The 122179-nt window shown below is 43.5% G+C and overlaps 2 protein-coding genes across 7 annotated transcripts; both read left to right on the forward strand.

The window, feature by feature from the left end:
- The first annotated feature begins 11959 nt into the window (after positions 1–11959).
- stox1 (storkhead box 1) lies at positions 11960–74872 on the forward strand. 5 transcript variants are annotated; one of them, XM_069900844.1, is made up of 5 exons: positions 11960–12307; positions 58403–58456; positions 65877–66029; positions 66651–68910; positions 74472–74872. In XM_069900844.1, the coding sequence occupies exons 1-5, from the start codon at positions 12001–12003 to the stop codon at positions 74626–74628; spliced, it is 2931 nt and encodes a 976-aa protein (XP_069756945.1). In that variant the 5' UTR covers positions 11960–12000; the 3' UTR covers positions 74629–74872. The 5 variants fall into 5 exon arrangements, with proteins under 5 accessions (XP_069756945.1, XP_069756946.1, XP_069756947.1 ...); XM_069900845.1 differs by lacking the exon at positions 58403–58456; XM_069900846.1 differs by lacking the exons at positions 11960–12307; positions 58403–58456 and adding an exon at positions 44198–44280.
- Positions 74873–77537: 2665 nt separating this feature from the next.
- ddx21 (DEAD (Asp-Glu-Ala-Asp) box helicase 21) lies at positions 77538–121215 on the forward strand. Of its 2 annotated transcripts, none has more exons than XM_069900849.1 (15): positions 77538–77701; positions 83125–83382; positions 85381–85456; positions 91978–92156; positions 93483–93600; positions 95410–95595; positions 101284–101429; positions 104831–104980; positions 109505–109666; positions 109944–110063; positions 111205–111278; positions 111757–111916; positions 117427–117561; positions 120204–120248; positions 120851–121215. In XM_069900849.1, exons 1-15 carry the CDS (start codon positions 77612–77614, stop codon positions 120995–120997), a joined length of 2046 nt encoding a protein of 681 aa, XP_069756950.1. In that variant the 5' UTR covers positions 77538–77611; the 3' UTR covers positions 120998–121215. The 2 variants fall into 2 exon arrangements, with proteins under 2 accessions (XP_069756950.1, XP_069756951.1); XM_069900850.1 differs by lacking the exon at positions 77538–77701 and adding an exon at positions 82094–82198.
- Positions 121216–122179: the final 964 nt, after the last annotated feature.

Here is a 122179-nt window from a genome sequence, read left to right on the forward strand (position 1 = left end):
CATTACAAACGTATAAGGTGGAGAAGAACATAATGAAAATAAACCAAAAGTATTATGAGCTAGGAGAAAAAACACACAAAATATTAACCTGGCAATTTAAAATAGTACAAGCTAAAAGAACTGTGTTGGCATCAAGGAAAAAGGACAAGCAAATTACATATAACCCAATGGAGATTAATGAGAACTTTAAGGAATTTTATGAACAATTATACTAAACTGAGAACGAGGGGAAAGAAGACAAAATAGATGAGTTTTTAGCTAAAATTGAACTGCCGAAATTGCAAGAAGAGGAGCAAAATAAATTGATAAAACCATTTGAAATAGAGGAAATGCAGGATATATTAAAAAAGCTACTGAACAATAAAACACCTGGAGAGGATGGATTCCCAATAGAATTCTATAAAACATTTAAAGAGTGATTATTTCCTCCTCTCCTGGACTACTTAATTCAGATTATAAGATAATAGCAAAATTATTAGCAAACAGATTGGCCAACTGTGTACTAAAAATAGTAAAGCAAGATCAAATTGGATTTATTAAGAAAAGACGAACAGCAGGTCATGTCTGTAAATTGATTAATTCATGCAGTTCAAGGAAATAAGATACCAACAGTGGCTGTTGCTTTAGATGCAGAAAAAGCCTTTGACAGGGTAGAATGGAATTATTTATTCAAATTATTACAGAGGTTCAACCTACCAGGAAATATATTTGAATTGGACTGAGGCATTATATAATGGACCATTGGCAAAGGTGACAGTAAATGGATATGTATCGAACCAATTTAAATTAAGTAGGTCATTTACGCAAGGATGTCCACTATCTCCCTCACTGTTTGCTTTAGCAATAGAACCATTGGCAGAACTGATAAAAACAGAAAATAAAATAAAAGGGATAAAAATAAAGGATAAGGAGTATAAAATCAGTTTATTTGCAGATGACATCATAGTATACTTAACAGAACCAGAAATATCAATAAAAGAACTACATAAGAAATTGAAGGAATATGGAGAAATAGCAGGGTACAAGATCAACGCAAATAAAAGTGAACCGATGCCAATGAGTAATGCGGATTATACAGAATTTTAAAAAGAATCACCATTTAAATGGCAAACACAAGGAATCTGATACCTAGGTATTAGATTAGATAATAATTTAAGACACCTGTACAAATTAAATTATCAGCCATTAATAAAGAAATTACAGGGAGACTTAGAACAGTGGACAGAATTACCACTAACGTTGATAGGGAGGGTAAATTGCATTAAAATGAATGTCTTCCCAAGGATACAATACTTATTTCAATCATTACCAATTCCCTTAACAGAGAAATTCTTCAATGAACTAAAGAGAATAATAAGGAAATTCTTATGGAAAGGGGGGAAACCGAGGATAGCATTAGATAAATTAACAAGAGTGGTACAAACAAGGTGGTTTGCAGTTACCAAACTTTAAAAATTATCATAGAGCAGCACAATTAAGATATTTATCAGATTTTTGTCAGACAAGGGAAAAACCAGATTGGACCAAGATAGAGCTGGATAAAATAGGGGAGTAGGTATACTTTATACTTTATAAGTGGGATGAAAAGCTGGTGCAATATAAAAGCCCACCAGTACTGCATCATTTACTCAACATATGGAAGAAGATTCACTTAGAAAGGAAAAAAACAAATTACCAACTACCAAAATTATTATTGACGCTAAATCAACTAATCCCTTTTACAATAGATAATCTTTCCTTTAGAGAATGGGAGAGAAAAGGGATTAAAAGAATAGAAAATTGTTTTTTGGGAAATAATTTATTAACCTTTGAACAAATGAAGTACAAATATGGAATAACTCAGATACAATGTTTGCATATCACCAACTGAAACCCTACTTAAAGGACAAATTGGGAAGCAGACGGAGATTACCAAAAGGAAGCTGCTTTGAATATGTGATTACAGACACAATGATAATTAAAAGATTTATAACAAACATATACATCAAACTGCAAGAGAAAGAAAATGAAGTGGGAACAAATATAAACATAAAGACAAAAAATAAAATATGGGAAAAGTTATGCTCTGGAACTATGAAGAATATAATAAACACAAGGTTACGCATGATACAATATAATTGGTTACACAGGTTATATATCATGCCCCAAAAGTTAAATAAATAGGACCCAACAGTATCAGTTTTCACTGTAAGAAGGCAACGGGAACAACAGTACATGGAATTTGGGCATGTGAGAAAGTGAAAAAGTTTTGGGAAGATCTAAATCAGGTATTAATAAAATCACAAAAAGCAACATACCAAAAAATCCAGAGATCTAATTAATATAAGAAGTAAAGAATTAGGCCTCAAATTGGATGAAACACAAAAAATATTTATTATGATAGCCTTAGCTGTAGCAAAAAAATGTATAATGTCAACTTGGAAATCAGAAGAGAGCCTGAGAGTACATGGAAATGAATAAATGTATTCCATTGGAAAAAATAACATATAATTTTAAAAAGTCACATTATTTGAACAAATTGGTGAACCGTACATGGAACATAACAGAGAGGGCTTGCCTCGGACCTCCACCCCCTAAAATAATAAAATGATAAGAAGACAAAAGGACTTGATCCAGTGTGTTAAAGTAGATGACCCAATTTTCTTGTTTATTTTAATTGTGTGATGACATTGTTTAATGGTTTTATTGTATTGTATATGTTGAACGTTTAATGGGTTTGGAGTGGGGTGGGAAAGTAGGGGGGAAAAATGGGGAGAAAATGCCACTGTGTATATTTAAGAGGGAAATGTTTGCATGTATTTGGATTGATACGGTTCACAGTGTGAAAAATTTAAAAATAAAAGAAACTGATTGGAAGGGGCATGATGGGTCCTTTAATAGTGACCTATCCCACCCCTTTAATATGTTGGCAGCTTTCTCGAGGCAGTGGGATGTATGGAGGAAGTCGCTGTAGGTTGGTTTGCATGATGACCTTATTCTCAACTCTGCTGTGCAGAAGCTGTACCAAGCTGTGCTGCACCAAGCTGGGCTGCACCCCTGACAGGATATTTCATGATCCACTGAAAAAAAATTGGTAAAGAGACCTCCAGGACTTACTCCATTTCCTCAGGCTTCTGAAGAAGTAATCGATGGTGTGCTTTCTTGATCGGAACATCAACGTGTCTGGACCAGGACGGCTTGTTGCTGATCCTTGCTTTGAACCTGAAGCGCTACACCATCTCCACCTCAGCAAAACATGGATGCATCCTTCATCTGATTCCTGAAGGCAATGACTAACTCCTCCATTTTGCAGAGCGAAAGGTTGTTACTGGTGTCCAGCAGCTGAGGCAGATTCATTCCATTGGAGTATCTCATTCATCTGCCATCTTATATTTTTAAGGATGACCCTATGGGTGAGGTATTAGCAGATGCTTTCACAAGAGTCATGATAATGCTTATGCTGGCGTAGAACAGTACGGGGACAGGCCCTTTGGCCCACAATGCCTGTGCCGAACATGATGCCCAAATTAAAGTAGATCTCTGCTGCTTTCATATGATGCATATCCCTCCATGCACTGTATATTCATGTGTCTGTTTAGAAGCCTCTTAAATACTACTGTTCCATCTGCTTCCACCACAACTCCTGGCACCAACCACTGGCATAAAAACTTGGCCAACACATCCCCTCACATTAAATACATCTAGTATGTGACATTTGTACTCAGGGATAAAGATTCTCTGCCCTCAGAAAGAAACAGAATGCCCTAGTGCCTCTGACGTTCCATAGAAAACAACCAAATTTGTCCAGTGCTGTGGCTCATGCCTTCCAGTCTGGCAGCATCCTGTAAAATCTCTTCTGATGGCCTTTCCAAAGCCTCCACATTTTTCCTGCAGGGTGCAGAGCAGAATTACAATGCTTCAGCTCTGGCTTGATACCGCTGCAACATTACTTACATTTTGCACTTAAATGCCCCAACGACTGAACCAAGATTTCTTCATCACTTTCCGCTTTTGAGCAACTATGGTCCTAGACCCCAGATCCCTCTATACATCAATGCTTTTAAATCTATACTCACCCCATATATTTGACCTCACAAAGTGCAACATCTCACACTGCCGGTGAAATTTTAGATGGATAAGCTCAGTAAGAGGTGTTGAAGGGGTTTTGCATCCTCATGGTGGACAAATTATCAAATGTTTAAATTTATCTCAGATTGTTGAAAGAAACAGATGAGAAACTACAGGAATTCCAAGCATTAATTGACTTTCCTGATGCAGAATGCAAAACTTTAACCACTCTTCTGCCTCCACAGGTGCTGCTTGACCTGCTGAACCCCTCCATCAGTTTATTATTTGCTCCAGATTCAAGTATCTGCAGTTTTTTATTTCTGCATTTTATAATCCTCTCTGGTAGCAGGTGTGGTGTTTTACTGTTGTTCAACAGAAGAATGAATAAATCAAATATGTTACAAATCTTGGTTAAACTTCAGTGGCGGGCAAACAATTGCAAGAATCTTATTTAAGACATCATTATTTCAAGAAGACAGTTTACATCATAAAGGACCCTCTTCACATTACATGTAAGACTTTAGTGAGGCCCCAGTTTTAGTAACCATGCTAGAGGAAAGATGTTGTCAAACTGGAGACGGTTCAGAGATCTGAGCAACAGACAGAGGTTGGGCAGACCAAGGCTTTCTTCTTTAGAGGACAGGAAGATGTGGGGTGATCTCAAGAGGTGTACAAAATTATGAGAGGAATAGACCAAGTGAATACACAAAGTCTTTTGCTCAGAGTAAGGGAATCGGATACCCAGAGGACTTAGGTTTAAGGTGGGGTTGGTGGGGTAGTGGTAGTGCGAGAGTAGAGATTTAACAGGAACCTGAGAGATAACTTTTAAGACAGAGGATGGTGGGTGGATGGAATGGATTCTGGAAGAGGTGGTTAAGGCAGATGCTATTGCAATGTTTAAGCAAAAAATACATGGATAGGGTTGATTTTGAGGGATATAGGCCAAATACAGGCAGGTGGGGCTAGTATATTGAGGGCGGAATAGTTGGTGTCGTGGTTAGCACAAAGCCTTTACAGCGCCAGCATTCAGGACCTGCATTCAAATCTTGCGCTGTGTTGCAAGGAGTTTGTACGTTCTACCCATGTCTGCATTTTCTTTCCCCAGGGGTTCTAGTTTCCTTCCACTGTTCAAAACATGCAGGGTGTAGGTTAATTGGGTATAAATTGGGTGGCATGGATTCATGGGCTGAAATGGCCTGTTATCGTGCTGCATGTCTACATTTAAAACATGTAGGACATCTTGGTCTGCGTGAGCAGTAGACTGAATGGCCCGTTTCCATGCTGCATAACAATGACTATCTCTCTGGACACAATCTCTTCTCACTGTCATCTTAAGCTAGAAGGTACAGAAATCTGAAATCCTGCACCTCTTAGTTCAGCACCAGTTTTTATTTTCCAGAAGCTCTCAGGCTCTTGAATCTCCCTGTTCTACCCTAACTCCAACCTTTAATTTACTCAACAACCATTAGCAAAAAAATGGCTGTACTATTGAAGCAGCTCTTCTGATTTTGCCAAAAAGCAGCTGAATATTTGTTATCTTTTGCTCTCAAGACACATCTTGTTAATTTAGTTGTACTCATTTGTCGGTGTGTTGTACCTACTGGTGAAGCCTTGAAATGAAGCATCATCAGCTGGGAGCTTAAACCAAGCCAAGTTCAAGAGTGTGCTATCAAAATTCCACCTGCATGTCTCCTGACCCAGTCACTCCATCCAGGACCACCAAGCAATGCTTCTCCCGCCTGCTTAACAGGCAGAAGTTGAAATGAGTGCATCTGATGACAAAATGTATTGCTGGATGGAGGAAACAGATGGCTTTCTAGATGACTTCTTTGAATCTCTATCATGGTCAAGGAGTCAGCAACTAACCTCCACGACAGCTATCACCGAATCTCATCTGTATGTATGGGAAGGACTGTTTGCCAACGAGAACAATCTTTGTGTCCCCAACAGGACACCTTAATTGCGAAATCCACTCATACCAAAGGCCAGGTCTGAGCATTCAAGACAGGTGACCCAGTCTGAGGTACGATGTCTGCAAGACATTGCCACTGCTCACTAATAGGCACCAGGACTTGGCCTGGCTGGCGGTGAGGAGGGCCCTCCCAGGCAGGTATTTCCTGTACGACAGGAATATCACCCACAATGCACGTTGACCCCCAAGATGACTATGATGAAGTGCAGGGGGCCACCTTTTGCAAAGTGTGTGAAGAAGGGTTCATCCCCAGCAGCAGAACAATTTGCAGGCTCTTCCTCACGACACATGAAGAGACAAATCCAGAACTGCTGGAAGATCATCAACTCAGTGAAAGACTCCCTTCAGCCTGCCCAAAACGTTTTGGTGTTCCGGCACGCTGAGATGTCAGTGAGGCAATGCTGCTGCCATGCACGTACCAGGATGCAAGAATATGGACTAAGGGATGCACTGAGGCTTGGCGCAGCTAACACAAGGGCACTGTGGGAAAGGATCAGAGTCTTTTGAGTTCTTCTGCAATGGGCATTGAGGGGCTAAGACCAGAGTGGAAGTCCCTCAAATAATGGCGAGAGGAGAATATATAAGGTGCTCCAGTGGTGACAATAGTGCGAAAAGGAGAATCAATGTACAATGATGAAATTTCACTCAATTTGTGAAAGGAATGAACAGTTTTCCTTTGTCGATAATTAATTGTGAATAAAGTTTATTTTGGAGGGGGGATGACATTCAGAGGCAGTACCCAACCAAGTCTGAGTCCTGGGCGAATGCCAGTCGACTGGCGGGGCAAGCCTGTGATCGTGGGCTGCAAAACAAAACGGATGGCAAGCAACAATGCCTCCCTCCTGCAGTCTACACTCACTCTGAACAGGAGGCTTGTGTGCCAGAGGCTCATCAACCTTAGGGATGCCCACATCTCTGGTCACCTTGACAGATGTCAGACAGAGCGAGGGAGCCTATGGAAAGTGACTAGACTAGTCATTAGAGTCCCAGAAGTGGCTTCACAGGCTGTGCAGACAAGCTAGCCGGAGTAAGACATTGTTGGATTATAGATTTTCACATAGTAGGGGAAAGTAAGGGATATGGGGAAAAGGGAGGTAGGAAAATATGAGCCCATCATCGGAGCAGGCTTGATGGGGCAAATGGCCGACTCTTAGTGTTCTTCTTGCCATCCTTAACCTCACCCTGCTACAGAAATACCCTCCTCCTTCAGGAAAGCCACCATCAGCCAAAGCAACTGGTTTATATGACTTGGCTGCTGGCTCTATCATCCACCATTGTGAAGTGCTTCAAGAGGTTGGTCATGGCTCACGTTAACTCCAGCCACCCACTCCAGTTCATGCAACTGGTCCACAGCAAAGGCCATTTCCCTGGCCTGGAACATATTCTTGTTCAACTTCTTGTTGAATATAACTCCACCGAAACAGCGTGTATACTTATCCCTAAACTCCGTGATCTTAGCCACAGCATCTCCTACACAAATCCTCAACACCAGGGTTCCACAGCATGACTGTGTGAACATAGGAAGTAGGAACAGGAGTAGGCCAAAAATGGCCCATCGAGCCTGCTCCGCCATTCAATACGATCGTGGCTGATCTAATTTATGACCTAACTCCACCTACCTGCCTTCTCCCCATATCCCCTAATTCCTCTATCATGTAAAAATTTATCTAACCGAATTTTAAATATGTTTAATGAGGCAGCCTCAACCACTTCCCTGGTTAGAGAATTCCAAACATTCACTACTCTCTGGGAAAAACTATTTTTCCTCATCTCTGTCCTAAATCTACTCCCCCAAATCTTGAGACTGTGTCCTCTCGTTTTAGTTTCCCGGCCAGCTCAAAAAACCTTCCTACATCTATCCTATCCATACCCTTCATAATTCTATATGTTTCAATAAGATCTCCTCTCATTCTTCTGAACTCGAGCGAATACAATCCTAGATGATTTAATTTTTCATCATAAGTCAACCCCTTCATCCCAGGGATCAACCTAGTAAACCTCCTCTGGACCATCTCCAAAGCCAGTATATCCTTCCTCAAATATGGAGACCAGAACTGGACACAGTACTCCAGGTGCGGTCTCACCAGTACCTTGTACAGTTGCAACATTACCTCCCTACTCCTGAATTCAATTCCTCTAGCGATGAAGGCCAACATTCCATTTGCCTTCTTAATAACCTGCTGCACCTGCAACCTAACTTTTTGCGATTCATGCACAAGCACTCCCAAGTCCCTCTGCACAACAGCATGCTGTAGTTTTTCACCCTTTAAATAATATTCAGCTCTTTTATTTTTCTTGCCAAAGTGGATAACCTCACACTTATTAACATTGTACTCCATCTGCCAGACCTTTGTCCACTCATCCAGCTTAACTATATCCCTCTGCAGACTCTCCACATCCTCATTACAATTTGGTGTCATCCGCAAACTTGGCTACACCACATTTTATCCCCTCCTCCAAGTCATCAATGTAAATGATGAACAGTTGTGGGCCTAACACTGACCCCTGCGGCACCTCACTCTGCCAACCTGAAAAACTCCCATTTATCCCGACTCTCTGCCTCCTGTCAGACAACCAATTTTCAATCCAGGCCAATAGACTTCCCCGGACTCCACTTTCCTGTAACTTACTGAGAAGTCTCTGGTGTGGCACCTTATCAAACGCTTTCTGGAAATCCAAATATACAACATCAACCTGTTCCCCTCTATCCACCGCACCCATTATATCCTCAAAGAATCCTAACAAGTTTGTCAAACAAGATCTTCCCTTTCTAAAATCATGCTGCGTCTGCCTGATTGAACCCTTACGTTCCAAAAGTTTCACTATTTCATCTTTAATGATGGCTTCAAGCATTTTTCCAACTACAGACGTCAAGCTAATTGGCTGATAATTTCCAGTCTTCTGCGTACATCCCTTCTTAAAAAGGGGCGTGACATTTCCAGTCTGCCGGGACCTGCCCAGAATCCAAGGAATTTTGGTATATGACCACCAATGCATCAACTATAACTTCTGCCATTTCCTTCAGAACCCTTAGATGGATATCATTAGGACCAGGTGATTTGTCTGGCTTTAGTCCAATTAGTTTCTCCATCACTACTTCCTTTGTAACAACTATTTTATCAAGGCCGTCCCCAACATTTGCATCCTTAACTCCACACTTGGGCATGCTGGACGTATCTTCCACTGTGAAGACTGACACAAAATATTTGTTTAATGCTTCGGCCATTTCCTCATTTTTTGCTACCAGTTTTCCTTTCTCATCCTCCAAGGGTCCTATGTTAACTCTGGCCACCCTCTTCCATTTTATATATTTATAAAGTTGTGGCCAAACACAACTCCAGCTGCAGCTATAGATTCGCAGGAAACACCACTGCTGTTGGCAGGATGGAAGGGCGATTGAGGGACATGGGTCGGTGCCGGGTCAAAACCCTTTCCTTCAATGTCAGCAAGAACTAGGAGCTCATGGTAGAGTTATAAACAGCTGCTGGTCAGCAACAAACTCATTTGAGGACTGGTACTTGTGCACTTTATCAATTTCCCTGTATTGCACAGTCAGTTTGTTTCCATTCATTATCTGTTTACCTGGTTACATGTTTTACGCTGTGTACCGTTTTCATTTGCACAAACAATTAGTGGTAATTCTGCCTAGCCAGCAGGGAGTTAAAAAAGAATCTCAGGGTCGGTTGTATGTGATGTTCTTTCTTTGGCTTGGCTTCGCGGACGAAGATTTATGGAGGGGGTAAAAGTCCACGTCAGCTGCAGGCTCGTTTGTGGCTGACAAGTCCGATGCGGGACAGGCAGACACGGTTGCAGCGGCTGCAGGGGAAAATTGGTTGGTTGGGGTTGGGTGTTGGGTTTTTCCTCCTTTGCCTTTTGTCAGTGAGGTGGGATCTGCGGTCTTCTTAAAAGGAGGTTGCTGCCCGCCAAACTGTGAGGCGCCAAGATGCACGGTTTGAGGCGATATCAGCCCACTGGCGGTGGTCAATGTGGCAGGCACCAAAAGATTTCTTTAGGCAGTCCTTGTACCTTTTCGTTGGTGCACCTCTGTCACGGTGGCCAGTGGAGAGCTCGCCATATAACACGATCTTGGGAAGGCGATGGTCCTCCATTCTGGAGACGTGACCCACCCAGCGCAGCTGGATCTTCAGCAGCGTGGACTCGATGCTGTCGCCCTCTGCCATCTCGAGTACTTTGACGTTAGGGATGAAAGCGCTCCAATGGATGTTGAGGATGGAGCGGAGACAACGCTGGTGGAAGCGTTCTAGGAGCCATAGGTGATGCCGGTAGAGGACCCATGATTCGGAGCCGAACAGGAGTGTGGGTATGACAACGGCTCTGTATACGCTTATCTTTGTGAGGTTTTTCAGTTGGTTGTTTTTCCAGACTCTTTTGTGTAGTCTTCCAAAGGCGCTATTTGCCTTGGCGAGTCTGTTGTCTATCTCATTGTCGATCCTTGCATCTGATGAAATGGTGCAGCCGAGATAGGTAAACTGGTTGACCGTTTTGAGTTTTGTGTGCCCGATGGAGATGTGGGGGGGCTGGTAGTCATGGTGGGGAGCTGGCTGATGGAGGACCTCAGTTTTCTTCAGGCTGACTTCCAGGCCTAACATTTTGGCAGTTTCCGCAAAGCAGGACGTCAAGCGCTGAAGAGCTGGCTCTGAATGGGCAACTAAAGCGGCATCGTCTGCAAAGAGTAGTTCACGGACAAGTTTCTCTTGTGTCTTGGTGTGAGCTTGCAGGCGCCTCAGATTGGAGAGACTGCCATCCGTGCGGTTCCGGATGTAAACACCGTCTTCATTGTTGGGGTCTTTCATGGCTTGGTTCAGCATCATGCTGAAGGAGATTGAAAAGAGGGTTGGTGCGAGAACTCAGCCTTGCTTCACGCCATTGTTAATGGAGAAGAGTTCAGAGAGCTCATTGCTGTATCTGACCCGACCTTGTTGGTTTTCGTGCAGTTGGATAATCATCTTGAGGAACTTTGGGGGCATCCGATGCGCTCTAGTATTTGTGATGTCTTCTTCTTTCTTTGGCTTGGCTTCGCGGACGAAGATTTATGGAGGGGGTAAAAAGTCCACGTACTCTGACAATAAATCTGCAAGAGCGGCGGAACTTGGTCCCCGGATCACATCAATGGTGAAGACCATTGAATTCTCAATGTATCAAGCTTTCAGTTCGTCGGAGTCAACGTCCACCCGCATTGACACGAGAGCCAAGCCGGGGTGGGGGAGGATTTGGCAAAAGTGCTACAAGCGCACCATTGAAAGTATCCTATCGGGGTGCATCACTGCGTGGTCCAGGGACCGATTGCTCCGCCCAAGTCCGCAAGAAACTGCGGAGAGTTGTGAACGCTGGTCCCGCCAGAATGCATATAACATGGACTTCATCGACACACCCCTCTGACGAGGAAAAGTGGCCAACATAAGGACCATCCCACCCGGCTAAACTCTCTTATCCCCCCTCAAAGTCGTGCCGAACCAGCAGATTCACGGGCAGTTCCTTTCCTGCTCACATCGCTCTGTTCCAGTTGTCACCTTTTCTCACTGTATGTTTACTGCTGTACGTGACTCGCTCCCAGTTTGGAGGAAACAACGTTCTCGTTTCACTTTGGTCTATGTGACAATAAACAACAATTTCATTGCACCTGTAGATTGTTTGAGAACATTGGAGCTCATCATCAGAAGGCAGCATTAATCGCCATTCACACAGATTCAATCAGGGATTCTTTCAAGGAAGGTTTTGCATCTGACGACGGGATTTGTTGACGTTGATGCTTGACCGAGCCAAGGGAAAACCAAGGCGTGGCTAAGGAGAAAGGCTCAATCTTCCATTGGTCCGTAAAGCGGTGATTGACAGTGGGGCGGACTGATTGACAGCGCTTTTCCCGCCCAGTGGTTGCCCAGAGGCGGCTGATTGACAGGTGTGTGGCGGTTGCCTGGCAGCAGCGTCCGGGAGTCCGCGCGGATCGAGCGGCGGCTTGCACCATGTTGGTGGAGTTGACGCGGAGCTCGCTGGCCTTGGTCCTGGGCGGCGCGGGGGTCTCGGCCTCGGACACCGAGCTGCCCGTCGGTGCCAAGGCGCAGCGGCTATTTGCCGAGCTGCAGGCAGAGAACGCGCGCAGCCCATGGAACGGGCGGCTGGTGCGCGCCGTGGCCGAGTTGCAGCTGCTCGGCTGGCTGGACTGCGGCGCGCTGCTGGTGGGCGGCCCGGCCTCGCACCTGGAGGTCCTGCGGGAAGCCTGGATCCGGAGATCACTGAGGCCGCCCCGGGGCTTCCGCATCAGGGCCGTGGGTAAGTGTCTGGCTGGGGGGCGTCACGGAGGGAGGACCTGGGGCTGGGGCTGGGGGAGGGGGAGGTGGGAAAGGGGGAGGTGGGAAAGGGGGAGGAGGGGCGGGGAGGAGGTGGAGGGAAAGAGGAGAATGAGGTGCGGAGGAGGGGGAGGAGTAAATGGGGGAGGAGGGGGTCCAAGGAGGAGGAAGAGGTGGTGCAGAAGGAGGAGGTGGTGGGGTGGGGGAAGAGGGGTGAGTGAGGGATGGAGGAAGGTCAGGGAGGGTGGAGGAAGTTTTGGAAAGAAGGGGAGTGGTATAAGAGGATATTCAGGGCCAGAGTGTGGTTGAGAAATGGATGGGGAGGGAGGGTTTTTCTTAAAGTTGGAGGGAATGTGTAACACCTAGCCACTCAACATGTATCATAATGTGGGGACACAAGAGAGACTTCAAACAGTGGAGTCTGGAGCAACAAACAACTCAATGGATCAAGCAACATCAGTGGGGGAGAAAGAATTCCTGATTTGAGTTTGAATCCTTCATCCAATGTGATTATGTATGAGGCTGGGGAATGCAGAAGAGGAAAATGCATGACCTTGGAGTGATTGACTGTGGAGGGGAGATGGTGGGGTGAGGGGTGTGAATATGTCATTTTACCCCCTCCATAAATCTTCGTCCGCGAAGCCAAGCCAAAGATGGCATATTTGTATCTCAGATAGTTGTCTCTTTCATTTCCAGAACCCTAAAGAGTCTTTTTGCCTCAGTGTGTGCTCCTCTCCATTCACACAGTTATGCTCCTTCTTCTGTCACTTCCCCTTGGGCATCTTGACTTCTGACTTCACCCACTTCTAGGCTTTTGAAGCAAGGCAGTAGGTCAGGTGTGGGCAAGGAGTTTAATGTCAAGTGTTCTGAAGGAATTACTTTGTTCTGGAGTACTTTGTAAGAAGTCTTTTAACTTTCCCTTAAAAATGGGAATACATCTTTTTAATTAGGACTGGTATTGATTATATATATAAAAAAAGTGTCTGCACAGAATTACAACAACGTAGCATCTTCAGAGGATGTTACTGATAGTGGACTGGGTATAAGAGATGGGTGACTGGAACAGATCAGCCTTTGAAAGTCATTACCCGATTGAAAAATGATCTGTCTCTTGCAGAGTAAATCTGAGTTGGGCTTGCAAGCAGAGAGTGTTAATTAAACTTGGTCAAAGACGCAATTAAACAGTTTGACCTTCAATCCTAATGAAGGGTTTTCAACCCGAAGCATTCCCATTGCATTCATCGATGCCGTTTGACCTGCTGAGTTCCTCCAGGACGTTTCTTTTGTGTGCTGATCTTGTGATAAGTAGCCCCAAGTCTGAGCCTTGGTTAATTTGATCAGCTCAGTTTGTTGAATCCAAGCATCTTAACTTGTGCGATGAAGCTCAGTTCAAGTGGTTCAGCTGATGTAATCATAATGATAATGTGATTATTGTCATATACAAGGTCTAACTTGCTGCAGTCAAACAAATACTTTGTTTTTTTAAGAAAATTATAATAGTGTACATTAAGTTACATTAAAAAGATAATATATACAAAGATAGGAAGGTAATATTCACAGTTACCATCCTGCAAGAAAAAAAGTTGTTGCATTGGTGCGGAATGGCCTTTTTGTGGTGCTGAAGTAGTTTATGATTAGTACAGTAAGGGGATAGTCAGTGCTGAGAGAACTGTTTGTTCTGTCTCTAAACTGGTATTATTTTACAATAGTTGGTTATAATTAAAAGCACAATGGTTCTTATATGATTTGGTTAAATTACCAAAGATTACTGAGAGCTCTTGTGATTCCAAGCTACAGAATACGTCTTTGCCTGCAGACACTATGAGCTGGACCATCTGACCATGAACAGAAGTCTCACAAGATCAAGGGGCCTGTCACGGTTCATTCTCAACACCAATCACAGCATCATACAGCATGGAACAGGCCTTTCACACGATTGAGTGTTGTCAGGATATTCCTCGGGGATGTAATTTGTGAACGGATTTGGTCTGATAGTCTGTAGTTGGGGAGGGGTAGAAAACCAGGTGCTCTCCTATTACACCACTTAGTTGGTGCATGCTTTTTCATTGCAGAATTTGAACTCTTACCCATCGGGGTACAATTCGGCAGCTACAAAATATGTGAGAACTGCTGGTGGCTGTATTGATGTGTTGGGGTTTTTTTTAGTATTTTAACTGGCAGGACTGTGGTGGTGTGCTGAGTGAGACAGGGGTTACACCATTACAACTGGGAGGTGAGACTGGTGTAGTGACTGAGAGATCAGTAAAAACACGGAAATGCTGGAGGAACTCAGCTGGTCTTGCAGTGTCCATAGCAGGTAAAGATAATATTGCTGACATTTCAGGTCTGAGCCCTTCTTCAAAGAATAAGCAAAAAACAAGAAATCTCAATCTGAGATTTCCTGGGTTTTTTTGCATATTTCTTGAAGGCCTCAGACCTGAAATGTCAGCAATATTATCTTTACCTGCTATGGATACTGCAAGACCAGCTGAGTTTCTCCAGCATTTTGGTGAGCTTTACTACAATCACAGCATCTGCAGACTTTCATATTTCACTTGAGACAGAGGTTAGACTAGGAGAGTGGGGGTGGTTGAGGTCAGTGTGTGAAATTCCAATGCACTATTAACTAAGGAGTTTAGAAAGACATTTCAGATTTATGGCCGAAATTCACTGATTCCTGACAGGTGCATAACAAATTTTGTCTGTTCAACCTTTATAAATAGTGAAACTGGAAAAGCAAATCTTGAAGCAAACAAAGATTGTCTGAAGAAAAGGAAACAAGGGTTCTTTAAAACAACCCTGTTGGCATGTCATTTCTCCTCTCAGCTAGATTTCTTCTGAAACTTTAACCTAAAAAACATCTTTGAAATTTGACCAGTTTGCTTTTGAAGCCAGTTATGAAAATGAACTGCAGCCTGGAATCTGAGAAGGTAAGCTCACAGCAGCACTTTGAATTAAAAGGACCGATGCTGGGAGATTACAAGTGAAGGTACAATCAGGAGCTTTCTTCAGTTGATAATGACACCAACACAGATTATGAAGAAATTCAAAAGATATTCTTAACAAGGTCTGTATTAAATACCCTTTTAAAAACAATTACCATACCATTATCTCTATCAACATTTTAACAAATATTTCTGAAGCTAAAGACAACTTGCATCTAATTAACAAAAACGTGATTTGTTTTATTTTAATTGTGGTGTAAACCAAACGAAGATTAGAGCTTGTGAAAAATGGCCAACAAAAAGGCTGCTGATCATTTTTAGTGCTGGGTTCATTCAATATTTTAAATTTGTGTTGTCCTGTGCAAACACAATCAGAGATGAAAAGTGTGGAAAGTAAGTTCTAAGGAACGGGAGCAAGAAGAGGCTTATCTGGCCTGTTGGGCCTGCTTCGCCATTCAATAAGATCATGGCTGATCTGGCCTTGGACTCAGCCCCACTTACTCACCTATAACCTTTAATTGGTTTGGTAAAAGGAGGCAGAAAGGGATGGTGGACAGTGGATGTGATTGGAAGTTGTGGCTAAGTTTGCAGAACGGTCACATTGCTATTGAGGAGGATCAGTCAGCTTCGGGATCATATTGGTCTGTTGGTAAAATGGATAGTGCAATGGCAGATGGTATTTAATTCTGTTCAGTGCATTTCAGGAGGACTAAGACTAGGACGTACACAGTAAACAGTTGGGTTCGAGGGCATGTTAAGGTATACAAGGATCCCTGAAGGTGGTAGCACACACAGCTGAGATAATGAAGAAGGCATTTTGGATGTTTGATTTGTGAGCTGAGGCATAGAATGCAAGAACAAGGAGGTTAATGATACATTATGGTGACATTGGTTGGTGCCACATTACTTGATTACACTGGTCTCCACCAGTGCAGGATGATGGAGAGACAAGAAACTACAGTCGCGGGAGCCTGGAGCAAAGGGCAATCTGTTGGAGGAGCTCGGGAGGTCAAGCAGCACCTGCGGAGACAGCCGGCTGAGTCCTGATGCAGTTCTCAACCAAAAGGTCGACCGTCCTATCGCTGCAGCTGTTGGTTGACCTGCTGAGTTCCTCCAGCAGTTTGCTTTATTTCCACTGGGATTGGGATGGAGAATTTCAGTCAGGAGGAGGGACTGGATGGCTTGGAGTTGTTTTTTTTTAGAGAAGGAAATTAGGATGGGCGTAGATGATGGGTATCTTTTTCCCCATAGGAAAGGTATCTCAAACTAGGCAATAGGATTAGGACAGTGATATTATGGGGTTCACAGGGGGTCTGAGGAAGTTCTTTTAAACCTAGATGGTGGTTGAAATCTACATTGCACTGTCTGAATAGATAGTGAATGCAGTTACTCCTCACAACAATATCTGGAATTGCCAAGGGATAGAATGCAGTGGGACAAGTGTCGATGAATGGGATTAGTGTGGATGGATACTTGAGGGCAGCATGGAGAGGGTGGGATGGGAAGCCTCTTCAGTGCTGTATGACATCATGATTGTATTATGGTTTAAGTACAAGTTTATTGTTGCTTGTACTGCAGTGCAGTGCAAAAGTTTGGTTTGTGTGCTCTCTCTTTCTAAGTGCAGCAAATAAAACACAGCACAGAATGAAGTGTTACAGAGAGAGAGAGAGGTCAGTTAGAATGGAGTAAAGGCAACATTATTTTACCTGTATGAGGTTCGTTCAAGAGTCTGATATCAGCAGAAAAGAAACTGTCCTTGTGGTCCTCATTCCCCACCCCACCTTCTTATTCAGGGTTTTGCCTGAAGAGCTCAGGCCTAAAACATCGACTGCTGTGTGACCTGCTGAGTCCCTCCAGAACGTTGGTGTATTCTAATTCTCCAGCATCTGTCGACTCCTTGTTTACCTGTCCTTGAATTTGTTAGTGCATCATCTGACACTTGTGAATCCTCTTCTTGACGGGAGGAGAGAAAAGTGAGTGTGATTGTGGTGGGATGAGTCCTTTAATTTGTTGGCTGCTTTTCCAAAGCAGCAGGAAATGTAAACTGAGTCGATGAAGGGGAGGGAGTTTGAGCTGCATTCACAATCCTCAGCAGTTTCTTCCAGTCTTTGTCAGGTTAGTTCACATACTGAGTGGTGCATCATAAACTAGTTCGGCGGATGATGCTGCCAGGTCCTCCTTGGGGGCTGTGCAGATGGCCAGTAGCATCCAGGGGAGTTTAACTACTCAGTGTGTCATCAGGGCTGACTTCAGATGCCTGTGGAAACATTCCACCTGGCCGTTCGACTGAGGGTGTTATGTAGTCATCTAGTGGAGCTGGATTCCTAGGAGCTTCACTGCTGCTGACCACAGAGCCAAGGTAAACTGTGCCCCTCTGTCTGAGGTGATGTGGGCGGGGAGCCTGAACCTTGCCAGCCAGGTTCTGATCATTGTCTTGGCAGATCTCTGCCATCATGTCAATGATTGGGACAGCTTCCGGCTGTCCACCATTCTAAATGGGTACCATGCTCCTCTTGAGATGCATAATGGATTGACGATGTCCACGTGAACATGCTTTAACTTATTGTGTTGGTTGGAAAGATTGCAGCGGTGCCTTTACATGCCTCTGACCTTGGAGGTCTGGCAATGTGTGCACATCCTGATCCAGTGGCTGACCTGCTTGTGTAGGCCATGCCACATGAAGCAATATGTGATTAGCTGGGTGGTTGCCCGGATGGAAGGGTGGGCTAACTCGTGCAAAGTGTTGAAGATCTGGCGCCTCCAAACGGTTGGTATGATGGGCCAAGGTTGCCTGGTGGAAGTGTCGCACAGGAATTTGGTACTTTTGGGCCCAATTGGTACGTCCTCAAGGCAGAGGACAGTGACTGCGGTTCAGTATGCCAATAGTTCATTGTCCCTCTGTTGTACCTCTGCTAACACCGCGTAAACCACTCCCAGAGCCACAGTGTGCACTAACTGGATAGACGTCCGGGACAGCGCATCAGCCACCATGTTGCTTTTCCCTGAGATGTGCTTGATTGTGATGGTGAATCCAGATATGAATGACAGATGTCGCAGTTAGTGGGCTGACCACGGGTCAAAGGTGAGCGGCTTGTGATTGATGAAGATCATAAACTCCCTCCCTTCCAGAAAATAACTGCTGTCAAATGACCAGATATAGGGCCAGCAGCTCTCTGTTGAGCGTGCTGAACTTGATCTCTGAGGCCACGGGTATCGGCTGAAGAAGCTGAGCAGCTTCCATTGGCCTTCAATTAACTGTTTACGTATGCCACTGACTGCCTGCGGTGAGGACCATGGGGAAATCTACCTGGGGGTGGACCTTGAGTGTGGAAATTGCTAGAGCATCCTTGGCCTGGTTGAAAACTGCCATCGCTTCTTCTATCCAAGCTACCTCTTTGGTTTTGCCAGACAAGCCGAACAGGAGGCGCATGATCTGGGCCGCTGAGGGGATGAAACGTTGGTAAAGGTTAACCATCCTGATGAATTCCTACGGGCCTATGATTGTGATGGGCCTGTTGAATTTGCAAATAATGGCCTTATCTTTCCCTGGCAGGGGACCAGCTCTGTGATGGTCGATCCGGTGCCCCAAGAAGTCAATGATGGGTAGGCTGAACTGGCACTTGGCGAGGTTGACCGCTAGGCCGTAGTCACTGAGGCAGTGGCAGAGTAGACGCAAGTATGCTAGGTCTTGCAGGAGGAAGCAGCTGAGCACCAGGATATCATCCAAGTAGATGAACAGAAAGTCACTGTCCTCCCCTACTGCGCCAATGAGGCGTTGGAAGGCCTGGGCTGTGTTCTTGATGCTGAAAGGCATTCTAAGGAATTTGAAAAGGTTGAATGGGTTTATGACAGCTGTCTTTGGGATATCATCTGGGTGGACAGGGGCTTGATGATACCCAGGTCTATCTTTGAAAAGACGCATACCCTGTGCAGGTTGGCTGTGAAGTCCTGGATGCGTGGGACTGGGTACCTATCACTTCGTTCAGCCTCTTGTAGTCCCCGCACGGCCTCCATCCTCCCGCGGACTTGGGCATCATGTGGAGCAGAGAGGCCACAGGCTGACTGCCGCACAATGCCCATCACCTCCATCTTGTTAAACTCTTCCTTCACTAATCAGATCATATCTGGTGGTAACCTGCATGCTTGGGTATGGAGGGGATGTCCCTGAGTGGGAAGGTGGTGCATCATGCTTTGTTTGGGTGCTGTCATGGAACACTGTGGCATAATGATGGATAGGAATTCCGACAACACCTTGGTGAATTAATTGAACATGTGACTGAGTCCAGGTGCAGAGCTGGCAATCTGAGGAAACGTTTGAAATGTCTTTGTGTCGACTAGCCGTCGTTCCTTCCGGTCCACCAGCAAATAGTGTGCGTGGAAGTCTGCACCCTACAATGGTTGTCACACCATGGCCAGCATAAACATCCATGTGAATCAGCTGGAACTGATTTGTAAAAGGGTAGTGCATGTGCCGTAGGTGCGGATGGTGCTGCTGTTGGTTGCCATGAGTTCTGGTCCAGCCCTTCTGGTCATGGTATCTTGGCTCATGGGGGGAAGGATGCTGATTTCTGCTCCTGTGTCTACTAGGAACCTGCGTCTGGAGGTCTTGTCCCAGACATACAGGAGGCTATCCCTTTGGCCAGCTGCCATGGCCATCAGTGATGGCTGGCCCTATTGTTTCCCTGGAATGAGCATGGCAGTCGACATCGGCAGGCCCCGGATCTCCACCTCTGACAGTAGAAACACAAAGACTGAGCTGTTGTCATCTCCTGGTGTGAGTGTTGCTGACTTCGCTGCTGGGGCGCGGGGTGGCTGGGCCTTTGGTTGCGATGCAACATTAATTCTGACGCTTGTTCCACTGTCTCTGCATGCCACAGGATGTCCATATGTGCGGCCACCTTCCGCAGGTCAGAGAAATCTTCCATTAGCTAGTAGGAGGCGGATGTCCTATGGCATCTGCTCCAAAAAGATCTGTTTGAAGAGTAGACATGACTTAGGGCCATCTGCTAGCACTAGCATGTCATTCATTAGGGGAGAAGATGCATGGTTGGTTAGGCCATCCATATGTAGCAACCGTATAACCCATTTGCAAATGTGAGAGGCCGAAAGTGCCAAACCATCAACGGTTTGAGTGCTTCATACCTGCTGGCCTCTGGGGACTGCTGCAAAAAGTCCATCATTCGGCCTACCATCTCTTGGTCGAGCACCGCTACCACATATTAGTACCTAGTCTCATTGGAGACAATGTTTCTGACCCGGAACTGGGCCTCAGTTAGTTGAAACCAGACAAGGGGCTGAGCGGTCCAGAAAGTTGGCAGTTTAAGTGAAACTGTGTTTTGAAATGTCGAGTCGCTTGCGTTGTCCATGTTGCTGGAGTCGATCGTGTTGGATCCAAATGCCGTTGGATTGTCAGGGTTACCAATGCTGTTATTGGCCACTGCGAGTGAATGAAACATACTGAGTTGAGTCAAGTTTCAAACCAACTAATTTACTGATTCAATCTAGTGCACTTAAAAGGTCCCTGCTGGTGTCAGCAGTCTCAGCGCTCGTGCGGGGCAGAAGTGATGTCAACTTCCTGTCTGTTGTTTTGCCCCGCACTGAGAGCTCTCGAATATGTCTCTGACTGGACTCAACCGCAACTGCTGGTACTGATTTGCCTGCCACAATATTACGTTACATCAGCAGTAGGTAAGTTATTGGATGGTGTACTCAGAGATCAGATATTCAAATATTTAGAGAGGCAGGGACTGATTAGATATCGTCAACATGGTTTTTTGCATGGAAGGTTGTGTTTAATAAATCTTCTGGAATTTTTCAAGGAGTTTACCAGGAAAGTTTATAAAGGAAAGGCTGTGGATGATGTCTGCATGGATTTCAGTAAAGCCTTTGACAAGGTCCCACATAAAAGGTTACTCAGGAATTCAGTATTCATGGTGAGATAGTAAACTGGATTCAACATTGGCCATGCGAGAGAAGCTAGAGTGTTAGTGGATGATTGCATCTCAGGCTGGAGGTCTGTGACTAGAGGTGTGCCTTATGGATCGGTGCTGGCAACATTGTCGTTTGTCATCTATATCAATGATCTGGATAATAATGTGGTAAATTGGATCAGCAAGTTTGCAGATGACACAAGGATTAGAGGCGTACAGCGAGGAAGACCTTCAAAGCTTGCAGAGGGAGCTGGACCAGCTTTAAAAAATGGCAGATAGAATTTAATGCAGAAAATCGTGAGGTGTTGCATTTTGGAAGGACAAACCAAGGTGGGACATACACATTAAATGGTAGGGCACTAAAGAGGACAATAGAACAGAGAATTCTGTAAATACAGATATATAATTCCCTGAAAATGGCGTCATAGGTAGACAGGATTGTAAAGAGAGCTTTTGATATATTGAACTTTATAAAATCAAAGTATAGGAGTTGGAATGTTATGATAATGTTGTACAGGTGCCTAACCTTTTATCCAGGATTCTGAACACCAGCAACCTCCAAAAACCGGCACTTTTTTCAGAAATGAAAATGCCCGACTGCCTCGCTTGTTCGCCACCCCAGCCATCTGCCAGTCACCTCTGCTGGTCAACCCCGGCTGTCCGCCGGTCGTGCCCCCCCCCCCCGGCCGTCCACCGGTCACGGTTGCCCCCCACCAGGAGATTTGTTAGAGGTTTACAAAATTATGAGGGGTGTAGACAGAGTAAATCAAGTACAAAAACCTTGTCTTTTTCCCCTGAGGTTAGATGAGATACATGTCCCAGAGGACTTGGGTTAAGGGTGAAAGGGTATCATGAGGGGGAATTTCTTCACACAGAGAGTGGTGGGAGTGTGCAATGAGTTGCCAGCTGAAGGGATGAGATAGAATAATAATTTGGCACAGACTAGAAAGGCCAAAGGACTGTTTGCTATGCTGTCATGTTCTGTGGTTCTGTTATCTCCACTCCATCACCACAACTGCCTCGTGCACTTCAGTGCCATCACCCATCTCCTCTTTCATGTTCCCCTTGTAATGTTAAGTTGGATGCCCTGAAGATTCTGCAAACTTGAAGATATTCCAACCCTGGCTGTTTGTGTCCCAACTTGCATTGTTGCATTCACCTTTCCCACCCACCCCCCCCTTCCCCACTATGGTTGCTGACCTATATTGGTGGCTGGTCAGACAGTGCACCATTTTCAAATACTCTTCCATGCTTTCAAACTCCTCTTGATCTTGTTTTTTCCTGTCTTTGGATATTCCTACAGCCTCTCAGCATCTCTTTCCAGTTCTAACATCTATGCACCCTACGTTTTTATGCTCGAGCTATGCCTTCAGCTTCCTAGTCCCTCACTCTATGGTCCACAGCATGCATCTTCCTCCTTGTCACTACCAATATCCACTACAAAAAAAACCCTTATTTTGCATGCTATCCGGACAAGACAACTTGTATAGGAGGAATGAAAGTAGAGTTACAATTTGTCAAATAGCCCAAGATGTAGAAAAAAGTACAAAAACCTAGTGCATACATAAAGAAAAGAAGATTTATAAGCAGTGCAAGGGCATTATCTTTTCAATAGTGAGAGATCAATTCGAGTCTGATAACACTTGAAACTCACTGTTTTAATAAATTTTTTTTTCAGGCTCTGTATATTTCTTTTCCCTATAACTAGGATCTGAGCTGCTTCATGTTGAAGACACGATAAATGCATGAATTGTTAATGCTGCATCTCTTGAAAATACCAAACTGACCAAGTTTCACACCCAAGAGAATTTACCGAATGTAAATAGTTGTTAGCCACAATGGAAAGAACCTACTGTCAGATGTATGACTGACAAAGGACAATTTGTAGCTGCAAAACTGTCTGGTTTCTCCTCACGTTCGGTAGAGAGCCAGCAAAACTTGCATTTTCTACTGAGTCAAACTTTTAAAGAGACTGACTGAAGTTAGATTTTAATTAAACTGCTATTGGTGAATTTTAAAAAAAGTCTCCACAAAGCTAAAAAAAAAGGTCTGCTTTGTTTTAATCACATGCTCATTATTGGGCTTAAAACGATTGCTCTTGTGATGTTCTTTATTCCTTCCCAGCAAGTTTCAAGAAAGATCTGATAAACTTCTAAATTCCAGAGTTACAAATTAAACGAGCACCAAAAGTTCTGTCATTTCTCTGCTTTCACCTATTTGACATGCCCATCAGGAGGTTCCTCTGCTTTTAAAAACATCTCCTTCCTTTCTCCTTTCCCTCGGGATGGCATGTTAAATGTGTTTTATTGTGATCAGCTCTGTGGGAACACTGCATTAATCCTGTAAATAGAGGTGACTCAAAACTTTTCAGAAAGACATTTCCATGTGTGAGTTTATTCAGTCCAGTTCCTGCACTTGCTAGGCTTAGACCAGCAAGGGAGAAACTCCATCTGAATCCAGCTCTCTTCATCCCTGCTGAACACTTTTTTTGAAACTTTATTTATTAATTTTAACATATAAAGAAAGTCAATAATTCACATACAAAAAAAATACAAAACGAAGTAATACAAATACAAAGTGACATAATTAATACAATACCAATCTCAAAATCTCCCCCTGACAACTAAAAACTAAGACTAAAAGAAAAGAAACTATTTTTAACCCCTAAACCCCCCCTCCCCACCCCCACAATAAAGAGTGAAGAATTAATAGTTAGTATAATAAGAGAAAAAAAAATTTTTTAAATATCTTAAAAAGAAAATCAATATATATATTTAAAAAAATATTAATTAAGTATTAATTATTAGTCCACAAAAATTTTATTATATAAAACTATATATAAAAAAACCCAAAAACAAACAAAAAAAAACTTAAAACGAAAAAAAAGCCAACTAATAAAAAAAAACTAAAAAAGGAAAGAAAAAAACATATATAGAAAAAAATATATATATAAATGAAAAGTTTTTTTTAAAAAGAGAAAAAAAAATGAAAAATAATTAATTCAAACTTATTTAAACTGTATATAATCAATAAATGGGGTCGACTTTAACTCATAAAAAGACATCTTATCTTGTATAGAAAATGATATTTTTTCCATGACCAAACAAAACTTCATCTCTGAATACCACCTATCTAAAGACAATACATTTCTATTCTTCCAAGTAATCGCTATACATTTCTTAGCCACTGCCAACGCTAAATAAATAAAAGAGATCTGGTAATTATCTAATTCTAAATCAATCAGCGGTTGCATATTCCCTAATAAAAATATATCAGGGTCTAATACAATATGAAGATTATATAGATTATTAAATACAGATTGAATACCTTTCCAAAATTGTTGTAACCGATCACACAACCAAACAGCATGTAAAAAAGTACCAGAAACCTGATCACAACAAAAACAAAGATCTGACTTACTAAAACCAAATTTTTTAAATTTTTTGGGTGTTAAATATAATTGATGTATAAAACTATAATTGATCATCGCCAATCTATCCCTGCTGAACACTTGAATGCAGTTGACTCGTACAATTCTCCTGCGTTTGACCTGTCCCAGCTATTTAAATTCCAAAGTTATCTACAAATGTGCTGAATACCACCAAGGTTGTCGGCAGAATCACAAACGGCAATGAAGAATCATGCAGGAGGGAAATAGGTCATCTCATTGAGTGGTATCTCACCAACAATCTTACACTCAGCATTATCAAAACCAAGGAAATGATTGTGGACTTCAGGAGAAAGTCAAGAGAACATGAACCAGTCCTATTCGAGAACTTCTCTGAGGATCTGTCTTGGTGCCTCCAAGACGATGCATCAAGAAGAAGGCTCACCAGCTGCTATACTTTGTGAGGAGTTTGAGGAGATTCAGTATGTCACCAAAGTTTCTTGAAAGCTTCTTCTGGTGTACCGTGGAGAGCATTCTGGCTGGTTGCATCACTGTCTAGTACAGAGGTGCCAATGCTCAGGACAAGAAAAAAGCTCCAGAGGATTGTTGTCTCAGCCTGTGACAACATGGGCACCAGATCCACTCCATCAAGGACATCTTAAGAAAGCAGTCTCCTTTCTCAAGGACCCCCACCACTCAGGCCATGCCCTCTTCACTCTGCTACCATTTGGTCCTTTCATAAAGTAAAAAAAAAGTCTGAAGGTAAAGACGGAGATTCTCTGGCCTCATGTAGGAAAACTTACCTTCATGAATGCTCCCCGACTGGCTCCGAGGTTGTGTCGGCGGTGGGAGCGCTCTGCCATGCATCATGCTCCCCGACCGGCTCTGAGGTCGTGTCGGCGGTGGGAGCGGTCTGCCACGCATCATGCTCCCCGACCGGCTCTGAGGTCGTGTCGGCGGTGGGAGCGGTCTGCCACGCATCATGCTCCCCGACCGGCTCTGAGGTCGTGTCGGCGGTGGGAGCGGTCTGCCACGCATCATGCTCCCCGACCGGCTCTGAGGTCGTGTCGGCGGTGGGAGCGGTCTGCCACGCATCATGCTCCCCGACCGGCTCTGAGGTTGTGTCGGCGGTGGGAGCGGTCTGCCACACATCATGCTCCCCGACCGGCTCTGAGGTCGTGTCGGCGGTGGGAGCGGTCTGCCGTGCATCATGAATGTACTGCTGCTGCGTACGGCTGGTTACGGACAGACTGATGATATTGCAGTGACTCCGTCAGTCCGTGACCCATCTCACTCCCACTCACTCACCCCTCCTTCCATTATACTCTCAGGGCAGAGGTGGCCAACGGGGGCCATCAGGGCAGGAGCGGCTGAGCCATCAGGGGGAGGCGAGGGTGGGCTGTGATAGTTCCATCGGCCACTCTGGCCTCCATCACCTCACAGAGCCGCTACGACCTTCGGGCTGCTCGTCAGCGCCAGCGACTCAATATGCAGCAGAGCAATGGCCGTCTCGCCTACCCATAATCCTCCACGCAGCTGGAATTGTTCTGGGAAATGAAGAGCCATTCCAGCTGCTGGGGGATTATGGGTAACGAAGTCGGCCAATGCTCAGCCCGTATGTATGGCGTCACGTCTCTTAAGCATTGCATCAACGCCCTAGCCACTTCCAGGCTGAAAGGGGACATCGGAGCAGACTTTTCTCGGCCTCCATGCAGAGTTTGACTATGAAAAGATACAGGAGTCTGAAGACTAGCACTCAGTGGCACAAGGACAGCTTCTTTCTCTCTGCCATCAGATTCCTGAATGAACAATGGACCATAGACACTGCCTGACTTTGACTTTTTATTAGGTAAGGAGATTTTCATATATATATGTTTGCACTGTGACGCCTGCTGCAAAAGAACGAATTTTGTGACATGTTCATGGTAATGAATTCTGATTCTATTTATTTTGTTAGCTTTTGGCAGTCCTTTCCTAACCAGTGTTGTCATCCACAGAGAACTCTTTTTATCATCTGCCTGTTTTCTGAAGCTACTGTTGGATGATCATTTGGAGCCACCGTGGTGACAAACGGCTTCGTATCCTCAACCTGTTGCTTTCTTGGATCGATCACGATGAAGCTTCTTCTTAATTGGAGTTGGAACCCTAATTAGTTGGTGGTCAGGATCAATTCATTCCAGTAACAATTTTTTAATTTTCTCATCATGGTCCAAATTGCTTAACAGCCAAAGGCTTGTCTTTAAAATTATATAAAGTAGAAAACATTGATAGGAGATTTATCAGAAATAGTCAGCATAGCTTTGTGTGGGAGAGCTCAAATCTCTCAAATTTGTTTTTGCGCTTTTCTTGAGGGAGTGATGAAGGTGGAGTGTGAAGTCAGGGTAGTGGACAGTGTCCATATGGACTTTAGTGAAACATTTGCCAAGGTTGTTCCAAAAAATTAAGCCATTTGGGATCCATGGTAAAATGGAGAGAAGAGGGCAGTGGGAGAGGAGCATTTTTGTATCTGGAGATCTGTGATCAGTGGTGTTTTGCAAGGATCAGTACTGAAATACCTGTGGCTTTTAATAAATATCCAAAGTTCAAAGATCAGATTTATTGTCAGAATACATACATGACATCACACAACTCTGAGATTCTTTTTCCTGCAGGCACGGCAGAATTTCTTCTTAATGATAGTGCAAAAAATTGTACTCAAGATGCGTATACAAAAGAGAGAAAAGTGTGAACTAAGAAGGAAGTGCAATACTGAAAATAAATCTGTGCAAAGTAGGAATCCTTGAATAAGTCTCTGATTGAGTTTGTTGTTTAGGAGCCTGATGGTGGAGGGGGAGCAGCTGTTCCCGAACCTGTGGGATGAATCTTGTGGCACCTCTACCTCTTTCCTGATGGCATATGTGAGAACACAGCATGTCCTGGGTGGTGTGGATCCTTGATGATTGCTGTTGCTCTTCAATGGCAGCATTTCATGTAGATTTTCTCGATGGTGAGGAGAGTCTTCCCTGTGATGAACTGGGCTGTGTCCTCTACCTTTCCACTCGGAGGTTTTAATGCCCTGATAACAGTCCATGATGCAGCTGGTCAGCAGACTTTCCATTACACATCTGTAGAGGTTTTCCAAGGCTTTCGATGTCATATCAAACCTCTGCAAACTCCTGAGAAAGTTGAGCTGTTGATATGCTTTCTGCACAAGGACATTTGTATTATATATTAATTATACAGCTGTTAATTTATTAATTATATAGTTATAGGTGCAGTTGACGTTAGTGTAATCTTTCACAAATTAGTCGTAAGAAAGGTTGATAAAATGTAAGACAGTATAGAGATCAGTTGGAATATTGGCAAAGATATGGCAGATGAAGCTTCATGTGGACAAGTATGAGATGTGGCATTTTGGGAAGGCAAATGATAGAATGCAGCAAGTGGCAGGACCCTAAGGAGCATTATCATTCAGAGGGGTGCAAGTCCAAAGCTTCTTAAATGTGGTGAGATAAATCGATAGAATGATAAAGGTGTATGTCATACTTGCCTTCATCGATCAGGGTGTGAGTGTAAAAGTTGGGAACGTGCTGATAAAACTTTGGATGGGCCACTTTTGGAGTATTGTGTGCAGTTATGGTCACCACATTAAAGGAAGGATGTGGAGGTTTTGGAGAAGGTGCAGAAAATATTCATCAGGGTGTTGCCTGGATTAGTTATTGAGGAAATGTTGCATAAACTTGGATTGTTTTCTATGGGGTGTCAAAGGTTGAAGGGGACCTGATTGAAGTTTATTAAATTATGATATTGAGAGAGTCTTTCTCAGGGTTGGTATCAAATACTGGAGAGAGTGGATCTAAGGGAAAGTTTAAAGAAGATTTGTGAAGCTGAAGATGATGATCCTGTTCCTATGTAGTATCTTTTGACATTTTATGTAGCAAGTTTCCACAAACATGATCATGATTTCAGTTGATGAATTCCAGGAAGCATTCTTAGCTCTTCAAATAAAGCAATTGAATATTTATGTCATCTAAGAAAAAGTACAGTAATGTTTCATTTTAAAAACAACACCCTGACCATGTCACTGGGATCTCCAAGGAGTCTCCAAGGTGAAACTTAAACCCACAATTTTAGTTGGAGGAGATTGATCTATAGATTGTAGGGCCAAATGTCTTACTTTGTTGTGTACATTTACACACAAAGAGTTGGGAAACTGGTGCTCGAGGGCTATCCATCCTGGTAATCAGCCTTCAGCTTGGATTAAAGTTTTGAAAAGAAAGTTCTTGCATATAAAAGATGGAGCTGGTTTTTTTTAACCTCAGACTCTCAAATAACAGGCTGTAATGGCAATAGCAAAATATTGAAAACAATGTCTTCCTGTCTTGGCTCTGTGGAAATGTCATCTATGAAAGACAGTCCTGAATACTGTAGGTTAGGGACAAAGGTTTGTCTGTTAGCATTGTATGATAAGTCCTCAGGAGATGAGGTAGTTGCTCAGATTATCCGTGATCTATAGTGGTAGTAGGGATGGGCTCAGTTCGTTTTTCTTTTTGCATCTTTAGTGTGGTATTGGAACGTTGATTTAACACATGCACAGCCTAGGCAGTTTAATATTCATTCTGCTGAATAATATTGTTTATCCAGAGCCCCTGTTTTTTTTTCAGTGATGTAGCTTATAGAGCCTGTCTCACCCCTCCAGTGACCCGAATTCAATCCTGACCCTGGTAGCGCTCTGTGTGATATTTGTACAAAAACACAGATTGCCTGGGTTTTCTTCAGGTGCTCCAATTTCCTCACACATTAATTAGTCCAAAGAAAATTACCCCATGTTTAGAAGAGTAGCAGACTCTCAGTGGTGAGGGTGGGGGGTAGGGGGGAGTTGGGTGGGTTTGTGGGCAGTTGTGGGAAGGTTCACCAGATTCAGGAACAGCTGCTCCCCCTCCACCATCAGACTCCTCAACAACAAACTCAATCAGGGACTTGCTTATGGCCTCTTTACTTTTGCATTTTATTGATTTTTTTTTTCTATATTGCAGTCAGTTTTTTTTCATTTCTTTATTTGTTGACATGTGCACTTTGAGTCAATTATTTTTTGCATTCCCAATAAATATCGACCAGTAAACAAAGTGACTGCAATACAAAGAAAAAAAATCAGTAAAGAGATGAAGTATTTTGAAAGGCTGGTGTTGAAGCATATCAGATCATGTCTGAGCTGTGACATGGATATATTCCAGTTTGCCTATTGTAGTGACAGGTCTATGGTGTTTACCATCTCACTGGCTCTGCACAAAGCCCTGGAACACCTGGACAGGAAAGATGCATACATTAGGATACTCTTTATCAACTACAGTTCAGTATTATCCCCATCATTACCTCAAAACTGATCAAGACCTGGGATTTAACAACTCACTGTGTAATTGGATCATGGATTTCCTCACCTGCAGTCCACAATTAGTGAAAATTTGTAAGAACTTCTCCACAATTTCCATCGCAGCACCACAGGGTTGTGTTCCTAGCCCTCTGCTCTACTCACTTTACACTCGTAACTGTGTGGCTCAGTATGACAATAACACCATCTACAAATTTGCCAACTCACGGTAGTGGGTTGTATAAAAGAAGGGGATGAGACAGCGTACAGGACGGAGATTAAAAATGTGGTTGTATGGTGCACAATGTCATCCAAACTAAGAAGCTGACTGTTAGACTTCTGGAAAGGGAACCCAGAGGTATACAATCCAGTGACCATTGGATCAGAGATGAAGAGGGTGAGCAGTAAGTTCTTGGGAGTCACTATCTCAGAGGATCATTCCTGAACCCAACACTCTAATGGCATCAGGAGTTTGCGGAGGTTTGGTATGACACCAGAAACCCTGGCAAATTTCTACAGAGATGTGGTGGAAAGTGTGCAGACTGGCTACATCACAGTCTGGTATGGAGTCACCAATACCCCTGAGCGTAAAGCCTTCCAAAAGGTAGTGGACACAGCCCAGGACATAAGAGGAAAAAAAACCTCCCTGCTATTACATCTGCTGGGAATGCTGCCTTTGGAGAGCAGCAGCAATCATTAAAGTCCCACACCACCCTACACAATCTCTGTTCTCGCTGCTGCCATCAGGAAAAAAGTCAAGGTGCCACACCACCAGGTTCCGGAACAGCTGCTACCCCTCCACCATCAGACTCCTCAACACCAAACTCAATCAGGGATTCATTTAAGAATTCTTAGTTAAGCATTTTATTGAGTTTCTTTATGTCCTCTCTTTATTGCACAGTCAGTTTGTTTACATTCAAAATCCATTTACAGTTATTTGTTTACATGTTAATGCTGTGTAGTCTTTCTTGCTCTATCAATTAGTGGAGATTCTGCTGGGCCTGCATGAAAAAGTAATCTCAGGGTTGGTATGTGATGTCATGTATGTTTGACAATAAATCTGAAGATAAAATAGGATTGATAAATGATTAACAAAAATGGGTGCTTAGATGGTCAAAACAGACAGTGGAGTGAATGTGACTGCTTCTGTGCTGTATGACTCAGTTACTCAAGGCTCAATTCGGTTTCTATGTAAAAAAAAAACCTTGCATGCCAGTCCATTGTAAGTCATAGCTGCCTCATTCAATTTAAATATGTTCAAGTTTGTCACCTCGTATACTGAGAAGGGTTTTCTGCAAGCAGACTGACAGGTTATCTCTGTGTAAAGTACGCAATTACAGAGTGTAGGATTGCAATGAAAGGAAAATCAATTAGCACCAAGCTAAGGCAGCATGAGAGCACTGTAATGAAATCCATTCAGGAGCCTGATGGCTATTGGTACATACTTTCACGTTCTTAATCCTTCTTGAGGAGGGAGAAGAGAGCATGTCCAAGGTGTGATGGGTTCTAGAGTATGTTGTCTGCCTTTCCTAGGCAACGGAAGATGTAGATGAAGACAACGGAGGGGAGTTTGTGTGATGCACCGAGATGCATTCAGTCCTTTCTGTAACTTCTGTAATTTTGAGCAAAGCAGCTCCCATATCATGTGGTGACACATCTAGTGTATGCTCTCAATGGTGCATAGTTGAAGTTGTTGAGGGACAAGGGGGACACGTGGAACTTTCTTGGTCTTCTTGAAAATTAGAGACATTGGTGAGGTTTTCAATCTGCCTCATTCATTTTCAATCCCTGCTTTGGCCAAACTTAGACCAAGCAAGGATAGAATCACCTTTGGTTCCGGTATTTGCCAAGGGTAATTTATTCAGCTGTAATTATTGACTTAATCCATAGAAAAATGCCTCTCAACCCTTCAAGCCTCCTCTGCCATTTAATAAAGTCATGGTAGATTTGACTCTAACCTTAACTCTCTATTCCTGCCTGCCCATCAGAGGTTGTGAAACCTCCTCAAAGCATGCTGATTTTGAAGAATTTTTCCTTCTCTCTTCTACAGGAGATCTGCAGGTTTCTCTCTCGCTGCTCTCCCTCTGTGATTTCTGCTGTTCTCTGGCTCTTCAACCACATTCTGACCAAGAAACTGCCCAAAGGTTCAAAGACACTTCCTTCAAACTCATTTGCTGCATTTGGTCTCCCGGTGTAGCCTCCTCTATGTCGGACAAATCAAGCGCAGACTTGGGGACCATCTCGCAGAGTATCAGCGTTCTGTCCACAATGGTCATCCTGACCTCCCAAATCCATGCCATTTCAATTCTCCTTCCCATTCCCACTACCGACCTGCCCATCCTCAATCTTCTCCACTGCAAGAGTGGGGCTCAACATAAACATTAGGAACAATTCCTAATATTCCACCTGAGCAGTCTACACCCCAGTGGTAATAACATAAAAAGTTTCCAATTTCAGGTAAAATGCCTCCTCTCTTCCATACTACTTTCCCCTCCCTCAATTTTGCCCCTTTCCCATAAGTCCCTACCCCTCTTCTAGTTCCATCCACTCCTATTTCGCTTGAAAAAATTGTCCCTCTCCTTCTGATTTCATCAGGTCCAATTTGTCTTTCACTTCTTCTTGAGTAGCTTCCATTATTATCACAATTGTGGACTTGTCTACTTGTCAGATTCCAGCACAGGTAGCATTTGACTCCACTTATTACCCCTCTCTATCCATCTCCAACTATTATTTCTCCTCAAACCCCCTTTTCATCCCCTCTTTCTCCTCTCTCCTTTTGCCTGACACCTGCCAAATACTTTCTGCCTCCTCACCTGTCTTTCACCCTTCACCAATACCTGACCAACTCTTCTCACCCTTTGGTTGGGACATTGGCTACCGTTCCACTGCACTTTAATTCTTTTCTTTTTTTTACATTTTTTTATTTTTCACACTATAAACCATATTGACCAAGATACATACAGACATTTTTCTTCTTAAATATATAGTGTAATTTTCTTCCCCTTTTTTCCCCCTCCCTTCCCTTCCTCCCTCACTCCCTTTCCCATTTATTTAAAGTTCAAACTATAAGATGCATTAAATCCGTTAAACAATGTTGTCACGTAATAAAAATAAACAAGAAATTTTACTGAGTCAGTTCTTTTCATTATCTTCTCCTTCTGTCATTTTAGGTGGTGGAAGTCCATGGTAGGATTTCTCTATTGTGTTTCATGTATGGCTCCCATATTTGTTTGAATATTGTAATATTATTTCTTAAATTATATGTTATTTTTTCTAATGGAATATACATTTATTTTTCACACTATAAACCATATTGACCAAGATACATACAGACATTTTTCTTCTTAAATATATAATGTCATTTTCTTCCCCTTTTTCCCCCCTCACTCCCTTTCCCATTTATTTAAAGTTCAAACTATAAGATACATTTCTATGTACCATTCCTGTATTCTCAGGCTATCTTCTGATTTCCAGGTTGACATAATACATTTTTTTGCTACAGCTATCATAACAAATCTTTTTTGTGCTCCATCCAAATCGAGTCCAAATTCTTTGTTTCTTATATTACTTATGAGGAAGATCTCTGGGTTTTTTGGTATATTGCTTTTTTGTGATTTTATTTAATATCTGGTTTAGATCTTCCCAAAATTTTTCCACTTTCTCACATGTCCAAATTGCATGTATTGTTGTTCCTGTTTCCTTTTTACAGCGAAAACATCTGTCTGATACTGTTGGGTCCCATTTATTTAACTTTTGAGGTGTGATGTATAACCTGTGTATCCAGTTATATTCTATCAGACGTAACTTCATGTTTATTGTATTTCTCATAGTTCCGGAGCATAGCTTCTCCCATGTTTCATTCTTTATCTTTATGTTTAGATCTTTTTCCCATTTTTGTTTAGTTTTACCATTAGTTTCCTCGTTCTCCTTTTCTTGCAGTTTGATGTACATGTTTGTTACAAATTTTTTGATTATCATTGTGTCTGTAATCACATATTCAAAATTTCTTTCTTTTGGTAACCTCAGACTGTTTCCCAATTTGTCCTTCAAGTAGGTTTTCAGTTGGTAGAATGCAAACATTGTATCGTGAGTTATATTATATTTATCCTTCATTTGTTCAAAGGATAATAATTTATTTCCCGAAAAACACTTTTCTATTTTTTTTGATCCCTTTTCTCTCCCATTCTCCAAAGGAAAGGTTATTTATTGTAAAAGGGATTAGCTGATTTTGCATCAATATTAGTTTTGGTAGTTGGTAATTTGTTTTATTCCTTTCTACATGAATCTTCTTCCAAATGTTGAGCAGATGATGCAATACCGGTGAATTCCTACGTTGTACCAGTTTTTCATCCCATTTATATAGTATATGTTCAGGTATCTTCTCCCCTATTTTATCTAGTTCTAATCTGGTCCAATCTGGTTTTTCCCTTGTTTGATAAAAATCTGATAGGTATCTTAATTGTGCGGCTCTATAATAATTTTTAAAGTTTGGTAGTTGTAAGCCTCCTTGATTGTACCATTCTGTTAATTTATCTAGTGCTATCCTCGGTTTCCCCCCTTTCCATAAAAATTTCCTTATTATTTTCTGTAACTCCTTGAAGAATTTCTCTGTTAGGGGTATTGGTAATGACTGAAATAGGTATTGTATCCTTGGGAAAATGTTCATTTTAATACAGTTTATCCTTCCTATCAGTGTTAGTGGTAAGTCTTTCCAATGCTCTAAGTCGTCTTGTAATTTTTTCATTAATGGATGTTAATTGAGTTTATATAGATGGCCGAGGTTTTTATTTAGTTGTATACCTAAGTATCGCATTGCTTGTGTTTGCCATCTAAATGGTGATTCTTTCTTAAATTTTGAGAAATCCGCATTATTCATTGGCATTGCTTCACTTTTATTTGCATTGATCTTGTACCCTGACACTTCTCCATATTCCTTCAATTTCCTATGTAATTCTTTTATTGATATTTCTGGTTCTGTTAAGTATATTATAACGTCATCTGCAAATAGACTGATTTTATATTCCTTCTCTTTTATTTTAATCCCTTTTATTTTATTTTCTGTTCTTATCAGTTTTGCTAGTGGTTCTATAGCTAACACAAACAGTGAGGGAGATAGTGGACATCCCTGGCTTGTTGATCTGCTTAAGTTAAATTGTTTTGAGATATATCCATTTACTGTCACTTTCGCCAATGGCCCCTTATATAATGCTTTAATCCAATTAATATATTTCTCTGGTAAGCGAATTTTTGTAGTACTTTGAATAAATAATTCCATTCTACTCTGTCAAAGGCCTTCTCTGCATCTAAAGCAACTGCTACTGTTGGAGTTTTATTTCCTTTTACTGCCTGAATTAAGTTAATAAATTTACAGATATTGTCTGTTGTTCGTCTTTTTTTAATAGATCCAGTTTGGTCTAGATTTACTATTTTTGGTACATAGTCGGCTAATCTGTTTGCTAATAGTTTAGCTATTATCTTATAATCTGTGTTAAGTAAAGATATTGGTCTATATGACACTGGTGCAAGTGGGTCTTTCCCTGTCTTTGGTATTACTGTAATTATTGCTGTTTTGCATGAATCTGGTATGCTTTGTGCTTTATCAATCTGGTTGATTACTTCCAGAAGGGGAGGGATTAATAAGTCTTTAAATGTTTTATAGAATTCTATTAGGAATCCATCCTCTCCTGGTGTTTTATTGTTTGGTAGTTTTTTTATTATCTCCTGTAATTCTTCTATTTCAAATGGTTTTATTAATTTATTTTGCTCCTCTGTTTGTAATTTCAGTAGTTCAATTTTAGTTAGAAATTCATCTATTTTGTCTTCTTTCCCTTTGTTTTCAGTTTGATATAGTTGCTCGTAGAATTCCCTGAAGTTTTCATTGATCTCCGTTGGATTATATGTAATTTGCTTGTCCTTTTTCCTTAATGCCAATACCATTCTTTTAGTTTGTTCTGTCTTAAGCTGCCACGCTAGAATTTTGTGCGTTTTTTCTCCTAGTTCATAATATTTCTGTTTTGTCTTCATTATGTTCTTCTCCACCTTATATGTTTGTAGTGTTTCTTATTTTTTTATCTGCCAATTCTCTACTTTTAGTTGTATCTTACTTTATTGCTAATTCTTTTTCTATATTTGTTATTTCCATTTCCAACTGTTCTGTTTCCCAATTGTAGTCCTTCTTCATCTTAGTTACATAACTTATTATTTGCCCTCTGATGAACGCTTTCATTGCGTTCCATAGTATAAACTTATCTTTCACTGATTCCGTATTTATTTCAAAGTACATTTTAATTTGTCGTTCAATGAATTCTCTAAAATCCTGTCTTTTAAGAAGCATGGAGTTTAATCTCCATCTATACATTCTTGGTGGGATGTCCTCTAGCTCTATTGCCAATAATAGCGGTGAGTGGTCCGATTGTAGTCTAGCTTTATATTCCGTTTTCCTAACTCTCCCTTGAATGTGGGCTGATAACAGGAATAAGTCTATCCTTGAATATGTTTTATGTCTGCCCGAATAATATGAATATTCCTTTTCCTTTGGGTGTTTTTTCCTCCATATATCCAAAAGTTGCATTTCTTGTATCGATTTAATTATAAATTTGGATACTTTGTTCTTTCTGTTAGTTTTTTTTCCAGTTTTATCCATGTTTGAGTCCAAATTAAGGTTAAAATCCCCTTCTATTAGTATGTTCCCTTGTGTGTCTGCTATCTTCAAAAAGATATCTTGCATAAATTTTTGATCTTCTTCATTAGGTGAATATACATTGAGTAAATTCCAAAATTCTGAATATATCTGACATTTTATCATTACATATCTCCCTGCTGGATCTATTATTTCCTCTTCTATTTTGATTGGTACATTTTTATTGATTAATATAGCTACTCCTCTGGCTTTTGAATTATATGATGCTGCTGTTACATGTCCTATCCCATCTCTCTTTAATTTCTTGTGTTCCACTTCAGTTAGATGTGTTTCTTGTACGAATGCTATATCAATTTTTTAATTTTTCAGTAAATTTAACAGTTTCTTCCTTTTGATTTGGTTATGTATTCCATTAATAACCTCTGCACTTTAATTCTTGAACAGTTCTGATGAAACATTGAAAATTCTTTTACCCCCATTGATACTGCTCAACCTACTGAGTTCTTCCACCATATTGTGTTTTACCCCAGGTCCAGCTTCTGGCATCTCTAGTGTGGACCCTTAGTAAATGTTTAGCCTCTTGATTATCAAATAACCATTCAACTTTACTATAAAATTCATTTTTATTTGCAAAACCAAGACTTGCAATCCTTAGAGAAAAAATATCATCTTTGTTTTAAGTGGGTGACCCCTGCTGTTAGATTCTTCCATGGAAATTCTTCCAAGATTCTCTCCACATCCACCCTGTACCTCAGGATCTTATAAACCTGGTCAATCATCCCATCTCATTTTTATGACTTTCAGCAGATGGAAGTCCAACTTGACCAATACTCCTGAAGCAGATTAGTAAATCTTCACTAATTTTTTCCCCCCAAAACAAACCTTATTCACAATAAATTATTCATAAAGGGAAATCCATTCAAAGTTCTTCCACATCATTAGTGTGATATCCATATGTTTCTATCACTGTACATTGTTGCATTAGTTCTTTATTTAGCACCATTACCATCACTGTAGCACTTGTAGCTACTCCCCACTGTTGTTTGAGGGACATTTGGATTTTTTTCAAAAACATTAACTTTATTCACAATAAATTATTTACAAAATAAGAAAACCACTCAGTCTTTGCACATCCTTAGTGTCATATCCATACATTTCCATCAATGTACATTGTTGCATTCATTATCCATTTAACACCATTGCCATCACTATTGTTACACCCCCCTCTGTTGTTTGAGGTGCTTCCTCTTGGTAGAAGAACTCAAAACTTCCCCACAAAGGTTTTGTGTTGTTTGTGCCAACTCTCAGTGTGACCTTCAGCATGTACTCCTGCAGCCTGGAATGTGCCAGATGGCAGCATTCTCTCATTCCTGAAAGATCAAAAGGCATCTTTCACCAAGTTGACGATCTTCCAGCAGCTCTGGATTTCTTTCTCTGTATACATCCCCAGGAACAGCCCAGAAACCAGAGAGTCCTTTGAAAACTGCTGTTGGGCTTGAACTTTGACAAGGAACCATGCATTGTAGAAAATCTGTATTCTGCAAAGAGCTGGATGACTGTCTCCACTCCACTGCAGTCATGTTAGGGACGATGTGTGTTGTGGGTGATATTTCTGTCGCAAAGGAAGGAATTAACTGGGAGGGCTCCTCTCACCACCAGTCAGACCAAGTTCTGGTGCTTATTGGTGAACACTGGGGATGAGGCATTGCGCCAGATGACATGGACATTATGTTCAGGAAACCACCCCACAGTATCCTTCAAGTCCTTGTCCCTCGGAGTCTGCAGGACATCTTGTGCTGACCACTGCCTGATAGGAGTTCGTAAAAAATTTTATCACAAAGCATAGATGGTGTGGCAAAGTCTAGCTGAGTAGTTGAATATTATGCGGCATCAGGGCCAGGCCTATCTTTCACAACACCTGGGACAGGTAGAACATCAGCACGTTGCGGTCAGACCATTTACCAAGGAGCATTGCCTCATTCTTCTGGCTTACCCTGGTGCCCCATGCCAACTCAACTGGCCGCAGATGCTGACGAGTGTGTGGACTGATCATGTGCCTGAATTGAAACAGCGACGTCATCCATGTACTGGAAAGCTTTAACCTGAATGCCTCCACTTCCTGGCAAAGTCACTCCTCTTCCTGATAGATTCAGAGAAGAAAGCAGGCAATACTGCCTGACTCTAGACTTTAAAAAAAAAATTTTTACATTATGAACCATATTGACCAAAATACACATAAACATTTCCCTCTTGAATATACACAGTGTAATTTTCTCCCCTTTTCCCCCTCCATTCCCTCCCTCCTTCGCACCCCCCTCCCCACCCACTCAACGTTCAACATATATGATACATTAAACCCATTAAATAATGTCATCACGCAATGAAAATAAACAAGAAAATTGTGTCATCTCCTTTTACATACTGGGTCAGTTCATTTCGTCTTCTTCTCATTCTGTCATTTTAGGTGGTGGAGGTCCACGGTAAGACTTCTCTGTTGTGTTCCATGTACGGTTCCCAAATTTGTTCGAATACTGTGATTTTATTTCTTAAGTTGTATGTTATTTTTTTACAGTGGAATACATTTATTCATTTCTATGTACCATTGCTATATTCTCAGGCTATCTTCTGATTTCCAGGTTGACATAATACATTTTTTTTTGCAACAGTTCAGGCTATCATAATAAATCTCCATCCAAATCGCGTCCAACTTCTTTACTTATTGTATTACTTAGAAGAAAGATCTGGATTTTTTGGTATGTTGCTTTTTGTGATTTTATTTAATATCTGGTTTAGATCTTCCCAAAATTTTTCCACTTTCTCACATGTCCAAATTGCATGTATTGTTGTTCCCATTTCCTTTTTACAGCGAAAACATCTGTCTGATACTGTTGGGTCCCATTTATTTAACTTTTGGGGTGTGATGTATAGCCTGTGTAACCAATTATATTGTATCATGCGTAACCTCGTGTTTATTGTATTTCTCATGGTTCCGGAGCATAGCTTTTCCCATGTTTCATTCTTTATCTTTATGTTTAGATCTTGTTCCCATTTTTGTTTAGGTTTACAGTTTGTTTCCTCGTTCTCCTTAACTTGCAGTTTGATGTACATGTTTGTTATAAATTTTTTAATTATCATTGTGTCTGTAATCACATATTCAAAGCAGCTTCCTCTGGTAGTTGCAGTCTGCTTCCCAATTTGTCCTTTAAGTAGGGTTTCAGTTGGTGATATGCAAACATTGTATCGTGAGTTATTCCATATTTGTACTTCATTTGTTCAAAGGTTAATAAATTATTTCCCGAAAAACAATTTTCTATTCTTTTGATCCTTTTTCTCTCCCATTCTCTGAAGGAACGGTTATTTATTGTGAAAGGGATTAGTTGATTTTGTGTCAATATTAATTTTGGTAGTTGATAATTTATTTTATTCCTTTGTACGTGAATCTTCCAAATGTTGAGCAGATGGTGTAATACTGGTGAATTCCTACGTTGCACCAATTTTTCATCCCACTTATAGAGTATATGCTCGGGTATCTTCTCCCCTATTTTATCTAGCTCTAATCTGGTCCAATCTGGTTTTTCCCTTGTTTGATAAAAATCTGATAGGTATCTTAATTGTGCTGCTTTATAATAATTCTTAAAGTTTTGTAGCTGTAAGCCCCCTTGTTTGTACCATTTGTTAATTTATCTAGAGCTATCCTCGGTTTCCCCCCTTTCCATAAAAATTTCCTTGTTATTTTCTTTAGCTCCTTGAAGAATTTCTCCGTTAGGTAAATTGGTAATGATTGAAATAGGTATTGTTTCCTTGGGAAGATGTTCATTTTAATACAGTTTATCCTTCCTATCAGTGTTAGTGCTAAGTCTCTCCAGTGCTCTAAGTCGTCTTGTAATTTTTTCATTAATGGCTGATAATTTAGTTTATGTAGATGGCCGAGATTATTATTTAGTTGTATACCTAGGTATCGAATTGCTTGTGTTTGCCATCTAAATGGTGATTCTTCCTTAAACTTTGTGAAATCCGCATTATTCATTGGCATTGCCTCACTTTTATTTGCGTTGATATCGTACCCCGATACTTCTCCATATTCCTTCAATTTCTTATGTAATTCTTTTATTGATATTTCTGGTTCTGTTAAGTATATTATAACGTCATCTGCAAATAGACTGATTTTATATTCCTTCTCTTTTATTTTTATCCCTCGTATTTTATTTTCTGTTCTTATCAGTTCTGCTAGTGGTTCTATAGCTAACGCGAACAGTGAGGGATATAGTGGACATCCCTGCCTTGTTGATCTGCTTAATTTGAATTGGTTTGATATATATCCATTTACTGTCACTTTCGCCAATGGTCCCTTATATAATGCATTAATCCAATTAATATATTTCTCTGGTAGGTTGAATTTTTGTAGTACTTTGAATAAATAATTCCATTCTACTCTGTGTCTAAAGCAACTGTTGGAGTTTTGTTTCCTTGTACTGCATGGATTAAGTTAATGAATTTACAGATATTGTCCGTTGTTCGTCTTTTTTTAATAAATCCAGTTTGGTCTATTTTTACTATTTTTGTTATACAGTCGGCCAATCTGTTTGCTAATAGTTTAGGTATTATCTTATAATCTGTGTTGAGTAGAGATATTGGTCTATACAATGCTGATGTTAGTGGGTCTTTCCCTGTCTTTGGTATTACTGTAATTATTGCTGTTTTGCATGAATCTGGTATGTTTTGTGTTTTTTAAATCTGGTTCATTACTTCCAGGAGAGGAGGAATTAATAAGTCTTTGAATGTTTTATAGAATTCTATTGGGAATCCATCCTCTCCCAGTGTTTTATTGTTCGGTAGTTTTTTTAATATCTCCTGTATTTCTTCTATTTCAGATGGTTTTATTAATTTATTTTGCTCCTCTGTTTGTAATTTTGGTAGTTCAATTTTAGTTAGAAATTCATCTATTTTGTCTTCTTTCCCTTCGTTTTCAGTTTGATATAATTGTTCATAGAATTCCCTGAAGTTTTTGTTGATCTCCGTTGGGTTATATGTAATTTGTTTGTCCTTTTTCCTTGATGCCAATACCGTTCTTTTAGTTTGTTCTGTCTTAAGCTGCCACGCTAGTATTTTGTGTGTTTTTTCTCCTAGCTCATAATATTTCTGTTTTGTTTTCATTATGTTCTTCTCCACCTTGTATGTTTGTAGTATTTCATATTTTATTTTCTTGTCTGTCAATTCTCTTCTTTTAGTTGTATCTTCCTTTATTGCTAATTCTTTTTCTATATTTGTTATTTCCCTTTCCAACTGTTCTATTTCTCGATTGTAGTCCTTCTTCATCTTAGTTACATAACTTATTATCTGTCCTCTGATGAATGCTTTCATTGCGTCCCATAGTATAAATTTATTTTTCACTGATTCTGTATTTATTTCAAAGTACATTTTAATTTGTTGCTCAATGAATTTTCTAAAATCCTGTCTTTTTTAGTAGCATGGAGTTTAATCGCCATCTATACATTCTTGGTGGGATGTTCTCTAGCTCTATTGCCAATAACAGGGGTGAGTGATCTGATAACAATCTAGCTTTATATTCCGTTTTCTTAACACTTCCTTGAATGTGGGCTGATAACAGGAATAGGTCTATCCTTGAGTATGTTTTATGTCTACTTGAATAATATGAATATTCCTTTTCCTTTGGGTGTTGTTTCCTCCATATATCCAAAAGTTGCATTTCCTGCATCGATTTAATTATAAATTTGATTACTTTGTTCTTTCTGTTAGTCTCTTTTCCAGTTTTATCCATGTTTGAGTCCAAATTAAGATTAAAACCCCCTCCTATCAGTATATTCCTTTGCGTATCTGCGATCTTCAAAAAGATATCTTGCATAAATTTTTGATCTTCTTCATTAGGTGCGTATACATTGAGTAAATTCCAAAATTCTGAATATATCTGACATTTTATCATTACATACCTCCCTGCTGGATCTATTATTTCCTCTTCTATTTTGATTGGTACATTTTTATTGATTAATATAGCTACTCCTCTGGCTTTTGAATTATATGATACTGCTGTTACATGTCCTATCCCATCTCTCTTTAATTTCTTGTGTTCCACTTCAGTTAAATGTGTTTCTTGTACGAATGCTATATCAATTTTTTCTTTCTTCAGTAAATTTAACAGCTTCTTCCTTTTGATTTGGTTATGTATTCTGTTAATATTTAAAGTCATATAGTTCAACATGGCCATTTCAAACTTTGTTTATCTTTCCTTTCCATTTCCTTATCACCACCTTCCCTTCTTATCCATTTCTGTTTTCTTTTTTTGAACACATTGTAAGACAACATTTCTAAAACATAAAATATTTCCACTATTCCCATAGCTAAATTTCCTTTAACCCCAATAGTCCCTCCCCTCTCTGAGTTGCCCTTTGTCCCTTGTCGGGCAACCACATCTCCCCTCTTCATTTGGATTTGCGAACCCGCTCGCAAGCGTCAACTGATTTCACAGTCAGCCCCCCCAGAAAAGATTTTAATCTTCATATATAACAAAGCTCACTCTCTTAATTCCCTCCTTACTTCCTTTCTTCCCTTTCTTTCTCTTCTTAGTTCTTGCTTATACTTTATTCTTATTCTTCATATCTAGTTTGTTGTCATTTTTGTTCTTGTTATATCTCTTCATCTCTCTGTCTGTTTTGTAGGTGTTCTGCAAATTTTCGTGCTTTTTCTGGATCCGAGAACGGTTTGCTTTGCTGCCCCGGGATAACTATTTTAAGCACTGCTGGATATTTTAACATAAATTTATAACCTTTTTTCCATAGGGTTGTGGTTGTGGTTTAGGGGCTAATGTTCTGTGTGCCCTTTCTATTTCCATTCCTTCCTGTAATTCTGACATTCCTAGGACTCTGGGGATCCATTCTTTTATAAATTCTTTCATATTTTTGCCTTCTTCATCTTCCTTGAGGCCCACTATCTTTATATTGTTTCTTCTATTATAGTTTTCCATTATATCTATCTTCTGAGCTAACAGCTCCTGTGTTTCTTTAACTTTTTTTATCAGATTCTTCTAATTTTTTTTTAAGTCATCTACCTCCATTTCTATGGCTGTTTCTCGTTCTTCCACCTTTTCAACTCTTTCCTATTTCTGTCATGACCATTTCTAATCTATTCACTTTTTCTTCTGTACCTTTTATTCTTCTTTTTATTTCACTGAATTCTTGTGTCAGCCATTCTTTTAATGTTTCCATATATTAAAATTTTTTTATCCATGTACTGTCCCTTCCCTTCATCTTCCATTTATCTGTGTCCTTTACCTCTGTCTCTTCTGATTTTCTTGTTGGGTTGTTTATTTTGTTGGGTATTTTTGTTCTTATATTTATTGAAGGTGTCTAGGTGTTCATCTTCTTCCTCTGGGTTGGTCATCTGTTGTTTCTTTGATTTCCTATTTTTATTCTCTTCCTTCTTGTTCTCGTTATTTTCTATGTTTTCCTGTTGAGAGTCTTGCTGTCGTGTTATACTTGTCTGTTTCAGTTGTGGAGATTTACTCCTCAGCTGGTCCCCCCCTCCCATCGGTGTTGTTTTTGTCTTGTGCATCGCGCATGAGCGAATCCTCGCTCATGCGCAGTTGCGCACTTTTGTTTGGCTACATGAGCTATATTTGTAGTCCTGAGTTCGGGGTTTCCACTGACCTCAGGGAGCGGGCTTCTCTCTCCATGGCAGGTCTCCTCATACAGGTAAGGCCTTCACCTTTCTCTTCCAACATCTTTCCTTCTTCTTTTCTTCCCATTGTTTTTGATTTTTCTTTCTTTGCTGCCATTTTCTCCACACTTTTATTTTTAATTTGTTAAGGTTTCTGTGTTTGTAGCTTTGTTTTTTCTTTACCTTTTAAAAACTTTTCTGGAGATGGCTGGTATTTTCTTACCAGTCACTACTCCATCACGTGACTTCCTCCGGAAGATATTCATTTTAATGCAATTTACCCTTCCTATCAGTGTTGATAGTAAATCTTTCCAATGTTCTAAGTCGTCTTGTAATTTTTTCATTAATGGCTGATGATTTAATTTGTATAGATGGCCTAGATTATTATCTAGTTGAATACCTAGGTATCTGATTGTTTGTGTTTGCCATTTAAATGGTGATTCTTTCTTAAACTTTGTGAAATCTGCATTATTCATTGGCATCGCTTCACTTTTATTTGCATTGATCTTGTACCCTGATATTTCTCCATATTCCTTCAATTTCTTATCTAATTCTTTTATTTATAATTCTGGTTCTATTAAGTATACTATGATATCATCTGCAAATAGATTGATTTTATATTCATTCTCTTTTATTTTTATCCCTCTTATTTTATTTTCTGTTCTTATCAGTTCTGCCAATGGTTCTTTAGCTAATGCGAACAGTGAGGGAGATGGTGAACATCCCTGCCTAGTTGACCTGCTTAATTTAAATTGATTTGATATATATCCATTTACTGTCACTTTCGCCAATGGTCCCTTATATAATGCTTTAATCCAATTAATATATTCTCTGGTAGGTTCCATTCTACTCTGTCAAAGGCTTTCTCTGCATCTAAGGCAACCACCACTGTTGGTGTCTTGTTTCCTTGTACTGCATGGATTAAGTTAATGAACTTACAGATATTGTCCATGGTTTGTCTTTTCTTAATAAATCCAGTTTGATCTAGTTTTACTATTTTTGGTACACAGTCGGCCAATCTGTTTGCTAATAGTTTAGCTATTATCTTTTAATCTGTGTTGAGTAGAGATATTGGTCTATACAATGCTGGTGTTGGTGGATCTTTCCCTGTCGCCTGACTCCAGACTTGATGGGGAAGTTATCCATTGCCCACTCATTGATTTGAACAGCACTATAGATCTCCGTGTCGAGCTGTTTTATCCACCTTTGGATTCCTACCCTCCCCAAATCCCATTTTGGAGAGCACTTCAAAGATGGCCATTGCTCCCATATTGGGCTAGCCGTCGCCTGCTTTTCTCCCACTGTGTGCTGGGACCAGAGAGTCACCTTTCCACAAAGGGTGAGAGAGGGCACCCTTGGAGGCGGGGACAGTGACGATGAGGACTGTGGGGAGTCTCCCTCTGAATAAAAGAGAATTTATTATGGGAAATTAACGTTACTTATGTGTAATGTCATCTACTGAAAAAGGGCATGATCGTCCTCATCTTCAAACTGAAGGGAGAGAAGGAGGATAGCAGGAATTGATACTGACTGGAAGATGACATCCAAGGCCATTGCCAATTGGGTCAAGACTACTATGGGGCAGGGGCGATCCATCAAAACCAAACCAAAACGGGGCAGGACAGTTAGCGTAGCTGTTAGCACAATGCCTTTACAGCATCAGCTACAGAGACCAGGGTTCGAATCCCACGCTGTATGTAAGCAGCTTGTACGTACTCCCTGTGTCTTCCTGGGTTTTCCCCAGGGGCTTCGATTTCCTCTCACCATTCAAAACATACTGGGGTGTTAGTTAATTGGATGGCACAGACTTTTGGGCTGCAATGGCCTGTAACTGTGCTGTATGTATAAAAGAAACCCAAAAAAACCTGCACTACTCTGGGCAGAAAAATCTCTGACAGCCTCGCTGTTCTCAGATATCACTGCCAACACGCAGGATAAGGGGTTGGACATCTGCTGGTCATCTTGGAGTAGGAGAAAGCTTTTGACTGGATGTTTTGGACCCAACGATGGTGCAACAACCCGAGATCAAAGCTGTAGCACTGAAGCTCCCTGCTTCTGTACCGCCCAACCACGGGTGTGGTTCCAGCAAGCCAAGGCGCAGTTTGCCATTTGATGGATCTCTGATGGACGACTACGTGGTCAGTGCCAGGAGATAGCAGTCCGGATTATCAATTTCATCCAGCAGCCCCTGGAACAAGGAGGGTACGTGGCTATCAAAGAGATACTAACCCGCACTTTCAGGTTTGGGGGACAGGGCCCCATCCTCCCTCCTGAGCGACATGCTCACCCTCTGCAATGGCCACACCTCCTGCCTGCTCTTCCAGCAAATATTCCTGGAGAGGCTGCCCAAGGTCATCCGGCTGCTCATCACGGAGGAGGATTTCAAGGACCCCAGGAAGGTGGCAGCCCAAGAAGATATGCTATGGAAGGCAAAGAGGGACGCTTGCGCTTCGATCAACCAGGTAATGACACCATAACAACAGCACCCGGCCGTGAGGAACGCCGACTGGACATCTGACTTATTGTCTGACTGGCCATCCAACCGACTGACCAACCGAACGAGGCGCCCCACAAGGTGAGCTGAAATGTTAATTATCATCAACAGTTAGGGTCCAATGCCCAGGCCAGCCATCATTAATGGCTGCAACGACTGGCCAACTGCAAAGCCTCCTACATAGGACTCACTATTGGGCTGACACTTCTTTGTAAACCATGGGGCACAATACAGTGTCATTCCCACGCCCCCCTCCCCCACCAGCCTTGAGACTCACAGCGGCAAAATGGGCCGAGAACTCTGGGTGGAAAACAGGTCCAGTATCCAGACTTTTGGCACCTGTTCCATGCCCCTCCACTTGGGGTACCGTCATTTCACCTGGAAGTTCACCATGGCAGCTGAGCAGCAACCACTTTTAGGTGCCGACTTCCTGAGGGCCCACTCCCTCCAGGAGTACATCAAGGGGCATCGACTGGTAAACATCTGGACATTCCAATCACTTTCCCTCAATGTCACCAAGCTCACCACTGAGTTCATCAAGATCCTGATGGATTTTCCCACCATCACCATGTCTCACTTCCATTCAGCAGAACCCAAACATGGAGTGAGACACCAGATCATGACTGAGGGCCCTCCCCTCCATACCAGGGCATGCTACCTCCCCCCTGAAAAACTTAATTTGGCCAGGGACGAATTTTTAAAAATGGAGGAATTGGGCATCGTGAGGCGTTCTGATAGCCTCTGGGCCTCACCTCTGCACATGGTCCTCTGTGACTACCGCAGCCTCAACAAGGCCACTGTTCCAGACAGGTATCCCGTGCCGCAAATTCAAGACTTTACTGTGAACTTACAGGGGGCACGGATATTTTCAAAGGTGGATCTCATCATGGGCTATCACCAGATCCTGGTTCACCCAGAGGACATCCCCCCCCCCACCACCCTTTTGGATTGTTTGAATTCATCTGCATGCCTTCAGGTTAAAAATGCAGCTCAGACTTTCCAGAGGTTGATGGACGCAGTGGCCGGGATCTATCCTTTGCATTCATCTATCTTGATGATATTCTATTCGCCACCCACTTACGGCAACTGTACTTCAGGTTGAAAGATTTTGGCTTCACCAAAAACCTGGTGGCCAATTTAGCCAAGAGACTATTGACTCCCTTGGCCATCGGATCGATCATCACGGGGCCAGACTGTAGATAGCGAAGATGGAGGCTACCTGCGCTTTCCCTTGGCCTTCAATGGTGAAAGGGCAACAGGAGTTTGCAGGTATGGCCATCTTCTATCACCAGTTCATACCTGCAGCAGCCCACAATATGAGCCCACTCCTGGCAGGACCTAATAAAAACTCATTATGGACCCAAGAGACCACCGAGGCCTTCCAGGCCACTAACCAATGCCACCATCCTCGTGTACCCCAGGACAGACACCCCGACTGCCCTCACCACAGACACCTCTAGCACAGCGGTCGGGGTTGAACTTGAGCAGCTGGCTGATGGACATTGGCAATCGCTAGCCTTTTTCAGTAAACACTTCAGGCCAACAGACATCAAGTACAGTGCCTTTGACAGAGAACTGTTAGCCTTATACTTAGCAATTCGGCACTTTCATTACTTCCTGGAGGGCAGGAAGTTCAAAATTTACATGGACCAGAAACCCCTTACATTCGCTTTCCGTAAGGTGTCCAACCTGTGGTCAGCCAGGAACAGCGGCACCTGTCCTACATCTCTGAATTTACTACGGACATTGAGCATCTTGCCGGTAAATCCAATGTAGTGGCCAATGCCCAATCTCGGCCAGCTATCTCAGCGGTGCATGACCCCAATCCTGACATCAACTATACAGCCCTGGCGGAGGCGCAACAGGCAGACCCTGACATTCCTGCATACTGGACAGCGCTGACCGGCTTACACCTGGAAAACGTTCAGATTGCTCCTGGGAATTGCACACTACTCTGCGACACTTCGATGGGTAAACCTCGCCCTGTTGTTCTAACTTCATGGAGGAGGCGAGTGTTTAACTCAGTCCATAACTTGGCTCACCCCGCTGTCAGGACTATTGTAAGATAGTGGCGAGCAGGTACGTCTGGCCTGGTCTCCGCCAGGACTTGTACTCATTGCCAGTCGTCCAAAGTTCAGACCCACACCAAGGCTCCCCCACAGACATTTGAGCCCGCACGTCACCAGTTCAGCCACGTGCACATTGACATTGTAGTGCCCCTACCTGTGTCCAGAGGCGCACGCTACCTCCTCACACTGGTTGACCAGGTGACCAAATGGCCCGAGGCGATGCCACTATCAGAGGCTTCCACAGGGCTCTACTCAACAGTTGGGTAGATCATTTCAGGGTCCCTGAACACCTCACTTCAGACTGGAGGGTCCAATTCACTTCTAGTCTGTGGACCGCCAGCCACACCCTGGGGTCCCACCTCCACCACACCACAGTGTATCACCCATTGGCCAAGATGGCTTTAATGGCAAGGCTGACTGGACCTAACTGGGCTGACGAGCTTCCCTGGGTCCTGTTGGGAATTCTAGCCGCACCCAAGGAAGATCTCGAGGCATCCTCCGGTGAGTTGCTGTACGTCGCACCCCTGGTCATACCAGGCAAATTTGTAATGACCCCAGAGAACTTAAGGGAACCCCAGAAATCACACTGTCCTGCCTTTGCAAGCGCCTAATCACCCTGGCCCCCACCAAGCCCAGACCTCACGGCCAGCCCCACACGTACATCCCCAAGGATTTGACCAATTGTAAATGCGTATTTGTTTGGCGCGGGCCACACTGGCCACCTCTCCAGAGATCATATGAGGGGCCATATTGTCTCATAAGAAACAACGGCTCCACCTGTGTTCTGGTCGTTAGTGGCAGAGAGGAGACTTGCCATCAACTGGTTGAAACCGACCTATTTAGACTCTGACCAGCGGATACAGGCATCGGCCTCCTAAGAACTCTGTTCCAATTGCCAGTTCGGTAGGGGGGGTGGTTGTGTAGCATGCTGGGCCTTGGGCCAACACTGGAAAGGGCCATCGAATGCAGCGACCGGCAAGACCTCGCACGGGCTGAGATGCACGTTTCCATAGGCCGCCAGTGGAACGGTGAAACTAGCCAATCACAGCTGCAGATCCCAGGGGGCCCAATTGGGGCCCGGTTGCTGGAACTGATCAATCAGTGGCCAGCCTGCTCAAGCCACACCCCAAGACGCGGCCAAGCTCACGATAAAAGGCAGAGCTGCCCCTGAATAAACCCAGAATCGAATACACTCTACCAGTGTGCGTGTCTTCTTTCTTCAATAAGTCTTGGGCTTCAGCCCAGGAGCTATAACCCGTCTGTAGCAGTAGCGACCCTGCTACAGTACATGCATTATCTACAGATTGTTACTTCTTTCCCAAAGGGGATGGATATCAATGGAATAGGAGCCCCGTTTGTATCTATAATCTGGTACAGATCCGTTAATGTTAATTCAACTGTTAAAGTTAAATTCATTTTTTACTGTTTTCTGTGATTTTTTTTTTGTGGATCCAACATGGTCCAAGAGCTGGTGACTTGTTGCAAGCTTGGTAGAAGCAAAGCCACTTGTTAATCTGAATGAGAGTGAGAGTGTATTGCTTGCTGCATTGCATCTGATTCCAGGAACTGAAATGGAAGGTGTAAGCATTGTCTGTCGCAGAGCTACTGACCCTAAATTAAATCATGGATTTATTCCAGATCAAGACTGAGGTTCATTACTGAAGATCTCGATCCATTAGCGTCACTCTCCTGCTGCACAGGAGACCTCGGGGGTCCTTCCTTTATTGCCACTTGGCCATTAACTTCAGTCACAGGCTCAATCTCCACACGCTAAAGTAGCTTTTTAATAGCTATGCATCTGCTTTGTATCAACTAGTGTCCTGCCTTCAGGGCCACTGTGATTGAGATCCATGTCGGGGAGTTTGTGCTGCTGCTCAGTGAATTGCAAGGGTTCTCCCTCTCCATGTAATTTGAGAGTTATTAAATACTGAGCTGAAGTTTGAGGTCCATTTTGTCTTGATGTCTGGCATGTATTTTTGCTGTGTTCAGTTGCTTAGATATGAACCCTGTTGCAATTGAGGAAGTGGCCATACTTTGTATTAAAGTATTGATGAGATATGACATGAGAGTTTATTGTCATATACATAAATACAATGTACAGAAGTAATTGCATTCTTAGTTCTGACAATTGCACACAAGAACCACAAACAATCAAATAAACTAAATTACCACTTTTTACCATGAAATAGAAAGATAATAAATGTAAAGATATAGATAATTATGCACAGTTCATGAGGAAAGAAGTGATGTTTTAATAGTGCAAACAGATCTTTAGGTGATCCTGGAGTAGTTTCTAATTGGAGTTGTTCAGGAAGGTTCTACAACCTGATAGCTGTTAGGGGGAAAAAATGTTTTTGAACCTGGAGTTTCTAGACTTTGTGCTTCTGTATTTTCTGTCTGAAGGTAACAGAGAGAAGAGATCGTGATGGGGATGATGTTGGGTGCCCTCTTGAGGCAGCATCTCATGTAGATGTCTTCAGTAGACCGGAGACTGTGCCAGTGATGGACTTGGCTAGTTTTGACACTTTTTGCAGCTTTCTGTGTTTCTGTGCACTAGAGTTTCCAAACCAAATGGTCTTTTATAGATTAACTGTGTTTTTCTACAAACCACAGTCTGATCACAATAGGCCAATTTCCTTGGCAGTGCCCATCTGTTTCCTGCCAGGACCACTTTGCTGAATTTCTTTTTTCTTTGGCTTGGCGGACGAAGATTTATGGAGGGGTATGTCCACGTCTGCTGCAGGCTCGTTGGTGATGCTGCAGGCTCGTTGGTGATGCTGCAGGCTCGTTGGTGATGCTGCAGGCTCGTTGGTGATGCTGCAGGCTCGTTGGTGATGCTGCAGGCTCGTTGGTGATGCTGCAGGCTCGTTGGTGATGCTGCAGGCTCGTTGGTGATGCTGCAGGCTCGTTGGTGATGCTGCAGGCTCGTTGGTGATGCTGCAGGCTCGTTGGTGATGCTGCAGGCTCGTTGGTGATGCTGCAGGCTCGTTGGTGATGCTGCAGGCTCGTTGGTGATGCTGCAGGCTCGTTGGTGATGCTGCAGGCTCGTTGGTGATGCTGCAGGCTCGTTGGTGATGCTGCAGGCTCGTTGGTGATGCTGCAGGCTCGTTGGTGATGCTGCAGGCTCGTTGGTGATGCTGCAGGCTCGTTGGTGATGCTGCAGGCTCGTTGGTGATGCTGCAGGCTCGTTGGTGATGCTGCAGGCTCGTTGGTGATGCTGCAGGCTCGTTGGTGATGCTGCAGGCTCGTTGGTGATGCTGCAGGCTCGTTGGTGATGCTGCAGGCTCGTTGGTGATGCTGCAGGCTCGTTGGTGATGCTGCAGGCTCGTTGGTGATGCTGCAGGCTCGTTGGTGATGCTGCAGGCTCGTTGGTGATGCTGCAGGCTCGTTGGTGATGCTGCAGGCTCGTTGGTGATGCTGCAGGCTCGTTGGTGATGCTGCAGGCTCGTTGGTGATGCTGCAGGCTCGTTGGTGATGCTGCAGGCTCGTTGGTGATGCTGCAGGCTCGTTGGTGATGCTGCAGGCTCGTTGGTGATGCTGCAGGCTCGTTGGTGATGCTGCAGGCTCGTTGGTGATGCTGCAGGCTCGTTGGTGATGCTGCAGGCTCGTTGGTGATGCTGCAGGCTCGTTGGTGATGCTGCAGGCTCGTTGGTGATGCTGCAGGCTCGTTGGTGATGCTGCAGGCTCGTTGGTGATGCTGCAGGCTCGTTGGTGATGCTGCAGGCTCGTTGGTGATGCTGCAGGCTCGTTGGTGATGCTGCAGGCTCGTTGGTGATGCTGCAGGCTCGTTGGTGATGCTGCAGGCTCGTTGGTGATGCTGCAGGCTCGTTGGTGATGCTGCAGGCTCGTTGGTGATGCTGCAGGCTCGTTGGTGATGCTGCAGGCTCGTTGGTGATGCTGCAGGCTCGTTGGTGATGCTGCAGGCTCGTTGGTGATGCTGCAGGCTCGTTGGTGATGCTGCAGGCTCGTTGGTGATGCTGCAGGCTCGTTGGTGATGCTGCAGGCTCGTTGGTGATGCTGCAGGCTCGTTGGTGATGCTGCAGGCTCGTTGGTGATGCTGCAGGCTCGTTGGTGATGCTGCAGGCTCGTTGGTGATGCTGCAGGCTCGTTGGTGATGCTGCAGGCTCGTTGGTGATGCTGCAGGCTCGTTGGTGATGCTGCAGGCTCGTTGGTGATGCTGCAGGCTCGTTGGTGATGCTGCAGGCTCGTTGGTGATGCTGCAGGCTCGTTGGTGATGCTGCAGGCTCGTTGGTGATGCTGCAGGCTCGTTGGTGATGCTGCAGAGATGCCAGGTTTACTCGTAGGCCACCAGCAGATTCCGAGCTCTGTCACCCCACCTCTGGATTCTTGTGTTTGATTTATTCCTTTGATGTGTTTGTACTTCAAGGCCCTGGAGTTGGGAAAGACTGTTCACTGTGATTTAGCTTTAATAGAGAGTGCAACTTGATGGATGCCAATTGATAGAAACTAGGGTGTAGTGCTGACTTGGCCTGTAAGGGGAAACGTCTCGATCAATCCCCAACACATATATTCAAAATTGCGTCTTGGAAAAAAAAGTTGAAAGTGAAAGGAGTTTGTCACACGTAGTGGTACTTTAGGGGTTTGGTAAATGAGAGCTTTGAGCAGAGATTGAGATTGAGCAGAGATTGAGATTGAGCACTTTCAAAAGCCACTGATTAAAGTAGCATGGGGAAACTCATTAAACCTAAGTCAAAAGGGGAGAGGTGATCAATGACTAATGGAAGCCAGATGCAGGCACTTGCAGTTTAATGGGTTAGAGTTAAACCTCCATTCCTTAAGTGCTGATTTCTTTCTTTTGGGCTGTTTTGATTTACTGATGAGACTAACTTTGGGATCAGTTTGTTTCTTTGAGAAACACTAGTGGATTCTGCAGTAACTTTATGCAAGATGTAAAAGCAACAGCTGCAGGGCCCTGTAATCTTCTATGTAAAGCAAAGCATGCTGGGCATGCTTACACCCATTTACATATTCTGCTTACTTCCTGATTCCATATGTAACTTGAAAGCTCTCAATTGCTGGTGCACTTTGAACATGCTAGCTTAAGATGGAGCATTGTCCCTGGATCTAACACCTCGAGGTGCTGACTCTGTCATGGGTCAGTTCAGTGGACCCCTCCGTCCTCCCAGACTGACTGGGTTTAGTTCTGATTGTGGGTATGCAAGTTTATTATCATATATCATAAGTACAATGCACAGGTATATGTAAACTCTTGTTGGCTGGAGCCATGTGATTATGTAAGATACAACAATAATGTGCATTACATTGCTGCAACATGCCTTGAGACAGAAAGAGATTAAAAATTAAAAAGAATAGATGAACAAATATTCACAGTTACAGTCAATGCAAAAGAAAAGTGATTTTTGGTGATCGAGTAGGATAGGGAGGTTCAAGAGCCTGATGAGTTGTTGTGGAAAATACTATAATGAGACCTTGAGATGCGGCTTCAGGCTTCTATACCTTCCGTCTGAAAGTAGCTGTAGGTGCTTTCAAATTGCAGCACTCCGATAACCCTGCTGGGACCCAGGTGTGATTACTGGGTTGTGGGTGCAGGATACACCTTTCAAATCGCAGCCAGACCTACCTGATAAATCGCCACCCAGTGATTTAAGGGGGAATCAATGACATAGTGAATGATGCATCATGCAATCAATTCCCTTTCTGTTTTAAAGTTCTCCTAAACGCCTCCCCCCATCAGTTTACCGCCCAACCCCCATGATGTGCCTCTGCCGTGAATGGGGGTGAGGGGGAGTGCTTGCTACCACGATATGCTTGCTCCTGTTCACAGCGATGGCTCAGTGCGGGAGCCATGGCCATCTTCCAGTGGCTTGGGGGATTATGGGTAAGGAAGATGGTCATGGCTCCCACACTCCCACATTGAGCCATTGCCGCGCACCGGAGCAGCGTTCATAGCAGCAGCACATCGCGGTACCCTCCCACCTCCACCCCCCATTTGTGGCAGTGGCACTTCAGCCACTGGTTTCCCTGTGACGCATGTGTGCAAGTGCTGACATCACCGGAGTAACCAGGTCGGCCATTTCCCTTTTTAATTCCCTGAGGTAGGTCTAGGACCCAGTTGGGTTTTGACCCGGTTGAATCCTTTCAAAGAGCGTTGTACCTGGGTCGTCAGGTACAGCTAGCTTGTCAACGAGCAAATTGCCCTGATAACCCCATTTTAAATGGCAATTTGAAAGGGCCTACTGAGAATAGATTGTGACCAGGATAATGGGGACTCTTTATGACGTTGGTTGCTTTCTTGAGGATCCCTCTTTCCTCTTGTGGTGGTGGTGGTGGCTCAAGCAGGGTCACAGTTACTTTGTTTGCAGGTGTGTGATGCTGGGAGATGGCTTACAGAGTACCAGTGACAATGGGAGAAAGTATTGAAATATTCATAGAACATTACATCACAGAAACAGGCCCTTCAGCCCTTCTTGTCTGTGTTAAACTTAATACGGCAGTCAGCCTAATATTGGGGGTGAATAAATGATTGGGAAAATTTCTGAGACACAGCATAAAATATCAATACAGATTAAGGATGGGCTGTTTTGTGGATTTGTTAGAATGTCATGTTAGAATCACTGAGGTACAGTTCCATTGGCCCTTCATGCTGAGGACAATATCTCTGACAGGGTCCAATCCCTACCTACCTCTCCCCTGAAGGTTTCGCTCTCCCTGAGGTGGTTCCATCACTGCTCCTGAAGTCCCAAAGTATAATTCCATACACCCTTCTCCCAAAGATTCCAATTCTGCCAGGAGTCCAGTGTCACATATTCCTCCTTCCATCTCTTGCATGTTACTCTCAGTGCTACTCATTAGCACTCTCTCTTTTCCTGGGGGCACTGGCTCTCGATGGACATCAAGTCAAGTTTGTCGTCTGATTGGATGGTTAGAGTGGGCACTTCCTTTGGTGTTTCAGAAGCTGTTCCTCAGCCTGGTGGTCCTGGCTCTGATACTCCTGTATCTCTTCCCTGACAGGGGCAGCTGAAAGATGCTGTGTGCGGGGTGGAAGGGGTTCTCAATGATTTTGCACGTCCTCTACAGAAAGCATTCCAAAAGATCATGCCGATTACGGGGAGAGAGACTCCAGTGGTCCTTTCTGCCACTCCAATGGTCCTGTGGACTGACCTCCGATCCATTTCTCTGCAGCAGCCATACCACACTGTGATGCAGCTGGCCAGGATGCTCTCAATAGAGCTCCTAAGGAATGACATAATGGTGGCCGGTAGCCTTGCCCACTTCACTCTTATCAGTGCAGTCGCTGTGGTGCCTTCCTGACAAGTGAGGAGATATTGAGTGTCCACAATCAATCACTAGTTAAGTGAACTCCAAGGAACTTGGTGCTTTCCACTCCCTACTACTATGTTGTTGATTTGTAGTGAAGGATGGTCATTCCTGGTCCTCCTTGAAGTCCACAATCATCTTCTTTGTCTTGACCACGTTGAGAATGGGTTGTTACTTTTGCATCATTTCACGAGATTTTCCACCTCCTCTTAGTGCGACTTATCATGGTTGCTGATGAGGCTAATGACTGTGGTGTCATCTGATGACATTGTTGGAGCTGGATCTGGTGAGGCAGTCGTGGCTCAGTAGAGTGAACAGGAGCGGGCTGAGCACACAGTCCTGAGGTGCGCCAGTGCTCAGCATAATGGTGCTTGATATTCTGCTACTAACCTGGATAGACTGTGTTCTTTCCACTAGGAACTCCAGAATCCAGTTACAGAGAGGGGCTCTGAGCCCCAGCAAGGACAGCTTCTCCACCCGCCTCAGGGGAATGATTGTATTAAACCCCGAGCTGGTCAATGAACAGCAGCCTGGCATGAGGCATCGTTCTCAGGTGGGCCAGGACAGAGTGAAGTGACAAGACTATAGCATTGTCAGTGGAACAGCTTCTTCTATTGGCAAATTGAAATAGGTCCAGCATCTCTTGGAGGTGTGCTTCAATACATTCCATCACCATGCGCTCTACAGGTGGAGGTCAGTACCACAGGGCTATAGTCATTGACGTCATCTTGGGTACTGGGATGATGTTGGCTATCTTGAACCCTGCGGGAACTATTGCCTGCTGCATTGAGGTGTTGAAGATGTCCGTGAAGACCTCCATCAATTGGTCTGTGCAGTCCTTCAGTACCTGACCAGGTACATTGTCTGGTACCCCTGCCTTATGTGGGTTCACCTTGGATAGGGTTATTCTCACCTCGACCATTAGCTATGAAGGGGCTAGTTCATCAGTGGGACATGGAACTTTCTTTGGTGTTATCCTGTTCTTCTCATCAAACCAGGTATAGAAGGCGTTCAGTCTGCCTGAAGGGAGGCCTAATTGTCCTATTCGCAAGGTTGACTTGTGATCCATAATAGTCTTGATCCATTACCCCATGCACCACATGTCACTGGTATCTTCTGTGCTACCCTCGCTTTGCCTTCCGGATTGCACAGGAGAGTTGAACACTGGTTGATCTTAGCACTATCCTATCCCCTGCCCTCAAGGCAACATCACGAACTCTGAGAAGAACCCAGACTTCTGCATCCAATCATGGTTTCTGGTTAGCCCTGGTTGTGAAGCATTTGATTTCAGTGATACTTGATGATGTAGCCAGTCACTGAGCTTGTGTACTCCTCTATGTTTACCTGACTGTTGTAGGTGGCTGCCTGGCTCCCTGAAACAACTCCAGTCCATGGTCTCAAACCAGACTTGCAGTGCTGCAATGCTCCTCCACCTCCTCCTCACCCCCCTTTCCTGCCCCGCCCACCTCCTCCTCACCCCCTTTCCTGCCCCGCCCACCCACCCCCCCACCCCAGCCATGTCCTGATCTCCCTGCAAACTGAGCTAGTTTACTTTGCTAGTGGTTTGTCCACTGGGGTTAGCAGGACAGATATGTGATCTGAGTTACCAAGGTGGAGCAAGGTGCAGCCTTGAATGCACCAGGGACATTGGTGTACACCCGATCCAGGGTGTTCTCTCCTCTAGTGGTGAAGTTTGCATGCTGTTGAAACTGTGGAAAGATTGTTTTCAGGTTGGCATGATTGAAGTTGCCAGCAACAATCATGGCACCATCAGGGTGGGAAGCCTGGGCTTCTTAAATGGCACTGTAAAAGCTCCTTCATGGCTTCACCCTCATTAGCCGAAGGGAGAACTAGACTGCAGCAATCAGCATGGCCGAGAATTTCCTGGGCAGGTAGAAGGGTCTGCATTTCACCAGAAGGTACTCTATTGCTGCTGACCAGAAGGTCTTCACAGCAGAGATATTGGTGCTTCAGTTCTCGTTGCTGTAAATGCACAGTCCCCTCCTTGAGTTTTGCCAGAAGCAGCAATGTGGATGTCTTCAGTTCTTTGCCCTGCTCTTGAATAATGTATTGTACTCTGGTCCAGTCAAAGTCTCTGACTTCTAGATTACAGGGTTACAGATCGCTGCACGCCTCTCCCCGAAGGAGCTAACTGACTGGGGTACTCTCCACTGCCTCATCTCAGTCCAGTGGACCTTCTGCTGCCTAATGGAGAGGATATTCCAAGGCCTCCTCTCCCCTGAGGGAACTGACTGAGTTTCAGCAGTTTAATTGACCATTCCTCTTTCCCTGCAGATGCTGCCTACTACAGAAGATATTTCTATGGACCCTCTCTCCACTCTCATTTGGGTACAATTTGATTTGTTCTCAGCACATTTAGTCAATGAATGACAGCAAAATGTAGTTCCAAAGGCCAAATTCAGTTCTATTTTGTCACGATGTATGTTTTCTGACAATCAGTTGGCCTGAGATGTTGCGGGAATCTTTCTGAATTACTTACTGAGTCCAGCCACTCCTTTCTTATCAAATACGGGTTGTGTTTGCAAGCCAACATTTAAGAAACAGGTGACTATTGATTCTAAACAATGCCACCCCTGGTGGCAGTCTGTCAGGCTGCCTTTCCCACACTACAACTTTGAATGAAGGAACCGAACAAGGGTTCTCAGATTTCGCCTGGTTTATTGAAAGGCTGAATCTCGTGAAATCGATGGTTTATCAAGAGAAGGTGTATTTTTCCTGTAAGGTAATGCATGACATTTTTAATTTGGTTTTTTTTTGTAATCTTAGTTTTGTAAGTTATAAACAAATAAACCCCAAGTGAAAACAATATTCATTATATTAGCAGGTGTAACTATGTAAGAAGCATTTTTGTTATTGGATCTCCTCTACCATTTTAGGAATGAGGTCACAATTCAAGAATCTCCCTTTTGAGTTTTTAAGGCCCTCCCAACACAGGATTATGTCAGTAAAGTGTTGTTTTGGAGGTGGGTGTGGGGGAGATTCAGGTGCTGTTTATTATCATGTAATAAAACAGAAGTGTAATATTACACAAAATTGCCTTTAGTCGATCATAAGGCAAAGATTTGCCATTCGCATTGTTCAGCACTGCTTATGGTCAGAGAAACAGAAACAAAAGAATCACCAAGTGTCCGTGGATTCGCCTCCAGTGCTCTCTGCAGCCACACATGACTCCAATTCTGTTCAAGCTATTATCAGCCTCATCAACACTTCAAACCCCTGACACGATGGGGAAGCCTTCAGCACCCAGGGCCCTTCGGAAGACCTCCTTGCCCTCCGCATCCTCTTGAATCCCGATTCCGATACCCGCAGCCCATGTGGATTCCTTGCCCATAATTCACCAACAGCTCACCACCTGTGCATGTCCTTCAGCCAAAGTGCCCCCCACTGGTCTGTTACTGTGGTCACTGTCTTTGGAGTTGTCTTCTGTGCGTCTCCTTCTTAACTTGGGGTGTGCTCTCCATTACTGATGCCCTCCACCAGTCTGCAACCCCTCAGATCAGCTGCCGAACATCTTAGACTCAGACCCTGTGGTTGCAGGATTTTAAAAAAAACTTATTGGCTCTTTTAACAGGCCGTTTAAAGCCGAAATGGAGGCATCGGTAATGAACGAAAGTACCCTGCAGGGCGTCTCTGCTCCCTGCTCTCCCCAGGTTCGCAGTAGCGCTGCCTCTTTTTTAGTTTATCTCAAAGCTATCTCTACTGAATTTTTGTCATGGACAGCTTGTGATTAAGAGGTCCATTGTTCTATTCAGATTCATGGGCAAAGGAATCCTGGATGTACTGTGACAGAGTATTTAGAGGTGGTTTGGGAGGAGTTAGAGCAAGTTGCACACAAACATTTTAAAACTCAGAATTTTTGCAGAATGCTATTTTGCAGAAAGCAACAAAGTAGCAGCATTCAGCAGCATGCCTGGGAGAACATGTGATCTTTGCAGGCTGAGGGGAGAACACCTTTGCTCTGAGAGGGAGGGAGCTGAGAGAGAAGGAGAGACAGAGAAATCGGTTCCAGAGGGACAAGCTGGCAAACTTTGGAAGACTGTATGGTCAATGGAGAAGAATGACTGTCTGAAAGGAACTCTATGGTGACCTGAAAGAAAGAGGATCATCTGGAGAACCCTGAAGAGGGCAAGTTTCGTGAGCAAGACTGATTGGAAAGGAATCAGGTGCAGATGTCCTGGAACAAAAGGAATCTCTCTCAGAAAACCACCCAGAACCCTCCTGAGTGGTAACCATTTGCCTGTTAAACACCAAGGCCTGGTGAACTTTATTAATGCTAACTTCTGTGCACAGTCCAAGAATTGCCCGCAACCAGTGAGATTGGATTGTGATCCAAAGAAATTTTCTAAGCTTATATACACATTACACACACCTGCCCTTAGTATTAGATTGGGGATTAAGTAGGTTATTTATTGGAGCGACTTCATCCCTAACATCGAAGTACTCAAGATGGCAGAGGCCGACAGCATCGAATCCATGCTGCTGAAAATCAAACTGCGCTGGGTAGGTCACGTCTCCAGAATGGAGGACCATCGCCTTCCCAAGATCGTGTTATATGGCGAGCTCTCCACTGGCCACCGTGACAGAGGTGCATCAAAGAAGAGGTACAAGGATTGCCTAAAGAAATCTCTTGGTGCCTGGCACATTGACCACCGCCAGTGGGCTGATATCGCCTCAAACCGTGCATCTTGGCGCCTCACAGTTCGGCGGGCAGCAACCTCCTTTGAAGAAGACCGCAGACCCCACCTCACTGACAAAAGACAAAGGAGGAAAAACCCAACACCCAACCCCAACCCACCAATTTTCCCTTGCAACCACTGCAACCATGTCTGCCTGTCCCACATCGGACTTGTCAGCCACAAACGAGCCTGCAGCTGACGTGGACGTTACCCCTCCATAAATCTTCGTCCGCGAAGCCAAGCCAAAGAAGAAGAAGTAGGTTAAGTAAGTTGATAGTAATAAGTTAAAAGTTTAATTCTGTTTTCTTGATTAAATATAATTAAAAACTACTTTTGTTTAAGTACCCCTTTGTGTTGTGGTGCATATCTATTGCTGTTGGTTTTTGGGGTCCTCTGGACTCCGTAACTACCATCTGCAAAGAGAAGCTGGAGGGACTCGGCGGTTAGGTTTGGTTTCAGTTTGGGATCCTTTATCATTAACCAGGATGAGAATCCAAGTATGGATTAATCCTGTCTCTCAGAAGTTTTTCCTATAACTTCCTTACTTTCAACATTTGCAAACCAACCTGGCTCTTGAACAAAGATGTAACCTTCTGTCTTGCAGCACCTTAAAAAGACTGTTGTTACCCCATCTGTCACCTCTCTTGCATGGCCATAGCAACCTGGAATACATCTCATCAAGCCCTGGGGTTCTTTCCAATTTTCAGCCCATGAATACACAAAAACAGAAGACATTCCTCTTTATGCCCCATTCCCCTCTGAAATATAATGTTTTTTTATCCTGAGTGAATTCAGATGAAAAGTATTAATGCAAGACTTCATGCATGCCCTTTTACTTCACACACAGCTAGCATCTTTGATCTCTGATCTCTAACTGGCTTTCCTCCTTCTCTGGTTACCCTCTTGTTTTTATTATATTCTCAGAATGCCTTGGGACTTCCCTTAAAATCCTCTGCATTCGCCCAGTCAATCCCCTTCAGAATATTGTACATTTCAAAAAGATCACCTCTCATTTCTGTAAAATCCCACTATTATTGGTCCAACCTGCTCAGCCTTGTGTTAACCTCTTCAACCCAGGAATCAAACTCGTAAACCTTTTTTGCTAATGCCTCCAATACAAGGACATCCTTGAACATGAAAACTGTCGACACCACTCCAGGAGCAAACTTGTAAGTTTGATTCAAATCTTTCTGCATTTATATTCCTTGCCATGAATGTCAGCTTTCCATTTTCACTCCAAGAGCTGTGAACTAGTGGAACTCCCAAATTGTTGAGGCCCGTTCATTAGATATATTCAAAAAAAGAGTTGAATGTGGTCCTTGCGGTTAAAGGGATGGAGGGAAAGCAAAAACTGGGTATTGAAGTTGTATGACGAGCCATGATCACATTGAAGGATGGTATAAGTTTGAAGGGCTGATTGGCATACTCTTGAACCTTGTTCCATGATTAGCTTTCCTGATTAGTTGCTGTCCCTGCATGCTTCCCTTTGTGTTTCATGGACCAGAACCCATAGATACTGCAACATTTTGAAATCTCAATCCATTTGTATAATAGCATGCTTTTTGATTCTTCAATTCAATTTGTAGTCTCCATATTATCCTCCAACTTGCTGCCTGTCTTAGTTGGTCCTTTATTTGCTCCTCATAACTTACAAACCGACATATCTTCATACTGTCAACAAATCTGGCCATTGTGTGTGTGATCCCTTTGTCCCGCTCACTACTGTGTTTTAAGTGGTTTCTTGTGGCTCCCCGCTATTGCTAAAGTTGAAAATGACATAAGATACAAGAGCAGAAATAGTCTATTCACCACATCGAGTCTACTCTTAACCATTTCCCCACTATCTCTCTGCCCAGCCTTCTCCCCATAACCTTTGATGCCCTGGCTAATCAAGAACCTATCAATCTCTGCCTTAAATACATTCAATGACTTGGCCTCCACAACTGCCTGTGGCAACAAATTCCAGAGATTTAGCACCCAATGTTTTTCCCCTCTTTTCCTCACATCATAAAAATAACAACATCACCTAACTGCCAACATTCTAAAGGATCCTCCACCTTGGCCAAAATTTCTTCTTGCTTCTACCTTCAGACAGAAGGCTGGCACCTCCAGGTTAAGTACAGTTTTTCATTCCAACAGCTGTGAGGCTCTTGAACCTGACCAAACCCAAACATAAACTACAGCAGGATCATCAATTCTTTTGCACCAACTAGAATTGATTATTTCTTTACCAATCCCTTTGTATTTATGATCCTTTTTCTGTCTTATGACGTATTGTGATCATTTAATTTAGGTATGTGGCTGCAGCAAGTTAGAACTTCATTGCATCTGTTCATTGGTGATATTCCAAATCTCTTCAAACTCCGTACAAAGTATAGCCATTGGTGAGCCTTCTTGTTGATGCGATTACAAAGAAAGTTCGCTAATGGCTATGAGTTTGAGGAGATTCAATATGTCACTGAAGACTCTCAGAAACTTCTACAAATGGAGCATGAAGAGCATTCTGACTGCTGGCTGGTTGCATCATTCCCTAGTATGGAAGTCCAAATGCTCAGGACAAGAAAAAATACTCAAGGGTTTTTAACTCAGCCTGTGATATCATGGGCACTAGTCTTCACTCCATCAAGGACATTTACAAAGAAGTGGAGTCTTAAGCAGCCTCTATCCTCATAACCCAGGCTATGCTACCTTCGGGAAAAAGATAGAGGAGCCTGAAAACGAGTACTCAGTGGCACAAAGACAGTTTCTCCACTACCATCAGATACCTGAATAATCAATGAACTATCGACACTATCTTGATTTTCTTGCATTATTTTTAATTATTTGGTAAGGTGGTTTATATCAATGCTTTTATATTAATGCTTTCGCAAAACAATAAATTTTGTGACATGTTCACGACAATAAATTCTGATTCTGATTGTACTTGCGAATATGGCAATAAACTCTCATATATTAATACTTTAACACAAAGTATGGCCATTTGCAACACGGGGCTCTTACCGAACTGATTGAACTCACCTCCAAGTAGCGAAAATGCATTCCAGACATAAAAACAGAATGGACCTCAAACTTCAGCTTATTATTTAATAACCTTCAAATTACATGCAGAGAGCGAATCCTTGTAATTAACTGAGCAGCAACACAAGGTCTTTAACATGGACCTCAGTCACAGTGGCCCTGAAGGCAAGACACTAGTTGATCTCATAACTGCTGTCAAAAAGCACACTGTGCCAGGAGCTACGTTAAGAAGATAGTTAAACCCTCATACTCCGATGCGAGAAAGCTAATCTTCTTCCCATTCCAGTATATTGTCCCTAACCCTGTGTTCGTCTCTTTGTGCAGTAATCTTTCTGTGACACCTTATTGAATGCCCTTGAAATCAATATGTACTACATTCATCCACCCTGTTTCTTACATCCTCATTGTACTCTTAAAAAATTCATCACACCTGACTTTCCTTCCACAAATCCATATTGTTTCTCGATTGATTGTATTGTGATGTTTCAAGTGTCCATCTCCATCTTCTCAATAATGGTTTCTGACATTTTTCCAATGACACGTAGATACCTTTTAAATGGTGATTCTTTTTTAAATTCTATATAATCCACATTACTCATTGGCATTGCTTCACTTTTACTTCCAATGACATACGTGGATGCTGGAATGTGGAGCAACAACACAATCTGCTGAAGGAATTCAGTGGGTCAAACAGCAGCAGTGGGAGTAAACAAAGGGTTGAAGTTTCGGGTCCAAACTGGTCATCAAGACTTGATTAAAGGCACAATGCCTTTACAGCACCAGCGATTGGGACCAGGGTTCAAATCTCACGCTGTCTGTAATGACAGAATTTGTACATTCTCCCGTGTCTGCCTGGATTTTCCCCGGAAGCTCTGGTTTCCAACTACCATTCAAAACGTACTGGGGGGGAGGGGGGTGTAGGTTAATTGGGTGGCACGGGCTCATGGGCAGAAACGGCACACCCTGACTCCCCCAATGACAGATGTTCAGGCCTTTGCTTTCTGGGTCCCCAGTTTCTTGATTAATTTGTGATTTTCTGTTCCTCTGAAACCTCTCTGGAATCCAGAGAAAAGCATCCCTTGCATCTGCAGTCACTTCCTGGGGGACTTTTGGATGACAGCTTTCAGGTCCAGAAAATTACCAGCCTTTAGCCACAGATTACTTTGTACTTTGAGAGGATATTGAACGGTGTGGAGGAACATGGGACCCTGGAGTGTACAGATGCAACACATTCTCACGTGCGGGGGAAATAAAAGCAGAAAATGCTGGAAATACACAGCAGGTTGCCCGGTATGTGAGGCTAGAGAAATGGTTAAAGCTTCAGATTTGGTTAAAGCTAAAGATTCTGATTTCCAGCATCTACAGTGTCTTAAAGGTAGTCAATATAGTTGAAAAGGCATACAAGAAGGATTTCTTTTATTAATTGTGTCGAGGCATGTAGGAACAGAGAACTAATGCAGAAACACTAGTTAGGCCAGAGTTTCAGTTTTTTTCACCATTTTACAAGATATATATTGAAACACATTGAAAGACTCAATCCACCTCGGCCGTAAGACTTCCTGTTCATGAGAATCTTATCAGGATTGGCAGTCTCAAATTATAAGAGGCTGGATCTTTTCTTCTTGAAGCTTGGGAGGCTGGAGGAACCTTACAGAGTTTTATAAACTTATGAGAGACAAAGATAGGGTAAATAGTCACAGTATTTGTTTGCAGGGATGGGGAATCTAAGACGAGAGGGGAAGGATTTAAAAGGCACCTGAAGGGCAACTTTATCACGTAGAGGGAATGAGCTGGAAGAGGAAGTGGGGAAAATTGTAATATTCAAAAGACATTTAGACAGGTACATGGAAAGGAAAGGTTTCAAGGGATGTGGGCCAAATGCAGACAAATAGGACTAGCTCTATCGCCATGGAGGACTAGGGTTCAGTTCAGTGTAAGTCTATGACTCTTGTAAGCTTTCTGTAATTCTGTTTTACAGTCTTCGGGGGTGGGGGGGGGATTTTTCCTTTGAATAAATAAAAGTAAGCTGATTGAACTTTAACCTGATGTTGCAGGTGACGTGTCTCCTATACCGATGATGCCGATTGCTCAGTCCCAGTTTGTTCCCCTGACAGAAGTTCTCTGCTGTGTTATCTCTGAGATGAATGAGAATCACGTCACAGTGACCCAGGAGTCCCTCATGGATTATTTGGTCAAGTGCTATCCAGGTAATTTTGTGACATCCTGTTTGATTTTGAGTCATAGAGCTATCCAGCATGAAATCTGGTCCTTCAGCCCCATTTGTCCATGCCAGCTGCCACCTCCATGCCAGCTGCCACCTCCATACCACTTTCTCTGGCCACTCACTCCAAGCACCTATTTGATGCCTCAAATTGGATGAGCAGGTGGAATGGACTGAAGCAATGCCTTTGTACCTTTCAGGTTCCTGGCTGGATTTCTACATGCCCTTCCCAAGCCCAGCTCCCACAGCCTCGTACACCTGAAGGAGGCTGACCTCTCCTCCTTGTTTGGCTGTGATTAGCCATCCACCACTTACTCCCTCAATTAGGAGCTGATTAGCATTAACAGGCATCCAGGCTCCTGGGGATTCAGAGATCCCTGGCTGTCAAAGATCATCATCACTCTGTGGACCCCGGAGACAGAATTTCCAATGGCTTTCATTCAGCTGCAAGTAGTCTTCTTCCCTCTTTAGCTTCCCTTCTCCCTCCCACTCTTCGTTACCCTTTGCACAAATGCTCGCAGCTCCTCCTCGCCCTCCACCCCCTCCTCCCCTCAGCTCGTTGTCCTGCCTGCCAACTTCACGTATCAGTTCATTCTCCTTGTCATAGGTATCGCATCGCCTTCCCAGGAGATCCTGCATAATGCCCTGGGCACTCTGATTCGGGACAGGAAGGTTTACCACACAGAGGAAGGGTACTTCATTGTCACCTCGCACACCTACTTCATCACTGGGACCACGGGGCAGCAGAGCCGCTCGTGGATGCTTCGTGAGGACTCTACTCCCTCTCCACCTCCCATCACCTATCTGGTGAGTGTGGATGGCTGTGAGGTGGAGGCGCCAAGGAAGAGAGCCCTGGCTGGACTGGCCCACTGCAAATCCTGCTGTTGCTTTAGGCAGCAGGAGCTGGGCATCCAAGACAGGGGCATCTCCAGGGAGAGGCCCAGGCTCTCAGTTCAACACCGAGCCACCTCCACAGAGGCGGATCAGCAGCTTGCAGATCTGAGCAAGGCCAAGGAGAAAGGAAGTCCCATCAGGAAGTTTGGCTTCAGCCTGTTCCGACGCAGCACAAAGAAGGAGAGCCCCAAGCGAGAGTACGGGACTTTCTCTGCCCAGTTCCCTCCAGAGGAGTGGCCTGTGCATAACGAGGTGAGCATGAGGGACATTCCCCGAGATGTGGAGCTCCAGATTATCAAGCGCATCAATCCCGGCCTGACGGTGGACAACCTGATCAGGCACACTCTGCTGATGAAGAAACTGACTCGGGAGAACACCTCGCGCTCCGGCACCAGCCCAGCGCAGAGGTACTGCTTGAAGGGAAGTCCACAAGATGCGCCGGCTCCAGCCCAGCGCCAGCGGCGAGCACGGTCGGCCAGGGGGAAGCGGAGGTTGAAGTGCGGTCCGTTGCTCCGGACCCACCCCATGTCTGAGAGAGGCCCGGTGATGAAGGACACAGTCGAACCCAGACCGGGCGAGAGGGAGCAGCCCGAGAAACGGAAGCCCCAGGCCCCTCTGATTGAGACCCCCACCATGCAAGTCTACAAGAGAAGGATCAACCGGCCATTCTCCAAGGGGGCTCTCGGAGAAGACCCTATAGCCAAGCACCATAGCCGCCGAAATGCCAGGCTGAGGAACTCGGGGACTGAGCGAAATGGCAGGGTAGTGACACCGTCACAGTGCCTTGACCCCGCCGGAACAGATGGTGCTCCCTCAGCAGGGGAAGATTCCCGGGGGGGGATTGAACCCAATGATGGTTGCCACCTTCTGCCAGATGAAGGGAGCTTGAGGAGCCATCCGGAGATTGGCGTTGAAGGGAGGGAGTGTCGGCGGCTGGGAGGCACTCGCCATGGCTCCATGGCTGGCCACCAACCCCAAGAGCACCAGAGAAAACAGCAGAGACCCAGAACGCCCGCAATGATCTACTATTCAAACAGCTGCCATTCCTCAGGGCCGGGTCACCAAGAGCAGGAGAGAGCCAGACATCTGCAGGGGGCGAATCAGGAAGGGAACCACGAGGGCTTGGACATCCCTCTCCCTCGTACCTGGCCGGACCAGACCCCGGCACCTGTCCCCCACGTCGCACCGGGTTCCGGGAGCATGGAGAGGCTCCTGCACCAGCCTCGTCAATCGAGCACCCAGTCAGTTTCCCAAGGGCAAGGCAGAGAGCAGGAAGTGTGTGGGGAGCAAGGTGAGATCTTCACGGATGACAACGAGACTTTGTACCAGGGAGAGCTGGACGAGGACGATGCCTGCAGCTCGTTGTACCTGCACGAAGATGCTGATGCCACACAGCTGACCTCCCTTGCCCTTGCTCCTCACCCAGACTGGCATCTCTCTGACCTGGAAAGTTCACCCACCAGCGAAAACTGGGTTTTGGACAGGATCCTACTAGGGGAACAACCAGCGGAAAACAGCGAGTTCTGCACAAAGCAGGGGACAGGCTGGTCGGAGGCAAGCAATGAAAGTCTGGGGCCACCCAAGTCCTGGTGTGAGAATGAGTCCCATGCACAGCTGCTCAAACACCAGTCGGCCTTGCATTGCCTCGAGGAAGAGAAGCACTTGGATGGTTGTAGAGAAGTAGCTGATCTAGCGAGCAGCAGGTTGACTTACTGTGATCCACCAGCCACCATCTCACAACCAGAGACTCATCCAGAGCCAACCAGCGAAGATGGGAGAAACCCAGGTGACCACAAGTTCAGGGCAGTCCATCGAGGGATGAAAGCACAGCTGAGAAACTTGGACCATAATGGAGGGTTTGTTCACCCCATGCATGATGCTTCATTGTCACAAACGAGTCAGGAGGAGCACAGTCAGCTGGAGACACTGGAGGACAACAGCATCACTGGCGACAGTGGCATCGATTCACCCCGGTCAGTATCCAGGGAGCTTTCACTCGTGTTGCGTCAGGAGAGTCAGATAGGCTTGGAAAAGTCAGACAAGGAGAGAATAACACAAGAAACGTGAATGCTGGAATCAGCGAAAACTCGTTGGTAGCAGGATTCCCCCAACCCTGGCGAGAGGCTCCAAATGAGGCCTCAGACAAACATCTCAGAGCCATACAGATCTCTCCAACCCTCAGCAAAGAGAAACTGGAGGGATTCATTGTTTCATGAAGAGAAATGGTCAGTCAACTGCCTCTCAAAAACCCAAAACATCAACCATGCTGTCTCTCCCACTGATGTGACTCGGCCCACTGAGATCCCCCAGCAGATTGTTTTTTGCTCCAGATTTCAGTATCTGCAGTCTCCCATGTGTCCTCAGTAGCCAGTCAACGTTTCAGGTTAGGATTCTTTTATTGATGCACAGTTCCTGACCACTCATCTCCGTGGATGCTGCCTGACCTGCAGTTACTCTTTGCTGAGGGTCGGAGAGATCTGTATGGCTCTGAGATGTTTGTCTGAGACTGTGTTTAGAGCCTCTCGCCAGGGTTGGGGGATGTTTCTGCTGCCAATGAGTTTTCATGTTGTAAACAATATTTCAGATGAAACAATCATTAAATAAAGCACATAAAATATTGACCAAATGCTCGCTGATAATTTAAAGAATCATATGAACATAGAACATTGCAGCACACTACAGACCCTTCGGCCCATAATGTTGTGCTAACCTATAGAAATCTACTCAATCATTTAACTTATCCAAATCTCACAGGCCATACATAACCTTATATTTTTCTTACATAAGAGTATTTTAAATACCCATTGTACCAGCCTTCACCAAGGTATTCCAGGCACCCATCATTCTGTTTAAAAGAAAGATTTGCCTGACGTTCCCCCACCCCCCACCTAAAAAAAACGTACCTCCACTCACCTTAATCATATATCCTCTGGTATTGGCCACTGCAGCCCTGAGAAAAAGATATTGGTTGTCCACCCTATCTATGGTATACCTCTATTGAACCACCTCACATCCTTCATCATTCTTAAAAAGAAAAGCCCTGGCTCTGTCAATTTTGCTTCATAAGACACGTTCCCCAATCCAGGATTTCCCCTATTGGCTTTCTGGAACAAGGGAATTACCTTACTATTTCCCCATTAACTTTCTTAAACAAGGGAATGATATTTGCCACTCTCCAATTTAGATTATTCCTGTCTGGTTGTGTTCCTTACCCTTCTTCCTGAGGTGGGAGCCATTTCCAAGAACAGTAAGCTGGCCTTAGTGAAGCCAGGGATACAGAGTAATTAAGTTATACAATATGGAAATGGGTGCTTTTGCCCAACGTGCCCATCTGCTAGTGTTCAGCCCATATCCCTCTACGTCTTTCCTGACCATGCTCCTGTTGAAATGTTTTTGAAATTATAATTGTCCCTCCCTCTACCACTTCCTTTGGTGCCTTGTTCCGTAAGCCCACCATCCTCTGTGAGAAAAAAGGTGCCTCTCAGGTACTTTTTAAATCTGTGCCTACCTGGGGAGGGGAGTTGCTATTTATCTGTCTCATCATTTTAGAAACCACTATCAGGTTTGATTTCCACATTCCAAGAGAAATCCAGCCTCTCAATAATCCAAGCCTACCAGTCCCGACAAATTCTTGCGTTTCTTTTATGCACCCTCTCCAGCTAGATAATGAATTTTCCACTGTTGGGGGATCAAACCCACGCACAATATTCCAAGTGCATTCTCACCATTGGTACCATGACATCTCTGCTCCTGTACTCAATGGCCTGACCACCCAGGGCAAGTGTGGCGAATGCCTTCTTCACCTCCCTGATTCTCTGTGTTGCCACTTCCATGGAACAATGTACTTGTACCTTCAGGTTTATCCAGGATTATATCTAGGAGTTGGGATTACACAGACCCACTGACAAGCAATCTCCGGGCAATGGACGTCAAGCTGTGTGCATCACAATAAGAGGTTCTTTATATTCGTATTCAGAGAAGGAAGAAAAGTAGTGGGTTAAGGTGCCAAAATTAATTGGAGGTACTGTGCAGTAAAGGCTATCAAACAGGAGGGAGAAGATAAAGGGATAGTTGCAATCCAATTAGAACCATAGAAAATACAGCACAGAAACAGGCTTTTTAGCCCTTCTAGTCTGTGCCGAACTATTATTCTACCTTGTCCCACTGACCTGCACCCTGACCATAGCCCTCCATACCCCTCCATTCCGAACCTATCCAAATTCTTAAAAATCAAAGTTGAGCCTGCATTTACCACATCAGCTGGAAGTTTGTCCACACTCCCACCACTCTCTGTATGAAAAAGTCCCCCCTAATGTTCCCTCTAAATTTTTCCCCCTTCACCTTTAACTCGTATCCTATGGTTTGTATCTTACTTACCCTTAGTGGAAAAAAGGCTACCTACATTTACTCATAATTTTAAATTCCTCTGTCAAATCTCCCCTCATTTTACTACGCTTCAGGGGATAAAATCCTAACCTGTTTAACCTTTCCCTGTAACTCAGGTCCAGGCAGCATCCAAGTAAATCTTTTCTGGAGTTAGTAAAAAAACATAGCTGAATACAGAAAGGTACAAGAAAGTTGATAGTATTTACAGAAATGATTTATTCCAATGGAATGGGATATTGTGCAGCAACAAAGAGTGGAAGGAATTCCCAAAACATGTCGAAGAGACCTTGCATTCAGTGTGTTTCCTGTACAAAACAGGACAGGATGAGAGGGGGATTCTCAATAAAATCTACTGAATATTGAGAGGACTGGATGTGGAGAAGATGTTTCTGGTTGTGGAATAATCTTGGTCTAGAGGGAATAAAAGGACATTTCAGACCAGAGATGAGCAGAGGATTCTTCAGCCAAAGGGTGGTGAATCGGTGGAATTTGTTGCCACAGATGGCAGTGGAGGGCAAGTCACTGGGTATATTTAAAGCAGAGGATGTTAGGTTCTTGATCTGTAATGGTGTGAAAGGTTATGGGGAGAATCCAAGAGAATGGAGTTGAGAGGAAAAATACTGTCAGCCATGATTCAAATGACAGAGCAGACTTGATGGGCCGAATGGCCCAATTTTGCTGCTGCTGCTGCTTAATATCTGGTTCCAGTAGGAAATGAAGTAGGAGAGTGGAGCAGCTGTCAGAAGGAAAACATTGAGGAAACTGTGAATGACACTTCAAAAAATATACTTCGCTGGCTGAAAGGTGATTTGTGACATCCTGATGTTAAGGAAAGTGAAATGTAAATTTACATCCTTTATCTTTGCGTGGTGGAGTTCTGTACCATTGTTTTAGAGTTGAGGATTGGCAGGTAAAACATTACATTACAGATTTGGTATAGGCAATCCTACAAGAGGGGACTGTTGTAGCTTTCTAGTTCTCTATAACAATAAGCTTAAATAAAGGTGAGAACTGGACAGGTGAAATTCACAACTTAGTCAAAAAAAAATCTGAATACAAGAAGTGAGATAGGCTGACAAAGTTACAGAGAGGTACGGATGGACAATGGGTCTTTGATGAAATGACAGAGGTCGTGGTTGAGGACCATGCAATTCATGTGCAGTTTGGCTACCAGAAAGTCAAGTTCAAGTTGACTGTCATGTTCTGAGGTCCATTGAAAGGTTAATTTCATGTGAAATTCACAAAGAAAAATTGCAAATAAACCAGTATATTGGATATTGGATGACTGCAATGGATGGGAGGTCAGAGTCTGATGGACCTGGCTATGTTTGCTACCTTCTGCAGTGTTCTGTGTTCCTGAGTACTTGTACCCGTACAAGGCAGAGTACTTGTAGTGGTTTGATAGCGTATCCAGTGATATGCCTACTCTCCTTATAAAGTGGAGGCATTGATGGTTGCCTCAATGTACTGACTCCAGGAAAGGTCTTCTGAAATATAGACTCCCAGGAACTTGAAGGTCTGACCCTCTCCACTTCCTTCCAAAAATCAGCAGTTAGCTCTGTGAGAGCAAGATTGTTGTTCTGACAGCACCTAACCAGGTTCTCAATCTCCATTCTATATTCTACCTCATCATTTCAAGTTATTTGGCCAAACATTGTGGTGTTGTCAGTGAACTTTTGTAATTAGCAGCCCAAAATCTATAAAATACAACCAAATGTGCTCAGGAAGCAAAATCTTCTTTGTCCAGGGGAGAGGATTCTTAGGAACATGATTTACGAGCATTTAGAGAAGTATAGTCTTCTCAGGGATGGTCATCATGGCTTTATGTGGTGTAGGTCATGCCACATGAGCCTATTTTAGTTCTTTTGAGGAAATAAAAGAAATTGATGGTATAGCATTGGATATGTTTATGGATTTTAATAATGCATTTGATCAGGTCCACCACGGTAGACACATTCAGAAAGTCATGAATTATGGGATCCATGGATTCTTGGCCATGTAGATTCAGAATTGGCTTCCCTGCAGAAAGTAGGAATAGATGGAACATATTCTGCCTGGAGGTCAGTGACTAGTGGAGTTCTGCTGGGATCTGCTCTTTGCAATTTTTATAAATAACCTGGAAGAAGCAGAAGATTGGGTCTGCAAGTTTGCAGATGACACGAAGGTTGAAGATGTTGTGGATCATGTAGAAGCATGTTATAGGTTACAATAGGATATGGACAGGATGCAGAGTTGGGCGAAAAAGTGGCAGATGGAATTCAATCTGGATAAGTGTAAAATGATGATTTTTGGAAGGTCAAATATGAAGGCGGAGAACGTGATAATGGCAGAATTCTTAACAGTCTGGAAGAACAAAGGAACTTTGGCTCCAAATCTCAAGGCTACCATGCAGGTTGATAGGGTAGTTAAGAAGGTTTGTGATATGCTGGTCTTTGTTAGTCAGGGGATTGAGTTCAAGAGCTGTGAATTAATGCTTCACACCTGGAAGATTGTGTTTAGTTCTGGTTGCCTCATTTACAGGAGGGATGTGGAAGCTATGGAACATGGTGCAGAGGGGATTTACCACTATGTTGCCTGGATTGGAGAACCTGTCTTATGAGGCAAAGTTAATCGAGCTAAGGAGCGAAAAAGGATGAGAAGTGACTTAATGGAGGTGTATAAGAAAATGAGGGTAAACAGTCAGCACTTTTTTTCCAGGGTGAGATTAGCAAACACCAGAGGATATGTGTACAAGGTGAGGGGAGGAATGTTTTGGGATAGGTTTTATTTTGCACAGACTAGTGGGTGCCAGAGTTGGTAGTGGAGTTTGATACAATAGGGACATTTAAAATACTTTTATTGGATACAACAAAAACAAAGGGTTGTGGGTGTGAGGTTGAGAACGTTTAGTTTGTTGGGTAAGTTTATATGGGTCAGCACAACATTGTGGGCTGAAGGGCCTTTACTATGATGTGTGAAAGGATGGTGGAAATGGATTCAATGTTAACATTTATGCTAATAGATCAATACCTGAAAAGTAACAATTTTACAAAGCCACGGGGAAGAACAAGGGATGGGAATCGATCTTCATCAGGTGATACAGAGCGAAGATATTTCTTAAGTTGCAGGCTTTGGAACGATCACTCTTGACCTTGAACTTCTTTTCCAGGACCAGAGCGAGCTTGGCATCAAACAACTCCATTGTCCTCAGCGGCATGAAAAGGCAGAGCTTGGTGCAGAATTATAGGGCCCTGAATGGCAGTGGGCGGAGCGTGATCTTGTCTCCGCATCCTCTGCTGCAGCTCACCCCAGTGATGAACGTTTGATTGGCAGCCCTGCTGTTTAGCCAAAGCATGTGAAGTCTTGGATCAATCACTTGCCCGATCTGCGTTACTGGGGATCAGCACTGTATTGCATAGCTATTGTTGATCTGCTCTAGTCTTTTGTAGGTGTTGGCTTTTAATTATTTCCATTTCAGAGCTATTGATTTTAGTGGGATAAAAATACAGTATATTTTTAAAAGTTACACAAATAAATGTTTGTACTAAAACATTTTCAAACCAGTTGAAAATAAATGCTTTCCTTTAAAACAAAAACTTCAGTGAGACCAATCATTTAAGAAGAGAGTTTTGAAACTTTAAACTTTTCTGATTGAGAAACTCTTAACTGAGAACCTCAAGACTCCATTTTCAGAATTGCAATCACAGAATTGTTGCAACATGAATAGGATCAATTTGGCACATGAAGTCTGGACTGGTTCTACATTGGAGTAATCCTGTGAGCCCAAATCCAATAATATCTCCCTGTAACAGCATAGTACTTTCTGCTTGACCTCTGAATATGATAGTTGAATGTACCTCTTCTTGTACGCCTGTCAATGCATTGGAGACCTGAACCACTCGCTGCATAAAAAAGAGATTTTCTTTTTGTTACTTTTGTTTTTCATGGTCAATCATCTTCATTCTCTGCTCCCTTGATCTTGACCCCTGAGTCAACGGGAACAGTTTCTCTCTATCTACTATGTTCACATCCTGAATGATCTTTAAAGCTTTATCAGACCTCCATAGACTTCCCTGTCCTACAGATTAGCTTCTCTAATCTATTCACAACCAAAATCTCTCTTCTGTGGAACCATTTTTGACCCTTTCTGACCCTTTCTCATTCCTTCATTTGTTAGAATTGCACAGTCACCAGCAAACATCCCCACCTCTGACCTCCTGCTTTTGAATCAAGGTCCATGGATGAAGTGGCTGGAGACATTTGGACCTTGGACACAGCCAAGAGGAATTCCTGCTCTGACAAATTGGAGCTGAAATGATTGACATTCATCATCCACAACCTTTTACTTTGGCCACAGTATGACTTCAGCCATTGTTGCCCATTGACTTCAAGTTACCAGACCATCTTGCTTTGATTCTCATCTGGAATTCAAGTTTTTGGTCCATGAGGCGGATGATAAAAGTGAATGCCCACAGAATTTGTCCCAGCAGAGATAATTCTAGAATTAGAGGGGGAGGTTTAACATGAGAGGGGAGGGATCCAAGAACTATCTCAGAGTCAACGTTTTCCAGCCATATCTGGAACAAGTGGGTAGAATTGCAACAGTCAGAAGTCATTTGGTCATGTATATTCATAGAAAAGGATAATAAGGATGTGGACCAAACACAGGCCAATGGGAGTCTAGATTGCTAGCCTGGTCAACATGGATGAGTTGGGCCAAAGCACCTGTTCTGTGCCATGTGACTCTATTTTGACCAAGGCAGCAATGTGATCTGAAACAGAATATCCCTGGTAAATCCCAACTAGGCAAGTTATTGATGTAATTTGATCATCTTCCATTGTCATTTTGACTTAACAGATTCCAGCACCAGTATCCACTGATCATCTCCCACCAGCCACCTGCAAATCCAACCTGTATAACTCATCTTCACCTGGCCCTCTTTTTCCCCAACCCACCCCCTTCATGCCTCTCCCTTTGTTTAGCTTGTGCCGATAAACTGCCTCGGCCTCCCCATATGTTCACCATCCTTCTCCTCCCAGGTTCACCAAGCTCCTACTAGCCCCTGTCAAATCCTTCCCACACTGTCCTCACCCTCTGCATCATTTTCGATGAAGGGTCCTTCCGGTCTGAAACATTAACCATTCTTCTCCCATTAACGCTGCTTGACCTGCTAAGTTCCTCCAGCAGATTGTTTTTGCTCCAGATTCAAGCCTCTAGTCTCTCTCTCTCTCTCTCTCCAGGTTTTGATGTTTGTTGATTAAATTGTCAAAAACTCTCTAACATGTTGAGTCCTTGAGAGATTCAGCACAAAAGCAGACACTTCAGCTCACTCAATCCAAGTTGCTATAGGAGCCATGCTGCCCCAGGTAAGATAGAGAAAGTAGTTTAAAAAAAACCACACAGGATCAAGACTATATAAATAGAGGGAGGAAATCATGATGAACTATAGTTACATTCTGGTTTATCCCCAACAGGAGCATTGTCTAATTTTTGATATCTAATTTGAGAAAAGATGTGAAGGCCTTGGAGTGAATGCAGAAGAATGAATGAATATGGTCATTAATCATGGATAAGAGGTTCTTTCCCTGCTTGAGTACATGTGGGCAGATGTTACAGTCTTGGAATACTCTCAATCTGTCTCTGCCGCAGACTGCATCCTTTTTCCAAAGCTGAATCAGGATTTGATGTCATTTTTTTCAAGTACCATCAGAACGAGAAGAGCTGAAATGGGAAGGGATGGGGTCTTTGGAGTGTGAGCATGGGAGTAGAAGGGAGGAGGGCTGTGGATTCTGTTCCACTTTTTATATTTCTCATGCAAATAATAGGGGTAGAAGCAGTGAAGATTTGTATGTGAGAATGTGATGTGGAGGGGTGTTTGTCAGAAATAGGGGTATCTGGGGAAGGGAGGGGCATTGAGAGAGTTGGGGTGCCTGTGGAGGGAGGGCATGGGCGCTACTGATGTGGATGGAAAAGGGATGTGATTTTAAAGGGAAATTAATGAGAGGGACATAGCAGGGAGTATTTGGCACAGGTGTTGACAACTGGAATTCACTGGATTGATCGCTGAAGTTCGTGTTAAGGAGTGTGCTGCAATACCGGTGCCGGCCCGGAGTGGCGTAGTGTGAAGGGGTAAGCTGCAGTACCAGCACCGGCCTGGGGCGACGCAGTATTCGCAATGAGCTGCAGTACCGGCGCCGGCCCGGGGCGGCGCGGTTCCGGGCGGGAGCCCCCCGCGTGCTTCCTTTTTCCGGCCGGCCCTGCGCTGCTCGGTTGTGTGCAGCCGCCTGTCCTGGGGAGTTAGGCGAGAAATGCCGGGGGCACTGAGCGGCCAGTCTGAGGATCTGGAGCCTGTCATGGAGGTGGAGCCCGCGGAACCGAAGAAGCACAAGAAGAGCAAGGTGAGGGCGGCGGGGGGAGGGGGAGTCCGGGTCGGGCCCCATGCAGCCTCTGAGGAGGAAACTGCTTCTGGTCCGTGTGGTGGGCATCCTGGCCTGCTCCTGGTGCCCCGAACAAGGGGAGGGAGCAGGCCCGTGGTCCATCACTGCTCGGAGCCCTTCCTTTCCATGTATGTTGTACCCAGCTCATCCCCCTCACTCACCCTTCTACACGTTCAATCTCTGCCTTCTGCTCTGAACATACCTCATCTTGAAAATGAGTTACTTTATCTGGGCCTCTCGTGGTTTTATAAACTTCTCCGCCTTCCTTCCTCCTGGGAAAAGATCCCAGCCAATCCGTCCGCCCCTTAACTAACTACTTTCTCCAGCCTCGGAATGTCGTTCCTATGGTAAGGAAACGAGAATCGCATTCCAAGTGGGGTTCCACCACTGTCTGTCACATGATGCCCCATCTCCTGGGTTTGGTGTTCTGACTGTTGAAGACGAGCATGGTCATTGCAACTCCACCACCGGGGAGCTATGTAGCTGTACCCCAAGCCTCTCTGTTCCACAATACTTTCTAGAACCCAACATTTCACAGAGCAAGTTCTGTCTTTAACCGAGCAAATTGCCACAATGTGCAGTTGTCTGTGTTGAATTCCATCTGCCTTGGTTGGCCCATTTTCCCAGTTTACCCAAATCCTGTTGTAATCAAACCTTTTTACAGTGTACAGTGCTGCCAATTTTGATGTCATTCACAAACTTATTAATCGTGTTTACTATGCTGTTATCCAAGCTGCTAATGTTGATGTCAAACAATATTGGACTTTGCACCAATTTCTTGAGGCATGCTGATCTCCAATCAGAGTAACAGCCCCCACTACCGCCTCGGATTCATATTACTAAGCATCTTCTGTGTCCAACTGGCCATATCAACCTGGATCCTATGTGAGTGGCCTCTGGATCAGCCAACTTTGCAGGAACTTATTGAACGACTTGCTAAAGTCCATGTAGACAGCATTTACCACTGTGCCTTCATCAATCCTGGTCACCTCCTCAAAATGGCAAATGAAATGTGAAGAATTGTTTTGGAGGAGGATTGAGAAAATGTAATATCAATTCTAATAGTATTATTAGAACAGGGAGATGCGGGAATCCATTGCACCATTTATTCAAATTAACATAGAAGGCAGAAAAAAAATTATTTAAAACACATGTGGTCCAGGGCTTTGTAAATGTGGCACTGAATAAACGAATGAGGAAGTCACTTCCTGACTGCAAGGAATAGATGGGACTGAATTTGTCAGGTGTGTTCAAAAAGGATTCCTGATGCTGTATGTGGACCAGCCAACGAGAAGAAAGGCCATACTGGATCCAATTCTGGGAAATGAACCTGGTCAGGTAGCGGACCTCTCAGTGGGGGATCATTTTGGTGAGAGTGAGCAGAACTCCCTGAGATTTAGTATAGCTATGGATAAGGATAAAAGTAGACAAAATGCGAAGGTGTTTAATTGGAGAAGGGCTAATTATAATGGAATGAACAAGAAACTAGCAAGAGTAAATTCGAAACATGTTCAAGGGTGAAAGCACAGAACTAATGTGGAGGAAGTTTAGGAACCACTTGTGTTGGATTCACAGGGAAAAGATGGCAGGAACAAGTAACCGAGGGATTGATGAAACAGGTGAGACAACTAGTCAAGAGGAAGAAGGAAGCGTACATTAGATATAGGAAACAGGAGGGGTTCGTGAAAAATATATGGTAGCCAGGAAGGAGCTTAAGAAAGGACAGAAGAGCTCGAAGGGGGCATGAGAGGCGTGTAGAATTAAGGAGAACCCCAAGGCATTCTATGCATATGTGAAGAACAGAAAGATGACGAGAATGAAGGTGGGGCTTTTAAAGGACAAAGGAGGCAACGTGCCTGGAGGCGGAGGAGGTCGGGGAGATCCTTAATGAATACTTTGCTTCAGTATTCACAAGAGAAAAGGACCTTGATCAGGGTGAGGTTAGAATAGAACCAGCTTGTGTGCTGGACAATGCAGAGATTAAGGAGCAGGAAGTGTTAGATCTTCTTAAAAACATCAGGATAGGTAAATCCCCGTGGCTGGATGCGATATACCCCAGGCTGCTGTGGGAAGTGAAGGAAGAGATAACTGGGGCAATAGCTATGAGCTTTGAGTCTTCCTTGGCCACAGGGGAGGATTGGAGAATGACAAATATAGTCCCCTTGTTTATTTTTAAAAAAAGCAATAGGGAGAATTCTGGGAATTATAGACAAGTGAGTCTTGTGTCAATGGTGTGCAAACTATTGGAGAGGATTCTTAAGAATAGGATGTACAGTATGAGCATTTGGAGAAGTACAGTCGACTCAAGGGTAGCATGATTTTGTGAAGGGAAGGTTGTGCCTCACAAACCTAATTGAATTTTTGGAGGCAGTAACCAAATAAATTGATGAAGGGGAGGTGGTAGATGTGGTCTACATGGATTTTAGGCATTTGACGAGGTCCTTCTGAATGAGCTTTAATTCAGAAACTCATGAGGTATGGGATTCATGGATCCTTGGCTGTGTGGATAAAATATTAGAAAGCAGAGAGTAGTAGTGGAAGGAAAGTATTCCGCTTAGAAGTCGGTGACCAGTGGAGTACTGAAGGGATCTGTTCTGGGACCCCTGCTCTTTGTGATTTTTATAAATCACTTGGATGAAGAGGCAGATGGATGAGTCAGTAAGTTTGTGGATCACTCAAAGGTTGGAGGAGTTGTGGATGGAACTGAAGGTTGTCGAAGGTTACAAAAGGATATCGACAGGATGCAGAGTTGGGCATAGAAGAGACAGATGGAGTTCAATCCAGTTAAGTGTTAGGTGATGCATTATGAAGGACAAACCAGAAGGCTGAGTTCAGGAATTCACTGGAATGATTTGCGGTGCCGACGCCGACCCGTGGCGGCGCAGTATTGGGCAGTGAGCTGCTGAACCGACGCCGACTCGCGGCGGCGTAGTTTTGGGCGGTCAGCTGCAGTACTGTCGCCAAGTGTGGATGAACAGAGAAACCTTGGGGTGCAAATCCATACATCCCTCAAGGTCGCCACACAGGTTGATTGGAGAGTTAAGAAGGTATGGGATGTTGGGCTTCATTAGTAGGTGCATTGAATTCAGGAGTAGAGAGGTCACGTTGCAGCTCGACAAATCTTTGGTGAGACCAGACTAGTGTTCAGTCTGGTCACCTCATTATAGGAAGGATGTACACTATGGAGAGGGTGCAATGGAGATTTACCAGGATGTTAACTGGATTGGAAAATACCAAATACCAAATATTTTGCTGTACAAGTCAAGTTATGAAACCTAAAAAATTTCTCCAAAAAATGGGAATCAGCTTGTATGCTGGATATACTTTTGAGATCTTAAATTGAGCTCAAAATCCAATCCATGCCAATCTTAACCCATGTCCTCTGGTTTGTATCTCACATACCCTCAGTGGAAAAAGCCTATCCACATTTACTCTGTCCATCCCCTTCATAATTTAAAATACCCATCAAATCTCCCCTCATTCTTCGACGCTCCAGGGAATAAAGTCCTAGCCTGTTTAACCTTTCCCTGAGACTCAGTTCCTGAAGTTCAGGCAACTATCTTTCCTGTAGTTAGGTGACCAAAATTGCACATGAGACTCCAAATCTGGCCTCACCAATGTCTTATACAACTTTAATGATAACATCCCAACTCCTATAAATACTTTGATTTATGAAGGCCAATATGCAAAAAGCTCTCTTTTCAACACTATCCACCATAATTCCACTTTCAGGGAATTATGTATCTATTCCCAGATCCCTCTTCTACCACGCCTCAGTGCCCTACCATTTACCATGTATTTCCTTTCTTGGTTTGTCCTTCCAAAATGCTTGTCTACATTAAATTCCATCTGCCATTTTTCCAGCTGATTCAGAGGTTGTCCTCTACAACCTCTGAAAACCTCTTCACTGTGCACAATACCTCAGGGTTGAAACTGGTGATTTTTCTGGATGGAAAGGATTTGACACTAGTTGGGGTGCCTACAGAGGGAAGATAGTACAGTTAACAGTGGTTGGGGTCCCTGTGGAAGAGTGGGGGTGAGGGTGAGTGTGGATGAAACAAAGATGTAATATTGCAGGGAAAGTGAATGAGAAGGAAGAGCAAGAGAAGGCTGGAAAAGAGGGAGCAGGTTGCTGGAAGATTGCGGGGAGTATCTGGCTCAACTGTTGACAACAGGAATTCACTGGAATGATTTGCAGTACCGACGCCGACCCGTGGCGGCGCAGTATTGGGCAGTGAGCTGCTGAACCGACGCCGACTCGCGGCGGCGTAGTTTTGGGCGGTCAGCTGCAGTACTGTCGCCGAGCCGGGTCCGCTTCCGTTTTCGGCTCGGATCCTCTGCCGTTTGGTTCTGTCGTGTTTATGAGAGATGCCGGCTCGAGTCAGCTGCCCGTCTGAAGACCCGGAGGCCGCTATGGAGACGGAGCCCGCGAAGCCGAAGAAGCACAAGAAAAGCAAGGTGAGCTCTGGCGGAGAGCCGGCGGTCGAGCCGGGTCTGGAGACGGGGTTCCCGCACCCAGCTCAGCGCCGGCCCGGCCACGTGTCGCTGCCCCCGGCTGGGGCCAGAGGGACTGGTTATCTGAGGTTCGTGTTATCGGAGCGAAGGGAAATGGGGCGGAGAGCGAGTGTGACAGGATGTTGTGATGAGCCGACGTGCTGCAAAATGTTGGAAGGCGACCCTGTCAACGTTTTGGGCTGTTACCTTTCCTCAGATCTTATCGTCATATACATTACACAATGCACTGAATAAAGGGATAGGAAATAGTTGTAGTGAGTGCAAACAAAAATGTTTCAATGGTGCAGACAGATCTTTTGGTGGTTCTAGAGTATAAAGCAATTTGGAGAGGACCAAAAACCTGATAACTTTTGGGAAGGAAAATGGAGGTGGTTTCTCAAGAAAGCAGCGCAGCCTCTATCCTCAAGGACCCCCACCACCCATGCCACTTCCTCTTCACTCTGCTACCATCAGAAAAATGGTACAGGAGCCTGAAGACAGATACTCAATGGCACAAGGACAACTTCTTCCCCTCTGCCATCAGATTCCCAAATGACTCATAGACGCTACCTTTGTCTTTTTCTTGCACTATTTTTAACTTATTGGTAAGCTGGTTTATACACATGTCTGCAATATGATGCTACCACAAAACAATAATCCATGTGACCTGTTCATGGCTAATTCTGATTCTTCTGATTTTGGGGGGAGGGGGGGAGAGAGTTGGAGGTAAAAATTGAGCAGAATTGAGAAAGTGAAGACATAGGGAAGAGGGATACAAAGTATTGAAGTGTGAGTGCAAGGAGATGAATTTGGCAGCATGGGGTGGAGAGGAGAGATCAACTGATGGCCAACTTACAGGCACATTTTAATCATGGTTTTTTTAATTCTAGAAAGACCGAGAGAAGAGAAAACACTCCGGGAAAAAATCAAAACACAAAGAAAATGGTGTGCTTGAAGAACACGTGCAATCAACAGATGAAAGTGATCTGCAGCCCCCAAAATCAAAAAAACACAAGTCATCAAAGGTTGATAATGATGAAAAGGCTGAAAGAAAACATAAACAGAAAGAAAAAAATGGCTTGGTTAGAGAAACAAAACTAGAAACCAGTGATGATTCCAGACAGTGCTCAGAGGGTGAAATAGAGGAGGTAAGCACATTGCAGATTTACTCTCTGTATAACATTAAACAGATCTCGGGTGGAATCTGCTTTCTGTATGATGGCATTTTCCAAACCCAATTGGCCCTGCTTTTGCCACAAGTATGTCCGAAATGTAGTCATTGAATCATACAGAAACTTGATTGTAAAGGTCATCAAGAACCTAACTATACTAATCCCATTTAGTAGCACTTGGTCCATAGCCTTGGTGATTCAGATGTTCCAGGTGCTTTCCAAATGGGGTGAAAGAATTTTCAGATCACTTCTAAACCTATTAGTAAAAACTGTCTTAGTCAACTCTTTCTTACCATCTGTCTCGTCTACCTCTCATAACTTTGAACACTTCTACCAGCTCTCCCCTCAGCCTCCTTTGTTCCAAGGAAAACAGGCCTAGCCTGTGCAGTCTTTGCTCGTATTTTTGGGATGAAACATTGTTTTGCTTAAAGAGTGGGGATTCGTACCAAGCAAATTATCCTTGATGGCAAATATTTTAATAAACATCCAGCTCTGAGGTTGAACATTTCCCCTGCCCCAAAATTCCATGTGCTGGATTTCTGAAATTAAAATATTCAGCAGGTCAGGCAGCATCTATGTGTGGAAAAAGTGAATGTTTCCAGTCAAGAACCCTTGATAATTTCTTGTATTGAGTGTTTTGTGAATTCTGAGAGAGCCAGAGTGGTCAGTCTTCAGGATATTGTGCACCTCCTCCACTTTACACTTGATATCTGTGTGCATTTAGTGTTGGAACTTGACCATCTCAGAGGCTTTTCAGATGCTTCTCAGTTTTGAGTGGGCACATGCAAGGGATTTCCATGAGTCAGTGATGATGTCATTTGCCCCACCCCCACACTGACAATCGCTTTTTTTTGTCAGGTGTTATCCCTCTTCTGGAAAGCTATTGCCATTACAGTGACTTTTTTTGTAAGTTGTCATCCCTCTCTTGGAAAGCTATTGCCATTACAGTGACTTAGGATCCTCAGCCCTCGGAGCATGTGATCTGCCTGAGGAGCTAATTCAGTGTGAACAATGCATCTGTTGGAATATCGGCATGGGTGGTGGAAGCGGACGTTGATTCCCCACCTCACCAGTCAATTTGTCGGACTTGGCAAAGCTGTTATTCAGATTTCAAATTTATTGTCACAGTACAAACGTACAACCCTGAGATTCTTTTTCCTGCGGGTGAGGCAGAATTATTGCTACTTATTGGTAGTGCAAGAAAAAACTGTGCACAATGTACACATGTAAACAGATTAAGAATTGTAAACAGCTAACAAAGGTAAAGAAACTATTACAGAGAGAATTTAAAAAAATCAATGAAGTGCACAAGTAAGAGTCCTTAAATGTGTCCCAGATTGAGTTTGTTGTTGAGGAATTTGGTGGAGGAGGGGGAGCAGCCGTTCCTGAACCTGATGGTGCGAGTCTTGTGGCAGCAGCAAGAACAGACCATGTGCTGGGTGTTTACTCAAGGTATTTCTTCAACATACCTATCGCAGGAACACTGGGGTTGTTGCTGGATTTGAAGTCTTGGTCTCTCACATTTCTCCCACACTGTGGAAAGTGGTTGACATTTCTCAGGGTCCCTTTGTGGATCATAGTTGTTACTGGGGTGTTGTCGCAGAAGTAGTTGTTATGATTCCTTGAATTCTGAATGCTCAGTATGCGACCCGTTTTCTCATGTGCGTCATTGAAGGAATCAGTGATGATGCCGACCGTTCACAGGTGTAGATGTTTTCTGTGAACAGTAAACAGAACTGGTTTTGAAAAACGTACCATGTTCACACATTATGCAATGTTCAACTTAATAAAGTATCGCATCAGGGAACCTACAGCAAAGTAAGAAGTGTTTTCTTTCTTCCAGGTGGTTTATTGAGTGATACTGTCAGGTTTTGAAGTAAACACTATGCTCAGTCCTATTTTGATAAGCTGTCTGTCTTCTATTTTGTTTGAAACAAGATTTGTGACTTATTTTTGATACCTTTTTCTTTTTAGAAACTTTCTCCAGAACAGAAGGCAGGTGCCTTTTCAAACTTCAAAATTTCTCAGGAGACTATTAAACTACTTAACAGTAAGTGTTTTAACTCTGTTTCTTCCCTTGCAGATTGGTACAGTGAGCTCAGGAGGTTTCCATTTCATAATTACTAAATGATGAATTTGTTTATTTGGTGCATCCAGATTTTTTATTTAATTCATTGCTGCATACAAAGGTGAGGGCTGTGTGGAGATTAAAATCACAAAACCGCTTTGTCATTGCAATGTTAAAGTGTCAGAATGCCTTCAAGGGTCTGCCTTTTTCTCTCGTCTCTCATTGTTAATTTACTGGGGACACCAGCCTGATCTCTGAGAGGTGGACGATGATGGATCCCAGATTCATCTCTACCAAATGTATGCATTTCCAGTTAGGAGTCATTATCAACCAGGAGCCATGACTATTCCTTGGGGGTGGGAAAGATGGCTTGGCCTTAATCTCTGAGTGAGGGATCTTCTCATAGATTAGCAGCATCCAGGTAGTGTGGGATCAGGTGTCTTGCTGTTGGTGGGCACTCCCCACCAAGCTCTAAGGTGGGGAGGATGCAATCTTGCGTTGCGTGGCACTCACAGCTATGACAGAGGCCAAGATGGTGCATGGTTACGGCATCTGCAGGAGAGGCAGCTGCTCTTTTAGAATGAGAGGAGTGGCTATGGCGACGGAGGTGGCTCCAACCTTTGGTACTTGGATGGGTACAGAAGCCAGGATGGTTACTGCACCTATGGTCATTGATCTTACTGGGACTCTAACTGCACAGACCGATTTTTGTACCTGATTCTTGCTCAGCTGCACAAGACCAATGGCAGGAAGACGCAGTGAGTGAATCTCAGTAGCCTATAATGTTAAAATGGCAAAAACCCAGTCTGACTGTTGTGATAATTAATCTTGTTCTTTTGTTTTTGACCATTGGTTTTCTTTGCAGGAGAGTGGCATCTATTTTTCAATGCAGGTCAGGCAGAGTTGACAGGAAATAAAGGGTAACCAACGGTTTGGGCCTGAGCCCTTCAATTGGGTATGAGCAAACAGCAGGCAGGTGCCTGAGTAAGCACCCTGTCCCCTGTAAGGATTCAATTGCTTTCTCTCCATTCCTCCATTTCTGGCACATTTCATTTCATTCTTCCATTTCAAAGCATTTGAGATGTCCTCCTCTGAACAACTTGGCTTCCCCCTCTACTGCACATACTACTTGGTTCGGCTGTGAGTCGGAGGAGGAGATCGGAGAGAGTCGGGCTGTGAGTCGGAGGAGGAGGAGCTTGGTGAAAGTGACGGGGTTAATTGGTCAAGGGGCCGATAAAAGGAATGAAAGGGGAGGGTGCAGCCATTGAGGAGTGGGGCAGTGAAGGAGTGGAGACTTGGGATTTTGGCTCGAGGGACTTCGGTAAGAAGGAGCTCCCTGTGTGGTAAGGTGTCCTTTTTGGTTAGTCTTTTAGTATTATTTCTTTAATTTTTCTTTAAATAACCTATATACGTTGAGACGGGAGGTAATGGAGTCAGCTGGGGTAGTCAAATGCTCCAATTGTGGGATGTGGGAAGTCAGAGACAGCACAGCTGTTCCTGACGACTACACCTGCAAAAGGTGCATCCAATTGCAACTCATGAGCGACCGTGTTAGGGAGCTTGAGTTGCAATTGGATGAACTGAGGATCATAAGGGAAGTAAAGGCAGTGATAGAAAGGAGTTACAGGGAGACAGTCAGCCCCTAGAAGACAGGAGTCAGATGAGAAATTGAAAGAGGACTACAAGGAGTGTAGAAAAAATCTTAAGAAAGAAATTGGAAAGGCCAAAAAGAGGCACGAAGAGGCTTTGGCAGGCAGAATAAGAATAAATCCAAAGGGTTTCTATAGGTTCATTAAATGTAAAAGATTAGTGAGGGATAAAATTGGACTGTAAGGAAAGGAGGGAGAGTGCCAGTGCAGTGTATCCCTGTGGAAGTGCCCCTCAGCAACATGTATTCGGCATTGGGTACTGCTGGGGGGAGCAGCCTATCAGGGATGAGTCGTGGGGGTCAGGTCTCTGGCACGGGCTGCCCCTGAGGCTCAGAAGGGAAGGAGGGATAAGAACAGGGTAATTGTGGTTGGGGACTCACTTGTCAGAGGGACAGATAGGAGGTTTGTTGGACGAGATCGGGGATCCAGGTTGGTCTGTTGCCTCCCTGGTGCAAGGGTCAGGATGTCTCTGATCGAGTTCACAGAATTCTGCAAGGGGAAGGTTAGCAGCCAGAAGTCGTGGTTCATGTGGGGACCAATGACTTAGTTAGAAGTGGGGATGAGATCCTGAAACAGGAATACATAGAATTAGGCAGGAAGTTAAAAAACAGGACCTCTAAGGTAGTAATCTGTGGATTGCTGCAGCTGCCACATGCTAGAGAGGGTAGTAATAGGAGGATGTGGAGGATGAATGCATGGCTAAAGAGCTGGTGCAGGGGGCAGGGGATAAGATTTTTGGATCATTGGGATCTCTTTTGGGGAAAGTTGGACCTGTACAAAAGGGACGGACTCCACTTGAACTGGAGGGGGACCAATATCCTGGCAAGCAGATTTGCTAGAGCTGTGGGGGAGGGTGGGGAGCAGAGTTTACGAGCAGTGTTTAGGGTGCATGGCCACCTAGTTAAGAATAATAAAGATAACAAAGGAAGGAAGGATGGAGGTTAAGGTAAAAGGTAGAATAGGGAATATATGTGAGGGTCATTCTCTGAAATGCTTATACTTTAATGCAAGAAGTATAGTGAACAAGGTAGATGACCTTAGAGCATGGATTGGTGCTTGGAATCATGATGTGGCAATTAGTGAGACCGGGTTAAAGGAGGGACAGGACTGGCTACTAAATATTCCAGAATACAAATGTTTTAGATGTGGTAGAACAGGGGATAAAAAAAGGGGGAGGGGTTGTTCTGCTTGTTAAGGAGGACATTACTGCTGTGAGGTGGCAGGATGGTTTGGAGGGATCGTCCAGTGAGGCTGTTTGGGTGGAATTGAGGGGTGGAGGAGGCATGAGGGTATTATAGACCACCAAATAGGCCAAGAAAAAACAAATTTGTAAGGAGATAGCATATATGTGTAGTAAATATAAGGTAGTGATCATGAATGATTTTAACTTCCCTCACATTGATTGGGACACCCATACAGTAAGAGGGCTGGATGCACTAGAGTTTGTCAAATGTGTGCAAGATAGTTTTCTTAATCAATATGTAGAGGAACCGACTCGGGACGGTGTAATACTGGATCTCCTGTTGGGGAACAAGATAGGTCAGGTGTCTGAGGTTAATGTTGGAGAACAAATTGGGTCTAGTGATCACAACTCTATTAGTTTTAGGGAAGAGCAAAGAAGGGCCTAAAGTTGAGGTGCTGGATTGGAGAAGAGCAAATTTTGAAGGAATGAGAATGGTTTGGGGAGTATTGAGTGGGACATGATTTTTTCAGGAAAGGATGTAAATGAAAAATGGAGAATATTCAAAGAAGAAATTTTGAGAGTACAGAGTAGATATGTCCCAGTGAGGATGAAAGGAAAGGCTGGAAGTCATAGGGAGCCTTGGTTTTTGAGGAATATTAGAAATTTGGTTAGGAAAAAGAGGGAGGTGTACAAGAGGTATAAACAGCAGGGTGATGAGAAATTGAAAGAGGACTACAAGGAGTGTAGAAAAAATCTTAAGAAAGAAATTGGAAACGCCAAAAAGAGGCACGAAGAGGCTTTGGCAGACAGAGTAAGAATAAATCCAAAGGGTTTCTATAGGTTCATTAAATGTAAAAGATTAGTGAGGGATAAAATTGGACCCCTTGTAGATAGGGAGGGTAGGCTGAGTGGGAAGTCAGAGGAAATGGGTGAAATTTTAAATGATTTCTTTTCCTCGGTATTCACTCGGGAAAAAAATATTGTACCAGTTGAAGTAAAGAAAAATAGTGGGGAGGTCGTGAATCATACAAGGATAACCGAGGAGGTAGTGATGGCAGTGTTAAAAAAGATAAAGGTGGACAAATCTCTGGGTCCGGACAATGTATTCCCAAGGACACTCAGGGAGACTAGTGCACAGATAGTGGGGCCATTAACAGAGATATTTAGGATGTCACTGGTCATGGGGATAGTGCCAGAGGATTAGAGGGTGGCTAATGTTCCGCTGTTTAAGAAGGGTCCAAATGTAAGCCTGGAAATTATAGACCTGTGAGTCTGACGTCTGTGGTGGGCAAGTTGATGGAAAGTGTTCTGAGGGATGGCATTTACAAATATTTGGAAGAACAGGGATTGATAGGTAGTAGTCAGCATGGTTTTGTCAGGGGTAGATCATGCTTAACAAACCTGATTGAATTTTTTGAGGGGGTTACAAAAAAGATTGATGAAGGGAAAGCTGTGGATGTTGTCTATTTAGACTTTAGTAAAGCTTTTGACAAAGTTCCCCACAGGAGGTTAGGAAAAAAGCTGGAGGCATTAGGTATAAATAAGGAGGTAGTGAAATGGATTCAGCAATGGTTGGATGGGAGGTGTCAGAGAGTAGTGGTAGAAAATTGTTTGGTCAAATTGGAGGCCGATGACTAGTGGAGTTCCTCAGGGATCGGTCCTGGGTCCACTATTGTTTGTTATATATATAAACGATCTGGAGGAGGGGTGGTAAATTGGATAAGTAAGTTTGCAGATGATACAAAGATTGGTGGTATTGTGGACAGTGAGGAAGATTACAGTAGCTTAAAAAGAGATATAGGAAAGCTAGAGGAGTGGGCTAAGAAATGGCTGATGGAATTTAATACGGATAAGTGTGAAGTGTTGCATTTTGGAAAGGCAAATTTAAATAGGTCATATACATTGAATGGTAGACAATTGAGGAGTGCAGAGCAACAAAGGGATTTAGGAGTTATGGTAAATAGTACCCTCAAAGTTGATACTCAGGTAGATAGAGTGGTGAAGAAGGCATTTGGAATGTTTTCCTTCATAAATCGGAGTATTGAATTCAAGAGTTGGGATGTTATGAAATTGTACAAAGCACTGGTGAGGCCAAGTTTGGAATACTGTGTGCAGTTTTGGTCACCAAATTATAGGAAGGATATAAACAAAATAGAGAGTGCAGAGAATGTTGACAGGATGTCAGGGTTTGAGTTACAGAGAAAGGTTGAGCAGCCTGGGGCTTTTTTCTCTGGAGCGTAGAAGATTGAGGGGGGATTTGATGGAGGTGTTCAAGATTTTAAAAGGGACAGAGAGAGTCAACGTAGATAGGCTTTTTCAATTAAGAGTGGGGGATATTCAAACCAGAGGCCATGGTTTGAGATTGCAGGGGGATGTTAAAGTTGAGATGTGGAATAAGCTTCCGGCAGAGGTGGTTGAAGCAAGGACATTATTTACATTTAAGGAAAGACTGGATAATTACATGGAAGGGAGAGGATTGGAGGGGTATGGACCAGGTGCTGGTCAGTGGGACTAGGAGGGTGGGGATTTGTTCCGGCATGGACTAGTAGGGCCAAACTGGCCTGTTCTGTGCTGTATATGGTCCCCAAACCTAACTGCAAGTTGGAGTGTTTACACCGAATATTCCATCTGGGCACTCTCCAACTCGACATCTCCAGTTTCCATTAAACCCCTCCCCCGAGTGTCTTTCTTTTTCCCTATCCCTCTGTGTCCTTTCCTCCAGCTCTCCTCCCCTTTCCATTCAGAGCTACCCTTTCCCCATCACCTCAGGTTTTTTCTCTTCTACCTTCCCATCAATAATCATCCATGACCTCTTACCTGTTGGCCTACTCCTGCCCCTTGCTCCCTCTTCTTTTCCCCCCCCCCACCTGCCTGTATTTTGCTCATGCCTTGACAAAGGGCTCAGACCTAAAATATTGGCTACCCTCTTTTTCATGTAAATGTTGTGTTTTGTTTATTGCTTTTTCTGTTTTAAAAATTTTGCAATGCCTGCATAGCACAGCAAACTAAATTTTTCACTTTCTCAGTGCACATGACAATAACCAAATCTAGTTTTGGGTTCGCTGTGCTTGATGTTAATATACCTTTGTGGCAGTTCAGGCTATTGCAGAAGGCTGATCTGAGATTAATCCTTCCCACCAAGGTGACTGATCTTTTGTGGAAATAAAAGCTTTTAGAATTTAGACATACAGCACGGTAACAGGTCCTTCTTTCCACAAGCCTGTGCTGTCCAAATACATCAATTAACTTACAGCCGCTGGACTTTTATTTGAAGGGTGGGAAGAAACAGAGAGAGAGAGAGAGAGAGAGAGAACGAACAAACTCCTGACACAATGCACATGGTTCGAACCCAGGTCACTGGTGCTGTAATAGCATTGCACTAACCTTAAGTTCAGATAGGGTTAATGTAGGAAAAAGCTGGAGTAATTCCACGAATTACTGAAGTAATGAATTGCCAATAGTTTCCAATGCTTTGAATTAAAAATCTCGTCTCAGTCCTGTTATTCAGAGCCTGTGGCTTCTAACTCCAGGCATCCCAGCCAGTGGAAATTCTAGTCAAGCTGCTATAACTTTTTTTTAGTTTTGAAATGTGCATCTGTTTTCTCTCCCCCCCACCCCCCCCCAATTTTTTTTAACCTGTTGCATACATTCCTTTGACTTCTGTCCCACAGGCCGAGGGGTGACCCATTTGTTTCCGATACAAGCACAGACATTCAACTTTATCTACGACGGTTGTGACTGCGTGGCACAGGCCAGGACTGGTACAGGCAAAACCTTTTCCTTCGCCATCCCGTTGATAGAAAAGCTGCAGTTGGATATGACCACACCAAAGAGAGGTCGATCTCCGAGGGTAATCACCTATTTGACAGCTGTGTCAGTACCTGTGATAAAAGAAGTTTGTTTGTCTTTTTAAGTAACGTACCCAAGGTATTGTATAACTAATGTGGTTAATGTCCATATGGAAACTCGGACGGTGAAACTCAGACAAATATGCCAGATGATGCTGATTCTTGTTGCCTTTCAGTTTCTCCTGTTACTATTTCCCAAGTCAGCAATGCAGCTTTTATCCCATTCTGTTATAGACCATGGCATAATTTGAGTGGCCGCACCAGCAATCTCACAATCTACTTTGGCTTTTCACATAAAAGCAAGTTGAACTTAAAGGGTCTTGTTGCAATTTAAATACCGAAACAAATAAATACAGTACAACTCTGATTATCTGAAATGGTCGGGACTGGGCCGATGTCGAATAAACGTTTTTTTCAAAAACAGCCCTGTAGCAACAGCAAATCACTAGTATCAATGTTTAAACAACAACAAAGGCTTTTTAAGCATTAAAATGATGTTTAATTCTTATCAAAAAAAATGCTGCCACCGTCATTCCCTGATGCGAACCCAATGCGGCTGCTGATCCCCGGGGAGGCTTCTCGGGCTGAGGGAACACTTACTGGTGAGTCGGCAGACTCGTGTCTCCCCAGTCACCAGAGTTCCCAACTCCAAATTCTCCCCTAAACCTACCACACATCCTAACGTGTGTGATAATAGGCCAGGGGGAGGGTTTGGAGTCGGGGGCTCCTCTGTGCTGGGGAGAGAGGGAACGTCACTAAGGTTGGGGCCCCCACTCCTGCTCGGGAGGCTGCTCTGCTTGATGATGCTAGGACAAAGGATTCTTCCGACCGCTTGTGGCTGGGGGACAGTGGCACGCAGTTTGAGAGGGAGAGTTGGAGAGAAAAGTCAATAGGGGAAGGTAAACTAGAAATGGAAAGAGAGGTGCAGGAGTTACCTGAAACGAGGTAATTTCATGTCAGGTGAATTTTTTTTCTGGGAAAAATAATTGGATAAATGAAGATTTCTGATTCTTTTGGGAGCAGACAGAAAGCGAAATGGTAGAAGTTGGTATTCTGCCATCATTATTACGGGAAGAAGCTTAACATTATTTGACACAAAGGCAGAGTCTTGACAGATGAGCAGACTTGGTCCATTCCAAACCTGGTTCCCATTCATTCTGACCGCTTGCACTGACCCAGCGCCTGCTCACACAAATCTTTTGCTAATTACTAACATTTTATTCTCACCAATTTTCTCTCCCTTTCCCCTCCTCCAAATACTACCATGCACCTACAATAAAGAATAAGTTGCTTATCCACCTTTTACATTCATCTCTTTTCCTTGCCAGGCTCTAATACTTACTCCAACAAGGGAACTGGCGATGCAGGTGGCAAACGATATCAAGGATATCACCAGAAAACTTTCTGTCCCTTGTTTTTATGGTGGAACAGCATACAATGGTCAAAGTGAGTGTTTGTTACTCAACAATTAACTGTGATTGTTCGCTCTCTGGACAGAAATGAACTGTGTTTCTGATCCGAGCTGTCCAATTGGTCGCGGTTTTCCCAGTATCTATTGCACAGCATTTGCGTGTGAGCACCAGATTGCCAATCCAGTTTTATTTTTGAATCCCACTCCTGTGAACGTGGAAGCCCCAGATTTCCTGTGTGGGTCTTAATACTTTCATTCCACCTCGGGTCAGTCATTGGAATGCACTCGTGTGACTATTTCCTGTGGTTTATACTGGATATTATATCTGCACTAGATTAGGTAGTTCACTGAATCCATTCATTTCAATGAAGATAAATTGTCCGATGGGGTATGGGTAAGTTTTTTAAATGAGTTGATTATATTTGTTCTCTATTGATCCATTTTTGTTTTGTTTCTTGTGTTTCAATAGTATCAATGATTCGTAATTTTGTGTATTTTTCACTGGATGTGAATGCCTAATACGATGGTATTGGTAACTTTGACAATAACCCTGAGTTCAAGGCCAAACTAATGATCAAAACAAGGGGCAGGATTTGCCTCTTTCAGAAGGAAACTCAACATCTGGAGATGATCAGGTTGATTATGAGAATGACGACTACAAGTGACTTGCTTCTGTTAGGTCTGCTTTGTTCATGAATGAGTGAGACAAACACCAGGCTGAGTCGAAATCAGGGTTCTTTGTTCTTTATTACCGGATTGTAACACTTGCGACCAACCAAGTTAGTCGGAGAATGCATTCTGCCGTTATCAGCAAAATGGTGATTTTTTATACCCTTGGATACATGCTTAGAACATCATCATATCATTACTTGTCCAATGACTAAAACTGTTGCTATCCTTTCCCTGCTAGCTTCCTGCCTCTCAATCCATCAATGTCTCTCTTAAACTGTTGCTATCCTTTCCCTGCTAGCTTCCTGCCTCTCAATCCATCAATGTCTCTCTTATCTTGTAAGTACAAGGATGCATTCTGTTACTCCTTAGTACTGGGTGACTCCTTCTCCGGTCCCATCTCATGATGTTTTACCTAACAAGAGTACAAGGACACCTCCCCTTCTTGTTACTGCCCTGTACAGGGTAACTCCCTACACATTCCCATCTCATGATGTTTTACCTTACAATTCTCACAAGGATGGGTCAGATATTGTGCATCACTATCTGAATAAAAAGCTGGCTCAATGCAGCAACAAAGATCAAGCATATTCCAGCTTTTCAAAAATTTGTCAATTTCCATATGTTACTTTGGGTTTTGATGATTTAATTACCTTATACATGTGTGTAATAGTCGAAATTTTAGGACCAATTTTTAGGGGGTTTACTATAAAACCATACTCATTAGGGCCGCAGTAAGTCCCTGCGTCGTTTGGGACATTGGGAGTTCAGACAAGACCAGGAGGTAAGTCCGCGTTCAGGGGGTCGGGTGCTTGGAAGATAGGGTCTAGTCGAGAGACAGTGGTTGAGGTGTCCGGAACTCAGGTGGATGGGACATCAGAAGCTTGGACTACTGGGGCCAAACGTTTGGCGACTTTACACACGATAAATGGAAAATACCAGATTTTTGGGCCAAAAATAAGGGATCAACTTTTACACAGTATCGACTATTACACGCATATATATGGTACTTACACTGTTATTCAATTTTTAGGTTGAGCAAAGCTAATCTTTTCAGTTAACTGGTAGGATATTTACTTCTTGAGGATTACATTCCAAAATTCCTTCTGTATAATTGGATCCAATTATTGAGGATGGAGTGTACAGACTGAATTAAAACTGGATTTGCTTTTTAGTTAACCACATTCGCAATGGCATTGATATTCTGGTGGGGACGCCTGGCCGAATCAGGGACCATCTGCAGAACATGAAGATCGACCTGTCTAAACTAAATCACGTGGTACTGGACGAAGTGGACCAAATGCTGGACATGGGCTTTGCTGAGCAGGTGGAAGATATTCTGAAATTTGCCTACAAAAAAGGTAAGTCACCAACAAGCCATTTCCTTTTGTGTTTTGATCTGAACAGATGTAGTACATTTAAAAATGTGCAGAATCTACAGCTTGCAGGCAGGGATACAGCAAAGTTGGTTAATGTAATGTTGGTGAAATAAGTGATGGCACAGATGTGTTAATCAGCATTCGTCTCTGGATCAGTTGTGATGTCAAGATTTCAAGCTGACTGGTTCCGTGTCAGAGAGGAAGATGATGAGAGTTTATTATAATATGTAGAGATACACAATCCTTTATCTGGAACCCTTGGAGGACAGTGTGTTTCGAATTTTGGAATTTTCTGGATTTCGGAATGTCAGATTCTAACCCACCCGAATTGTGCTGCCATATCCAGTCGCGCTGCAGGTCTCTTCTCACCCGCCTGACTCGTGCTGCCGGTCTCCCCCACACCTCGCCCGCCCAACTCGCGCTGCCGGTCTCTTTCCCCATCCCCCCCACCTCACTCGTGCTGCCGGTCTCTCTTCCCCCCCCCCCCCACCTTGCCCGCCAGACTCGCAATGCCGGTCCCCCCCCACCTCGCCTGCCCAACTCGTGCTGCCGGTCTCTTCCCCCCCCACCTCACATACCCGATTCGCGCTCCTGTCTCTCTCCCCATTTGCCAGATTTTGGAGCTCTCTGGATAAAGGATTTTGTACCTGGACAATGTATAGATGTAATCTATGTACCAATGTATATGGTAATAAATTCTCATCACCTTCCTCTCTGGCAACTGTCTGAATTGGAACCAGGTATTTGTGTCTGTTGCCAGGCAGTGATCAACCAGAGTGATGGATTAGAGAGTTCAAGATGATTCCTGTCAGTGTTTGAGAAACCTCATGTTTTGGAATCATGTCACTGTGGATCTCATGTTGTTAAGTGGTGACTGAGAATAGATTTCAGAAAGGAAGACCAGAGGTAAAGCAAGGGTAGAGGCAAGCTGAAAAAGGTAAGGGTTCCATTATTGTCCACGTAATACTACATTTGGGACGTGGCAGCGAGGTCCTTGGGTCATAGGTTTTAGATCGGAGTGGCCTTCTCCTATGCAGGTTTCTTACCTGGGCTGGAGGGGCCTGCCTTCCCTCCTAGGTTGGACCATACCTGGTCGCAATCCAACCTGTTTGCCTCCGCCTGCTTCTCGGGGCCTCCGCCTGCTTCACTCTGCCGAGGCCGGGGCCACCGCCTCCCCCTTGCTTTTGCCCAGATCGGGGCCGCCGCCGCCTACCCTCTGGCTGGACCAGGGCCGGGGCTGCCGCTGCCTTCCCTGTGCCTGGACCGGGGCCGCCGCCTCCTTCTTTCTGGCCAGACTGGGGTCTCCGCCTGCTTCGCTCTGCCGAGGCCGGGGCCACCGCCTCCTCGCTTCTGCCCGGACCGGGGCATGGCACGGCACACGAACCATGGGTGTAAAGGGTGGGGCCAGTACTGCGCACACTGCACTCCACCTCAAAGCTCCTTTGCGCAGGCCCGAGGACATGTCCACGTCATCCCCCTCCACGTCCTCCCCCTCCACGTCCTCCCCCTCAAAAGATGCTCACAAACTCAAGCTAGCATGCTTGAACATCAGAACCATGCTAGACAAGGCTGACAGCCACCGACCTGAACGTCGGTCTGCCCTCGTCGCACATGAACTCCTCAGACTTGACATCGACATAGCCGCTCTTAGTGAAGTCCGCCTCCAGATGTAGGCAGCCTCCAAGAACGCGGCGCGGGCTACACACTCTACTGGTCTGGTAAGCCTATGGATGAACGACGCCTATCTGGTGTAGGCTCATGGTCAAGAACTCCATTGCCTCCAAACTCGAAAACCTTCCGACAGGCCACTCGGACCGGATCATGTCCATGCGACTCCCCCTTCAAAACAAGTGTCGCATCACCCTCATCAGGCGGAACCAGCAGAAAAGGACAAGTTCTACACTGATCTGCGCAACCTCATTCAACGCACCCCTACAGCCGACAAGATTGTCATCCTTGGCGACTTCAACGCTCGCGTCGGCAAAGACTCAGAAACCTGGCCAGGAATCCTGGGCAAGCATGGTGTCGGGTGCTTCCTGTTGGAGCTCTGCGCAGAACAGTGGCTTGTCATTACAAACACCCTTTTTCAGCAGAGGGACTGCCTGAAGACTACCTGGATGCATCCCCGATCCAAACACTGGCACCTCCTGGACTGCGTCCTGGTGCGAGAAAGAGACAAACGAGATGTGCTCGACGCCAGGGTCATGCCCAGCGCGGAATGCCACACTAACCACCGGCTTGTTCGCTGCAAGCTCAACCTTCACTTCAAGCCAAAGTCCAGGAACAGTAAAGCCCACAGAAGGAGGTTCAATGTTGGAAACTTGCAGTCAGGTGAAGTGAGAGGAAACTTCCAGGCAAACCTCAAAGCAAAGCTTGAGGATGCAATCCGCCTCACGGACTCGTCCTCTGAAACCCTCTGGGATCCGCTGAAGACTGCCATACTGCCATCCACTGAAGAGGTACTGGGCTTCTCCTCCAGGAAAAACAAGGACTGGTTTGACGAAAACAACCAGGAAATCCAGGAGCTGCTAGCAAAGAAGCGAGCTGCCCACCAGGCTCACCTTGCAAAGCCGTCCTGGGCAGAGAAGAAACGAGCCTTCCGTCACTCATGCAGCCATCTTCGGCGCAAACTCCAGGAGATCCAAAATGAGTGGTGGACTAGCCTCGCCAAACGAACCCAGCTCAGCGTGGACATTGGCGACTTCAGGGGTTTTTAAGAGGCTCTAAAGGCTGTGTACGGCTCCTCAACCCAAGTCCAAAGCCCGCTGCGCAGCTCAGATGGCAGAGTCCTCCTCAGCGACAAGATCTCCATCCTCAACCGATGGTCAGAACACTTCCAATCTCTTTTCAGTGCCAACCGCTCAGTCCAAGAATCCGCCCTGCTCCAGCTCCCTCAACAGCCCTTAAGGCTAGAGCTGGATGAGGTCCTCACCCGGGATGAGACATATAAGGCAATTGAACAACTGAAAAGTGGCAAAGCAGCAGGTATGGATGGAATCCCCTCCCCCCACCCCAGAGGTCTGGAAGGCTGGCGGCAAAACTCTGCATGCCAAACTGCATGAGTTTTTCAAGCTCTGCTGGGACCAAGGAAAGCTGCTTCAAGACCTTTGTGATGCCATCATCATCACCCTGTACAAAAACAAAGGCGAGAAATCAGACTGCTCAAACTACAGGGGAATCTCGCTGCTCCCCATTGCAGGCAAAATCTTCGCTAGGATTCTCCTAAATAGCATAATACCTAGTGTCGCCGAGAATGTTCTCTCAGAATCACAGTGTGGCTTTCGCGCAAACAGAGGAACTACTGACATGGTCTTTGCCCTCAGACAGCTCTAAGAAAAGTGCAGAGAACAAAACAAAGGATTCTACATCACCTTTGTTGACTTTACCAAAGCCTTCGACACCGTGAGTAGGAAAGGACTTTGGCAAATACTAGAGCACCTCGGATGCCCCCCAAAGTTCCTCAACATGGTTATCCAACTGCACGAAAACCAACAAGGTCGGGTTAGATACAGCAATGAGCTCTCTTAACCCTTCTCCATTAACAATGGCATGAAGCAAGGCTGCGTTCTCGCACCAACCCTCTTTTCAATCTTCTTCAGCATGATGCTGAAACAAGCCATGAAAGACCTCAACAATGAAGACGCTGTTTACATCTGGTACCGGAGTCTCTTCAATCTGAGGCACCTGCAAGCTCACACCAAGACACAAGAGCAACTTGTCCGTGAACTACTCTTTGCAGACGATGCCGCTTTAGTTGCCCATTCAGAGCCAGCTCTTCAGCGCTTGACGTCCTGTTTTGCGGAAACTGCCAAAATGTTTGGCCTGGAAGTCAGCCTGAAGAAAACTAAGGTCCTCCATCAGCCAGCTCCCCACCTTGACTACCAGCCCCCCCCCACATCTCCATCGGGCACACAAAACTCAAAATGGTCAACCAGTTTACCTATCTCGGCTGCACCATTTCATCGGATGCAAGGATCAACAACGAGATAGACAACAGACTCGCCACGGCAAATAGCACCTTTGGAAGACTACACAAAAGAGTCTGGAAAAACAACCATCTGAAAAACCTCAAAGATTAGCGTATACAGAGCCGTTGTCATACCCACACTCCTGTTTGGCTCCGAATCATGGGTCCTCTACTGGCATCACCTACGGCTCCTAGAACGCTTCCACCAGCATTGTCTCCACTCCATCCTCAACATTCATTGGAGCGACTTCACCAACATTGAAGTACTCGAGATGGCAGAGGCCGATAGCATCAAATCCATGCTGCTGAAGATCCAACTGCGCTGGGTAGGTCACGTCTCCAGAGTGGAGGACCATCGCCTTCCTAAGATCGTGTTCTATGGCGAGCTCTCCACTGACAGAAGTGCACCAAAGAAGAGGTACAAGGAACTGCCTAAAGAAATCTCTTGGTGCCTGCCACATTGACCACCGCCAGTGGGCTGATATCGCCTCAAACCGTGCATCTTGGCGCCTCACAGTTCGGCGGGCAGCAACCTCCTTTGAAGAAGACCGCAGAGCCCACCTCACTGACAAAAGACAAAGGAGGAAAAACCCAACACCCAACCCCAACCCACCAATTTTCCCTTGCAACCGCTGCAACCGTGACTGCCTGTCCTACATCGGACTTGTCAGCCACAAACGAGCCTGCAGCTGACGTGGACATTACCCCTCCATTAATCGTCGTCCGCGAAGCCAAGCCAAAGAAAGAAGAATACTACATTTAGAATGTAACATATATTAAATTCTTTAACTTTTGTCTACCGTAAGGCAGACTTTATCCAGCGCCCCTCACAGAAACCTACAGCAGCTGGTGTTCCTAGCCGGTCTCCCCTGCTTAGCTTCTGAAATCAGACAATCTCAGGCATATTCAGGCTATTATATTAAACAGTAAATGTCATGGAACATTTGGTGCTGACCTTCAGAGATGTCTGAATGGGCAAGCAAAAGCTTCATGAAAGAAGTAGATTCCATATATTAAAAAAGAGGTCAGTAGAACGGCAAAGATTGGCGCCTGGACAGAAGATGAGAGGTGGTTAAAGCAATTGGGATGTAAGATTGATCAGAATTTGAGGATCAAAAGATCTGAAAGGGTTGGCGAGGAATTACAGATAGGAAACTTGAAGTGATGAGTTTATGGATGAGATGCTGAATGAGGAGCCTTTGTTATGGTAAATTATAAGCAGAATGTTCGATATTGAATTTTAGGAACAATGCATTGAAGAGGATGCAGGAGAATGTTACTGCAGTTGTGAAACCAGATGTGAAACTATTGGAACAAGTGATTTAGAAGTAACAAGGACATTGAGCTTCCTGCCCTCAACTCTGCACATAGTTGTGGTGTCCCTGATTTGTACCTATTTCTTCAGCTAAAGGTGGAAATGTGCTACATGTCCGGAATGCTTATTATTTAGTATGAGAATCTTATTGCAATCCCTCTCCTATGAGAGCCAGGATAAATGTGATGGTTAAATATTTAGAAGTCTGTCACATTTGTTTGCCTTTGTTGTGTGCAGCCGTCCTCGTTCTGTCAGTAACATGAGGAATGTAGAATTGTGTCACACTGTTGCTTGTTATTATTTTATCATCTCCAAATGCATTTCATGCTTAGTTTGAGGCTTCATGTGCTTCACAATGAAATTCAATGTTTTATTTCCTTCCAATAAGATTCCATATCCAATCCTCAAACACTTCTCTTCTCTGCAACCTGCCCTCCCTGGGTTTATGAAGTTGCTAAGAAGTACATGAAAAAAGAATTCAAACAGGTTGACCTCGTTGGCAAGCGGACTCAAAGAGCAGCAACCACTGTTGATGTAAGTTTTAACTCAGCAAATAAATCTTAAACCACTGGCGTCTCCCTAAACTTTCCTCCCCTTATACAGATGTCCTTTGGTATTTGCTACTGTTGGCCCAGGAAAAGGTGCTGTCAGTCCATTCTATATGTAATCTTGAAGAGCTCGATTAAGTCACTTCTTACCTTTCTTCACTCCAAAGAATGTGCCTCATAAGATACATTCTCCAGTCCAGGTGACATCCCAGTAAATCTCCTCTGCACCCTCTTCAAAGCTTTCACATCCTTCCTGTATTATTCTAAGTGTGGGTCTAACCAGAGTTTTATAGAGCTGCAACATTTCCTTATGGCTCTTGAACTCTATCCCTGACCAATAAAGGCCAGCATACCACAAGCCTTCTTAACTATCCTATCAACCTGCAACCTTGAGAGATTTGTGATTTGAAGCCCAAGGTCCCTCTTTTCCACCCTGTTAAGAATCCTGCCATTAGCCATGTACTCCACTTTAAAGTTTGACCTTCGAAAATGCATCACTTCACACTTTTCTGGATTGAACTCCACACAACTCTGCATCTTGTATATATTGTGCTGTAACCTACAACAACCTTTACGCTATCCACAACATCTTCAATTTTCATGTCATCTGTAAACTTGCTGACCCCAACTTTTCACTTCTTTGTCCAGGGCATTTATAAAGATTGCAAAAACCAAGGGTCCCAGAACAGATCCCTGGGGAACTGCAGGCAGAACATGTTCCATCTACTACTACCCTCGGTTTTTTGCAGGCGAGCCAGTTCTGAATCCACACAGCCAAGGTTCCTTGGATCCCAAGCATCATGAATTTCTGAATGAGTCTTCCATGGGGGACCTTGTCAAATGCATTTCTAAAATCCAGAAACACCACGTCTACTGCCCTACCTTCAATTTCATTTGACACTTTCTCAAAAATCTCAAGTAGGCTCATGAGGCATGACCTGCCCCTCAGAAAGCCATGCTGACTGTCCCTGAGAAGACCTTCTCTAAATTCTCATAAATCCTGTCCCTAAGAATCCTATCTAATAGTTTGCCCACCACTGACACCAGACTCACTGGTCTATTATTCCCAGGATTCTCCCTATTACCTTTTTTAAATGAGACTACATTTGCCATTCTCCAATGCACCAGCAATCTATTGCCTCCCTTCCTGTAGTAACCTGGGCTAATCTCATCAGGATTTAACAATCTGATTATTTCTAAAAAGATCCTGCTCTTCCTCTTTCTTAACCTCAATATGCTCCAGCATATAAACCTGTTTTATACTGACCTCATATTGTCCAAGGTCCCTATCTTTGGTGAACACGGATGTTAAGTATTCATTAAGGACCTCCCCAGCCTCTGCCTCCAGGCACTTGTTGCCTCCTTTATCCTTAAGTGGCCCTACCTTCACTCTAGTCATCCTTCTGTTCTTTACATATGCATAGAACACCTTAATTCTACTTTACATAACCTTCTCAATTTTCTTTCTAGCTCTCCTAAGTCAAGTTCCTTCCTGGTTACCATGCTCTTTCTGACTTTTGCTTTCTAAACCACTGTACTATTGTATAGATCCCTCTCGCTGACAGAACTATTCCACTTCCTTTCCCATTTTGTCTGTCCTTGTATATTGAGTAGCTATGAGTTTGTTCATTTCTCATCCCTGACCTCCCCGCCCCTGCAGAGCCATGTCTCTGAAATCGTATCTATTTCTATGTATTGCGCAGCTAATTCACCAACATTTATTGTGAATGTTGAGCCACTCTACCTTCAGCTTAGCTCTTTACTATTCTTGGTTATCTTTGTGTTGCACAAAGATGCTTGCCTCTCGTACTTGTTCCCTGTGTCCCTTTCCCACCTACACCCTAAATCAGCCATTCTCAATGGGGCTATTTTCCACCCCACCCCCTGTTCTCCCACTCCTCTGGGGGCCACAGCACATTTAAGGAGGGGGGGAGGCCATGGACTGAAATCATAAAATATATTTTTTAATGGAGACAGTAAGAAGTACAGAAGAAACCAACAAAACTTCACTTCTTCACAGGGAAGGAGGCCCATAAGCTTTGAACAGAGTCTTAAGGGGCCATAGCCTTAAATGGTTGGGAATGGATGTCCTAAATAGTGATTCTTGCAAAATGCCTATTTAATTCTTGTTCTGTTGTTCCTTAGACTCTTTAGGACAAGGGCTCAACATTTTTTATATACAGTATCTATAAAAGCTTTTATCTGTTTTTCTAGCTATATCTCTGATTCTCATTTTTCCTCCAATCCTTTAGTCATTTGTTACTTTATTATCACCACATTTTTATCTGCCATCTGTCCTTGTGAACATACTTTCTTTAAGCTGATCCTCATCAATTCTTTCGTTAACCACAGTTCCCCTTGGAACTTTTTCTTGTTGAAATGTATATATTCTGTGAATTCTGCAAAAAGCTTTTCAGTATCTGCCTCTGAATCAGAACTACTGATTTCTTAATATACTTCACATTTAATTTAGCCAACTCTGCTTTTATACTCTCATTGTTACCTTTTAAGTTTAAAATGCATCTTTCCTTCAGCTAAATTTAATCGCAGTGTGACTCTCCTTGTATTTATTCATGTTATGGAACTAGTAAATCTTTTCAGCTCTCAGGCCCTTCATACTTTCAAAATTTAACAACCAGAAATTTCATGTAATAACCCAGATGTGGCCTCACTAATGACTTAAAATCATTTCCATCTTGTGTACTATGTGGTGGTGTTTATAAAACCCCAGGATTCCATCTGCTTTACATATACATTCTCCATGTACTCTTATCGCCTTCAAAAATGCATACATGTGAAAACATGCTTTAAACTGAAATGGTTAATGACAAGCAGGTTTACCAAGCTTGCAACATGCACTTTTGCTTCGTTCCTTGCCCCTTCTGATGAAGGTTGACAGGCATTTGCAGCATGGCACTCGCCTAACGATGGGACGAAGAGCTCCTGACCAGTTTTCACGTATCAGTGAATGAGGCCTTATAATTAACAGGTTGTTTATTTGTGTTCTTGCAGTCAAATTATGTCAGTAATTAAAAACTCAAAGCCTTTTCTCGAAGTTAGATATACTGATATACATGATTGTGCATTGCAGTTTATAGTTTCCTACTGCTTTCTGAAAATAACAGAATGTGCCCATTATCAGATGTTTATTGAGCTCATTTGTACTACTGTATTGCAATGGGTTCAATCTTGTATTATATGCTGCCTGTAAATTCTATACCTGTACGCACAAAAATATCAATACCTAGTTCTGAAACTCAAACAGACCCTGAAGATATTTTCTCACGTTGATGAGTATGGTTTTCTTGGTGTTCTGAGACGCAGTGAGATTTCACAAGTTTATCACGAGTCTTGTCTTAAATCCCTACTTTCTCTCCCTTCTGCCAGCATTTGGCCATTATATGCCATTGGTCACAGCGACCAGCTGTCATCGCTGATGTCATCCAAGTCTACAGTGGCAGTCAAGGGCGAACGATTGTCTTTTGTGAAACAAAGAAGGAAGTCAACGAGCTGGTGATAAATAGCTGTATAAAACAGGTACTGTGTTATCCTCCCTGAGCTGGAATATTCTCATTGTCTGTTACAGACTTGCTATAAGAGATAATTTTGGGGGGCATCCGAGCACTCTAGTATTTGCCAAAGCCCTTTCCTACTGACGGCGTCGAAGGCTTTGGTGAGGTCAACAAAGGTGATGTAGAGTCCTTTGTTTTGTTCTCTGCACTTTTCTTGGAGCTGTCTGAGGGCAAAGACCATGGTTATCCAACTGCACGAAAACCAACAAGGTCGGGTCAGATACAGCAATGAGCTCTCTGAACCCTTCTCCATTAACAATGGCGTGAAGCAAGGCTGCGTTCTCGTACCAACCCTCTTTTCAATTTTCTTCAACATGATGCTGAAACAAGCCATGAAAGACCTCCACAATGAAGACGCTGTTTACATCCGGTGCCGCACGGATGGCAGTGAAGAGACTGAGGCGCCTGCAAGCTCACACCAAGACACAGGAGCAACTTGTCCGTGAACTACTCTTTGCAGACGATGCCGTTTTAGTTGCCCATTCAGAGCCAGCTCTTCAGCACTTGACGTCCTGTTTTGCGGAAACTGCCAAAATGTTTGGCCTGGAAGTCAGCCTGAAGAAAACTGAAGTCCTCCATAAGCCAGCTCCCCACCATGACTACCAGCCTCCCACATCTCCATCGGGCACACAAAACTCAAAACGGTCAACCAGTTTACCTATCTCGGCTGCACCATTTTATCGGATGCAAGGATCGACAACGAGATAGACAACAGACTCGCCAAGGCAGATAGCGCCTTTGGAAGACTACACAAAAGAGTCTGGAAAAACAACCAACTGAAAAACCTCACAAAGATTAGCGTATACAGAGCCGTTGTCATAACCACACTCCTGTTCGGCTCCGAATCATGGGTCCTCTACCAGCATCACCTATGGCTCCTAGAACGCTTCTACCAGCGTTGTCTCCGCTCCATCCTCAACATTCATTGGAGCGACTTCATCACCAACATTGAAGTACTCGAGATGGCAGACTCCGACAGCATCAGATCCACGCTGCTGAAGATCAAACTGCGCTGGGTAGGTCACGTCTCCAGAATGGAGGACCATCACCTTCCCAAGATCGTGTTATATGGCAAGCTCTCCACTGGCCACCGAGACAGAGGTGCACCAAAGAAGAGGGGAAGGACTGCCTAAAGAAATCTCTTGGTGCCTGCCACATTGACCACCGCCAGTGGGCTGATATTGCCTCAAACCGTGCATCTTGGCACCTCACAGTTCGGCGGGCAGCAACCTCCTTTGAAGAAGTCCGCAGAGCCCACCTCACTGACAAAAGACAAAGGAGGAAAAACCCAACACCTAACACCAACCCACCAATTTTCCCTTGCAACCGCTGCAACCGTGTCTGCCTGTCCCACATCGGACTTGTCAGCCACAAATGAGCCTGCAGCTGATGTGGACATTACCCCTCCATAAATCTTCGTCCGCGAAGCCAAGCCAAAGAAATAAGATATAAATAAGGCATTATTGTATATGCCATCCTTGAAACTTAAAATTTTCATATTAAAATTAAGGTCATCCTATACGTTGGATCTAAAATCCATACCTTGATGACAAAGTTTTACTGCCACCTTCCTGCCAACTCTGACACAATCTCACACATGCCCTGTTAGTTATCTGCGAGGTCTCAGCACTGCTCCGCGGGGTCCATCCACCCAGTCTGACTGCCATCCGCTCTGTACAGGCTTTAAACGGCTTGTTATAGGAGCCAACAGTGCAGATTTCTAATTTATTTATTGTCAGAGTACATACATGATATCACATACAACCCGAGGTTCCTTTTCCCTGCGGGTGCGGCAGAATTACCCTTAATTGGTAGTGCAACAAAATAAACTACGCAGTGTAAACATGTAAACAAATAAAAGAACTGTAAACAGATAACAAATGTAAACAAACTGCAATACAGAGAGAACAAAGAAAATCAATCAATACAGTGCACAAGTAAGAGTACTTAAATGAGTCTCTGATTGACTATTGTTGAGGAGTCTGATGGTGGAAGGTTAGCAACTATTCTTGAACCTAGTGGTGTGAGTCTTGTGGCACCTGTACCTCTTTCCTGATGGCAGCAGTGAGAACAGTGTGTGTGCTGGGTCGTGAAGGTCTTTGATGATTGTTGCTGCCCACCAACAGCAGCGTTGCATGTAGATATACTCAATACTGGGGAGGACTTTGCCTCTAATGTCCTGGGCTGTGTCCGCTACCTTTTGGAGGGCTTTACACTCAGGGGTATTGGTGTTCCCATACCAGACCATGATGTAGTCAGCACACTTTCCACCACAGCTCAGTAGAAATTTGCCATGTTTCTGGTATTAAACCAAACCTCCACAAACTCCTGAGGAAATAGAGGTGCTGATGTGCTTTCTTCATGATGCCATTTGTGTGTTGGGTCCAGGAAATAGTGACTCCCAAGAACCAAAATTTGCTCACCCTCTCCACCTCTGATCCCTCAATGTTCACTGGATTGTATACCTCTGGCTTTCCTTTCCAAAAGTTAACAATCAGCTCCTAATTTTGGTGACATTGAATGCAGTGACTTGCCTTAACGACTTTCGACCAGGAGCACTTACGTCAACAGTGATGTGTTTTGAAAGCCTGGTGATGAAGCACAACAGCTCCTGTCTTGAGCTGTGACATGGATCCATTCGTAGAAACAGATCTATGGTGGGTGCCAACTCACTGGCATCTACAGAAAGCTCTAGAACACCTGGACATCAGGATGCTCTTTATCAACTGCATTTCACCATTTCACACCATCATTCCCTCAAAACTGATCAGCAAACTCCAGGACCTAGGAGTTAACTACCCACTGTGTAACTGGATCCTGGTTTTCCTCACCTCCAGACCACAATCAGTGAAGACTGTTAAGAACTTCTCCTCCACAATCTCCATCAGTATGGGAGCACCACAGGGCTATGTTCTTAGCCCCCTGCTCTACTCACTTTACACCTACGACTCTGTAACTCGTTACGACAATGACATCAGCTACAAATTTGCCAACAATACCCAAGGTAAGAAAGGAAGAGGATGTGTCACCAGACAGGAGGGAGAATGAAAACTTGGCTGAATGGCGCACCAACAACAACCTCGCACTCAATGTCACCAAAACTAGGCTGATTGTTGACTTCAGGAAAGAAATGCCATAGGTGTACAATCCAGTGATCATTGGGGGATCAGAGGTGGAGAGGGTGAGCAAATTTAGTGGTTTATTTTAAAATATCCAAATAAAATTGAAACCTTTACATGGTAATTTGTTATTAAAATATTGTTAGTTGGGCAGCATGGTTAGTGTAGCGGTTAGCAGAACGCTGTTACAGCACCAGCCACCAGAGTTCAAATCCCGTGTTGTAAGGGTTTCCTCCGGTGCTCTGGTTTCCTCCCACTGTTCAAAAAATGTATAGGTTATTAAAATTTAAATAGAAATTTAAAAATAAATTTGCTTTTAATAGCATCCACTGGTCAACGGTAAGTGCTAGATTTTTTTGGGGGGGGGTTCATATTATAAAAAGCGTATCGTTCAAAAACAACATCTTTGTTGGAAATTCTGGGGATCAACAGCATTTACAGTATATTTATCTCTAAAGGAGATAATAAGCCTAATAATTTTTTTTAAAAACCCCTGTTGTCCAGAATTCACAAAACCAGCAAAAAGAATTGGAGAAAACAAATAGGTAAAAGAGTGGCTCGCCTCGCCATTAGTTCACCAATTATGCAACATGCAGTCTCAGGCAACCATCATCTTAATGATCAACTTATCTGGCATCTACTGGTCCCCATAGGTGTCGGAAGCAGGAGTTTAACTGTACTATCCCCAAGCTCAAATAGTCTCCTTCTACATCAATGAACAATGACAGATTAGTCACCCAATGATAATAGTGAAGAAACAGATGAGCATTATTATACTGTGAAATGCAGGAGCCAGCTTGAGTTGACAGTGAAAAGTTCTGTACTGTATAACCTTCCCCAAACCTGAATATTGTCAGTCTGTGACACATCTATCACCCAGTAGCAAACAATAACATGCCAGGAGCGACTGCTATATTCCAATGTTACTATACTGTAGTCTTGTGTATGTAGTATACCACCGCCAGTGGGCTGATATCGCCTCAAACCGTGCATCTTGGCGCCTCACAGTTTGGCAGGCAGCAACCTCCTTTGAAGAAGACCACAGAGCCCACCTCACTGACAAAAGGCAAAGGAGGAAAAACCCAACACCCAACCCCAACCAACCAATTTTCCCCTGCAACCGTGTCTGCCTGTCCCGCATCGGACTTGTCAGCCACAAACGAGCCTGCAGCTGACGTGGACATTTACCCCCCCCTCCATAAATCTTCGTCCGCGAAGCCAAGCCAAAGAAAGAAAGATAAAACCTGCTGCTGTTCAAGGTCTAATTAATGAATGAACATTTCAGCTTGGAGAATCTTGGTCCTTGCACAGTATTTGTTGGGTTGATTTTAGGATTTTTTTTCTCACCAAGTTTGTGTTATTTTCCCCAGGAAGCTCAATGCCTGCATGGGGACATTCCACAGAAGCAAAGAGAACTCACGTTAAAAGGTTTTCGTGATGGCAGCTTTGAGGTCCTGGTTGCCACCAATGTGGCTGCCCGTGGCTTGGACATTCCAGAAGTAGACCTGGTAATACAGAACAGCCCACCAAAGGTAAATGCTCAGCCAATTAGAGATTCATTTCTACTAGTAAAATATTGATTTCTGCCTTTCTGTAGTATGCCTGGATTTAAAATGGAAGCAGAATGCTTCTGGTCTTTTGAAACAAGTTGAAATCTAGAGGGAGCAAAAAATTTGTGTTAATTAGGCATAAAGCCATGTCAATTGGTACTAAGGCTGAGGTGTAGCATTTCCTCATGACAAGTTTAAGGTGATTCATTGTCCTTTGCATGAAGATTTTTTTCTCTAACTTTACCATTCACTGACTTAGGATGTCGACTCCTACATTCATCGTTCTGGTCGTACTGGCAGAGCTGGTCGCACGGGAGTCTGCATCTGTCTATATCAACGCAATGAGGAGATATCTCTAAGGGCAGTGGAGCAGAAAGCTGTAAGTGTTTGAAGTCAAATGTATTGTTCTGAAGACTTCAGAAAGTAACAGACTTAATGAATGTTTCACTTTGTTCTTTAACAATCAGAAGAACTGGCATAATTTGAAATTCTGCTTATAGAATTACTTAATCCCCAATAACATTATTCTCAACCCATCCTACTTTATGGTGCTGAATAATCCTAGCATTTCTGTGGCTGTTTAAATGTTAACTGAGCTGCCACATGGGGTCTTGAAGTGTTCCTGTTCCCTGAGATCCAATAAAATGTTGGTATTAGTGTTTTAGGTACATCGTCCTTCCTCTCAAAATTTACCATTCCCATTTAGTTTGTTCATTGCCTCAGGGGGAAATTTCTCATTGTTCTGTAACTTCATTGGTGACCATCTTAGCCCTGTCTTTTCCAGTGCATGGTGCAGAACATGATGAGCCAAAGAGCCTGTTTCCATGCTAATATTCCACTTGCAGCATTCTGCTTCCCTTGCATTCATTGAGCATTGGATCTGACACATAATTTCTACAGTTTGGCTTTTTGCTTAAATCACTGAATCAAAGACCTAATTTTGTTTTTATTTTTAGCAAGGCAGTTATCAGCATTAAAGTTCTCATTTTTATTTTAATTTGTTTTAATTTCCTCTTACTTGACTTTTAAGTGAATTACTCTTGCATATTTTAATTTTATCAGTGATCTTGGTGAGGAAGCTTTAAGCTGCCAGGTCCTCATGTGGAATGCTTACTTCAACTCTCTCTTTTCAGCTCTTTGGATATTCTGTGCTCCATAGTTTTCTCTTAAGAGATTTTTTTGAATTGCAGTTCTGTGTTAAGGCATTCAAGAACTAAGTTAAGATTATTTTTAAATTTGTGTGGAACACACAGCTAGTAATTGTCACTGTTGGAGCAGACCTGAAGTTGAGACTGTTTATACTGGTTGAGACACCCAATCCTTTTCTACCTCTTTCCCGTTGTCTAATCTTCCTGCAAAATCCTTACTCCTAAGAATTTCTGTATTTAAGCAAATGACGTCAGTTTAACTTTATTTAAAATAAATTGTGTGTGTAGAGGGGAAGAATTCAATTCAAAAAGAAAACTGCGGCACTTGAGTTTGCTATTTTAGAGAATTCATATCTGTTCTCTGTTTTAAAGGGTTTGAAATTCAAGCGTGTTGGAGTTCCAACACCCGCTGACATCGTGAAATCTTCCTGCAGAGATGCCATAAGGTAATCTAAACTTTTAGATTAATGTTTGAAACTTTCCTGGATGCAACATCAGGCATAGCAAGGGTATGAGATGAGAAGGGCTGAAGGCAGCCAGACTGGGATAGGAAGGTGATTGTATTTAATCATTGTATTGGAGAAAACCAGTGGGGCCTAATCAAGAGGTTGCAGCAGGAATTGTGGCTCATGTGAGAAGTAATAAAATACGCAATGGTTTGGGGAGAGTTACACACCCTGCAGTTGATCTGTGACAATCCACTCTCCTTAACTGAAGTCAGCATTAGCAATAATGATCAATTAGCCTGAAGGTCTGAATTCTCAGACCCAAAATTGCCATTGATGCATTTTGAAACATGAATTGGGGTTGGAGTGAGATGCTAATATTAGATCAGTCTGGGAATTCTAGTGAGTGAATGTTAAATCTAGATGGAGAATGAATTCATTTTAGGGACTGACAATTTTCACTATTTGGGGTTGAAAGGTCCTTGGAAACCATTCCAGCGTCAGTGAGCGAACATTTCCTTGCAGCTGCAACAAAACTGATTGAGACACGAGGAGCACTGGAGGTGGTAGCTGCTGCTTTGGCACACATATCAGGTGGAAGGAGTCTTGAACAACGCTCTCTTCTTAACTCAGAAAAGGTAACTCTTTAGCCTGGTCAGAAATGTCATTATTGGTGTGGTTTTGTATCACAAATACCTGTCTTTTGTATAACCTTCCGTAGCTTGCACTTTGAGAATCATCCTATGTTGCAACTAAACGCTTGAATTATTAAATGAGAATATCAGTTAGATTCCAGCTTCTGCCATCTGACTGCAGTCGTGACTGATTGGCTTTGGTTTCTTCTCTGGCCTGATGATTAGGTGCTTCAAGATTGGCCGACTGTGTACCAAAAATAGTAAAACTAGATCAAACTGGATTTATTAAAAAAAGACGAACAATGGACAATATCTGTAAGTTCATTAACTTAATCCATGCAGTACAAGGAAACAAGACTCCAAAAGTGGCAGTTGCTTTAGACGTAGAGAAAGCCTTTGACAGAGTAGAATGGAATTATTTATTCAAAGTACTACAAAAGTTCAACCTACCAGAGAAATATATTAATTGGATTAAAGCATTATATAAGGAACCATTGGCGAAGGTGACAGTAAATGGATATATATCAAACCAATTTAAATTAAGCAGATCAACAAGGCAGGGATGTCCACTATCTCCCTCACTGTTCGCGTTAGCTATAGAACCACTAGCAGAACTGATAAGAACAGAAAAAAAAAGAAGGATAAAAATAAAAGAGAAGGAATATAAAATCAGTCTATTTGCAGATGACATCATAGTATACTTAACAGAACCAGAAATATCAATAAAAGAATTACATAAGAAATTGAAAGAATATGGAGAAGTATCGGGGTACAAGATCAATGCAAATAAAAGTGAAGCAATGCCAATGAATAATGCAGATTTCACAAAGTTTAAGAAAGAATCACCATTTAAATGGCAAACACAAGCAATCAGATACCTAGGTATTCAACTAGATAATAATCTAGGCCACACATGTCAAACTCTGGCCCGCGGGCCAAATTTGGCCCGCAATATAATTATATTTGTCCCGCAAGATCATTTCAAAAATGTATTAGAGGTGGCCCGCCCTGCAGCGAGAGCCAATGCTGTTTTTTGGTAATGTCACCCCCACCATCCTCCCCCTTCATTGCACATCCTTCCCCATTGTAACACGAGAAATTGTAACACGAGAAGTCTGTCGCTGTCATCAGCCGGCAAGCCAATTGGAAGGCACCCCGCACAACCAGTCACTTCTCCCACCTGTCGAGCGGTGCGGCGGATGGGCGAGCGCCTGTGATTGCCTGTCGGCGCGACGGGCATGGCAGGCTGCGCACGGCCCCGGGCAGCGCGAGCCCCGGGCAGCGCGAGCCCCGCGCGACTGGCACCGGACGGCCCTTCCACAGCGTGAGCGCATTTCTCCCGGTCGCCAAAGCCTTCGGCACTTGCACCCGCGCGGACCCCAGGGACGGCTGGTTCGGCCCTGCACGTGAAGAGAGAGATGGTGGCTGTCCGCAAAGGCTGATCAGCAGCGCGCTGGGCCTGAGTGGGTGGGTAAGCAGGGATGGGCAGAGGGTGTAGGTGAGGAGTAATGGGCAGGGGAAGTTATGGTGGTGCGAGGGGCAGTTAGAGGGAGGGATGAGTAGAAGGAGGGGTGGATAGGGAAGAGGTAAAAGGGGAGGGGCAGGGCGAGTAGGGGAGGGGTGATTAGTGGGTGAGAGACGGGTGGAGGGAGGAACAGGTTGAGGGGAGAGGCAGTAGAGGGTCGTGTATAGGATGGGGTGGGTAGAGGCAGAGCGAGTGGAGTGAGGGGTGAGTAGAGGTTGGGTAAAGGACTGGTCAGGTAGAGGGATGGTGGGTCGAGGGTGAATAGAGGCCTAGAGCCTGAGGAGTGAGCAGGAAATGCTGAGTCCTGATGCAGGCCAAAATGGACACAGCCTGTGAATGCTGACTACATCTCCTCAGGGACCAAATAGGTTTCCCTCAGGTCAAGCAAAGGGTGAACTTGAGCTACCTACTCCTGACCTGTAACATTATCCTCCTAAAGTTATATCCTAAAGTTTAACATTACATATGTTGAAAGAAGAGAAAACATGCAGATGTTGTTGAAAATTTTCAATAAATGTTTAGTTCAGCCCTCAACTTAGTCCAAGTTTTTAATTTTGGCCCTCCGTGAATTTGAGTTTGACACCCCTGATCTAGGCCATCTATACAAATTAAATTATCAGCCATTAATGAAAAAATTACAAGACGACTTAGAACATTGGAAAGATTTACTACCAACACTGATAGGAAGGGTAAATTGCATTAAAATTAATATCTTCCCAAGGATACAATACCTATTCCAATCGATACCAATTCACCTAACAGAGAAATTCTTCAAGCAGCTAAAGAAAATAATAAGGAAATTCTTATGGAAAGGGGAGAAACCGAGGATAGCGCTAGATAAATTAACAAAATGGTACAAACAACGGGGCTTACAGCTACCAAACTTTAAGAATTATTATAGAGCAGCACAATTAAGATACATATCAGATTTTTATCAAACAAGGGAAAAACCAGATTGGACCAGATTAGAGCTAGATAAAATAGGGGAGAAGGTACCTGAACATATACTATATAAGTGGGATGAAAAGTTGGTGCAACATAGGAATTCACCAGTATTGCACCATCTGCTCAACATTTGGAAGAAGATTGACATAGAAAGGAATAAAATAAACTATCAACTACCAAAATTAATATTGACACAAAATCAACTAATCCTTTTCACAATAGATAACCTTTCCTTCAGAGAATGGGAGAGAAAAGGGATCAAAAGAATAGAAAATTGTTTTTCGGGAACTAAATTATTATCTTTTGAACAAATGAAGGACAAATATAATATAACTCACGATACAATGTTTACATACCACCAACTGAAAACCTACTTGAAGGACAAATTGGGAAACAATCTGAGGTTACCAGAAGGAAGAAATTTTGAATATGTGATTACAGACACAATGATAATTAAAAAATTTATAACAAACATGTACATCAAACTGCAAGAAAAGGAGAACGAGGAAACAAGCTGTAAACCTAAACAAAAATGGGAACAAGACATGGGAAAAGCTATGCTCCGGAACTAAGAGAAATACAATAAACACGAGGTTACGCATGATACAATATAATTGGTTACACAGGCTATACGTCATACCCCAAAAGTTAAATAAATGGGACCCAACAGTATCAGACAGATGTTTTCGCTGTAAGAAGGAAACGGGAACAACAATACATGTAATTTGGGCATGTGAGAAAGTGGAAACATTTTGGGAAGATCTACACCAGGTATTAAGTAAAATCACAAAAAGCAACATTCCAAAAAACCCAGAGTTCTTTCTTCTGAATAATATAAGAAATAAAGAACTTGGACTCGATTTGGAAATATAAGAAATAAAGAACTTGGACTCAATTTGGATGGAACACAAAAAAGATTTATTATGATAGCCCTAGCTGTAGCAAAAACCTGGAAATTAGAAGATAACCTGAGAATACAGCAATGGTACATAGAAATGAATAAATGTATTCCATTAGAAAAAATAACATATAATTTAAGAAATAACATCACAGTATTCGAACAAATATGGGAACCATACATGGAACACAATAGAGAAATCCTACCTCGGACCTCCACCACCTAAAATGACAGAAGGAGAAGACAACGAAATGAACTGACCCAGTATATAAAAGTAGAAGAAACAAATTTCTTGTTTATTTTTATTAAGTGACGACATTGTTTAACGGGTTTAATGTATCATATAGATTGAACGCTGAATGAATGGGGAGGGGGGGAGGGGGGAAAAGGGGAGAAAATGACTGTATTCAAGAGGAAAATGTATGTATGTATTTTGGTCCATATGGTTCATAGTGTGAAAAATAAGAAATTAAAAAAAAAGAATTGGAGACCTTGTGCACTAATTCAGTCTCTCAGCTGGAAAATGGTGTATGTTAAATTATTGGAAAGAAGTTATTCTGGAAGGTTATTTGTCCATAGTTCACCCTGTCTTCTCTAGAACAGTTGCAAAATAATTTTGAATGGTTCCACCCTTAACGGATTCTCCTGTTCTACTTACCCAAAAATTGTTTTGATACAAAACTAATCGTGTTGTCTTCCTTTCCCAATCTGTCTCCATCCCAAGGCATCCGCTTTGCTTGGCACCCTCCCTAACCCAGAGCAATCCAAACTTTTCCCACCATCTCATTCTTTTGTTGTACAGTTAGTCATTAATTCCTAAATCTAGCTGCTTCAATCTCTCCATGAGCCCGTACATGAGTCAGCTGCTTCTCTGAAATGTGTCCATAATGCTTCTCAGTAGAAATGTTATGATTGAGGTCCTCTGACTGGCCCCAGAATAGTTAGATAATTGCTGGAATTTGTGACACTCTAACCTCAGTTGGTTTTTGAAGCAGATTGGGAGCGGGGATGAAGAATCCACAAAAGGTTAGTGTATTAAAGCTTTCCTGCCACTGCCCTGATTGAATTTGCCAATAGAAAATGATATTTTCCAAACCAAACGTGGGGGGCCTTTTGGTTCAAGTGGTCTATATTTGATACGGGCCTCCCACTATAATTTATTTTGATTTACTTTCGCCCCCCCCCCCCCCACTGCAAGTACTTACCCGGAAATACATCTTTATAGGGTGGCACAGTTAGCAAAGCAGTCAGCACAGAGCTCTTACAGCGTCAGCGATCCGGGTTAAAATCTGGTGCTGTCTGTAAAGAGGAGTTTATAGGTTCTCCTCATGTCTGCAAGGGTTTCCTCTGGGTGCTCCGTCTTCATCCCACCCTTCAAAACATACAGCGGCTGTAGGTTCATTGGGATATTTGGGTGACATGGGCTGGAAGGGCCTGAAACCATGCTGTATGTATAAATTTATTTGGTAGCATTAATACATTCATACCACGTAATAGATACAGAAGTTTCTCCTGAACCTCTTACTGGACTTGCTGGTGACTATATGGGTCTTATTGGAAACATTTTCTTTTCACTTTCTCATGCTAAATATTGAAGATTCCCCTTTCTCTTCCAGAGATGTTCCCAAGCGTATTTCCTGATAAGCATAATCATGTATTTGTGATCCTTTCTTGAATGATCAGCTCTTCTATTTTTGTGTGAAGACCAACACGATTTAACAGTGCACCAGATATACTTGTGTACAAATACAAGATGATGGAGCAGGAGTGGATTACTCAGGCCTTCAAGCAATTTAATGAGATAATTATAACCTTAAATCTGTATTCTCATCTGCACATAATGCCCTTTCACCCCCTTATGTATCCAATTACCTCTGCCTTCAAATATGCCATATTTGCTGCTTTTTGAGGGCGAATTTGTTTTAAATTTAGACATTAAATGTTTCCTGGCTCCAGGTATCAATTAGTCACGCCTATCACATTGTTGAGGACTTTTTTTTAAAGTACAAACTAAACTAACTTGGATAAAATTTCATGCACAAAATATTATTTTTACAGTCAATAAGATGAAACCCAAAATTGGGCTGAATAAATGTATGACTGGATGCCTTCATTAAACTGAATTTGAACACATTCTTGTCTCAGGGATTTACAACGATGGTGTTGAATTGCTCAGTAGAGATTCACAGTATTGGCTATGCCTGGCAAGGGCTAAAAGAGCAGCTGGGAGAGACTGTGGAAAACCAGGTGAAGAGAATGCAGTTCCTTAAGGGTAAAACGGTATGTTGTCATTGTGCTTTTGATACAAAACTGTTAATCTTCATGAAATATGACGCATTTAAAGGTAACAAATTAGTTTGGCTCTATCAAAACTAAAAGCTGCAAATGTAGTTGGCCACGTGTTCTGGCCACATGGCCGGGTGCCTCTCTTCATTGATTCACTAGAGGCCTGGGGACTTGGAAAGTATTATTTCTGGTACACTTTTGAATACATGCTAAATCAGCCACATCCAGCCTGTTGGATCTTTCTGTGGTCTAGACACTGGACTCTAGAGTCTAGACCAGTGGTTCTCAATCTTTTTCTTTCCACTCACATATATAACCATATAACCACTTACAGCACAGAACAGGCCAGTTCGGCCCTACTAGTCCATGCCGTAGCAAATCCCCACCCTCCTAGTCCCACTGACCAGCACCTGGTCCATACCCCTCTAGTCCCCTCCTATCCATGTAACGATCCAGTCTTTCCTTAAATGTAACCAGTGATCCCACCTCGACCACGTCTGCCGGAAGCTCATTCCACATCCCCACCACCCTCTGCGTAAAGAAATTTCCCCTCATGTTCCCCTTATAATTTTCCCCCTTCAATCTTAAACCATGTCCTCTAGTTTGAATCTCCCCCTTTCTTAATTGAAAAAGCCTATCCACATTTACTCTGTCTGTCCCTTTTAAAATCTTAAACACCTCTATCAAGTCCCCTCTCAATCTTCTACGCTCCAGAGAAAAAAGCCCCAGTCTGCACAACCTTTCCCTGTAACTCAGACCCTGAAATCCTGTCAACATTCTCGTGAACCTTCTCTGCACTCTCTCTATTTTGTTTATATCTTTCCTATAATTTGGTGACCAAAACTGTACACAGTCCTCCAAATTTGGCCTCACCAATGCCTTGTACAATTTCATCATAACCTCCCTACTCTTGAATTCAATACTCCGATTTATGAAGGCCAACATTCCAAATGCCTTCTTCACCACACCATCTACCTGAGTATCAGCCTTGAGGGTACTATTTACCATAACTCCTAAATCCCTTTGTTGCTCTGCACTCCTCAATGTACCATTCAATGTATATGACCTATTTAAATTTGCCTTTTCAAAATGTAGCACCTCACATTTATCTGTATTAAATTCCATCAGCCATTTCTCAGCCCACACCTCCAGCCTTCCTAAATCACCTTTTAATCTACGGTAATCTACCTCACTGTCCACAACACCACCAATCTTTGTGTCATCCGCAAACTTGCTTATCCAATTCTCCACCCCGACTTCCAGATCGTTAATATATATAACAAATAATAGTGGACCCAGGACCGAACCCTGAGGAACTCCACTAGTCACCAGCCTCCAATTGGACAAACAATTTTCTACCACTATTCTCTGACACCTCCCATCCAACCACTGCTGAATCCATTTCACTACCTCCTTATTTATACCTAATGCCTCCACCTTTTTTCCTAACCTCCTGTGGGGAACTTTGTCAAAAGCTTTACTAAAGTCCAAGTAGACAACATCCACAGCTTTCCCTTCAGCAACCTTTTTTGTAACCCCCTCGAAGAACTCAATCAGGTTTGTCAAGCATGATCTACCCCTGACAAAACCATGCTGATTACTCCCTATCAATCCCTGTACCTCCAAAAATTTGTAAATAGCATCCCTCAGAAGACTTTACATCAACTTGCCCACCACAGACGTCAGACTTACAGGCCTATAATTCCCAGGTTTGCATTTGGACCCTTTCTTAAACAGAGGAACCACATACGCCACCCTCCAATCCTTTGGCACCACCCCCGTGGCCAGTGACATCCTAAATATCTCTGTTAATGGCCCCTCTAACTGTCCACTAGCCTCCCTGCGTGTCCTCACTTACCACCTTAAGCAATCCCTTACTAATCGTAGAGCACTGATGGCATAGGCCTTACTTAAAGTGGTATATGAGTGGAAAGAAAAAGGTTGAGAACCACTGGTCTAGACCCTTCAGCACATTCATTTGGGAGACTGAAACCATATGTTCAGCAAAGCACTTAAACGTTTTTGCAGTAAATTAATAATAACTACAAATACCAATGGACTAAGAATTGAACTCAATGCCTCTGGAAATAACCTTTCCATTTCAAAAACTATTATGTATCATTACTGTTTGGTCCCTGCAGTTGAGTAAATTGTACATTTTTCCTCTCCAGTTTTCCAATGTGCCTCTCCCGCGATCTCTGGCTTTTACTTTTATGACCAGCCTGCATCTGATCTCATTAGGAGCCTTATTAAAATCCGTGTAAACTACATGGAATTCACTGACTTATCAACTTCCCTCCACACCAGAAAATTTTCAAGCAAAATTAGACAAGCACAACCTTTAAATGTATACCCTGCCCTTGGTTGATCTGTTCCTTTCAAAATTAAGGTCATACAGTTAAACTTTCCAATAAACTATATTGGCACATTCCCTACAGCTAAGGTTTTTAAAAAATTCAAGTAGCTTATTAATATATTTCTGAATAAAATACAAATCTTAAAAGTGTGCACCTACTGGTCCGGATCACTAACTGGAGCAAGAGGTTACAATTTCATGGTAGCTGCATGGATCGGCTCGAGTTGACCAAAAGGGGCAGGTGCACCAGACTAACACGCTACGTTATTTTTTTATATAGGGTGTGTGCTTTGATGTTCCTGAAGATGCTGTGGAATCCTTAAAGGTACATTCACTGTTCAGTTTGTAGAGCTTGACAATATATTTGTTCTTCAGTTATAATTACCTTTGGTTAAAAGGTACTTAAAGTAAAAAAATATTTTCCTTTCATACAAGCTCCAGGAAATAGGCATGGAGTTGAACAGAAGTGAACTCTTGCCCCTGAGAAGGAAAATATTGCAAATGCTGCATCTGTGGAGGGAGCAATGAAGTTGACACTTCATTTGATGGCACATAAACTGTTTCTGCCCTACTGAATACTTCCAGCACTTTCTTATTTTTCTTAACTCTTCTGTTGAAGTTTCATGCCCAAACTCTCCTGTTAAGTCAATTACAGTACCTGCATTTTCCCATTGTATCCCTCCCATTAGTGCACAAATTTTGCTGTGATTCCAGTCCTTGCAGAGCATGAACATTCCTGGAAGCCAGTCTATCTCCTACAAAAATCAAATGCTTGGTCAGTCTAGCTATGCCCTTGAAGCTCACCGTTCCTTTACCTGTTCTCTGCCATTGAACCAAATTCAAGAATTCCTAATAAGCTTCATACCCTTGGCATCTTGTGCAATAAGGATGTGCTTTACATTGATGGCATTGAAACCTCTTTTGCAGGAAAGGTGGCAGGACAGCCGACGCTGGAAGCTCACTGTTGCAGAAGAATTACCAGAACTTGAGAATGACAAAGATACAGACTTCAGGCAACAGTTCAGAAAGGGTTATCACGGGAGAGGAATGAAGAGGAGTTACAGGAGGTGGTGATGGAATGGGCACCTGATACCAGTCAGAATACTTTTTTTAGTAACTCCTTGCAGCGTCATATTGGATCACCAGGCCAGGCCATCACACACTGAGCTAAGCTGGGCCGGGGACTTTTCAATCACAGGACATTGGAATTGTTGGATAACAGCTGTGTGGTAGAAATGAGGGTCATTCATCTGGATAGTCAGTTATAAAGATATTAAAAAGTATTCCTTTAACTTTGGAGGCTGTGTCTCCTTATTAAATCAGCCGCTCAGATTTGCCCTTTACTATCTGATGTCTGCCCCTGGATATTTTTGTCTCCATGCTAATTGGTGCTCAGTGCATGAAAGCAGGGGTGCACTGCAAATGAGGTGATCTATGAAATTGCTGTTTCCCACCAGCAAAGGTTGGAGTGTGGCATTTTCTCAGTCGACCCTCACTTCACCCCTGCTCTCTCACCAGAGTTAGGGATTTGGATTTTGGGATTCTGGATCCTCATTTTTACTGTGTGGTGCATTTTCCCCCTCTTATCAGGAATGTCTTTGTTGTTGTATGATAGCCTTGAATAAATTGGGAACCAAATACCTTCTTCCTAACTTTGCTGATGATATAAATAGTTGGAATTGGGAGCAGAGAAGAGAGAAAATGTCTGAAAGGATAGAGACGAGTCAAGTGAGTGTAAAAAAACCAAGCAAAGAAATGTAATGTGGAACAGTGAAGAGGTCCTTTTCAGCACACCGTGCAGAAATTTGGAAAAGGTCTGCAAGTCTCTTTGAACATTATATCTCTGAGGAACTTTTATGATGTGTTTTAATTTAATGAGATCTGAGTATAGGAATACAGATGTCAATGTCGTAAAGAAATCAAGGTTACAAAAGAAGACTATTCAGCCCATAGTGTTCAAGTCAACCAAAACTGACTTCTAGTTAATTCCACTTCCCAGCTCTTGGCCTGTAGTCTTGCAGGATATGGCTTTTCAGGTGCCCATCCAGGGACATGATAAAATGATTTTTGCTGCATTGTCAATTTCAAATGAATCCCATATTTTCAAATATCACTTAAATCTATAACCCTTGGTTTAAGAACCTCATTGTTATGAGAAGTACCCATTCTACGTGACTAATATATTCATGCATCTCAGTTCTCCTGTGTTCCAAACACCCCTGCATGGTCAGTATAGAAATTCAGAACCTTGGTTGT

The sequence above is a fragment of the Narcine bancroftii genome, chromosome 10 (genome assembly GCF_036971445.1).
Source record: "Narcine bancroftii isolate sNarBan1 chromosome 10, sNarBan1.hap1, whole genome shotgun sequence".
Classification (NCBI taxonomy): domain Eukaryota; kingdom Metazoa; phylum Chordata; class Chondrichthyes; order Torpediniformes; family Narcinidae; genus Narcine; species Narcine bancroftii.

What these genes read in the sequence shown, in the direction of transcription:
- ddx21 (XM_069900849.1), top strand. Translation starts at nt 77,612, where the DNA reads ATGCCGGGGGCACTGAGCGGCCAGTCTGAGGATCTGGAGCCTGTCATG. An exon ending in GGGCAGTGGAGCAGAAAGCT is followed by an intron (nt 110,064 to 111,204) that starts GTAAGTGTTTGA and finishes TCTGTTTTAAAG; the next exon opens with GGTTTGAAATTCAAGCGTGT. An exon ending in AGTTCCTTAAGGGTAAAACG is followed by an intron (nt 117,562 to 120,203) that starts GTATGTTGTCAT and finishes TTTTTTATATAG; the next exon opens with GGTGTGTGCTTTGATGTTCC.
- stox1 (XM_069900844.1), top strand. Translation starts at nt 12,001, where the DNA reads ATGTTGGTGGAGTTGACGCGGAGCTCGCTGGCCTTGGTCCTGGGCGGC. An exon ending in CTTCCGCATCAGGGCCGTGG is followed by an intron (nt 12,308 to 58,402) that starts GTAAGTGTCTGG and finishes CTTTCCCTGCAG; the next exon opens with ATGCTGCCTACTACAGAAGA. An exon ending in TTTGGTCAAGTGCTATCCAG is followed by an intron (nt 66,030 to 66,650) that starts GTAATTTTGTGA and finishes TCCTTGTCATAG; the next exon opens with GTATCGCATCGCCTTCCCAG.